The 144,179-nt window shown below is 33.4% G+C and overlaps 1 protein-coding gene across 6 annotated transcripts; it reads left to right on the plus strand.

The window, feature by feature from the left end:
* Positions 1 to 8,434: 8,434 nt before the first annotated feature.
* On the plus strand, positions 8,435 to 85,209 carry LOC143467033 (uncharacterized). Of its 6 annotated transcripts, XM_076965008.1 has the most exons (16): positions 8,435 to 8,677; positions 10,353 to 10,424; positions 15,423 to 15,474; positions 31,062 to 31,180; positions 32,396 to 32,531; positions 41,236 to 41,327; positions 44,981 to 45,149; positions 45,272 to 45,432; positions 52,463 to 52,521; positions 52,611 to 52,716; positions 57,776 to 57,934; positions 60,973 to 61,103; positions 66,937 to 67,025; positions 69,762 to 69,942; positions 76,113 to 76,210; positions 84,071 to 85,209. In XM_076965008.1, the coding sequence occupies exons 1-16, from the start codon at positions 8,531 to 8,533 to the stop codon at positions 84,157 to 84,159; spliced, it is 1,860 nt and encodes a 619-aa protein (XP_076821123.1). In that variant the 5' UTR covers positions 8,435 to 8,530; the 3' UTR covers positions 84,160 to 85,209. The 6 variants fall into 6 exon arrangements, with proteins under 6 accessions (XP_076821123.1, XP_076821124.1, XP_076821126.1 ...); XM_076965011.1 differs by lacking the exons at positions 8,435 to 8,677; positions 10,353 to 10,424; positions 15,423 to 15,474 and adding exons at positions 16,594 to 17,827; positions 17,971 to 18,093; XM_076965009.1 differs by lacking the exons at positions 8,435 to 8,677; positions 10,353 to 10,424; positions 15,423 to 15,474 and adding an exon at positions 16,590 to 18,093.
* The last annotated feature ends 58,970 nt before the right edge of the window (positions 85,210 to 144,179 follow it).

Consider the following 144,179-nt stretch of genomic DNA (forward strand, 5'->3'; position numbering starts at 1 on the left):
AATCACTGCTTCGTGGGCTTTGGCTATCCTCAGCACATCAGCCAAAGTTAACGTTTGCTGTTCAAGGAATTTTCTTTGCAACTCCCTAGAGTAGCATTTATCAACCACCTGGTCTCTTATGCGTTCATCCGTATTTTGAAATTCACAAGTAGCAGCACGTTGCCTTAATCTACAAACATACTGATCAACTGTTTCGTTACTGTTCTGTACCAGTTGATGAAACACATGTCTTTCGAATGGAACATTAGCTCTGGGAATAAATTGTTCATTAAGCACATTCACCGTTCCCTCATACGTCTGGTTTATGGCATTCTGCTCGCTCACAAGCGAATAATATAGCTCCTGTACCTCTTCTCCTGCCGTGTGCAGCAATAATGACCTTTTCTGCACATCATCAGTGACTCCAATTCCATTGACGTAAAGATTAAACGATCTGGTCCACTTTCTCCATCTTTGAGACAGACTGTGTGTGTCTCCCTCAACATCAAATACCTTTAACGACCTCATATCGCACGAAATCGTCCTCATGTTTCTGGTAACAACTTCCGCATCACCGTTCCTGTGAGGATTAGCAAGGATTCCATTTTGCTGTCCAGGCTGCTGTTGATCGTTTTCTTCAGCAATTCCAAGGCTAGGCTATTTTCACTACGTGCAGTTATGGCGAAGATAGGTCGGGTGCATTGTTGCGTTGCTGTTACGATGCTGCGTTGTTGACTCCTTGTCTCAGAAGGTTGCTATTTCTGTTCTCTGTCTCCTTCGCTCATATATTAAAATAAATGAACACGAGGTTCTGAGTTTAACCTTTACTCAAACTCATGCGTCCTGTGCACAAGCGGTGCAAAACGGAATGGGTCGTAAAACAAACTAGCAGTGCTTAAATCAACATGTGCTGGGAGCATTGTGAGGGCAAAAACCAGCGACAAAACAAACAGACAACCAACGGCCGCTACACAGTAACTTAGGTAACACACGACTTATTCATCTAGTAAACTCGACCTTCTCAAGCAGATCTCGATCATTTATTTTATCCTCGTCGCCAAATGTCGTGTTTTGTATTACTTTTGTATTCCATTCGTATTCTATAACATAATCCGCACGCTAGTCACAAACACGATTCTATATAACTATGAATTAACCCGGATGTAAACATAGACATCATAAGACAATACAATAAAGATATCACTTCAATACACTACATTACTACAATATAGTTTCAAAAAAACACCTTAGGTCATTTTTTGGCTGCGGATAAGGTCTTGCAATTGCCATTTAATAGACGAGTGCACAGTCGGTTTCTGTCAGACTTAATAAAGTTTATATATGATACCATAAAACATGAGAAACAAGATTATTATTAAAAATTGTGAATTTTTCTCTCACCCACTATATAACGAATATGCTGGAAGTATTGATGGATATATTGTTCATGCTTTTACACGAGGTCAAAAATTGGGTGTTTTAAATGGAGATGGATATTTCAAAATGACTGTTGCTGATGACTGGAAATCTATTTTTTATTCATAATGTCATTTGGGAATATTTTCATGGATTATTCAACGATAATGAAAAAGTTAAACATCTTAATAAAAACTTTGATGATAATAGGTTAAAAAACCTACGCATATTATTACCAAGAGCAAATGATGAACAAAGCTTCCAAAGGAATGAATCAAATCAAATTACAATAAAAATTTCTGAAAAATATCCTCAAAATTATCCTTAAAAGTCACGTGAACTCATTTGATCTTGGTTACGTAACATTATGAAGAAGTTTAAAAAAAATTACTTTATGAACTTTTTCAAAATGAGCCAGCCCAATTATAATTTTTTTAAATGAGTCACAATCAGCAAAGCAGTACTACTTGCGTCGGGACTAATATTATATAATACTAAAGTACGTTGAAAATCAATACGATGAAACATGCACGAAATGATGATAAAAATAACATTACAAAAAGCGATCGAATTGATATAATTAGTATCTTAAAGGATGTGAGTTGTAGCAAAATCATCACGGGAAAATGAGTTGAGAAGCAGTTCATCTGAAGGTCCAGAAGAAGATGGCTGACTACGACAACTTCGAGGCAAAGGCAAAGGCTGTTGTTGTTGTAGACTTTCATCTGTGTTTAGATTTTGATTTTACCAAGCTAGAATGCGGGAGACAATAAGCATGGCATATTGCAAATGTTGAGGGGATGATCGGATGAACCCACTTCATGGAAAATAGTTCCAGAATTATTACAAGGGCTGACAGAAATGGATTCATAATCTGTGACAATGCAAGGAGTAAGGTTTTTTGCGGCGTGCATAAATGTGTCTGCTACGTAGGAGCCGTTCACCATAGTTTCATCGGTTAAAGTTCAGTGAAAAAGCCAGAGTCAGGGAGCTCGTTACGAATTTTCTCGTAGTCAGGTGCATTGTAGTTGATGTGTATAGACGACTATATTAAGTTAAGACGTTGAGTTTATGTACATGCTCGTGCTAAAATGCATAGTTTTCATAAATGACAGTTTGTCCCAAACCTCGGAAGACCAAACTTCTTGTTGGTCGATCGGATTCCAGCAGATGTAGCCTACTCCCGGTAAGACAATGTTATCGGAAATGAGTTGGGCGTGTTAACTGTAGCTGTTTTGATCGCGAAACTTGGTGATTACATGTTGGCTAAATGCGTTTTTGTACGGTACTGTTGGTTGAATTGCATGCTGTTATGGTCATAAAATCTACGAGGCTAGAGGTAATCCAACCCATAGATTGATGTCCAAGAGTGGTGATAAATATCTCAGTATGGAAAATCTTCAGAACTGTTTTGTAGAGTGTGCCGATCAGTTTCGTGAGCTGACAATGAAAGAACTTGTTTTCTTCATTAAAAGTAGTGAGAACTTCGGAAATAAAATCGTAGTCTTTCCTTGTCAAAGTTTGCAAGAAGTCATGAGAAATGAGAGTGTGGTGTTTGAGAAGATACACGCTTGGGAAGTTTAGGACGAAAAACAGCAAGTTTGTCGAGCTTTGAACATTGATAAAGTTGTTGTCGCTGTAAATGTGATTTGCCATAGCAATTTTATGCACGTGTGGGGCATTTCCTCCAATGATGCACCAAGATCTTGAGGTTAGATAAAGAAACTCTATATAAAAACGTAAAGTTGTAATGGAGTGGCATTTGGTGCAACCCAAGAACCTTGGGCGGAGGGCAGTTCATATTCGAAGGTACTCGCCATGTAAATGTATGATTGCCTGTTAAGCAATAGCTACACTTGATTGAGAACGATGCAAGAGATCCAAGAGGATAAGTCACTGTGTCCGTGACGTAATTATAGCAAATAGTAGTGTGAAATAAAAAGTCGTTTGAAACTTTCCCAGAAGCAGAAGTTGGCAAAACTCACTTGTAGTGAACAGCATTTCGAGTGGAGTATACAGCAAGGTTGAAATTGGGACGGTATTTATACGAAAAAAAGGCTAAAAACTGCGACGGGTGAAAGACCCGCCCAGATATAATACAGAAGCCCCATTTCCCTTACTACTTATGTATCATGTGTCCCAGTGTGTATCAGCTGTTTCTTCTTCAAAATCAGTTACGTTGTCTTGCATAACATATTCTTTCCATTCAAACAAGTGTAAAACCTCGTTTTTTTTCACAAACTGCCTTGTGAGCATTAATTAGCTGCAGCCATCGCATTTAATATTGCATGTTTTTGTATTCATTTACGATTTACGTGTTCAAAAATTGTTTATGTGTTCACTTAGTTTAATACATGACAATGGAGTAAAGATTTTTCGGAAAGGGAAATAAGGTGTACCGCTACAAAAAAAACATTACCAAGCTCCAAGCACTCTTTAAGACATTAGCCAGTTGCTTGTCACTTCTTGGACTGTACTTCACTTGTTTTTCTGTTGGTTAAAAGGTTTTTGGGCAATAAAAAGATCATGTAGGCTTGCTCATTAAGGAATTCGGAAACAGTGGAGGATAGCCTACCTTTTGCCAGGGCATGACTAGTTTATCAGCTCGCCTCCAGTTGCAGAAATTGAAGCACAGCAAAACCAACACGGACTGCAGCCTTCCACCTTAACAACAAGGAAGGAAAACGTGTAGGTTTCCTGCTAATTCTTGCGTCAACATGTCTAGATAAGGGCACTGGAGTTATATTGATAAGAATGGTTATTAATTGTTAACTAATTGTATCGTATCAGTTACCGATCTCTTTCAGAGTTTGCGCAACACGAAAACCATACTTACGTATTGATGAAATTGCTTTAGCTATCTTTATGTCTTATCATATTCAAACAATGTTTTTATCCATTGTATAATTAAATTCAAAACAAACTTGTAGATATGTTTTAAGTGACTGTTTTCAATCCGTGTAAAGATTCTGTTAGCTTTCTATTGTTGGATTTAGTTAGAAGAATTGCATTCACAATTCGCTGATGTTAATCAATGAGTTTTGAGAAGTTCCTCCGTAGCCCATTACACAGTTTGATTTACTAAAATCATATATGACAAAAGACTTGGTGGCCTTGCTCAGAAAATTGTTTCATGATTTTCGGTTTCGGAGTTGACTTGCCGTCCCCTCTTAGTTTATTGTCTAAGCATTAGACTCTAAGGCATTATTTAATACAATTTTTTTTTTCATAATCTGTTTTTATTTTACCGGAAATCTGTACGCTAGAAAAAACTTCAAGTTCAGTAATAGTTGTATGCTAACATGCAGGTTATCACGTACTTACCCAAGCATAGGGCTGATGGTTAGCAATGTTACTTGTCTAAATTCTACACAGTACGCATGTGCACACGCACACAAGCTTTCGCAGATGCGCACACAGATTTTTATCTGAGTGCGCAAACAGGCCGTTAAAACTCAGCCAAACTTTGCAGAACCAAGAGAGTTTGAAATATAGCATGACATTGTGACGGTTTAGTTTAGTGCCATTTCAGTCATGAATGCATATGGGGAAGTGGAACTTTCTGACACTGCCATAACATAAGTCATGGGAATAGACTCTTTATTTATATTTTTGGAGCATTGTTTAGCACCAATTCCTATTACCATTCTTGCCCATTATATGAGCGCATAATCTTTGCAGTGGTGACGTCACTATGTCAAGTATTGACGAGCGAAAACAGTTTAAAAGCAAGCAGATATCGATAAAAAACTTCATTTACAGACACCAATTTACGGGCAAAAACGAAAAATGTTATCTCACAATATTAAATGAAAAGCAAGAAACCTACGCCATGACGATAAAAAGAGTAAAAAAGCTACAGCGGGTAGAATCGTTAAAACAGTATCGTTGCATTTACGTATACAGATCGAAATCAAGAATGTTAGCATAGGCTACGTGCTCTACCTAGGCGGTTCGAAATGTCGCCGTAAGTGCTAGTCCGAGTCGGCAAAGATGTGCGCCTATTAAAAATTTCTGCAGCCTTCAGTCTTGACTGAAGTTATGTCGGCAGAAGACGACGTGGGAAATGGTATACTTCACATCATTCATGTCGAAGGGGAGAAGACGTTTCTTAAGTTGAAGTCGATTTTCTTTGTACTGGACTCTGTTGGTGTCACCAATGCGGCGCATAACGTCAATTTAAAACATAACTAGACTAATAATTGACTTGCCAACTTCAGTACGGAACGAAATATTAAAGCAGATATTGTAGAGGTGATAAATCTTCTCAACCAGGTCGCGCTTAAATATGCAGTAGGACGTAGCAATTGCAAATAGTTGCCAGCCAAGCCATATGATAAATAGAGTTTGGTGTTAGACACAACGCTTCATTAGTTCCATCTAGTTTTATTGTTTTGCATTGTTGCTTGAATCTTGTACAGTTATTACGTATCACGTATTTAGTTCTAAAATGTGTAATTGCAAACAGTTTAAAATTAATGTTATTTTTGTGAAATCTATACAAAAGATTGTATTTATTTTTGTTTGGCCTTCACGTCATCAGTAGTTATAGAATTCATTGTACTATCAACCGAGCAAGGCAAAGGAAAGAAATGAAAATTTAATTAGAAGTTGCGTGAATTTGTTTTCAGGACAAGCTGATTGTGTCTGCAACACTTTAATTCTGAGAATTGTTATTCTAATCTCCTTTTAGCGGCCATTGAGGAATTTTTTTGTCGGGGCTGGGTGGCGCAGTTAAGCAATTCACTTTTTGCGTAAAAAACCTTTCATTTTAAATTTGTCTTAACGCGTTTTCGAGTCTAATGCTTTAATGCTTTAATGCTTTAATGCTTCGAGCATAATGCTTTAATCATCACAACAAAACGACTCTTGCAAATGCAATAAAACAGATTTTCTTATCTGACTTTTCGAAAACGTGTTAAGACAAAGTGCGTATTGCCAAATGTTGTCGGCAATTTAAGGCTAAAGGAATCACTGGATTTATGTGAGAATGCGTTATTTTAGATAACTTTGTTGTTCTGGTGGAATACTGAAGGGTACTTTTGCCACCACTCCACCGAAATTTATGGACAATATCTTAAAGCATAATGGAGTTATTAAACGCCGAAAACTGCTTATTTTTCGAAATTTTTGGCGATTTGCGGCCAAATTGGTCACGTGGTTAATCTGAATAAGATCGTTTAAATTGCGTAAGCTCAATACAACTAAGCTATGCGTTAATATTGAACGTGATTTGGTCAAGAATGGTGAAAAACTCTTTTCACCATTCACCATTCAAAAACACAAAAAAAGTTCACTCGCAATTGGTCATTGCGGGTTAAAATGAAGTTGTCGTTATAGCTCTTACCTCGGCAACTCGCGGCTCTTTCATCTATGTGCTCTGTCTCCCGTGACGAGGGCCAACGAGCTCATTTAGGAAAACTTAATGTGAAAAAATAATGGTGTTTATTAGTGTCAAAATGTAATAACTTAATGCGCTTGTCTGATTATTATTCAGAATGTTTTATTCAAACGTGGAAAATCTTATGTAAACACTGCACAGTGATTTTCGCGGGCATAATACGCATGACTGCTTGCCACTGACGTGATCCTAACTTTGTTTTTATTCGAGGTCGCATGTTTTGGATATTGGTTTTTGTTTGGTGACTATGCGGATTGTCATCGTTGTAGTGAGAATTTTGTGAGGGTAACTACTGAAGGTTTTACGTGTAACTGTAAAGCATTAGTCCAAATTATATATATGTAATATTAGGTTTTTTGTCTTAAGTAGTCAATTAAGTGTTGTGGCTCAGAGTAGGTTTTAGTTTGGCGGAAACAAGACCAAATGGCTCTTTTAATGCTAAATGTTGCCGACCCGTGGTATAGCTAAATACTGTTTATGGGCTGTGCGTCTGCTAGAAGTAACTTGGATTACAATTATGAAATAACTACAAAAGCTACGTTCAATATCTGACAATTAACGTTTAAGCCCGATTTTGGCCTGTTATTCTCAGATCACGTCATCTAATGTAAATAGTTGGCCTTGTTTGGATTGGGAATAAAATAATGAACAACAATACAAAACTTTCATTGTTTTATCATAAACACTTTTAGAGTAACATTTAAGTAAAAATTGAAATTGTAGAGGCGTTTACTCATAGTTATGGTCACGTGATGAAATAAATTTTTTCTGAACACATTCCATGATCACGGTAATTACTTCCATGAAGTTTGAAGAAATAATCTTAACGCAACATTATTTAAGGAAAAGTTGTAATTTTCGAAAAATTCCAAGTATCCCTCATAAAATGTTCTATATTTCCTTATCACGTGACCAGATGTAATCATCATTAAAACGGTGATTTTGAGTTCAAGTACCTTTAACTCAGCAAAGTTTCAAAGCAAGGCAATAAAAGATAAAAGAAATATTGTCCGTCGAAACTGTCATCGTTGAAACCGTCGTTAACCGTCGAAAAGTGTCTAAATTTGTTAAGTTTGTCATGTAGTCACGTGATCATGCTCATACATGAACTTATGCGAGATCGTTATGAACCCCACCCACAGACCAAATTTTAAATATAGGTCCGATGACAAATACGCGAGCTGGCACACAAAAAGTCAAAAAGAGAAAAGACGAAGAATACGCAGAACAATACATATCGAAATTTGGAATTTCGCTCCCCAAGTAATAGTTGGCCAGAGAACTTCAATACGGATCGAAATATTTACGCGGATATTATAAAGGTGATAAATCTTCACAGGCAGGTCCCGCTTTTATACGCAGATCGACGTAGCAGTAGATTTGGACAAAGTTTCGTGTTAGACACAACGCTTCATAAGTTCCATAAAGTTTTAATGTTTTTCTTGCATCAACATACAAAAATAAGGTTAAAATTAGTGCGGTAAAAGACAGTATCATAAAGCATAAAGCATAAAGGAGTTATTAAACATCAAAAAGTGCTTATTTTTCAAAGTTTTCGACGGTTTCCAGGCATACAATGTTTTATTCATTTCCCAATGAAAATTAAACGTTCCATTTTCTTGATTAGAGAAACATGCCAACTTTAATGTGTACAGGTACATTGGTTTTCTGTGTCATATAACTCTGGCGTATTCATAGATTTGTTGAACTGCAGTATACAAAAAAAGATTAATCATGAGTGTGGTAAGAGACTGGATAATTATATCGATATTCCTGTTATCCACATTTACTGTAAATACCACACAAGCACTCACAGATTTGGGAATGTGCTCATGCCAAGCAAGTGGATTTCATACAAGTACTATATTTTCAAACTATAAGGTAAGATGTTATTCAAAATTTTAATAACTTTTTATCATGATTAGTTCTGGTCATTCAGTGCACGCAAATGGAATTAAAAACTTAAGTTTTGCAAATAAAAATGCTATTAATTAAGTTCCATGATTGCAAGTTGGTCATGCTCATGCTCAAAGTGCGTTATCACCATGTTTTCAATGTCATTTTTCTCTTATTTTATATGTGGAAAAATTTACCATGTCAACTGGAAGAATACATGCATCTTTCTATTTATCTTCATTTATGTTAAACCTTGTCACAGGTGGAAAAAACAACCAAAGCTATAAAATGGCTACATGCAGAAACACCGAAAACGGTATCATCTGTTTTCTTTTTTACAGTAAAACAAAAAACAGATGATTTTATTTCTAGCGACAAATACGTGAGTTTTTTTAAATAAAACTAACAAAATCAAAAACTGTCCAAAACACCCAAAACCAAAACACCCAAAATGGGTGTCCATAAATACAACTGAGCGAACAAGCGACCGGACAAGATTCATAGATGCAACACTTGCTTTAGGGTAAGGCGAGCAAGCTCACTTAATTCTATAAATTGAACCTTTGTGTGAATTGTTTCCTCCCTGTTTGAGATTACTTTCATGTAGCTTGATGCACAAACGTTCATGCGATTTAACACGAAAGATTTGCCAAGACGAAAATATGTTGTGTTCATGGTGGCATTAGGCGTTTGATAGCATCAGAGAAAGGAAGGGTGTGATATCTTGGGGGCCATAAAGATAAATTTAAGGAAAGCAAAGAAAAATGAAAAGATTTTTTAAAAGAAAAGCAAAATGTTAAGCATTTTACACCATGTAAGTTTAAAATTTTCACGCATGTACACCGAGCAAATGTAGACGCTGTCAGACAAGGGCTACACCGAAAGAGTGCTGGATTAGGAGAATCAGACTCTTCGTCGCACATAGTACATTCCACGCTTCAAATTAAACAAACTGGACTGGTGTTGGTTATTCAATTTTGTGATGTTGGTTGCTCGGTTTTCCTGCCATTGGTTTTCATTTTACTAGGTCGCAGATGTTTCTTCCTCGGTTTTCCAACGCGGCAGATATTGATTTCACAGTTTCCTGTGCGGCAAATGCTGATCCCTCGGTTTTCCTGCTCGGCTAGAATTAATTTTTTATTTAACTGGTTAGTGTAATCAATTTTGCGGAGGAGTATAAAATTCTAGCCACGAAATGACCTGCCTACTAAATTTACGTTTGTGGACAAATAAAGGGCGGCTTAAATGTGGCGTTGTAATTATAACATGTGTAATTGCCCTATCGCTCAATTATGTTATTGCGCTAAAGTTAGTTGGGTAAAATCACGGCTTTAAGTAGCCACGATTTAAAACCATTCTTTTTTGGGAACCTTTACTTTGGTATTTGGTACAAGTTTATCCATTTCCTGGTTATTAAATCCAGTTTTATATTGAAGTTTTTTATATGTCGACAGGTTAGAAAGGCTACGTATAGGGACACGTAAGACAGTTGTGGTTTTTTATTTGGCCAGTAAAATCCACTCAGCACCACAGCTGTCGTTATTGACGGAAGGAGTTTTGAAATCATGTTTGAATTTTGACATTTCAGTTGTATAGCTTTGCAATGTTTTAATAAAATACATTTATTTGTACCTGACAGCTTTAACGTTTTGTTTGACAGGGTGGTAAATTCTATGAAAGTATTCGAGGAGAGAAAGGTGATGTGGGTCGATCTGGTGAACCTGGACCAGAGGTATCATGAATTTTGGCGATTTTATTGTTGAGAGCTTAATTCAATAAACTTAGAAATAGTTTTTTTTTAAATTTTGTTCTGAAGAAACTAGTATATAATTCTTGTTTAGAATTCTTTCTCTTTGCAACTTTTCTCTTTTCTGCAACTTTTTTCCACAACGTTAATCAGGTGACAAGTTGGTAACGACAAACAGTTCTTAACATCTGCAATCAGGTCTTGGATCTTCAATCATTAATACTACACTTTCAAAATCCGATCCAGCAGGACGGATTTTTCTGATAGAAAAAAGTTTGAAACGTGAATAATTAATCAAAACTCCCTTGCAGTTGACGCACTAATTAATTTCCTACCAAATGACGTTCTTTCACCCAATCCGCATATTTTAAGGTTAGATCAACCATACGAGACACTAAGAGCTTGTTTGATCAATAGATTTCAACCCAACGTAGCAGACAGAGTTGCAGAACTATTCAACCCATTGCCACTTGAGGATAAAAAATTATCTCGTGGTTAAAATCTCAAACGTGGTTAAAATTTAAATTAAACTGCATGTGATAACAAGTAGCTACAGTACACATTACTCCGGCCTAATTACGAAATTGCAGTCTCAATAGCATTCGTCTTCATTGTGTGAATCCTGCTTGATCATCATATTAAATTGTTTACTTTCAAAGGTAATGCATTCACCATGACAAAAAAAAATCTGCCATAACACTTGGGGTGTATTACAGTACTGTAGAACGAGAAAGTACAACTGCATTTATTCAGTATTCTTCTTCTTCTTCGTTTGAGCGTTTTTCCTTCCTTCCAGACTAAATTTCCGGGCATGAGTTCATCAGCCATGTGACCGTATCCTCGTCCAATATTTTCAGACCACGCACACCATGTGGGGGCCAATGGACTGGGCAGTCATTGATGACGTGGTCTGCTGTCTGCTCTGTGGCACCACACTCGCATCCTGATGAGGGAGCCAGTCCCCATTTGTGCATGTCTGAACGGAAACGTCCGACGCTGGTGCGCAGGCGGGTGAGCCTGACCCAAGTAGGTCTTGCGAGGGACATTCCCGATGGATTTGGGTCGGCGTCGGCTATGAAGTCACAGAGTCTGGAGGTGTTGTTTTGCCACTCCGTGCTCCACATGTGGTTCGTCCAGTACGCCGCACTTAGTCCAAACTCTTCTGCGCTACTGAGTAGCTGTTGTGCGGCCGGCACAAAGGGGTGTCTTGATTTCAGTCGCTGCTTTCCAGATGATGGTCGCTGGAGTGGGGTATGGAGAAGGTGTTTAGGGTCCAAAGCGCGGCGGGCGAGAGAAATCATGGCTCCTTTGCGGCGCAGCTCAGCAGGTTGGATGCCTGCAAGGATTGGTAAGTAGTCCGTTGGAGTGGGACGCAGGCAACCAGTCACAATACGCAGCGCGTCGTTGATGGCGGTGTTGATGTGGCGGGTATGGGAGCTACGACACCACACTGGTACGCAGTACTCGGCGGTGGAGTGGACAAGTACCAGGGTGGCTGTGCGGCGCCAGCCGCCTTAGGAGTGCGACGCGCGCAGATAGTTTATTGCGCAGTAACTCCAAGTGTCGACGATACGTGAGTGTCCTGTCCAAGGTTACGCCGAGGTAGGTGGGCTCGGGTGTAGTAGGGCAGGGTAGGTGTAGTAGGGCAGGGTACCCTGTAGGGCAGGATTTCCCCCTCAATAGTGATACTTATCCCACGCTATGCTTCCTTCTTGTTGAGGTGGAAGGCCGCCGACACTGTCTTTGCCTTGCTGAGCTGCAGCTTCCATTTCTGGAGATATGGTGTTAGTGATTGCATGTCTAGGCTAAGATTCCTCTCCATAGCCTGCCAGTCTCCGGCAGAATGCAGGAGTGCCAGGTCATCTGCATAGGCATACTTCCTGGAGGTGGTGCTGGGCAGATCGTAGGTGTATGTGTTGAACAGGAGGGGAGCCAAGACGGAGCCCTGTGGGATGCCGTTTCTGAGTCGACGTAGTCTACTTCGTGGGCCGCTGCCGGTGGTGAGGGTGAAACTACGGTTTTGTTTGAGTTCCATAATCATGCGGACCATGTGCCTGTAAGGGAGTAGGCGGAGTAGCTTGCAGGTGAGACCGTTGTGCCACACGGTGTCATAGGCAGCCGTGAGATCAACAAACACGGCGCCGGCCTTCTTCTTAGCTGAGAAGCTCGATGTCTTGGGTCATAAGTGTGACCTGGTCTACGGTTGATCTTCCGTGTCGGAAGCCAGCTTGTTCCCGAGGGAGCTGTGGGTCTATTATCGGTTCGACACGGGCGTAGATGAGTCTTTCGAGGATCTTGAAGGGGATGCAGAGCAGGGAGATGGGCCGGTAGCTCTTTGGATCCCCTGGGGGCTTCTTCGGCTTAGGGACTGCAACCACAAGGGCTCTTCTCCAGATTTTAGGGATACGCAGGTGGCGCATGCAGCAGGAAAGGAAGTATTTTAACCAGGACTTCAGGGCGGGAGCAGCATGGAGTATTAGTTCCGGGCATAGATGGTCAAGGCCCGGAGCGTTACCTGGCTTTATGTGCTGGAGGGCGGCGGTGAATTCTTCCGTAGTGAAATCGCCGAAGATGTCGTCTTCGTGTGATGTTGGCATCTTCTAGATGTTCGTCATTTTATGAAGGACGGACCTGTCTGTTTCGCGGTCTCTCGTTTTAAACGTCCCGTTCTTCACAAGTTGTGTCGCGATGGCATTAGGCGAAACAGGGCATTTTTGGCGGGATCCACGTGTCCTGCCAGTGAGGTTGTTCAATGTGCTCCATGCTGTGCGGCTAGAGTGCGTGAAGTCGATTGAGTTGACCGCCTCTGTCCAGCGTTGCTTCCTCTTTTGGTCAAGCCTTTCCAGTAAGACTGTGGCTGATGTGTTGGTGTCGTCGCCTTGAGGGGTACCAAGAAAGTCACAGTAGAGGCTTTGGCACTCCACATCCCAGCACGGTATGTAGATCTTCCGTCGGCCGCGGGGTATGGATTTTTTTGCTGCAGATGCTATGGCGTCGCAGAGGTCCTGGTAGGCTTCGTCCACATGGATGGTTTGTGGGGGAGATAGACGCTTTGAGCCTTTTTTGTATGGAAGCCGTAGCGTTTCCAATCGGCCTTTCGGAAGTACCAACGCTTAGCCCGCTTGCTCGGAACAGGCAGTGCGAGTTTGGGGGCCGTGACAAGCGACGGTCGATGTTGGGATCTTGGGAACTTCTCTAGTACACGTCTGTGCGGGGGTCGACTATCGGAGCCCATGCTCGCGAATGCCAGGTCTGGGTTTGTACCAGTGTTCCAACGCCCGGAGAAGAAGCTAGCGGCACCCTTAGGATCGTATAGTAGGGTGAGATTGTTATTGGCTGTCCAGGCAGCTAGGCTTTCTCCATCGTTGTTGGTTGTGTTGTAGCCCCAGTCCGTGTGGTGGCTATTGAAGTCACCAATGTAGAGGCTGGGGTGGGGGAACACTGGTATGGCTGATGGTGTAAGTCGCAAGGGTGGGGGCTTGTAAATATTGATGATCTTGTAGCCTGTTATGTCTACACAAAGCCACTCGAGCTCCGATTGGGCTGGGGATTGGTCTTCTAGGGTCCAGCTCAGTTGATCGTGGACAAACGTGGCGAGGCCGTGTTTCCTGCTGAGGATTGCGCCTGCGAGTGTGAAGTTGGTTATTACCAACTTACCCATAGATGTGCAGTGGGTGTCTTGGAGGACGATGATGAGGGCTTGATGTTTGTTGGCCAGGTGTTCTATGACACTGATTTTGCTGGCGGTGATGCCCTCGGTGTTCAGCTGCAGGACGGTGGGTCTACGGTACTTTTCGACAAAGGAGCTGCCGCGCCCTGAGAAGGGCGTTTCCCTCGCCTCTGGTCTGGGTAATTGCTCGGTTTTGACAAGCTTCGCTTCGCATATCTCCTTGTTAAACACGTTACTGACAGGGGGGACCACGGGAAGGTGCTTGTCCTCCCCCCCTATTCAATATAATCAGTGTTTTGTCACAATTGAAACACTCAGTACATGGCAGCCATATACCGTAATGATTTACACTAGCTTTAATAATACCATCTGTTCCAGTGCTCAGTGTATGGGCGCCTGCACTCACGCAAACCAAAATTTTATTCAGTTTTATGTCAGTACCGGTATCACATCAAATTAATTATCAACCTTACGCTATTACACAAATATAGTGAGAATTCTATGGATCCTAAAATATATTACATGGATCACCAGTTGGGAACCACGGGTCAAAGACATATTATAGATGACCGGTATTCATGAATAAAAAGAACTTCATCGGGTCACCCAGGGATGAATACGAGTAAAATTCACTTGACTCACTTGATTTCAGCTAAGATTTAAAAATCCTTGGGGCAAATTTTAGTTCTGGCGTTTAAGCTCCTACCTGGTTTTGGGCTAATACTTTTGAATTATTGAGTATGCTTTAGATAGGAAGTACAGCCTGCACAGGAAACCTTCTAGAATAATTTCATTATATAATGGGAAGCTGCTGTGCAAAAATACTTAATCCTGGCAAAATACCATACATGTTTTCATTGTGCTAATTGCATTGAAAAATAAAATTATCCTTTTCTTATATTGCAGAAAGTTGCCACATAAAAATGCTGAAATTTGGCAAAAGTATGATTTCGATTATGTTGATCGCTTTGAAAGATAGATGTAACATATCACATCTTTTAAACTTCATATTTTGCAAGTAGAACGACATATTTCATGCAACTTTTATATACAACTTCTATTTGAGTTAAGACTAATGAGTTGTAAATGGTCTCGGTTGCATTATTTATTCTGTAGGTCTACTAGTATTTTAAGGTATTTATTTTTTTTCTGATGATCAACAGCATTCACTCTAACAACTCTAACGTTGTAAAATATTTAAACTGTTTTAAATGCTGTTGGATATTGCGCAATTATAATTGTTTTACCTTCAATAATGTCGTTGCTCAAGATATGTTAGCCATCTTACATTGAAGTGTTTTAAACTTATTTAGGGACACTCTGGGGAGATTGGTGAAATAGGAGCTAGAGGGCCTCCTGCTTTTGGTAAGAGAGTTGCTATGTTATGGTCATAAACACACATTTATTCATATATTTTCTAATTATTAGTAACGCTCTTTTTATTAAAATTGAAACGCGCATTGTTTTAAATTTACTTTTTCTATGTATGAGTTATGTTTTGCATTATGTAAATTATCAGTTTAGCAATTTCACCCCTTCTGAAGAACGCAATCCAAATCTAGATTTTTACATTTTTTTAATGTTTTCAGAAGTGGGCACATGCGAAAATTAACAAAAATAAACATGAATTCCTATCTAACGTAAAATTATGCCGAACGTTTAGCCACCAAGAACTAAAAATTTAGTAGAGGGTTGCCTGGGGAATCCTTCTAATATCCTTAGACAACCCCGATCGTGTTACCCATCCCTACACGCCCTATTCTACTTCTCTACGATATTGTCAATTAAGAAATACCGAACAGTAAGTTGTTAGCTATACTGAAAGCTATGAGGCCACCTCAAGCGTTAGCAATCCAGTTATATACATTTTCCCAGAACAACATCCAAAATTAACATTGAATAAACATGTGTAATACAGTGTCAAAATTATTTTTCCAGCAAGCTCCAAGTCTAATGCTCCAAACGCGAACGATGTTAAGTTTAATTTGAAATGAACGTAATTTTGTTTCGATGGTTGATTTGTAGTGGTCACAGTATAATTCTTTCCATGTTTTCTCGGGTATGTGAATTCCTAATTCTTTCTACCCTTTTAGCTTCTCGCTGAAGAATAAACTCGTAGCTACGTTTTGATTTTTTTGCAACGGATTACAACGCATTGTTTTAAAGATTCTAATTGGTTTTTGATGTGGTTGTTTTATCGGGAAGTTTCGTCCCAGTCACCTGGAATAGCATATTTAAGTTTGATATATTCCACGATTAGTTAGTAGTATTCTGTATGAGCCGCAGTAGGAACGTAACATAAATTCTTTTTATATCTAACTGCAGTTTATTGAAGAAAAGCGGTTTGATTTGTTGGTTGAGTAATGTTTTTGACGCAAATGGCTTACCGAAGAATGTAGTGCGAAAACACTTTTAGGCAACTTTGTTTCTATGTTAACCGTGGATCGTAGGAGGCATGGAAGCAACGAGTTGCTAAAAAATTTTTTTTCAAGTTCTTTCCATGCAGAGTGGTAACTAGGGTCAATTAATAGCTAAATTAATTTAATGTTAAATGCGTTTAAATATGCCTCAATGTCAATCATGTTTGCAACGCCTCCAGCATAACTAGTGCACAAGGTTTGGCGTTGATCTAACATTGAAGGTGGATACATAAACGTAAATTAGTTAGGCAGGAGAGGCATCTCGCGGCTAGGAAACCAAGGAACCAACATCTGCCGTTGTTGTAAAACCTTGAGTTCATGATTGCTTCGTAACCGGCGAGGAAGGGCAAATCCAAACTCAATGCACATGTCGAAATGGTAGTGGACTACAAGGTGAACCACGAGAGTTGAAAAACTGTTGACAAGACGGAAATTTGTTGGCAGTGAGCAAGGTGCACAACCAAATTAACTGCCAACAAACAACTCAACAACTCCAGGACCTAACTTGTAGTCACTCGATTGCCAACAAAGCGAGTAAAAAATGAGTCGACTGCCAAAAATCTCCTTTGAAACCTAGTTTCAATTCCAGAATTCTCTGCCAACCATGCTGACTTTGAGCTCCCAGCTGAACGCCGACCAGACGAACCCAACTCAAACGAAATAAACTCCCTCCACGGCAAGGTTCAGGACCAGATAAGAACAGGAATGCAAGCTATATGAACCAGCTATCGCCGATTAGGCGACCCAAAAGTAAACTTTAATTAATTGCCAACATGGCCCATTTTGGAAGCCTGATTTTGCCAACCAAGCGTGCGATAAAGAAAGCGGAATTGATTGAATTTGGGGACCTAACTATTGCCGATTAAAAACAAACTGGCAGGGTTTGGCACTATCTTGGGACGGTTAAATTAATTGTTTTAAATTGTTCTAAAGCCAAAGGTTTTAGTCTTTCTTTTAGAACTCCTTGACTATTTTATCTTTGATTCCATTGTTTATGCTATCTATGATAGTTTCTTTAAGTTAGCACAAACTTTATAAAGTCCTACTTCTTATATTCAAAAAAGAATCAATTTCATATACCATTTGAGACTAGAGTATGATAAATCAAAAGAGAGCGATTTGAACCAAGACTCAGTTTTTATATCACCTACATTCAGCCAATCAGAGAAATACCCCGTAATTTACGTCATTATACCTGTCCGAAAGTTAATAATTGCAGATAAATCAGATAAGAAAAACAGATAAATAATTGTTTAACGGCTACCCAATAAGAATTGAAGTGCCTGGACAATCACCACGTAAGACATAGATTAATAAAATACAATGCGTTCATGTAAATTAAGTGATTTACTTGCGGTGGTTGATGGAGACTCGAAATTTTTCCGTTTTGCTTTTGCGCTGGAGTACTGCTGGATAACTGTTCTAAAATCTGAATTTTTAGCTCGTTCATTTTCTAAGGATAGCAGAGACAAACCACTCAATCTCCTTTGGGATATGGAGCTTCGAAGAAAGTTTTTCATCAGCTTGAGTTTTGAAAAATATTTCTCCGTAGCAAGTGTAACAGGTACTGTCAGATATATCATGTACGCCGTACAAACGTCAGGATAAGATGTTGCAAGAGCTTTATTTTCTACAACCAAAAAAGAAGTCATATCTTTGGTGAATTTTTATTTCCAAATCTTTTTGTTAAACGATGTTTTGATTGAAAGCATTTGGCTTGGAAACAAAGGAGAGACGTTATCTGCAAATTTTTTTTTATCCCTATATCCCTTCGGATATTTCATCAAAGTAGGTTTTTATTTTCTTTACTCTCTTGTTTAACTGTCTTGGCAAACCCCATTGAGAAGCAATACTGGAAAATGTTTTTATTACTTTGTAAAAACTCCTGAGTTAAGCAATTTCTTGAACAATTAACAGTTTGCAAAAGTGTATGGTCAGAATTTAAGTCAATGGTTTTACACTGTAACCTTCGAAGGAATATTGATGATCCGCAAAATCTTGCACTGGACAACTAGCATAAACACAAAATCAAAGTTTTCTATCTGTTTGTTTATTGTTATAGCTTCATCTCTTTCTTTTGGCTCCGCGCTGTTAACATTTATGCGAATCAAGCATTTCATAACGTCATAAAATCTTTCCTTCAAAGCATGGGCAGCATTATATCGACTGGTACACCGAATTGGATTTAACGTTTTGAATAACTTATAGGATTTGAGAAAGAACTATCATGGACATTCTGAATTTTTTTCGACCGCACAATGCTATGTCTATTTTGGATCAAGAGCCGGAGTACTTACCGCTGATCACTGCAGCGCCATCATATCCTGGTCCGTAGCAGTTTTTTTATGTCAAGTCCTTTCCGCTGAATTGAATCCGTTATTAGTTTGTGCAATCCGACCGCAGATGATTCCTTAACTTCGGTAAATGAGGTAAACGCTTCAACAATTTTCAGATGGGGTTCCAACATCATGATAAGCGATTGTGACGTAAAGAAATACTTTACTTAACTGGTCTTTTTGGCTGACATCTTGAGTGGTATAAAAAATAATGGCAAAAAAGGAGCGCTTTGTAGTTCGCTTTATACAACGAAGAACTTCTTCAGCCAGTAATAATGTTTGTTCATTTTGTATCGAAACTTATTCACTGGATCCGCGAAAAGGTAAGTTGCACATTGCTAACATCAACGTAACATTTAGTAGTCTTTCCAAAATATTTTGCTAAAAGTTTGTTTTCTCCAGTAAAGACTCGTGAAACGCTTCTTCTATTGTCTTACTGTTTTTCCATTGCTCATATATGACACACGCCTCCTTATGATGTGCGGAGCGTTCATGACCTCGATCGAATTCGCTGCGATAAAAGCCTCCAGTCCTGGGTTTTGAAGTGCTGAGAGGCATTTTCATGAGAAAAGGCAGTAAACACGGTCCATGCTTGGTGAATAACATAACCAATATCTTCGTAGTTTTACACCTGGTTGTATTACATTATAGGTCCTTTAGGTTGTTTTGGACCTGCTGCAATAAGTGCTTTTTTGATCTCTGTGAGCTTACGATAATGGTAGGAAAATCATCATTCTTGCTTGCATCTGATTGGAACTTTCTTCACTGGTATTATTGTTGAAACTGTTATCGTCAACAAATAGAGGAGTAGATTCTTGCTCGGATGTTGCTAAACCGTCTACATGCTCGGAGGTCTCTGGATGAATTAGTTTTTGAGTGTCTGAGCTGCATTCCTTCTTTTTAGCTAGTCCTTTTTGTGCTACACTTTGATAAGTTCTTTTCATACTAATTTGTAGTTAAACCCTAAAAGGTTTAATAAAATTTAGTCAACAGTTAGTAAAGTTCACTCCTAACCAAATAAATATGTTCTCTTTCATAGAGTGCTTCCAGCTACGCTGCGGCCAAATTCCAAATGAGGGCGTACGTGTTGCATCAATTGAAATCTTGTGATTGTAACTATTTCGTCACGAAGTAATAATTGCAAAGAATGAAAATGATTCTTGAATCAGTAGGCCTATTAACATATATAAGTAAGGACAAAAGAAGCCGAACCAAACACAAACAATAGGCTAAGTGTCTGGAATAGGGCTCTAATAAAGCTAAGACAAAAATCTAACGCAGTAAACGAAAATGCTGTAAAAAATTATACGTGTAGATTCTAAATGAAATAGTAACAAGTTAACTTTAGTTTTTAACGTAAATATTTTAGAATAAAATCTAGTAATGCCGGGCCCTTTGACGACCATGGTCGTGTTACTCGTCCTTACACTTCCTATATTGTTATACTGTTATATTGTGCGGACTACCGCGCCAAAAAAATTCGGAAAATGTATTTGGAGTCGGCGATCAACAAAAAGGCACACAAATCAGATCAAAAACTAAGCAAGGGTATAAATAGAGAAACAAATTAGGGAACGGATAGCACGGTTTAAAACCATGGCTGTACTTCAACCGTGATAAATCCAAACTGAACACAATAAAAAAACACAAAGCATGTTGGGTGCTAATTAACGCGCCACGCACACCTTTAATCTCAAGTTTGCATAAAAATGAATTAGTTAGGCAAGGGGAGCCATCTCGCGGCTACAATAGGTATACTCCGGCACATCTCTGTGTATGAAAAGGTATTAATAAGGATTACATCACTGTTGCAACAATGCTGAAAGAGGTACTTTCTTTTCTCATCCAGGTCTGTATCGCCATGCCTCCTAATGACACACTTTTATACAGGATGTGAAATGGAGCTGTGCGGCGGGGCACGGGGCTGTCGATTCAGGTGTATAAATACATTATGGTAATTTATACACAAACACCAGAGTTGTTCAGAATTTAGAAAAGTTTAAAAATTCATGCACTTGGTGGCTTTTCTCATTATTTTAACAAAAAAAACTGTCCTATAAAAAAAATTAGCTAAAAAAATAAATCTTTCTAGTTATCTATAAGACTATAGTAGTTCATCGCCCTCAAAGTTTCTATATAGACCAGTGGTTCTTAAACTGGGGGGCGTGTAACATTCATAAGAGGGGCGTGAGAGATCACAAACTGTCTATTATAATTTATATGAGCTATGTCTAAACATGCTTTCTTGATTTTCGCTATAGGTACATTTTTACTAAAATTTTAAAGTGTGTTCACGATGGAAATTGTATTTTTGAAATTTGGATTCTGAAATACGTCGATGGTTACGTCATAATATTTGGTGTCTCTCCGCATTGAAGCGTATTGTTTTCGTTTACCCATTCACGCACTCCTAGCTCGACTTGCTGTTCTCTTGTGTTCTCTTTTTGCGGTGACCTGTTTTTTTCTCACAGCGGGGAGCGGCGTAACAAGAAAAACTTTTACAAATGTATCACTTGTAGAAATACTTAATTTACACTAAATGCACTTTCTTTAGTTTTACAATTATGATGTATACAGGAAGCCAGATGTTTTTGCTACTAACCTGTAAATATCCGATCAGTTTACGACGTATAATTTTCGAGTCATTAACGATTGAAAATTTATCGATTGAAAATTTGCGCGCAATGTCGGCCACACGTAATAAAAATAGTAATGTCGCGCACATGGTTTAAATAGGGTAAAACCAACGTCAGCCAATATTAAAACCGTAAAATGAAGTAAAACTTAATTTTAGTATTGATTTAATAACCTGGTATTTTAGTAATTAAACTAATTGTATTGACACAAAATGAGTGGAAAAAAGAGAAAGTATGACCAAAAGTATCTGAAGAATGGCTTTATAGCTACCACAGTGAACCGAAAAGTCGTACCGCAATGCTTGATATGCTTAGAAAAGCTAAGCAACGACGCTTTGAGACCAAGTCGTTTGCAGCGTCATCTTCATGAATATAAAGACAAAACCTAGGAACAAACTTGACTGTGAAGCCGACCTAAGATGTGCATTATCTTCTACAAAGCCTCGAATTAAACGTTTGGTTTCCCAAAAAACAACTACATCCTTCACATTAATGAAAGTTAATTGAAAATAAATTGTTGTTTTGTTTAATGCTTTTTTATTTTGCAATGAGGGGGGCGCGAAATTTTTAGGTACCGTCAAGGGGGGCGTGTGCCAAAAAGTTTAAGAACCCCTGATATAGACTCTTACAGAGTTTGATCAAATGGGGTTTCCCCTAACATAGATCATATAAAGTAAATATAGTTTAACTATGGTTTAACACCAGTTTACCACAAAAAGAAGTCAAACTGGGCATTTTTGTGATGATACTGTAAACAAGACTTGTTGAACACAATATTTTTAATACATTAAATTGCTTATTTAGCTTTTTAGATGGTTAAAAAACTTAAAATTTGCTACAATTTAGATGTTTCATATCGTTTTCTTGTTGCTACTTTTTATAATTCATGATTAAACTTTTCAGAAGCTATCCTAAAGTCGGTAGTAGTCTAGTATGCTAGCATACCAACACCATAATTTTACTTGTGATGTTCTACTGCTTACAAAAAGCCTGCACGTTGCACTGGGCTTCTTCTTTCGTATGACGTCGGCTCAAGTATATTCAGCTACCAATTGGAGCCATTTCTTCCCTTCTTCGTCAGGGGTCTCAAGGTCCTCTTGGCCTATGGGTGGGTGTAGGACACGACAGTTGAAGATGATGTGTTCTGCTGTTTGTGGTTCTGCACTGCAAATGCATGATGGTGATGTTTTGAGGCCCCAGCGGGGCACTTCTTTCCAGTCGTTGCACCATGCAGTGTTGATGTTAAAGCCGGTGTTTACAAGTGCCATAGCGTGTCTGCTGAAAGGGCGGCGAGAAACCAGTTGTTGACGGCCACTGTGAAGTTGGCTGCTTAGGGTTCCGTACAAGGGATGATTGGTGTTGTCCATGGCTTGGCATGCAATCTTGTCGGTTGCTTGTACTCTCCGATAATTGGAGGGAGCGATGCCTGCCAGTACTGGCGTAAACACAACAGGAGTGAGGCGGAGGCAGCCAGTAATGGTCCTGACGGTCTCATTTAGGATGGTGTCCAGTTTCTTTGCATGCACACTTCTACACCAGACTGGAGCAGCGTACTCCGAAGCACAATCGCAAGCGCTGCAGTATGAAGGGTGGAGGTGCATGCTCCCATGAGGACCCAACCACACATCTTAGAAGGTTATTTCTTGCCGATATCTTGCTTCATAGGGCTACAATATGTGGTCTATACGTTAGCTGGAGGTCCAGTGTCACTCCAAGGTACCGTGGTTGCCGGATATTAGGCGATACAGTCCCGTTCAGTTGGATAGCTAACTGACGGTTCGCCTCACTGTTGTTGAAGTGGAACGCGGTAGTTGTTGTTTTTGTAATGCTCAACTTTAGTCTCCATTTTTCAAGAAAGTGCGCGACGTACTGCATGTGCTTTGTCAGGGTCTCCTCCACGTTCTTCCAGTTTGTGTTGGCGTAGAGAAGGGTCAGGTCGTCGACGTAGCCATACTGGTGTGATGTTGTTTGTGGTAAGTCGCTGATGTACATGTTAAAAAGCATTGGCGACAAGGTAGAGCCCTGGGGTACGCCATCTTTCAGACGCCGCAGGCGGCTGCTTTGTCCATCACTGGTCTTGAGAGTGAAACTGCGGTTGGACAAGATGTTAGTAATGAAACGTACTAGGTGTCGGTCAGGAATCATCCGAAGGAGCTTGAGGGTTAGGCCTTGCTGCCACATGGTGTCATAGGCAGCCTTGAGGTCCATCAGGCCCAAACCCGCTTTCTGTTTTCGCTCGAAGCAGTCCTCGATGTTGTCGGTGAGCTTCAGCACCTGCTGTACAGTTGATCGTCCTCGTCGGAATCCAGCCTGTTGTTGTGGGAGCTGTGGGTCAACAACAGGGTCAAGCAGGAGCCTCTCCATGACTTTGTAGGGGACACAAAGTAGAGAGATAGGACGGTAACTGGGCTATATGTAAGGGCATCAGCAAAATGAGTGTTTAATTTATTCTGAAATTAAGCAGCAACAGTGACAACTTTTAAATCTGACATAAATTATTTTGCTAGCTGATAGCAGTAAATGACTCCCTCACTCCCATTTATCAGGTGTTTCGTTGAACATGTTTCATTGGAAATTGATAGCAATGCAATCGAAAATAAACCTTGATTCCACACCAAGTATGATAGGCTACATCAGGGGTTGGCAACCTTTTGCACTTAAAGAGCCATTTTAACCAATATTCCACAAAATAAAAATCACTGGGAGCCGCAAAACTATTTTCACAATAAAACGAAAACGACACTCTGTAACAAAACTGTCATGTGTTGCAATTATAAAAGTAGTTAATTCAGTAAGAAAGCAATGAACGCAAATGAATTTGTCCACAAATCGTTGAACGTTCTGTTTTCTTCAGACACTTTTCTTTTCTTAGATTTACTCATAGTTGGTTGGCTGTTACAGCCTGCACACTCTCTAACTAGTCTAACTGCTGCTAGTAGACTGCTAAAAACAACCTTTATGTTAGCCGACTAATTATGACGTCACAACCAGAATGATTATGCTTTCATTTACTATAATGTGCTCAGTGAGATAAAGACGCGAGTGTTCTTCTGTTTGTTTCTACTGTAGCAATAAATTAATAAGAGCCGCATCAGACGGATGAAAGAGCCGCAGGTTGCCAACCCCTGGGCTACATCAACAAGTTGTGTGCTTTGAGTAATTTTAAAATAATCCTGAAATTACAAGTGCATTAGAAAAACTTAAAATAAGTTACAATGCTGCAACAAAGATTTTATTATCTTTTATAAAAGCTTGTGGTGATAATCTAAATGACTTCCATCTGTATCGTTCCACAAGTTCTAGAGCTCGCATTGCAAATTACCTAGAGGTTTCTGCAGAAATTATTGACAAATTTATGCAGAAATAAACCAAAATACATAAACATTTATTGGGATGGAAAATTAACCAAGGATCATCGTTTTAAGCTGCATGAAGCTTTGTGTTATTGCGTTGAAACCTCCAAACCACAATAATGAAAAGCTTTCAGGAGTACAGAAATTACCAAATGCAACTGGAAAGTTAGAGGCAGAAGTAACATTTGAGCTGTTGGAAATCTGGGACTTAAAGGGCATGGCTGAAATGTAGTATAGTACCAGATGCTCCTGCCACTGATTTGGAATTTCTCAATGATATGATTAAATACCGAAGCCGCCCTCGCATAGAAGCCGCGGAAGACAATGATGAAATCGCTTCTTTACTGATAAAAGAAAACAAAGCAAACATATCTAACAACATGCAATAAAAACAATTCAAACATTGTACATATGTTTTATTTCAACTATGGTATTGTACCAATAGTCATTTTCATCATCATCAATAATACTAATATTCTTCAAGTCATTATTATCACTGAAACTTCCATTTCCTAGGCAGGAAATTTTTGTGACGTTATCAATTGTAATCCCGCAAACCTCAAAAGAGTTTATTACAATCTCATTTTGAACTTTTTCCCATGCTTTAACAACCCATTCGATTTGCAGTGAATGTGTTGGTCATTTTTTTTCATGTCCTTTGGTTTTAATGGGAACAGTATGGATGCCTTTACTATCAACTGTGGTGGCACTGGGCATGTTTGTTGAAGACTTGAGGTTGAAAACTCTTGAGATTTATTTACTTCTTGTTAAAAGCGACAAAGTTATTAATCTTATCCTCAAGGTCACGTGGTAATGATTGTCCTGTAGTCGTTCGCCGTCTGATTGATAAATTAAATCTGTTCATAAAGTTGAACAGCCAACCACGAGAAGCCATAAATTCAGTCAAGCCAATTTCTTCGGCCATTTTCGTGTCCCAGACCGTGATTAGTTTTGTGAAGACATGATGGTGTTCAGCTCGATCTTTGGCAATTTTCTCCATTAACTCGTCTTCCATTGTGGAGAGGCATGGTTTTCGACCAGCTCCTTCAAGCCTGAATCTCTTCTTCGATGGTCCTGGTTTCTCGTAGGCTTCATTTATTTCTTCCTTCTTCTGCAACCATTTCCGTATCATTGACTCGTCGATTTTTAACTTTCTTCCGGTCTCTCGATTTGAATATTTTTTTGCAAACTTAATTACTTCGGTTTTGAATTCTATAGAATAAGCAAGTCTATTACTCATGTTTACAAGTGACATTTTACAAAATTTCTCCAAAACACTGCAGGTTGCTAATAGTTACGACTAATTCAAAATAAAATGATAGTGGTGGTTACTGTTTAATACAGTATATACCAGGGGTAGGCAAATGTATTTAACGGAAGAGCCATAAGTACCAGAGAGCCTAAAAATTTAGTTTAAGTTAGTAATAGTTTTCTTCGCACTCTAGATTAAAACCTCTGTTTTCATCTTCACATTTTCGTTTTTTGCTAGCATTAGATGTCATTGTTTTCGTTTTGCAATGTATTTAAGTAGACTAAACTGAGCTAAAGCTTACTGTCTTAGCAAAGAAGTTGCGTTAACTTGCTGTTAACTAACTTTTCGGATTCTATGACTAGTGTTACGTCATAAACAAAATTCTGGCTTAAATAAAGAAAAGAAAAAGAGAGAAACGTTCATAAACTGTACACTTGGTAGCCTTTACAATTTTTTTGGAATTTTATGATTCGACTAGAAGACCCACAAAAAACATGCCGGCGAGCCGCAGTTTGCCCACCACTGGTATATACCATACCATGGATATTTGATATATTGCAATTTGACTCTTAAGAACGATTAGAACAGGGCTGTCCATTTTTCCAACCCGTGGCCCATGGGCCACATTTGGCCCGCGGGAAGGTTCCAAATAGCCTGCTTACGTTCCGAGAAATTAGCATTTATTGTTTGTTAACTAATTTCTGACAGCCATATGGAAAACTCACTTCGCAATGCTACATTGTCCATCTCACCGAATATTATCAAACTTGTTAGAGAAAAATAGTGCTAAAATTCACATTGAAATGTCGACATGTAGTACAAATTTGTTGACTTTACTATATCTTGGAATGTTTATTGTTCTTATAATTGTAAAAGAGTATAATGCGGGTTTCTGAGATTAGAATTTTGTTTTGAGGGTTCTAATTAGAAATTAGCAGTAGACACTCAAGTGGCCGCCCAATCATTCGTAAATCGCATGTGGCCCTTTGGCCAAAAAGGTTGGACACCCCTGGATTAGAAGGTTGCAAATTTTTTCTAGAAATTCCTTAACTACAGTTGAACAGTTTTTATAATTTTTAAAATTGAGAATCTGATTAATATCAGTTTTAATACTCTTCATTCTTACTTCAAACAAACACTAAAAATTACAAAAATACTATTATTTATATATATAAATAGGATTTTAAGAACCTGTTAGCAAACAAAGCGCATCACTCTACATTCCACAATGACTTAGAGGAATTCGTTCACATAGTGATTACGATCTATTTCTTCTCATTCATTGAACTTTCAAAACTGGATACTGAAGAACTCAATATTAAAGACTAGTACTAACACAGTACCAATATTAAAACTAATATACTAAAACTAATAAAATCACAACTTGGAAGACAATGGAAACAGCATCTTCCAATAGAGTGTTGAGTCCGGTTTAATATCAAAGTTGTCATTGAGAACTTGCACACGCGAATTTTATTGTCACCTAATCAACACTGCCAGTACATACTTTTGGTCTGTTTGCTTTACACAGTTGCAACAATAATAGCAGCTATCAGGTTAGCAGTTTTTTACAAAAATAAGCAATAACATTGCAGCTGACTTACTGTTTCTATTTTCTTGTTACCGGTACTTATCGTAGATAAACTCGAATGCCCACTGACCACCAATTAGAAGACAAAAACGTTCACTTGATAAAAATAGAAGCCGCACAAAACGTTCAAAAATAAAAAAATAGTAGCCGCGGTTTCTATTCAAGAAAATACGGTATGCTATGACTCATTAGACTCCTATCAACTTTAGGATAACTTCTGAAAAGTTTAATCAATGATTATGACAAGTAGCAAACAGTAAACGGTGTGAAACCATTTACTTGTAGCAAGTTTTAGTTTGTCAACCGTAAAAAAAGTCTAGAAAGTGAAATAATCAATTTAATTTATTACAAATACTGTGTTTAACAATTCTTGTTTTGAGTAACGTCAATAAATGCACAATTTGACTTTATTTAGTGGTAAATTTGTCTTTAACCAAAGTTAAACTCTATTTACTTCATTCAATCTATGTTAGCGGAAACCCAATTTAATAAAATTTTGTATGAAAACTTTAAAAGGCGATGAGCAACCGGAAAGAAATATTTTTAACTGATTTTTTATGGAACCTGTTTTTTTTTTGATAAGAAGCTTATGAAAAACCACCATGTGCATAAATTTTATAACTTTTTCCAAAATGTAAACAATCCAACAAACATGTATTGATCAGATAATTTCAATTTACCCAAACTTTTTTTATTTTCTTATTGCACATCACGCAAAAAAGGATACATAGATATACAGTATCATACGGGAAATATCCATCTATAACCATTCCGAAGCTTTTGCAAGGCACCACCTGCCAGGAAAGTTCGACCTACATTAACAAATTGGCCTATGTTGCACCAATTTTCTGCCATTCTATAGTGTCGCACCACTAAACACGGCAGCATGCTTGACACGTTCCCCTCTCTTCTTTTTATACTTTTTGTTTCGTTCCTATCCAGCTTCTTTTTCTAATAGATGCATTGCAGCAATACCTGTCGTTAATTAAATCTCTGTAAATGCAGACAAACTTGTTTGCAGATTGTGAATCTGAGCAGTTAAACCTAACAATTGTTTTGTGTTACTTACAGTATGTGTGGTTGGTAACAAGGCTAAGCGAAAGCCTTAACTACAAATTGAGAAGATGATTTAATGTAGGAAATATCATTCTTGACTTCTGCATGGCTTTCATATTTGCTGTTGTAAAAGCTGTATATATTACCTAGAAATGAGCATTGGGTGTGAAACTTCTTCAGCAGAAAAATTAGTTTACAAAGCAAACATGTCTTCGTTTTATTTATTGACACTTTGTAAAGGAAACAATTAATCACGCATAAAGTGCACAATCACAGTGACAGGTAAAACTTATACATGTTATGCTCAACTGCTCATGTAAAGTAAACAAAGAACAATAAATTGATTCATACTGTATGTGCAGAGCACTAGTTCAATAGTAACTGTGTCAAAAGCAGTAATGTAAAAGAAATGCAAGTGGCTCTTTATTTCGGTTTCGATTCGTTGTTGATTGCGATCATTTCAGCTCCAACTATTCGAAAAAAATTTATATTTTGCAAAGAATTTTTTCAGATTCAAAATGCTTGAATGCTCATCCCTTCGTACAGTAGTAGGAAACATCATAAACTTACTCAACTTCAGCTACTTTCTCATACAGTAGAAGAATTTTCTTTTCAGAAATCTTTTTTTTTTTTGTAAAAATGATTTTCATGCTTACACATGTTAGAGAAATAAATACAATGCTAGCCATAATATTATTAAGGTAACATTCATTATAGCGTTAAACACATACTGCAACTTGATTTTTACTATTACCTTTGGCTGCCAGCTTTATCATATGACAGACAAGATGACAATTTGCTTCCCAAAATTTTCATTTTTTTCTAAAAACCTAACCAAGTTTCCAGGAAATTAAAAATTCCAGGTGCTGCTATAGGCAACGGCTGCAATTAATTTGAAAAGCTGGTGCAAAGGAAAGAAACCGTTGTTATTAAAGATGCCATACATACTTAAAGTTTGTTTTAGTGCAATGCTAAAAAATGCCAGATTGCAGAATGAAGACATATGGCCAAATAATGTCACGAACTAATTATGACACAATTCTTAAAAGAATCTACATTTAACACTAGAACGGCCGATACGATCATTTTGACCGTTTTGCAATTTGAAGATGCTATATTTTTTTACAGAAACCACAAATTTTCCTAAATAATAAGCAGGAATGCTCATGCTGAATATCAAGCTGAAGTGTCAAGACTGACTTCAGAAATATTTTAGAGGGTTGTTTACCTCCAGCGACTGTTAACAGTCATTATGACCGCTATACAAAAACTATATCGTCTCTAAGCCTTTGTTGTACTCAAACATTGTCTTTTTTATTTTCCAACGAATTGATTTTACTTCTGATGTCATAAATTCATTTATCGAAAAGAAATGCACAACTCAGAAAGCAGTTATAACAACCTTTCCCAGTTATCACTTAGCACTGGAAAGAGACTGACTTAAGATTTTGGAAGAGACAAAGCAAACCCCCTGTTGCTGTTTTCTACAACTTTTTAGGATTGGCAAGCATCAATGCTCTTGTGCTCTATGAAAAGCAAACAGTTGACAAGGTTTCAAGATGAGATTTTATTTTCAAGCTTGATGCAGAACTACCCAAAGACTACATCCTTAAAAGATCAAGCAGAACGCTGCGATCACTAGTACTCACTCACAATCAAACTCTTGTGAAAACAACAAAGCCAAGAAGCATAAACAGTGTGAATTAACTGCACGCTACACAAAACCAAGAAACTTCATTTCAAATTTAACATAACCGTATGTGGCAAGTGTACCGCCACAAGCTTTCCGCATGTGTTAGATGTGCGACAACGCTAATTTGAAACTTTTTCTAATTTTGTGTCCAAGTCTTACCCATCCCTTCAAAAATTACTGTTTTTTTGTGGATAGATTGGTCAAGTGACATGACTTAAGTATTTGTTCAAAAATTAAGCTGTAAACACTCCATGCATTTACTGGCAAATACATGTTTTCGGAGAAGTGGTAAAAATGACCGCTGCTTGCCGTTGAGTACTGATTGCTACTCTTAACTTGTGTTAATGTTCAGCAACACTTAAAAAGATTGCCAAACCCTGTTGTAAACCTTTGCACAACAACGCATTATAGCAAACCTTTTGTGACTTTGCCACTAAAATAATATTTCTACTTAAACTTAGCAAATTTGCAAAATTTGTGATTGGGTTAGATATGTGGAAAGGTTAGGAGCCACTGAACTAGCTGTAGTAAGCTGTACTAATAGCTGGAATAACTGCACTCATTACACGTGTCTGATACAAATATTTTTGCTTATTTCTTCACTTTTTTATATAGATGACCCGAAGAATTATAATACTAAAGTACCTTCTTCATGTAAAGAGCTCATGTCAACTGGTTCGTCACAGTCAGGAGTATATAACATCAAACCCAATGGATTAACAAATGACATACAAGTAAGTATTGTTCTATTTCCCACCAGATAGGTTTGGAGTATGAATTCAAAACTTACGAAAAATCTAGCTTGATCTATCTTTTTATTGTTTATTCTGTTAATTTTCCTGCATGCCAATTTATATTTTGGAATGTTGCAGAATAAAAGTTCAGTAGTATTGAAACTGATTTATCAAAGCAAACTGGTGCAATAAGTATATATGTCTCAAGTTTGCATTTTTATTGCAATTTATAAGTATTTCAATGAAAATGCCATGGGTCCAGGGCATGCTAGCATGAAGAAATATTGCAACTAGTAATGGTGTAAGATATATGAAGTTTTGCATTTGCATGATGCGCATTTTATTTGCACTTGGTAATCGATTTACAACTATTCATACACAAGACAAAGCTGTATTGTTCTTGTTAAAAACTTTCCTCTGTGACTGCAAACACTGTGGTCACATCAAAAACCGGTTGCTCATGCTGAAATTTAGGTGTAGGCACCTGCTGTAAGCTTTAGGTTCAACCGATGACACTTTTGGGATCCAAATTTTTAACTCTTTTTTCCATTTGTTATAGTAGCGCTTCTCATATTTGGCCCATTTACTTAAACCACCAAGCTATAAAATGCCGCTTTAAAATGGGACAACCTACAACAATGGAGACAATAAATTGACAATGTGGGTAAAATTTGAAATTGAAGCCAGGCCAGTACATTTGATAGTATGTTATGATATTGCATGCTAGCCTACAAATCTTATTTTCCTTTGCCTACCTTCGGTTTGTTAATATGGCAGTCAATATTAATGGAAGTTGCATTGATATAAAAAATAAATTGGCAGTGTGACGTACAGATGTTGATGACAACCATCGAAAAATTGATGAATTGGGCAATTTACCGTTACACTGGAATCAGCTCTTTTCCGCCGATGCATAAGTCAATGTTTTATAATCTTTTACCTTTTTATAAACCTAATCTTTTGCCCTTAATCATAATAAAAATGATTTACTTGTATCAAAACAAAATTCCTTAAACTCCAAATGAAAAAGGTCTTTATATCAATTGCTTTTATTGATGGAACATGTTTTACTCAGAATAAAAAAATAATGAGGGTACTACTGCAAATTTGCAAGTTAGCAGTCAATGGCTGGAAAAAGCTAAAAATCGTATATTACATTACATGGTGTAGCATGAAATGAGACAAATACCAAATCTCTTCATGTTTATTATATAGGTTTATTGTGAACTGACCTCTGCTGGTGGTGGATGGACACTTATAGCTAGCGTTCATGAAAATAACATCAATGGAAAATGTACAGCTGGTGATCTATGGTCTAATGATCAAGGAATAACGCCAAATCAATTTTCAAGTGAGTTTTTGCATAAAATCGTACATGCAGTTTATTGGGAATTGAAATTTATAGAACTGGGATAACCTTTCTAATAGACCTACAATACAATAATAATTCGTATGCTATGGGACTCATGCCATTGCGATAAATATTGGCTAATGGTTGCTGACATCTAGAGCTGGGCAACCGCTCTTTTATAAAGAGGGTTGCTCTCGCTCATCAATGATAAAAAGGGCCACCCATGCTTTTGTTATTCTATACAAAAAGAGTTTCGCTTGTGTTCTCGTTATTTTGTACGAAAAGAGGGCACTCATTTTGTATCGCATACTCCCGCTCTTTTTAGAGCCAAGAGCCAAAATATTTTATTAAGCAGAAGTAGATACCACAACCATACAACATTTTTATTGATGTTGTTTAAAAGCTATTAACAAATTTTAAAATATCGTCAGAACTATTTTTGTGATACTTTTACTATCACCTGTTATTGTGACGTTTCAGTTCTCGAAGGCCAAAGGGTGAACAATTTATGCACTGTTAATCATCAAACATTTGAATTGGTTAAACTAAACATTACGAAGTTTATTTAGAAAAGTAGAAGTTACTTATGACGCGTGACAGTTGTGTCCATTCTTTGGACTTACTTAAAAAGTTTTGCAGGTTGATACTGGTAACTAGCTGGTCATATCACCATTGACCACATTAAACGGGAGAAGTGTGTTATTATGTCATACTTGGGGCATTTTCAGAAATATGCCTTATGTTAATCTTTCTGGTTTCTTTTATGATCTCATTTCACACTTTGGCTTTCTTGTCTCACTTTTGCTTGTCTGTCTCATGTTGCGTTTTTTGCTCTTGCGGCTGTTATCTCTTTAATATCTTGCGTTATCCCTCCCCTTGCCTAACATCTTGTCTTAAACAACTTCATTTTTATAATTGTGAAAACTTTTTTTTTAAAAAGTATATACAGTCGAAATCGGTTAATCACATACATCGGTTAATCGCATAGCATTGCATAATCCCAAACCATTCACTTGTGAAGAAAATTCAACGGTTAATCGCATAATGGTTAATCGCATAAATCGGTTAATTGAATAGAAATTCTTGATTGATTTGTAGACTTGTATCACTTAACCGCATATTTCCTTTGATGAAGTGTTAAGTGGCACGTAAATGATTTGAACAATAAAGTAAAACTTCACGAAAAAAGGCCTTCTCTACAGTGATTATGAACTACAAAACTACGTTTCATTTAAGGATTGTTACGGATTGTTACATCACAATAGAACAACAAGACTAATTTAAATTTAAAGGATTGTTACGTCGCAAAGTGCAAACCACTGCAGAAACATAGAATACCTGTATTGTAGCCTACGTATACGTTTTTTTTGTTTTTTTTTTCGTTTTTTCACGTGTCGAAATTGAAAAGAAGGAAGCTCACTTGTTGCGTCATAATGCAAGAATGGGTGCGCCGGTGTTTAAAAAAGAGAATAGCGGAGAAAATGTAGGAAATGCATACATCGGTTAATCGCATAAAAAAGCTTGGCAAATTGACTATGCGATTAACCGATTTCGACTGTAATTATAACTTCATTGGTCATTCAAATATGCTAAATGCATCTTAGCTTAATCTTGAATACTTTCTTTGAAAAGGATACAAACATGAAACACCATGGCTGCCAAGTGTTATATGATTTTTGTTTTTATTCTCATGACATAAGAAAAGCTAATAAAACTAACAACCATTATGATACTTTCATGACTATGAATATCAAACCATAAACAACCAGTTAACATCCATAAACCTTCATAAACCATATCCATAAACAACCCAGTAAATTCTATGTAACTGGAATCTTTGCAAACGAAACCAGATATAATTGGTATAATTGAAACTTTGCTCAACAGTGATTGCATTAGTCAAGCCATACAGATTGGTGGCTATAATGCTGTAATTAATAGCAGGATGGCACACAAAAGTGGCGGTATTGTTCTGTACATAAAGGGAAATATTTCTGAAATTTTAATGACTTATCGATATTGAAAGAAAAAATATTTGAATCTCTTTTCATAGACGTAATGGTCAATTAAAAACATTCACTTATGGAACTGTCTACAGGTCCCCAGTACAGGACAACTTTTCAAACATGAAATTTCTAGATATACTTATATTACAAAATGGAAACATTCATACTTCATATTGAGTCGCTTAAACCACAATTTACTGGAACATACTAACCCTAACACATTGCAGTTTCCTGAAGTCATGTTTGAACACTTCCTTTTTGCTTTAATGAATAAACCTGCGTGATTTACTGTATTTACATCTGCAGCAGTAATTGACCACATTTGGACTAACATAGTTACCGTTGAAATCAATAGTGAAATTGTTGTAGACTGCATTTCTGACCACTTACCAATTTTACAATGCGCTAAGTTGCTAACCTAGGCTCACCAAAATCAGTTTCCTACCAACAGCCTTCATTGAAAAGCAGTGAAGCCAAGATATAACAATTCATGAATAACCTATTAGATATGAACAGTCTTGATATATTTCTACACATGGATGTTAATAGTCCCTTTAGCTAATTTATTGATAACTTTTCTGAAAATTTTCAACAATGCTTCCCTGCAAAACCTGCCAAAAATCATATTAGAAGTACCAAGAAAGCAAAAGTATGGTTTACACCTGACTTGAAAGAAGTCAAAAGAAAAAAAGTGTTACCCCAAAGGAAGTTCTTAAGAAAGCCCAACCCACAAAATGAACTAAATTATCTTTCCAACAAAAAAAAAATTATGGACTATTACAAGGATATGTTTAACCACAATAAAAAACACATTAAAGAAACTTGGAAAATAACAAACAGTTTACTTGGAAAAGCAAAGAAGGAAAAGTTTTCTGTCTTTAAATTTAATGGTGAACTGGTAACACATCAATTGAAAAGTAAGTTATCTCAATTCTTATTTCTCATTTGTGGCAGATGGCTTGTTGAACAAGATCCCTCCTTCTCCCTCTACATTTCAGAGCCTTTTAGGTAAACCACTATATTAGTCTATTTGTTTAACCTTCTGACCCTAAGGAGGTGCAACAAATAATAAATAGCATTAAACCAAAGTCTAGTACAGGTATAGACAACATACTATGCAAAGTTCTACACCGAATGCCTGAAAAACCAATAACTTCTCTAGCACACATTTTTAATTTATCGTATGTAATTTATTTATTCCACCAGTAACCGGAGATCTTGCCCAGGATGGCGTTTCTTTAACGGTGGGTTTTCTTCCTCATCCACTGATGTACAGCATTGAAGTGATTTTCATTGAGCTGTTGCTTAAACACACCACCTGTTCGCCTGTTTCATTTTGCTTTTTTAACTTATTGGTAATAATTGCTAGTTGTTACCAAATAGTCATCAACAGTCATCAAATAGAGACGTAATCACATCAGAAACAATTTCATATCTATTTTTTAATCCGAATTGAGCCATCACTTGAATTGAATGATGAATTAGCAAGAAGGGAAAAAGAGAGCGGTTTAACCGAGCTTCAGTTTTTATATCGCTATACGAGCCAATCAGAGAAAGATATGTTACTTGCATCATGCTAAGTACAGATAGTATTTTACAATAATAATTAAAGTGTAACATATTCTATGTCACGGAGGTTCTTTACCACAAGTACTGTCTAACTTCATACACTCTAAAATGTGACGCTACTACACTCATATACTGTGTCAAATATGTTGGTTTAGGAATTCAATGTTTGAATGACATGATTAATTAAGGATAATACAACTAAATATTACATTACATCTGACTGGAGAACATGCAATCGGTTATTAAAATGCCAATTATATAACTTATTACAATTCACTATTACAATCGCTATATTATCTTGTGAACCAATCTGCTGACGAAGACTCTTATCGAAGCTGATTGGGATTTCCTTTGTCAAGTCCACTCCTGGGTTTCCCATTTGACGTCTTCAGATACTGCACCTCCTTATGTCCCTCTCTTACTTGTACCAAAGATGAGTGCTAACTTTTTGTGACACTAAGTGAAGTTGTTCTGGAAGTACAGCATACCGTAGAATGCCTCTACGAGACCAAAATAAATGCTCGGCTATGTGTAGTGACAACTGAAGAAAATGCAGAAATGAACGCTCATGTGAAGGCAAGACTGCAACAACTAATCAGAAAGTTGAGGAATGAATGGTTTGAAAAAAGTTCCAGTTTCAGCCTGCAATTTCCCAGAAGAAGGTTAAAGCTGATGATGCTGTTGCCACTTGCCAAAGTGTACAGCAGCACTGCACTTAAGCCAAAGTGGACGCATCTGTACATGCTACTGTTGCCAAAGAGGGGTTATAGTGACTTAAAGAAGAAAAGGCTGTAAGCGCCCCTTTGAGAGCCTCAAACAAATTCTGATGGTGGTCGTTCTATGCCCAACCAGTGTTTCATTTTCTCAGTATATGGATAGATTCCTGTTGATTAAACTATATGCCCTAAAAAGTTTATGCAGCTTTTTGAAAATTCACACTTGTCATTTAAGGTTATACAAGACTTAATGAAGATTGAAACAACTTTGAGTAGGATCGCGTCGTGTTGTGCTTGTGTTTCGCCGAAAACAAGGACGTCAGCCATTTGGAAGGTTGTGGAGAATATTAAACCATTGTCACTGAAAATACTTAGGAGTGGAGAAAATACCGAATGGCAGTCTATTAAAGCAGTATCTACTGACTGGAGTTATGAATATAGTGAATAATTTCGAATCCTTTTAAAAGAAATTTGCCAAAGCCCAAAGTTAGCATCTAGTTTCGTAAAAAACTTGACTCCTGAAACCTTTAATGACGTTTCATCTATGGTTAGCATCATGTGTCGTTCCCGACAAACGCATTTGTTCAGAGCAGTGTTATTGACGAAAATTCTTATATTGCCTTTGTTTTGGGAACTACTTACCGTTTGCAGAATTTTGCAAATTGTCTGTGTTTACCACAACAATTACATGTAACATTACGAGTAGAGCAGTATCTATGTTCATGTGAATTTATATTTTCACACAATAGGCATGATGCTGTTTCTTTTGCCACCAGGAGCACGCTGTGCTTGTTTGGTGACTGCCAATGCTTGGAACTAACTGCTTCCACCTCGTAAGGAGAGCTTACTTCCTGCAGGGTTAATTGTTGGCGCTTGACCGAGTCTGTAGTTGTAACCAGACTGACTGTTTTTTCAACTTAAGTTCTAGATCCATTTGTAGCTGTTTGGACAGCAACTTATTATCACTGATGCTCACCGCTATTTGGTCACGTATCAATTTGTCATGCATTCACCAAAATAGCAGTTATCCGCTAAATTGTATAAAGATGGTGGAAACTCGTCAACCGTTCATATAACTGTTGTTTGAATTCAACTAGGTGTCATGACCTCAAAACTCAAACCTGAAATTCAAGTAACTTAGGCTTTATTAAAACAGAACAAAACAAACATAAAACAAAATATAATCAGTTAAGAACTACTCATACTACTGATACTAGCTTTAACAATTTCTTCTTTTAACTTGGCAAAAGCATTTGACGCCTTAGCGTTCAAAGGGAAATTGGTAGCCTTAAAAAGGGGGCCAGCTTTTGCGGAAAAATTCTTGATCCATTTGAAATAGTATGCAAACATGCCACAAATTCTTTTAAATACCTGAGGGGATTTCGGTGGAGGTATGTCAAGTAGCGGGCGGAGTCTTTCGGGGTCTGGCTTCACCTGATTGTGGGATATCTGGTACCCAAGCAGGTTTATGGTTTGCTGATGCATTTTCGACTTCTCTTCAGTGATAGTTAATCCGTTAAGCTTCGCGGCATTTAGTAAAGCTTCTAAATTTTGATTGTGTTCTTCAATCGTCGCGCCAGTAACTGTTATGTCATCCAAATATGCAAATACCTTTTTTAGCTTATGGCGTCGGATGAAATCGTCAATCACTCTTTGAAAACCGCCACACCAAAGTGAAGTCTTTTGTATTGATACAGGTGGCCCAAAGCTTCAAATTCAGTGAATGAGCGTTCCTCCGCTCGAATCGGTATCTGGTGGTAAGCCGACCGTAGATCGAGTGAGCTATAGTATTTGTCCTTTCCAACTTTGTTGACAATGTCCTCGATGCGTGGAAGCGGGTAAACACCGAGCAAAGTGATGCGATTGACAGTTTACGAGTAGTCGACCACTAAACGACATTTTTCTCGGTTTTGCACCACTAGTAATTGAGCTGTCCAAGGTGATTTCGATGACTCAATGATGTCTTCGGAAAGTAATCTCTTAATTTCGATTTTTATGAAGGTGGAGTCTTCCCTCGAGTATGAACGAGGGCGAGAAGCGACAGGGTAGTAGTCCTTTTGCATAAATTCGAACAAGTTGGGTGGGTCAACATCGGCTGCCGCTACCGCGTAAACCTCTTCCGAAGCAACAGACACTACAAGGGGATTTTCAGCTCCACCAAATTCGAAAGTAACCGCCTCATGTCTTTGTAGAAACTTCTGCCCCAAGATAATATCGGCTCAAGAGTTATGCATTACGTCCATTTATAGCGGGCGATTGCGTAGGGCGTAGCTCTTCCAGTGTAGCAATGCAGTCTTCAACCGTCTGTAACCAATACTTGAAAACTTTAGGAGCATCGACGTATCCGGGCTAACCATGAGATCTTTCGGTCGAAGTAAGAGCTTGTCCAAGACCAGTTCGTCTTATCTTGTTTTTAATAAATTATCATAACTTCGAAACTCAAACACGAAATTCAAGGAACTTAGACTTTATTAAAAACAGAACAGCCCTAAAACAAAATATAATCAGTTAGGAACTATATAGTACTTATATGTACAAACTAGCAGCATTGAGCAGTCGACCCGCCGACACTGCGCTTTTAACCCAGTGACATTCTACAGATGAGACCAACACAATTAAGGTGGCGAAAAAATTAAGATGGTGTGATTATGCGCGAGGCAAACCGGCGTAAACAAAGGAATGTCATCACACTAGGCTCTTTCGTAGATGATGTTTTGCCGAGTGTCAAAACACGATTCAAAAGTGGTTTTAACGTTGTTGTATACTTTTTTCTGATCTGACGTCAATTCAAGTGAGGTAAAAATGGCTTTGCCTCTGTGTAAATATATGACCATGTTTACCTGGTTCACATCTTGGCTAAGACCGGAGGCTACAAAGTACCTTTCAAAACTTCAGATCCATTTTTTTTCATAAGGTTTGTTGCAGTTGAAGTTTAAGAATTTGTGGTTTTGACACGACAAAGACTGATATGACAGACTGAAGCACTCGTTGACAAATTGCAGTTCTGTCACTGTGTAGTGTTTTGACGGTACTATGCCGAATTCACTAATTTGCATACATAAAATGAATGAAGCATTGTGAAAATAGAAATCAAAGAAACACGATATGAGGTCTTTTCAAAAAGTATCTAACCTTTTGGCAAAAAGCACACAACATAATGAATTTCACAAATTTGATTTTAAAATATCCTTTAAATATTCCCCTTGGAGTTCCACACACTTTTCCCAGTGCTTCTTCCACTTCTGGAATCATCTCTTGAATTGCTCCTCCGGAATGCTCCATGCTTCCTCCGTGAATTTTTCTATAATGTTTTCTCCTGACTGAAATCATGTCCCTTTTAGAGTCGTCTTAAACTGGAAGAAAAGCCAGAAATCACACGGTGCCAAGTCTGGAGAGTAAGGAACGTGGTGAACGATTGGCATGCCTTCTTTTTTTCCAGAAAATATTGGATCACATGGACTGAATGGGCGAGTGCATTTTCACAGTGAAGCCGAAAATTCTTTGCTGCCCTCATCTCTGGCCGCTTTCTTCGCACAGCTTCACGAAGGCAACATAGAACTTCCAAATAGTACTCTTCATTGGCCTTTTGGTGCATACTCATGATGCAAAATGCCCCAGGAATAAAAAAAAACAGGTCATCACTTTCCCATTGCTGCGAACTTGTGCTTTTTTGGGCCTTGGAGATTTCACAGGCTTCCATTGTGAAACTTGAATTCTAGGTCGTAACCATAAATCGATGTTTCATCGTTAGTGATGATAGTCTTCATAAATTCTGGGTCATGGTTTGCACAATACAGCATGGGGCACTTGGGCAATTTCCTTCCTGACTTCTTACTGTTGCTCTGTCATCAGCTTGAGAACGAAGTTCTTCGACACCTTCAGCAGGTGTAAATCCTCGATTAAGATGGAATGAACTGAATCTGTTCTTATTCCTTAATTTGCAACGATTTCTCGTACTGTTAAACGACGATCTTCCTGTAATAATTAGTGAACCTTCTCAATCACTTCCTCGTTTCAGCGTGTGGATGGCATCCCTGACCGTGGCTTGTTCTCCACTGGCATTCAACCATCTTTGAAGCGATTAAACCATTCCTTTATCTCAGTTGGGCTTAAGGCCTCATTTCTAAAATCCTGCTGAATATTTCAAATTGTTTCAGTTTGACTATCACCAAGCTTTAGGAAAAAGTTGATCCAATGCCTCTGTTCGATGAGTTCTGTCATTGAAATGAGATTTTGCATAAAAAAATTGCCGAGCACAGACTATATCTGTATTTAATGCTTAACACGGAGAGCGACATGGCTTAATGGCTTGTAGCGATTCAAGCAGGTGACTTTTGGCGTGAAGAGAAAATGTCACATACATTTTAACTAAATAAAATAAAAAATAAATAACTAAATAAAAACTGTCTACAGGGAAAACAAATTGGGAAAACTTTGAAACATTTGGACATGTCGAAGGATCTACAAGTAGTGATTACAAAAGTGCTGCTTATTTTTCATTGAGGGTAGGTAAATTTTTTTATTATAAGTATTTTTATTATTAATGTTATACTTTAACACTTTAAATCAGAAATGGCCAGTCAGTCGTTTGCTGTCTACATGTAGACGGACCCCAACTCGACCTTGAAGGCTTTCAGAAATATAAATTTTAGTTTTAGACTAGTTGAGCATCACAGTACAATAACCAAACTGTCACTGTGTTCAAGTATAGTTATATTTTTGATGTATTGCTCGGATATGTTGTCGTTGATAGCGAGTGTAACCAAGTAAGGTTAAAGTGAGGATTGCTTAGCAAGCTACATCTTGAATAGAGTTGTAGGTGGCATCATTATCGGCCGACGCTCGTCTTCAAAAGCTTTGTTGTCCACCTGCTCGCATGGTGTGCTCTATGGAGTGAAGTAAAGTCAGTCGTAAATGGGTTTTATTGATTCTGCAATCAAAGTTTGTCAACAGAAGAGTGATAAATTTCTTCGTTATTTGCATAGCAGAGTTGGTGGAGAGGTTGAATTACTGCAGTTGATTATGAGTGGAATTACACTGTAACAGTTCGTCAATGCAACCTGACAAAAAAAAACAAGAAATCCGTCTACGTGTAAGGTGTGAGGGCGAGTTAAAGAGGCTCTACTAGGCGGTAGATCTGTCCTGCGTTATTTTAAAACTGGAGCATAAATTCCTTGCCTGATGGCTCGATGTTTATGCTGATATGTTCTTCAATGGATGGGAAAATGTCTCATACACTGCCAATGTGTCAACCTGATTTCCAACAAGCTGTGTACTACTCCTATCAAGATGGATTGTGTTTAATTCTCCTTAAAACACTCATTTTCCCATCCAATGATGTTGGCTCAGTAGCCGACTGGTTCGAGCGCTGTTATCGCACACCGTTATCGATTGAATAATTTTTAAACTTAAGTATTTTTTTGACATAGCAAATAATAAAAAGTTGTGTTAGGGGTGCAATGCCGCAACATAAGAAACTGCGATATTTTTCAGTCCATTTCCTTTTTTGTATGAGCAAAGGAAAGTATTCTGTAATCCATCTACTCCAGTGATTGGCAAACTGTGAGCCTTCAAGAAAAATATGTTGGGGCGCACATTGTATCATGTAATCAAATAAATGTGGACTGTGTGATAGTTTCAGTGTTTTATTTTCTATTAGCCCGGCTAACTTGGAGCACTAGCAAGCCAATTCTTGATATTTTCTTCCATCTTAAATTAAGATGGAAAAACTATATCTTAATTATATCTATAATGGAAACCAATTTAGAAAACACAACTAGTAACCTCCCACTCACATAGCGTTAATTCTAATAACTAATCTTGCAAGTAGAATTGATTTCTTGGCTATAAAAATAGTAGAAGAGCGTTAACTTGATCTAGTAGATCTGGAACTGAAACAGAAGCTGGTATTTTCTTGAATAATTTTACCTAGACTTTAATGCCGTTTGATCCTGCCTGATTTTTGTAGGCCTAAATTTTCTCCTTGCTGTACTTGGCTTGACATTTTTGTATTACGTGGCACTGGATCTTTTAAGCATTCCTTCATATTCTCAAATGGCTTGACCATCAGTTGAAGTTGGTACTACTATGGGTGCTGGTTTTTCAGAACGGAATGAAAAATAAAGTGCTAACCATTATAACGTGACTAAACAACAATTCCACCAGCAAACAATGAGTGGGAAAAAGCAGCAAAGCCCAAAACCTTAAAATTTGAAAGAATAGTATAACTAAATGAAAAGGATAAATAATGGTTAGGATGGTCACTAAACCTAACTTACAATATTTACAAAGTTAAAAGCAAAAAAACTTTCAAAAAAAAACAAAAATAAACTTGCTTGTAAATGGCAAAGAAATCGAAGGAGTTTCCAATATTAAATATTTACAGAAAATATTTAAGATCAACATTTTAAGTGGCAAGATTAAGTTGAAGAGCTTTGCAAAAACCTGTGGTAATCCATATACAAATAACAAAATAATGATGATGTTATACCATGGTCTAGTTCAGGGGTGGCCTACAAGATCGACCGGTCAATCATTATTCCTTTAGGCCAGTGTTTTTTACTTACTGCTTACTGTTTTGTTAAAGGGTTAATTAAGTTAAGGTTAATAGTTATGATGCAATGCTAAATAATTTATTGTCGATAAAAATATTGATTTAACAGACAGAACAGCTAGGTAAATAGGTCAGTATGATAAAAGTACAGCACATAGTTTCAGAGTCAGTGTACCACAGTATCTGTGTCCATCTGTAGCACAGATACTTGGGAAAAGAGTAGATTGCTGACATTGAAAGCGAACTTAGCAACTTACTGCCAAAAATCATCCATACCTTTATTTTTTTGTGTACTTGCAAATATGCAGTTTAAGGCTTGGGTCGCAAAATGTTCATGGGTTGCAAATCTTGATAATTATCTGACCTAGTTGGGACAATATTTGTGTTTAAATGCAGTAATACCTTTGAAGTTGTAGTCTAGAATAGACGCTTGAGGTTTTGCAAATAATTATCAAGCGACTCTCGTAAGTTGTTGCTTACACAGTTTGAGCAAGTATCGGATAAATTCTGGTTTTGGGACTTGTGTATAGACATCTTTCAGAAGGTTTCTCAACTCAGCTTGTCTACTTCAGATATGTTACCTAATTTCCCGAGTTTGAAATTGAAAGACCCGTGCCACAACACCACCTTTCCTTTCATATTCAGATTGACGGTCAGATGCAAAATCTTGGTCACAAGTACTTGGCATCCATTACACAAGAAGTTGATTAAAATGCAGTGATAACAGCAAAATCTTGCATAAGTTTTAATTAGTATTTAATCAACTTTAATGTCACCTAAGACGAAGGCACAATTGCTTTCAAAAGCACCAACCAAAGTAATCAATACTTTGAATCAGCTCAATTGGTCAAAGACAAGTGAAAAAAGGGAATTACCATTGTATAACCGTTTGAAATGCATTGAACGTCCAACTGCGCCAATTGACACATAACACATATAAACACAATCCGTTCATATATTTATAGAGAAAATATCCTTGAAGTACAGCCTTGTGAGTGCCTTCAACAGTGAAGCAGGACGTTGGACATTATCCCAATCGTAGTGTGATTCACAATACTCAATTACACCTCAGACAATGCTGATTATCAAGTTGTTCCGTTTTCTAACGTTGTTATGATTCTGTAGACTGCAATCACACCTTCCATCACCTTCACAATGTGAAATTTTAAGTTGTGTTCGTCAATTGATGGGCTTGGTTGTTCTAGATAGATATATGCTGAATTCGCCGTTTTAATCGTAAAACCCCCAAGAGGCAGACAGATTGTAGGAAACAAATAATTGTCGAGAAGTTTCAGCAGAAAAAGGTGATGCCCTGCGGAAATACAAGAATTTTAATACATGAAATCTGTCAATTGATGGACTTGGTCGTCCTATTGTTGAATTGCTGTATATGAGAGGTTGTAGCAAACAATAAAAATACATCCAAAGATGCATCTACCAGACATTACACACAGGCAAGCACAGTAACTAAATTATGCGTTGTAAGATATCATAACCAATTTTAAATTCTGTAGACTTCTCTCAGTAGGAGGATAAACAGTATGATACTTAACCAACTAGTGTCTTCTATTTCAATTTGCTTAATATTGTTACTCTTGTACTCAGGGTCATAATTTAATGATTTGGCATGTTCCTAATGATGTAGAGATGCCTCAGTGGCAATCATCATCTTTTCTTCAGTACTACACCACAAATGGATTTTTGTCGTCTTATGGAGGCACTCTTCAAACACTGTTTTTGAAATATTTTCCTATGACAATGGTATTAGAGCAAGGTATTGACTGATTATCAATAATAGCGTATTTTAAAGCAGAGAATTTTGCAAAATCTTAATGACGCTTATATGAAGTTATGCTATTATTATTATTTTAAGCGCTTTATTTGAAATAATTTCAGATAATGAGAGGAATGGTCTACAAAGGATTGCTGAAAGTATTACCAGTGTAGCACCCAATCTTGTCAATCTTATACAAGATTTTTTTATGTACAGTTACGATGGAAGTGACAATTCTTATATTAATGATGGAGGTTCTGACATGTATGATAATGGAAACAAAGTATGTAACCAGTTAAAGCTAAAAGTCATACTGGAAATCTGGCCTCTGTATTTGTCTTTTAATATTTAGCTATATTAGTTTCACGCAATATTCATTTTGAAGCGAATAATTATAGCAATGTTGGAAATTTCCAAATCGAAATTGATTGAGACTTGTAAGTATGCGAATAACAGATTATGATATTACTGTGAATCCGAGGGACAGAAAAAGAGAAGCATAGAATATACGTGTGAAGTCAGGTGTGTGAAGCAGGCCTGAAAAGATGCAAAATGCTTGCAATCAATCATCCAACAAAGCTCTGATGGCCAGCGTGAGGGAGTAAACCCTATGGTCTTAAACTTGTCGCTCTCCACTTCTAATTGCTCAGAATGGAACTTCTCACCGTGCTACACATGATCGCGGTGTTACTGAAAGCTGGCACTATCATGTCTAAATCATTGGTCACCTCCCACGCTTAGCGCCAACTGCAGCTCCGCACCCGGAAGCAATACCATAGAGGTTTAGGGCTACTTTACATGAGGTCGACTGTCTTTATGCAAGAGGTCAACTTGGTTGTTATTGTTGTGCAAGATGTTAACTCTGCCTTTGCCGTTGTTCGAGATGATGTTTGCTTAGATGGCACGAGATTGGTGTGACAAGATGATGTAGGCATTGTTGCCTATATAGCAGGCAGTGTACGCTCTGTCTGGATACTGACTGGTATGGCATCAAAATCTTTATTCTCAGACTATCTTTACTTAAATTGCTCGAATTTGGACCTGTTTACGAGGTCTACTGGACAGAAGAAAGCTTTATTCATACCCTACTCATGAGCATTGCTATGAAAGTACAATGGTATCGATCACAGGTCACATTACTACAAGCCAGGTACTCTAACCGCACTGTCTCAGAGTCAACACTAGCTTTGCTTAACACAGCCGTTTGTATTGCTCCATATTAAACACCTCCAAAGTTTCAACATGTAACTACGCCTAACATAGACTAGATCAGGGCTTCCCAAACTGGGGGTCGCGACCCCCCAAGGGGTCGCGTAACGATCTTCAGGGGTCGCACAGCGTATACCAATTTTACACGAAGTACAAAATACAATCAAAACAAAATATCGTTCCAGCCTAATCAACATTGAAACCGCCTTGAGACCAGCATTAACAGATATTGAGCCACGGCTGGACTTGCTTTGTAGCAGAAAGCAGTCGCACCAATCACACTGAAGAAATGTGTGTGCTTTTTTGTTTCCAATAGCCTACATATGTGTAAAGTAGTAAGTAGGCTTTGAGTTCTAGTTGCTTGAATTCAGTCTTTGCATCTCAATAAATGTCACTAATGACTAATGTATATTTCGCACTGCTAATAAATTTAAACGTGAAGGATCCCGGAGAAATTTGAAAGGGGTCGCGAGCAAAAAAGTTTGGGAAGCCCTGGACTAGATTACAAAGTGCGGCACATTTATGCAAGACGTCGGTCACCATTATGCCTTTTACCAACTAGTGGAGTAGCATTAAATTCTTGACACAAAATGACCAGGTCTATTTAAGAACTCATGGTCGTTCAGTGTTTCATAAAAGTTTTCTTTTAACTAGAGATGTATCAATATCAGTTTTACCAAATCCAGTGTATCAGCTATTTTCAACACCGGCCTATGTTTGTGACATTTCATAAAAGCAAAATTTAATTTGAAGTGGTTTTCTTTTGCGCTGCCCCATATAATTTACGGTTTTTAGGTTTTCCCAAACTCGACATGTTACTTGCCACTATTGTTGTTGTAAAGCCGTGTATATATGTATCCACACCATGACGCAACACCTGATCGAAAGACACTTTATCGAACGACACTTAATCGAACGACACTTAATCGAACGACAGCTGATCGAACGACACTTTATCGAACGGACAGTTGATCAAACGACACTTTATTGAACCGGCAGCTGATCAAAGCGACAGTTGATCGAATCAAATGTTGCTTCTCCCGCACACAGTCATAGCAAAACGTGGCGTACAGTTGCATTGTTTGCTGTAGAAAATTAAAATTTGGTGACTTTTCATAAAAAATGTTCAGCTATCTGTCCATGTTTGTTTGATAATGTTGGATTTTATAATTTTTGAGATATTGTGATATTTATATAATTTTTCTCTCTCCGCATTGAAGCGTAACGTTTTCGTTTACTCATTTACGCACCAATAACGTGACTAACTATTTTCTTTCGTTCTCTTCTCACAGTGGGGGCGCGGCGTAACAAGAAGAATTTCTAGAAATGTGTCACTTTTAGAAATACCTAATTTACACTAAATTCACTTTCATTAGTTTTACAACTATGATGTATACAGGAAGCCAGTTGATGTTTCTACTAACCTGTAAAAATCTCATCAGTCTACGACGCATAGTTTTCTAGTAATTAACGATTGCAAATGTGTGTGCGGGGTTGCCCACACCTAGTCTTTTTAGTAAACGAGCCTGGTTAGGATAGGGTTAAAAGATCCACAATTTATCGAAACAACTGACGATATGCACTGTTAAAAGCACGACAACTGACGAAGTGCACATTTCAATCGCATTCATTTAATTACAAGTTGTGTGCAATTGCTCGAAGATAACTTTTTATGTCAATATTCGTTGAGTCATAATTTTCGACTATGCTCTTCAGCCGTTGGTTGACAGCGTCGTAGCGCTTCTTCCGAGGTGGGCCATCAATTCCAGCACTCAATTGCTCAATTAACATTTCGTTGGAACCTTGTTCCCGCTTAATTTTTTTGACGAGTCTGCGAAGCGTCGGATGGGATATTGAGACACGCTTGCTGAACGCATTGTGCCATCCTTCAATACTATTATTCGTTCGTGGAAGGTCATCTTGAACCCGGTGGAAGACATTCCAACACCGGATAGGAAATAGAGGTTGACGACGATTCCTGCGACACAATCGTCCAATCCAAGTAGTTTCGAAATAGTCAATGTATTCAGACAAGTGCTGCTCAACGTGGCCAGGAAGTCCTCGAACCGTTGTACAATGTCTTCAGGCGAAACGAATGCCAGTGCCTGGAAGCATTTTATGCGAAGTTCTCGGTAACGGTGTATACAAGTGGCACCGTGCGATTTTCATCGACCAGCGCATGTATCGTGTACAGCTGGTATCCAAGTGGGGCAAGATCAAATGTCGACCGTCACAAAACCAATTAGCGCAGTTGTTCAGTATATCCAGATTCTTTTGAGACGCAAACATATAGAATTCGTTCTCATCGTCTTCCTCGACAACGAAGGCTTCTCCCCTCGGTGTCACGCGGAGTTCATCCATCAAGCCGTTTCCTTCTGGACATACGCGCTTTCGCTGTATCATCCGCTTTAATGATGTTACTTTAGGGAGAGCACCAGCGGTGTATACATCACAATTCATTAATGTACACCATTACAAAGACCGCACATCACAATGGCTTATTGTCTCAATGTTTGAGAAACACTTAAAAATCTTGCTTGAACTGTCGGTTCGATAAAGTGTCGTTCGATCAACTGTCGGTTTGATCAGCTGTCGGTTCGATAAAGTGTCGTTCGATTAGCTGTCGGTTCGATAAAGTGTTGTTCGATCAACTGTCGGTTCGATTAACTGTCGTTCGATAAAGAGTCGTTCGATCATCTGTCGTTTCGATCAGCTGTCGTTCGATAAAGTGTCGTTCGATAAAGTGTCATAGTACCTATCCACACAGTGTTTTGTTAAGGTGTTCTTAGAGACAGGAACGGTCTCTTAAAATTTGCATTGATGTGACTACAGCAGAAAATTAGCAGTTACCAATTGATTTTTTGTAGGTTGCACAGTTTAAAAAATTTTCAGCGGTCGGCTAAGCAAACTGAAGAATAATCTGTACGTTCCGTTACTTTAGAGTGACGTTTAAGTAGCTTGAATCATAGCGTACTAGTCAATGCAAACAGTTAGTTGATGCTTTCTCCATCATTGTATTTCCACTTTTGTATTTTTCTTATTCCTTGGTAGAATTTTTTTTTCAATAAAGCTTGTAACATATAGTCCTTTTTCATTTAAAGTTTAAGATATTTTTGATAAAACGTTCTCTGTAACAAGACCTGATAAAAGGAAGAAAAGCAGTTCCACAAAAAAGTTAAAGGTTACACAAAATATCAGCCAATGATGATAAATAAATAAAACTGATTATCCAAACAAGTAACACAGGAGACTCAACTTACTTACAGTCATATGCCCTGATCTTGTATAATATGAGGGTGTTATTAAAATGCCCATGTACTGACTGTAAGAGTAAGGTAATCAATATGGCTTAGTTTTCGCTGACTGACATCTGTCGAATCTTCCATAATCATTGGGTTTTTGGGTTCGGGGTATCTTTTATCACCATCGACGAAGGTTGTAGGTTTTAATCCGTTACCTTCCGAAATTTTGCTGCACGCACAGCATGCGCTTGGCATATAAGAGAGATACACATCGCTAAAATAGCTCTATCTGTGCACATCGTCACATAGCACTGACATGTCAATTCAGCAACTGTGTTGCTTGGACTACACACAGGCATAAAACCGCATTTGAAATACACTTGCCGAAATGATTTACAGTACCACTCTTCGCCTGTATACGATTATGACCTCCAGAGTAAAAACTTAGAAGCTTATGTTGCCGGTCTTATAAGGCTTACATAGAAACATTATCCTGGTCTCTGTCATTACCTTGGAACTCAAGTATTAAATGAAAAAGCAACAAAGGCTTTATTGTGCCTTAGTTTCCACTATTGCCTTTAGACAAGTTTAGTCCTGGTTGACATAATGGGGAAGTGACATCCGAAGTCATTGCTTGTTCAATTTCATCGTTGAGCAGGTAGGAAGTGGATATCGTACTCCCCCTTCCATTTGGAATTTTGATTCGAGAGAAAGCGTTGTATACCATCACTAATTGAACAGAATCACAGACTTGATCGCCTTTGTTTTGCGCAAATAGACGTAGACGTAGCTGTACTGTTCTTGGATTTAGTAACCACCTAGGCATTGAGCTTCAAAGAGTTGTCTGTCTTGGTATTGAAAATATTCTTTTAGTGGCTGTACATAGCAATGACCTAATTCCGTGAAGGGCTTGAGAGAGAACACGTTCCCAATGTTCTTTCGAAACTTTGTAAGAGGATAAAAGTAGTTTTATAGTTCTCCTTATTGTTTGATTGGCTCTTTTTCATTACGAGTTCCCTTGAGGATGATATGGAGTAGAATAACTTGTCACAATTCCTCAAGTCATGAAGAAATCTTGAAGTTCTTGACTCATGAGGTTGGATCCTCGATCACTATGTATGTATGCTGGGAAACCAAACAAGAAAAAAAGTTTCCAGAGGCAATGGATAACTGTCTCTGAAAACATATTGTTGCAAGGATAAACAAAAATATAATGACCAAATTCATCAAGGATTTTCAATAGATAAGATTTCGTTCCCTTAACGGACCCTTTGACGTCCATAGTAAAACGTTCCCACAGATGAGTAGCTTTCACGAGTGTTTCAGACAACCTTTTAAAAAAGTGAGGTTTTATCTCGACACAAACACGACAGGACTTGTTGTGGAATCGGCTCCTAGGCCAGTTTTGTTCTGCAACGTTGTTCGTTCTGGCCTGCAACCAACTACGATGGACTCTTCCTAGTCTTTGACTGAGCTACTAAGTTCTTCAATATTCATAAGTGGGACATAGCCTTAGTTGTTTCTATTGCCTGTATGAAGCAGGTTCACAACTTTCCAAAGTTCTTTAAATATTTTCCTAGGGCCACTCCTTGACAAGTTACCACACAATTATTTGCAAAGCAGCTGTCGGACCTTCAGACTCATAGGTGAAGGGAAAATCTTTTCCGCATCCTTTTTCCATTTCGAGGACTACATCCTGTACAGAGTTACCACCTTAGTGCAGTAATTTTCAACTCGATTATTTATTGTTAACTAAAACTGTCGGAATTTTCTGCATGGTTGTGTTTCTTTCAAAAATGCTTGTGTTTGTTAAAGATGGTGTTCCAAATGGCCATAGCTTATACATGTGACCCTTTGTTATGCACAATCCAAACCTTGGAGGAAGGGGAAGTGATCTAGTGACGCATTACATTAACTAATGTCTTTAAGCGACACCATGTATTCTGTTACGTATTTGGTTACTTGTGAGTTTACCTCTTTAATGCTAATCTTTTCTCTGCTCTAGTCAAACACGCTTGCTTCATCCTACCATGATACCTGGTCTAACACGGCTGTTTAAGGCAGTATTGCGGCATTCTGTGTATTGTTAAATGTGATTTTTATTCAGCTGAGCCTAGTTGTAAAGAGTCCCTACATGTATATATGTTAATTTTTTTGATTGTTTTGTTTTATTAGCTGTGGAAATGATAGAGTTTTAAAAGAATTAGTATAAATAAAATTTATTGAGAAAATATTTGGACTAATTAATTTACTTCTAAATTAAGTTAGGAATATCCAAAACTGTCGATAGTTGCAAATACAAATGTCATTATATGTTTTTGCATGTAAAAATTCACACTGGAAAATGGTCGAGACATTCCCCCAAATATAGCAATTTTGTACAATAAGTAAAAACTTTGCGTCTCATGAATAAACTTGTTTTGCCAGTTTATTTTTGGTTGATACAGAATGGGATTAGTCTATTTAACATGAACTTTTTAACCATGACCTTAATATGAAGAATCCTAATATCCAGTTTGTATGGTCGATCATAACGACAATGGAATGGTTTCGAGAATTTTTTTAATTTCGTATAAGCAAACAAAAAGATTGATTTATTTTTTTCACTAAAAATGTTATTAGTTGAAGCATGATTCTCATGATCGTCTGGTTCTGATTAGACAAATTGAGTCAACGGATTCAGTATTGCTCCAATAGCAAAATCTTTATTATTTGTATTCCCACAAACCTGAATTTTTTATCAGTTTTACACATTATCAATAATACACTTATCAAAGAGGTTATTATATCCCTATGAAAATTTTTATGCAGGTTGTTTAACAAATGCAAAGCTAATTTTATAAAACCGATAAATATTTTTAGGTGTTCTATAAAATTGGGGAAATGGATTATGTGCAGGTTATTTATGAAAAGCAATACACGTAAGCATTTATTTTAAATCGTTTTTTTGTGCACTATCATTTTACTTACCATAAAAGCCACTTTTTCTTTACTATATGTTTTTTTCCAGTGACATCAACAATGGAGTGCAACTGTACAGTATGAAATTACATCCGTTTGTAACAATTATGTGGGTATCTAATCCAAGTGGAAGAACAAATAGTTTTGGACTAAAGGTAAACTTGTTTTACATTGAGTTAACAAAGATCATATACCAAATAATCTTTAGAAATACATCCGGTTAAATACACTTAAAATAGCAGAAATATACTTCCACTAGCTTAGAGTAATGGTCCTTACATGTTTAAAATATGACAAACATAAACTGTAATTATTTGGAAACCAATTATTTTTCATGACGTTAGTGATTTCTAATACTGCAGAAGTTGAAAAAACGTTGTTGATATTAATTGTATCTTTTATTTTTCATCATTATCATTGGGAGAATGAAAAAGAAAATGCTAAACGTTAACGCGTTGTCAAATACCAAAAAATGCCATAAATTCTTACTTGTTTCAATACACAGCAAATTTACTAAAAGACTGATTACTTCAAAAAATCTTCCTTGAGCTTTCTAAAATTTGGCATTTCTGTTTAGTATGCTTTGGACTCCCATTCCACAAAATGCCATCAAAGAACTATAATGCAAATTTTGTTAAAAAAGATGGAAAATAAACACTAGAATGTTTGGCCTAAAATAACCACTTTGGGCTACTTTGATGCCAATTTCTAGCCTAATTCTGCACACGACTTAGGACATTGAAACACTGCAACTACTAAGATAATTCCCAGGCTATAAAACAATACCAACCTTCTGATTGGTCTAAACAGGTTTTTAAAGCCCTACTTAGAGTCCAACAAAATCACAAAGACCTTAGTTTGACGGCTTTTTCAAGCGTTGTTAACTGGTTAACATTGCTTAACTTTTGTGTGGGCTGGAGCATGCTAGTCTCCAGGTAATGGAAATTAGAACAGCATGTCCTTTACTTGCCTGTTAAACTGCTGTAGAAACTCAATGTATCATATTAATTCACCCAAGCCTGATATAAACAAAGGCTTTAAGTTAACTTCCCACAGTAAGACGACTGTTTAAAGACTTGTCTGAATCCAGCCAAAAAGGACCATTGGAATTCTCCATAATGTTGGTTTTCTGCGATGTAGCACAGATTCCCAACTTCCCAAATTCCCGGACTGGTAGCGGCAACATAATATTTATCCTTCTTCTGAGACATATCCAGCTGAAACTGGTTATTTGTTTCAAACCACTCTTTGAATTTCTGACGAGCTACTGCAGTGTTGCCTTCAGCCTTCACACGACCGGCCATTTCTGTGTTTTCTTCAGCTGCCACTACAAGTAGTTGAGCAGTTATAATTATCTAGTGGAGAAGTACAGTACTACGGTATGCATTACTTCGAAAAAGGCTGTGCTTCATAACATAAAGCGACGGCGCTTATTTTTGGTACAAGTTGATCGGAAGTAAAGGAGGTGCAGAAACCTAAAGACGTCAAATGCGGAACCAAGTAGTGGACTTGTCAAATGAAGTTGCAATGATCTTCTGTAATAGCTTAGCTTAAATAGCTTTTCAAAACAGATGGTATCATTCGTAATGATCTCAGAATATCGGTTCATAAGAAACCATGACAGATCCATATAAGAAACTTTGACGTTAGGTAAGGTCTGCAAAACGTAGCTGTTCAAAAAATTATAGTGTTTTTAATCCAAAAATTTGTGTCCAAACCTGAAAGTGTATTTAACTTTCTTGCCACAACTTTCAATTGTAGAAAAATCATAAATATCTTGTATAAAAGCAATCGTTTGCTCCACATTTCATTTCTAAATATTTAATGAGTTTATTGAAATTTAATTTTCAAAGGTATATACCAGGGATGGCCAGATCTGCTTCATGCTCTAGCCGCATATAACAAATTTCAGTTTTAAAAGAGCCACAACACAAACACAATAAAAAACACGAATTTATTTACTCACAATGAAGTGTAGCTATTGATAAACATTAGTGTTTCGTGGTGATAATATGAGTCTCCACCTGGGCTTCACCAACTCTTTTTGCTATTGTATATATGGAGATTAACGATTTAGTTTTGTTAAAGTGACAATTAAGCTTATTTTGCTACGCATGTGTTCACTCGATCTGATCTTTGCTATTGTTGTGTCAGGTGTTTGCATGAAAATGTTTCAATTAGGACTTTTGCTATTTCACTGGAAAAAATTTTATGTTTAAAGCTATTTTTCATGATTTCTTGTCACCAAACTTAATGTTAAAACATAGAAACCTAAACTTAACCTAAATCTTCTTTGTAACTCTAAAATCTAATTCCAGTTAAACTTAAATCGACTGTTTTCATAGCCATTCCCCAAACCTAACTGCCTAACCACAGCATGTTTAACAACATGCTGCGTGACCTACATATAGTCACTCTCTTTGATAACGTCAAGCAGTTACAGTCGTCAATGATGGGTGTCCTAATAATGGGCGTTAGTGCATAAATACTTGGCTTTGACTGGATGGTCGTATTCATATTCAAAAAATATTGTTTTAATAATATTCCAAACAAAAAAGAGTACGAATCATATATACTCAAAATTCTATAAGTTTTGTTTGAAGAAGTATTTACACATTTTGTTCCTCAAATCAATCTAAGCAATCTATGAAACGCTTACAACTACATCGTTTGAACGTAGCATTTAGAATAATTTTGGCAATTACTTAACTGCAAAACTTGACATGCTTTTTTATAAGCATGGGGTAAGTTACTTATGTGATGTCACGCTGCACCTAAATACTTTCCTAAGCTGGTGCCAATGCTCTGAGCACCACGACTGTTTCAGCTAATGCTGATAAAATTTAGTAACAAATTATATTTTTGCTAAAACACTGCAACATCTAATAACCATCAAAGCTTGAAGACAGCATGATTCAAAATGAATTTCTGGTGTAAAAAGAGACACGTGCATGCAAATACCCATATGAGACAAAGTCACACATTAACAAACCTGGGCAATGTGGCCCAAAAAATTCGTCATGTATGTACACAAATAAAATCAATAGTACCTCTTAGTTTGTTGCCAACCCCTTTGATTATTTCTGGTTGCGCCACTGATGTTAACTGAAAATCCTGGACAGAAGAATAATCTTTTAGAAGCAATAGAGGAATAGAGTAGCAAAAACTTTGTAACCATTTACTTACTTTATCAGTAGGGCAACCAAAAGTCAATATGGTCAATTTTTTTTTACCTGCTCAGAATGCTATGAAACAAGCATAAAACAAATTTCAGCTTTGTACGACGTGTGGTATAGAAGTTATTAGGTCAGATAAAGTCAAAATGTTACGTTAGGTCAAAATACGGTCAAATTGTTTCGTTAGGTCTTTTTTTAGGTCAAAATCTATTAAACTTGTAATTTTGTAACCATTTTGTAATATTATTCTTCCGTTTTTCTCTTTTCTTGTACCGCAAGCAATTCCAGTCCCGCAAATTTTACTTAGAACCAAAGCCACAAAGAGAGGGAAGGCTTTTCAGCGCGTTTGGTGACGTCACTGCATTTGAAACTGCAAGTTGTCAATCTTAATACGCAGAAACGAAAAAAAAGTCAACACTAGAAAAGCTTTTTGTCATTTTTAAATGCAGCTTTAGATTAGAAAGTTGCTGTAGACAGTGTAGAGACTATCAGTATAGCGTTTTTCAAAATGAGGTCAAAATTTAAACGTTTTAGGTCAAAATAAGGTCAAAATGTAAACGTTTTAGGTCAAAATAAGGTCATAATGTAAACTTTTTAGGTCAAAATGAGGTCAAAATTTGAAAATTTTAAGGTCAAAATTTAAAATTTTTAGGTCAAAAAACTGGTTGCCCTACTTATCAGTTATCACCCTTATGTTCTTGCATGTGTGGTGTGCTGTGTACTGTATATATTTTTCATTTTTATGAAAGCAGCGAATTGGGTTTCAGACCGTACATTCATGGGTTTCATCCGTACATTCATGATGGACAAAATCTAAAATATGGTATACTGGCTGCAAAGTGTGAAATTTTTTTTGCGGTACAATCCTGCTTTCACTGCATAACTAAATACGACAGAAAAATGCTTTGAAGAATGTTTACTGATGTGACATTTACAAGAATATTAAACAAAAAATATTTCCTAAATTTAGCGATTTTAAAATGAAAATTTACAAAAAAATATTTGACGGCCAACCCTTGTATGCGAAGTCTTTGTTGTCGCATGATGTGCTCTATAGAGAAAAGTATAATGTCTGGTAAATGTGGTTTGTAGATTCTGCAAGTGAAGTCCGTCAACAGGGGAAAGGCCTTCCTCCGTGATTATGCTTAGCAGAGTTGTTGGAGAGATTGTTGCATTGATGGACTTTGATTACGAGTGAAATCACACAGTGACAGTTTGTCAACTCAATCCTGATGAAAAGCTTGAGCAATTCGTCCACGTGTAAAGTGTGATGAAGGATGAAAAAAGTTCTACTAGGCAGTAGATCTGTCCTGAATCATTTAAAAACCAGAGCATAATGTTCTTGCCTGATCGCACAACATACGGGCAGATATGTTTTTCAATGAATTGGGTAACGATTGTTTTAATGAGAATTCAGCAAAGTCCATCTTGGCAGGAATAGTACACAGCTTGTCGGAAATCAAGTACACAAGTTTGCAGCGTATGCAACACACACTTATTTTCTTTCCGTTCCCACGTTAAACTCCAGGTTGATTCGTGAGCCTATGATTAACTTAAAATATGGTTCCAGCCAGTCTACTCTATAGAGACAAATTTCAGCGATCCATTAGTTAATCTAATAAAAAATCTTGGGTCGTCATCAGCATCTTCACCGTCTTCTTCAGAATCTGAACTACTCTGAGCTGTAGCCATTACTGTCACTGAATTAAATACAGTAGTATGTTAACAGAGCGTCTACGGGTTTACAGAACTCATAACAGAGACACTTTCGTATCAATGCTAAACTGTCAATTTTTCGAATGATAATTTTATTCGACCTAAAACTTAATTTTGTTTTTTGTTAACAAACTACGTGGTTTTATTGACATTCTTGTACATATTTAGTATTCATTGTTTTTTTATTCTGCACCACTTTTAATCTGATCTAATATTGTGCCATGTTTCTATGAAAGAATGATAAATGAAAACGCTGTTGTTATGTTTATTTCAAATAGGTGGATTCACTTAGACTAAGTGTTTGTACTTTTATCAACTGCAGGTAGTTTCTGGAACCGGAGCTGACAGCAATGGAAACTTCCTGTCATATACCGGAAGTGTTTCGTCTGGGAACTTAACTTGCAAATACCAGTCTTACAACGTTTACGGTACTGCAGATCCTTCCATTTCAGAAGTATACTTTTCATGCTATAGCGTTGAGGTGAGAATGTATAAAAGTTGCAATACATTTAAATTGCTTGTTGCCAAAAACAATTATTTACTGTTTTCTCTTTTTTTTTTTATAAAACATCACCTCAATAATTCTGCGTAATGTTTTGTGATTTTCAATGTTTTTGCATGCTAAGCTGTAAGTGTAGCTCTAAGTATGTGTTATAAACTCCGAGTTTCAATATCATCGAATTTTGTGGTACTCATTACTCAAAAACCGAGTGCAATTTCGTGACTATAACAAAGCACCAATAAAACGTAGATTGATAAGAAGAAATCATAATTAGCACAGACATACTAAGTCGTAAGCTACAATTCCGTGTTACCAATATGTTGCCTCAACAGCTAAAGGAAGAAAAGTACCAGAAATTCTTTTTATAATTTTATACCTAACAGTGAAGTAATAAAAATTGTTATGTTTGTTATGAATCGATGCCATTGATAGTGCATCGACACTAACCCATCCACTTTTCTTGCTTTTCTTGACCTAAAAATCATTGTCAGAGGGAATGATGTATTTCAAATGTATTTAATTTAAATCGATTGGTAGTTGAAAGATCATGTTAAATGCTAAGCACAAGATGGCTCCCCTGTTTAACTAATTTATGTTTATAGTCAGTTAACTTTAAAGGCACAACATGTGCACCACATTAATTAGCACTCATATCACTTCTGTCTCAATCACAGCACATCACTTCTGTCTCCCATTTTGCACCTTTTGCGCGGGGGGGATTTTACATGTATATTGATGATGAAATGATTATTTATTGTGTGATGACGGGAAATGACCATGTTACGATTATGAACTTTAATTACCTAGGCCAATAAAACAAAACGGTGCAAGTGTGACTGATGCTACTAAATTGTTTTACATGTTGATTCAAAAATATATAAACTATGAATGCAAATTGTGCCACAAGTGAGTTGATTTTTCATGGCATGCCAAATCGTTTGACGCGCACGTTAGATCACCTGAAGAAAGTGAAAATGTTGCATCACTACCATTATTATTGCATCACTAACATTATTATTAAATCACTAACACAAGAGCTAACTAAATGGTTAGGCTATCACAACAACTTCACACCAGAATACTGGTTTTGGCTGGCAGCAAAACCCAACCAGTTAAATTTTACATTGGACTTGATCATCTGAAGTCACCAGACCATGAAAACGCTGCATTTGCACAGACATAAACGATAGTCCTCGTTTAGCAATAGTTTCTAGGTACTACAGCAAAGTCGAGATGCATGAAGAGCTTTGTTGCTTGAAACCTATACATGGCACTACTAAAGGAAAAGATTTACTTGACACCTTCACTAACCATTTTGAGGAAAGAGGGAATAATATAAAGAAGATATTCTCAGTTACAACAGACGGCGAACCTGCTATGATAGGACGACACTATGGATTTGTGACTCTTGTTGAGAAAAAGATTGAACACCCTGTTGAGAAATTGCACTGCATTATTCATCTAGAAAACTTTGTGTGAAAATTTCGAATTCAGCTCTTAATGGCGTAATGTCAACCGTAACGAAAATATTGAATTACCTTGTCGCTCGCTCTGCTAAAACACACAGACAGTTTCGATTTTTGCTTAAAGAGATGAACAGTGCATAAGATGATGCCATTCACATAAACCAGTGCTCTTCAACATGGGTTCTGCGGAACCCTAGGGTTCCGCGCAACATGTAGTGGGGTTCCGTGAGTTTTAAGGGTTCTGCGAGGGCTCCTCGTTTATTTAGGGAAATTGATTTCTTGCTTCAGCATTTTGATGCGTCATTCCGATTTTTTTTTAGATCACTGCACCGCATTCATACTCCAAGTAGGCCAGTTTGTTAAACAAGAAGTTGAGTGCAGTCAACAACCGAATAAAACATTAATATAATTGGAATGGAATAGCCATGGAATGAGTGACATTATTTCAGCAAAATACGATACAGTCTAACTCTAACCTTTTCAATTGATACCTAGAATGAGTACTAAGAGTTAAAACAGTAGAAAAAAATTTATTAATCATATGTTTAGTCTTAGTTTAGTTTTATTAATCTGATGTTAATACTACAACCATGCAAAACTTTTATTGATGTTATTAAAAATCTGTTAAAAAATGTTCAAATATCGCCAAAACTATTTTCGTAATGCTTTAAAAATCACCGTTATTTTGACGCTTCAGTTCTCAAAGTATGAACAAGTTGATAACATTCACGCATTATTATTCCTCGAAAAATTTGAATTGGTTAAACCAAAAATTTCAAAGTTTATATACAGAAGTAAAAGTGCTTATAGCGTGCAAGAGTTGAATCATTTTTTTTGGATTTATTTAAAAATTTTTGTAGTTTAATACCGCTAACTGGCTGGACACATCACCAGTGACCACAGTAAATTGAAAAATGGATTATTTTGTCATATTTCTAGTTCTTCTAGTTTGTTTTCTTATCTCGCTTGACACTTTGAGCTTGCTTGTCTCATTTCCACTTGTCTGTTTTTTTGTATTGCAGTCTTTGCTCTTGCAGCTGTTGTGACCATTATATTGTGTTATCCCTGCTTCTCTCTTGAGTGTTCTCAAGATAAGGTAGTGTTACTGTCTCTGTTTTTCTCCGTTTTTTCGTTTTACTTTTTATCTTTCTCTTGTCATCATGTTGCCTTTGAATTTCACTACTCTAACTACCTTCATTCAAATTTTTGACCATCCCCCTCATGGACAGTGCAGGTGAATTTAAACACCATTTCCTATTGCAATTAGGGCGAAGCATTGTTGTTGATAGGAAAAATAAGATATTTTTAATTTATAAGAAGTTACATGGGTTAACTAAAGATCAAAACCAGTGGGACAAACCTATATTCTGCCCCCAACCCCATAATTCACAACTGAGTGGGTGTAACCCCTGTCTCCCGGGATTTGATGCCTATATACACATAGGTTGTGGTTCGAACCTGTGGAGATGTTAATAACTAGTTATTAAAATGCAACATTGCCAAATGAGTTTTACTGTTATACTAATCGTTTTTCTTTTGCACAATTTTAAGCTTTGGAATTCTGTTCCACCCTCTGGCTTCATAAGGGCTTCATGGAGTTCTCAAACTGACAATTTGGTCAATGCAGTATCAGCTCAAGGACACCCACAGTCTTTTCTTATGGGTTATCTGCTATTGTCACGGTATTTTTATCATTTTATGTTTAATGAGCGATATACAGTACAAGCGGTTAGTGCCTCTGCTTTGTAAACATTTTTCAAAATATTTAACTTAGCCAGTAGCACAAAGAAGTAATCTACTTAATAAGTATTGCTGAAGATATTAACCAATGATAAATCAAGCTTGCAGTCATGGAATATAGTTTCAGTATGCCCCTGTGAAATGACATTGTTAGAGACTTGTGTCATTCCTTAAAAACATTGCGAAAATAAGATGCAGCTCAAACAGCGGCATTTCTAGGAAGTTTGTGCTCTTGTAAACTGAGATCATTATTGCTTCGTTGACTTAATCAGTGGTTCCCAAACTTTATCTACTCGCGTACCATTTTTTTGGTTCATGCAGCGTTCTCGTACCACCTACCACCTGTAGGTGGTCTGACAAAACTTCAGAATTCACAAATAAAAAATGAGAGGCAAAATGTTTACTAAAGGCTCGTGAATATTAAACAAAACTTAGTCAAACTTTTACCGCCCTCGCTACAGTGCTACAGCATAACTAACGTATTACAAAAACTGACTTCAAGCATTTGTTAGGTAGTAATAAATGACGTTCTATTTCGTCACAAAGAAAGACTGTTTTACAATCCAATGCGTAAATACCCTAAGGAATTAGTATTCAGTAAGGAATATAACATGAAATTTCACGCTCTACCTAATTTATTTGAATTAAAATAATGTCGACCACAATAAAAGATCTTTTGTGATCGTTTGGTGTGAACTTGATAAGTTGCTCACGTACCACCTGAAATACATTCGTGTACCTTTAGTGGTACGCGTACCATAGTTTGGGATCCACTGGCTTAAATCCACAAAAAGAATTTAGCATGTCTTTCAATAAATAACACATTATTTTCACTAAAGTTATTTTATAGCAAATGTTATAGAGCTACTGATTAAATTGAGAAACCCAACCCAACTTAAAACGAGCATTGTAACACAATGCACAGATAAACAATAAAACACAAAAAGTATGTGAACTACCAGACAAGGTAGACGAGTATGCCTCATGCATTAGGGAATTATACGTAGCTTGTAGCATGAGACATTTTTGCAACATTTTCCCCTTTTATAATGAATAACAGTATTAAATTGAATTAGAAGGAAAGAGACTGTCAATATCTATCTGGAGGTATGTCCTTAATTGTTGTTGTGAATTATTTTGGCATTTCTGTTACAACCGGATGGCTAAACTAGTGGGATCCTTCAGCAATCGTATCAGTTTAATGAATACGTTCATCCAACCCAGTTGGTTTGCTGCATTTATCATCGATATCAGTGCCGAGATTTTATTGGATAGAAGGTGATGGATTTGGACATGACATGATGCTAAATCATGCAGAGAAAAACTTGATTCTCGACCGTCAGAGTATCAAACTTTGGCATACATGAGATTTGTTTCCATCAGCTGGCCCTCTGATACCAAATCGTCATATTTACTTGAACGAGTAGAGTTTCTCAATAAAACCTGTCCCTTGTTACTGATCTACGTTAAAAGAGACAGACCACATATTCATTTTCTGCTGAATTTAAAGAAAAATTCTTGTAGCATTAGTAGCTGTGCATAAAAGCGATCGCACTGCATGCAAGGCTTCTGGTATGATCAGTTTCCACTGACTCAGCTGCAGGTTTTGAAATTTAATTGCCAGTCTGATTTTACATCAGATTACTCCATTTTAACTTTCGACGTGCAAGTTGTTTGTAGAATGGTAAATGGTAGAGTGACTAGTTGCCATCCCTCTGTTGGTAAAATAGGATTTAATGTTTTTACTCTTAAAGCACTTTGTATTATTAAAATCCATTGAACTCGGTGGTATTATAAAACGGCGGTCTAAACATTTCGTTATCATGATTACTTGCATGTTTGGACATGCAAAGCAGAATGGAAACGTAAAGAATTCATCAATAATGTTGAGTAGATTCGAATTTCACTAAGAAGTAGGCAAAGGACCTTTAAAGCCAACAGACAAACCATCAAATTAGCTCATTGGTTTAATGAGAATCCTCTTGTGGGGTGATATAGCTGTGGTATTATTTCCATAAACAACTACAAGCAGAATATACCTTCTTTATATATTGTGCAGAAAACGGAAGATTTTTTGAGCGCATAAAAACTTGACTTAGTCGACTCACGCCGGCATTGCACAGATGTTCATGTTTTTCTTGTAAGTTGCACACCACTGAATTAATTGTCGACACACAGTAAGGTCTTGTAAGGGCGTCTGGTTCAATACTAAGTTGCATAAGAACATAGTGCCAGTTAATCTCAAACATTTGATCTTGTTGTTCGTTATTTATTTTGATTCATCTCCTGTCGTCCGTCATGAATTCCATCAATTTCTCATCCGTTACCAGAGTAAAGTGTTGATGAGCAAGAAAATGCGCCCATTTCTGAAAGGCTTCAATGATTGTTGTAGTCTAATCTTTCACTTCCTTGTCAGGTACGGAACATAAAAGCTCCAGGCCAATGATCTCTTTAAACCTTGCTGGTTTAAAGGGGCTTTTAATCTTTCTTCTTCAATAATATCCTCCACTTGTTGAAATAAGGGAATGCCATTAGTCACTGGATTTAAATTTAAAATTAAATTCCTGGATTTAAATTTGATGGTAAGCCCTTTTCAGATCAAAAGTTGAGAACATGCGATAAGCGGCTAGTTTTTTTGCAAGATCCTTAATTCGCGGCAACGGATCTGCGTCAAGAGCAGTAAAAAAATTCATATCTTTTCAGTAATCGATGCATAACCTTCGTTTGTTAGATTTTTGATTGGCGACAAAGAAGACTGGAGCACGTCAAGGTGAGTGGGTAGTAGTGCACACTGCACATTAATCCGTTTACCTGCAGTTTTTCCATTACCTGCTTGATGAGCGCCTGTTCCACTGAGTTGAACCAATACGATTATGTTGCAATTGGTTTGCATTATGGCAAAAACATAGGTAATATTGTGCTAACTACAGCAACTGAACATACATTTGAGTCTTCCCCGATCAAAAGATTTGATTTGTTTCCCTTGATATGAAAACAACTTTAGTATGCAGACTCAGGAAATATCGAAGCAGGATATTACAGCATAAATCTTTAAGAACACTGAGTGTAAATTCTGGATAGTTGGAGCCATTTATGAACAAGTCTGTGATGCAATGGCCGGCGCCTTTACTTTTAAAATTCGACAAAGCCATTGATGCATATTGTTCGGATGGCAGATTTTTAGGTTCATTAGCCTAAGTTTTGTATCGTTTATATAAATTCATAATCTTGTGTGTGCTCTTGAGCAAGGTTTACAGAGTTAGGGTTCCACGACAATTAACCGCGAACAAACTCACCGGGGACAACTCACCGTGATGTAAATTGACCGCGACCGTCACCAGAACAAGATGACGTCACCAGACGCGCTGAAAGGCCTTCCCTCTCTTTGTGGCTTTGGTTCTAAGTACTGTATAATTTGGGGCACTGGAATTTTGACCTAGATAACCGGCCAATTTGTCGCCGGTTAATTTGATCTCCGGCCAATTGTCACCGATTTCTTAGGTTCATTTGCCTAACTTTTGTATCGTTTATATAAATTCATATTCTTGTGTGTGCTCTTGAGCAAGGTTTAGAGAATTAGATTGCCTGATTGCCACATCAAAGCTGAACTGTTGGTTCTCCAAAAGCCAGTGATGCGAGCAACATAGAATACCATTAATAAAAGCATCATGTATCATCTTATGACAATAAACTTTTCAGAAACTGCGCAGTATTACAGTCTTCACTCAATTGTTTCAACATTTGCGAAAAACTGGTAAATTGATCTTCCCGATTGTTCTTTTGTCGTGGCGAGAATGTGTCATGCAAACACTTCGCTTGGAGATATAGTTTGAATTCTATCCAGTACAGGAATAGTATCGTTGTATGTTCCACATTCTTCCATTTAGTCATAAACTGCATGGCACAGAAAATTAATAAAAACCGTAACTTGTACGGAGTATTTTGACCAGTTTTCGAAAAAACAGTAACCATCTAATTCCCAAATGTTTTCTGGCTTACTTTTAAGCATTCTTCTTCTTTGTCTCTTTATTTTTGGTGTTTTGTGTGATAACTTGCGTAAATAACAACTTGAACTTTGTGTGTGATTGTGGTTACATAAAATTTCGGTCAAGTTCTTATATGAGCGAGGTTACTTCAATATGTTTTGCGGAAATCCACTAAAAATGGGACTGGGACTTTTTTGACAGTTAATCTGCTTTATGTTTTATTACCTTGCTTTCAAACGTTGCTGCTTTAAAGCTACACCTTAATATTTTCGGGGTTTTTGAATCCATTTTCATGGAATTTTTGGGTTTGTGGCATGATAAGCAGTAAGTCAGAAGAATTTTTTTATTCAAAATTGTTATCCGGAAATTGATTTTTTTGACAAAATTTACCACGATAATTTTAAGACCATGTTTAACAATTTTGTTAAATAAGTTTATTAGGCAGAGCATGAATAACATATTCAGTTATTTTTAGATCAATGACATGTATATTTCAACCGGAAATAGCCAATTTCTTTGAAAATAACCACCTTTCTACATATTATAACATCATTGTGTTTTGAGTTTTTGTTACTTTCAACAATTGGCGGCAACGATTGATGCCAGTATTCATGTAATAACTCTAAATGTGAATTTTAGTTTTTAGAATTGACGTTTTAGCACTTCAGCCCAAAGTGGGTAAAATATATTTCAGTATACTCACTATATTTCAGTGAATTATTCAACCTTTAGGCAATATTTTCAAATTTTAAATAAAAAGAACATTATACTAAACAAAATAATTTAATTGCCCATTGAAATTAATCATGTGACTACTTAGACTAGAAGTTGTCGAAAACTTTGAACAATATACATTTTCGATGTTTTGCAACTCTTTAAAATATTTAACATACTTTCGATGCTTTAAGATATCGTCTTCAATTTCATTTATTCGAATGGTAAAAATATTTTATTTTTATATCAATTTTCAAAATGTGTCATCTTGTTTGTAAATAAAAAATTGCAAAAAAATTTTGCGACCATTCTACATTCTTTTCAGCCAATGCTATGCCCCCTAGACTAGGGTTGCAATACGTCGGAATTTTCCCAGACATGTCCAGGATTTTAATGTTCAAACCTGCATCAGGGAGAAATTTAAAAAAGTTCTTAAGAGTGCAGGATTTTTGATAAAAGTTTTTTATGAAATCTAACTGGCAATAATTTCATAATAAGAATTTGTTTGTTGCTAAAGATTAAACATTGTTATTGTTTTACTGTTGAAAATGCTAAATGAAAATGTACATTTACTGTCGAGATGCAGGAAAGCTCCAAGTTTCACAGTTATTGTTTCTCTATTTTAATGTGATACCTTCAACTTACAGTAGATATGTAAGAGTGCTTAATTTTTTTGTACGATTGTATATTTGTATCTAAATTGTATATTCCTCAACTAAACATGCATACTTGCGTGCACCTTTGGTCAACATGCAGCTTTTACTTACGTATTAAATCCTTTTTATTAATACTTTTCTGATGTAAGTTAACTCTTAATCACATGACTCACAGTGTCTCAACGTGCAATCACGATTATGAACATTTTTGGTATTCAATAAACTACTGGCATGAATAACCAAGGGCTGGTTGTACACTAATAGGGAAAGTATTTTTTTGACATATGGGCGTAAGTGTTACTTCAAACAACTTGCTTGTATGAAGGTTAAACAATGTTATGCTTTGAAGTTTGTAGTTCTATTTTGCAGCACTAGATACAAGAATTGTGTATAGTATTGTAATTAGAATCTTTTAATAGATCTGGTGGATTACAAATTTCTGAAGACCAGGTTAGAGCAGTCTTGGAAAGAATGATGCAAGTTTTTCTTCCAATACCACGAATTCCTGGTAGAATGCATAAAACAGTTACTAGATAGCGTGGAAAAGTACCTAACAATATTGTCATAGATGTAAAAATAGTAAATAGCTGTTGTTATCATCGGTTACTTAACAGAAGGGGCCATATTTAAAAGATATTAGATGCACTGTTGTTTTCTAAAACAGGTCACATTTTTTGAAAACAACTGACCTGTTTATAGATTAATGCTTTATATGTGGGTTGCTAGTAGGCTTGTGCAGACAGCGAAAACTGTACTTGAGGAGCTGAAAATTAGCATCTCCATTCACAAATACACAAAAAGCAGGCCTGCACAACTCAAAATGGTGCAAGAGCCTCAACAAGAAAAACTATTTCTTGCGGGCCGCATACTAACGTTGATGTAACCATTGTATTGTGTATACAATGTTATATAGTCGAATAAGAGATATCGTCGATTTAGGAAAAAATAAAATGCTTTTACATCATGGGCTGCATTAAAAGGTTGCCCGTGGTTGATTGTATTAAAAGGTTGCCCATGGCCAACATGTTCAGCAGGCCTGCACTAAAGGAAAGGAAAGGGCTTATTCGACCCAAAATATTCCTGTTATAAACTGAAGTATGCTTTGCTCACGCAATTACTTGTCGGCGGCAAGAAACATTCTATTCATACTTGATCCAAATACTTGAGTCACACATATTTTTTTTATTTTAAGAACTGCAGAGGTTATTCGGACTTAATTTACCTGCAGAATTAATGATTTGACTCCGTGGTTGCGTGCGGTTAGAGTTCTCTAACCTTTTACTAGCCGAAAGCTCTTACGTTATTACAGATACAGTTTATCAGAAACGATCCTTTATTGTAGGAACTGTACAGGTTCCGAATATGACACAATCACAAACTTAGCATTCACCATTTAAAACAAGTCTAACGAATTACAGTTAACGCAAATAACGTAATACGTTCGTACGATTCTGTATCTCTGTCTGAGCGGTTACTTGCACAGAAGTTTGAGCTTATAACAGCGTGGAGCGGTGTGAATGGAAATATTCAACACAAAATATACGAACATTTCAAAACGTGCGAACGATAAACACAAAGCGTTGGCAATGGGAATTACATTCAGTTAAAACTAGGATGTTATGAAATCACCTGGTAACGTACTAAACGGCGTTTTCACATAAAGTTATTTACAGCAAGTTTCCAAATATTAAACGACAATTGTGGTTTTATCAATAAACAATATTTCAATAATTAACTGGCGAATATGTTTCCACGAATGGTATAATGGTATTAAAAATGCCTCCCAGGCCGCTACAGAACTATCATAACTTACAATGAATTTGCGTTTTTGCAACTTATTTATGGCAATGTCAATAACTTCTTAACCACTAAATTTTAGTATTTGGTAAAAATTCTTTAACGACTATACTGACTGACTACTACTCTTTGATTTAACCCGAGGACTACCACAGGGGTCAATTGACCCTTTTTCAATTTTATTTTAACAAGAAGTGTTTTCTGCTAGGAACCTCAAACTTTTTTACTTTTATTCTTTCTGGGTATTTGACACATCATCAACACGACAATCGAAATTTTTTTTCAAAACAGGTGTTTTGTAATGAAAAACGGTGAATTACCACAGGGGTCAATTGACCCCTAAGCCGAAAATATTCATTTGTTCAGTTACATTTCGAAACAACTTTTACACACAGGTGTACTACACGTTCCACAAACAAACTTTGAACAGTTAGAACATTGTACCCTTGTTTTGTTTGACTGGCATATTTTACATTTGGTTCTTTTATTGAGTGGTAATTCTTCTTAAGCATGTTCTCGTTTGCGTTTCAGATGAAAAACTTGGGGAACTGTACGTCTTCTATTTTTCTCTGCTAGGCACAGCTTTTCACCCTGTTCGATAATAAAATCCCTTCTCTTTTTAATTGTTATTTGCACATCTTTGCATATTACGTATGCATCCAGTGTCACAATGTCCAACAAGTTGAAAAGTGCATCAAGTTGCCATCTTCGTGATGCTGCCTTAGTAGAGGAAGCGCGGAGCATTTCATCAGCGGTATCCACCCCACCCTTACTAGCGTTGTAGTCTAGAAAAGCCCTTGGTTTCTTCTTGGCTTTATCATCTACCTCCATAAAATTGTGAAGTGAAGAAAGTAGATACACTTATTCTTCTTCGCTTTATAACTGAGAAGCATAATATTTTCTTGGGAATGTGTGAAAACAAATTTTGAAGTGTACAGTGGCGTATTTTTTCCAAGCTGAAAATCAGAGGGAATTTCTCGGTGATGGGATCTGATAGTGCCAATAATTGTAGTGTTCCTCTCACGTAACTTCCTACCAAGAGCCAATGATGTAAAGAAGTTGTCAGTAGTTACATTGAGCCCACAGTTCTTAGGTTGAGATAACCATGAGAAAGTGTCTGCTCTTCCACTCCAACCTCTATTATATACCATAACATGCAAAATAAATGATTCTGTCTAAACCTGCTAGCACAATTCACATTTTTAATAATAATAATAAAAGTGTGAATTGTTGAATTTGTGTTTGAATTAGCACATCTTGCCTATAAAGTAAACACACAAAGTATTATCATGTTTAGTACATTCCTCGACAATAAAAGCCACCTAAAATGATTTTTGTGGGCTAAGTTTTGATTTTGGTGACTATAATATAATGCTATTTACTTTTATCATGACTGCATGATATTTACTGTTGATAAGTTTATGCTATTGTGTTTTGATTATTTTAGATCCTACATGTGCAAGATTAAATGAAAGTCTTGCAGTTGAAGTTGAGTATGTTAAAGGTGACGATGATCAAATTTTATCTCGGATCCCACCTTTAGAAAGAAAATTTGTGGAACCACGTTTTATTCATTTCCGACCGTTAGATCAAGATGGAAATCCCAATGCTTTATGTCCAGGTGTTAAGTGAGTATTGTAAGTGTTTGTGAGCAATATGCCTATATTGAGTATGTAGTTGCACAAAAGACAAGCAAACCAAACAAAATTCCCAAATTTTGGAACATAAATTGAAAATCGACAACCTAAAAATCTGCATGCTGGCTTTGGTTTTAATTTTATATGTTACTGCAAACACTTACCAATGCAACTTAGTCAGTCCAATGATCTCATGCTGTTTAATAGCCCCGACACTGAAAAGTTTGGTAGATCAAAGTTTTAGACAAACTTTTCTCAGAATGTTTTATGTCCAATTCATTTATCGGATCCAAAATCATGTTGCTGTGTTATTATAATTAATCTTTATTCTCAATCTGTGGAAAACCTTTGTACGACTTAAAACTGGTGGTGATATCCCTTATCGCTCAAGCCCTGGTGACTGAGCTTATTTCTGTGCAAGTTCAGATTGTCACATATTTTTATTTAATTGTTTGATATCTTATATCGTGTTGTCTGAATCTCTAACTGTACACTAAGTCCACTGAACAGAAAAAATCATCTCTAATGTTCTGCCCAAAGTCATAACAATGGTGGCGCTGATGGAACTGGTGGCGCATTTTTGCGAGTTTAGCACAAACTATTCATTTAATTTAGTCAGCTACATAGCAGACTAAATGAAAAATGGCCGATGCCATAAACTGCCTATTATGTTTGTAAATTTGCAGTTTATGTGAAAAAGAATTTAAGAAATGAAAGCAACCTGGAACAAAGTAAGTTACGAGTCATACATACATTATGAACGAATACCAAACCAAAAATGACAGTATTCATTAATAATACATTTTACACAAGTTGAAAGAGAGAAGCATTGTTTTTATAAAATAACCCAATAATTTGTGTTTTACATTGCTATATTTCCTTAAGTTATTCAAGTTCTGGTGTCATAAGCGTGTGTGTGTGCATATACAGATAAATAGGATGTTTATTATGAAAAGCTTTGGTTTATTTGTTCCCCAGCTTGTTTATTTACTATGAGAGGAATCAAAATGGATTGCTTGGATTTGTAGAAATAAAGATATATGGGAAACAATTATTTTCTCTTAAAGTTTGATACCTTACAAACTTTTAACTTGATATTGTTACAAATTTCAGGTCCTCTTGGCCTATGGGTGGGTGTAGGACACAACAGTCGAAGATGATGTGTTCTGCTGTTTGTGATTCTGTACCGCAAATGCATGATGGTGATGTTTTGAGGCCCCAGCGGTGCATGCGTTCGCCAAAACGGTCTAATCCAGTTCTGAGACGGCTCAGGGTTATCCATACCTTTTGAGGAAGGTCTGCGCCAGCAGGGTGGTGGTGGAGGGCTCCACATTGAACTGGGAGGGCGGGACACTTCTTTCCAGTCGTTGCACCATGCAGTGTTGATGTTAAAGCCGGCGATTACAAGTGCAGTAGCGTGTCTGCTAAAAGGGAGTCGAGAAGCCAGTCGTTGACGGCCACTGTGAAGTTGGCTGCTTATGGTTTCGTACAAGGGATGATTGGTTCTGTCCATGGCTTGGCATGCAATCTTGTGGGTTGCTTGTACTCTCCGATAATTGGAGGAAGCGATGCCTGCCAGTACTGGCGTAAACGCCACAGGAGTGGGGTGGAGGCAGCCAGTAATGATCCTGACGGTCTCATTTAGGATGGTGTCCAGTTTCTTTGCATGCACACTTCTACACCAGACTGGAGCTGCAGTACGAATGGTGGAGGTGCATGCTCCCCATGAGGATCCAACCACACATCTTAGAAGGTTATTTCTTGCCAATATCTTGCTTTCGAGGGCTACAATATGTGGTTTATACGTTAGCTGGAGGTCCAGTGTCACTCCAAAGTACCGTGGTTGCTGGATAATAGGCAATACAGTCCCGTTCAGCTGGATAGTTAACTGACGGTTCGCCTCACTGTTGTTGAGGTGGAATGCGGTAGTTGTTGTTTTTGCCATGCTCAACTTTAGTCTTCATTTTTCAAGAAAGTCCACGATGTACTGCATGTCCTTTGTCAGGGTTTCCTCGATGTTCTTCCAGTTTGTGTTGGAGGGCCATGTCGTCGGCGTAGCCATACTGGTGTGATGTTGTTTGTGGTAAGTCGCTGATGTAGATGTTGAAAAGCATTGGCGACAAGGTAGAGCCCTGGGGTACGCCGTTTTACAGCCACCGCAGGCGGCTTAGTCCTTGCTGCCACACGGTGTCATAGGCAGCCTTGAGGTCCACCAGGACCACACCCGGTTTCAGTCTTCGCTCCAAGCAGACCTCGATGTTGTCGGTGAGCTTCAGCACCTGCTGTACAGTTGATCGTCCCTGTCAGAATCCAGCCTGTTGTTGTGGGAGCTGTGGGTCAATGACAGGGTCAAGCCGGGCCAGCAGGAGCCTCTCCATGACTTTGTAGGGGACACAAAGTAGGACGGTAACTCTTGGGGTTTACTTCGGGTTTGTTAGCCTTTAGCAAGACAATAACATTGGCCCTGTACCAGATCTTCGGGGTCGCAATGCGGCGCAGGCAGGATGAAAATAGGTTGTTGAGTCATGTTTGACATTTGAGGGATACACTGTTTGAGTAACTCTGGGAGGATGTTATACGGTCATAATAGACATAATATAAAACGATGGGCTTGCTGCATAATAGCACTGGAGAGTTCCTGGACGGTGATTGACGTGGAAAGATGTCTGTCTGGTCCAGGTGCCTTCCATAGTGCACTGCATTCCTGCTTTACCTTGCGTGCATGATTCTTCTATGCATTACTAAAACCACCATTAGTAATCGGGCATAGTTTTGACTGGGAGTTTCGTCCAGTGAGGTGGTTAATGATCTTCCACGCTTTTCTGCTGGAATGCGTGAAATCAATGTCCTTTATAGTATCCTCCCAGCGTTTCCAAGGTTTTTTTTCGACGCAGTTTAGCAGGTCTGTGGCCTTGGAGGCAGCATCATTAGGTTGCTCGGCACTCACAAATGCGTCATAGCGGTTATTACATTCATCATTCCACATAGGGATGTTGAGTTGCCGACAGCCACGTGGTATGGACTTCTTTGCTGCGTCAGTGAGTAATTGGCAGAATGCAGAGTGGGCTACATTCAAGTTGGTCAGGTTAGGGTCTGGTAGCTTTATAGATCCAGACTCGACCAATCGAGTGTATTATTGCCAGCTGGTTTTCCGGAGGTTCCGTCTTTTGACTGGTTTTGTTTTCAAAGGTTCTATTGGGTTCATTGATTAGTGATGGTCTGTGTTGAGATTTTGGGAATTTATCCAAAATAAAACGTCTCGGGCTAGGACCAGTGTTGAGGTTTGCGAAAGCCAGGTCATGGTTGGAGGTGGTGTTCCATCTGCCTGAGCAGAAACTGCCTGGCTGTTTGGGGTGGGCAGGTATGGCTGTTCGGTATGGGCAGCCAAGGTGTATCCGGCAATCTTGAGGCGGGAGTATCAATTACATGGGTTTCTTGTAGAAGGATGGCGGTGACTTTGTGGGTACTCGCAAGGTGTTCCAAGATGTTGATTTTGGCTTTTGTGAGACCTTCAGAATTCAGCTGTAACAGCGTGACACCTTCCCGTTCGGCAATTCGAGCTGCCTGCCATCAAAGAGGGCACATGCTTCGGGTCGGTATTAGGCTGCTGAGGCTGAATTCGCATTTTGCTAGATAGCTTCTTGTTTGCTTTTCTCAGGTTGTTGATATTACCCTGACGGACGCCAGTTTCCAGGATTCACCACGAGGAGGTCATCAACTTGAATCCCATTTTTAGGTGTATTCCACTCATATTGTTTCAGCCATTCTAGTGCACAATGTTTGACTTTGTGTTTTTAATAATATTTTTCCGATATAGTAATAACAACAAAACTTATATAGTGTTACAGTGTTACACCTGCTTTAGTTTAGTACAGTTTAGTCTAATACAATAGCTTTCGACAGATCTAAAATTACTCCGAAGATAGTCTGATTTTATTCAAAACACTTTTTTTACAGACAAAAACCAAGTTATCACCTTCTATAGAACATAAACTGGTGAATAGTTGACAAAAATGCGAATTTCATTTGTCATAATAAAATGTTATGCTATGTTTAATGACATTACTAATGCAAGTTGCTAAAGTTAGTTAGATAGTCCCATGATCTTTTGGTGGCCGTGCCACATCATTGGACAATTAATTTAAATTTTCGTTTTCTTGTTTAATTTAAATTCTTTTGTTGATTACCTACCTTTATAAGTGTTTGCGTTTTTTTAACAACATGTCATGAAATTTTCATTAAGTTTACTTTCTTTATCTCTGTTAATAAAGTTTATATCAGTTTTTAATGTAGTCTTTGAGGTTGCCTTCTGCATCAGTCAGATCCCTGTGAGGGTATCATGCAAAGTCTAAAGATGAAACAATGCTCTGTCGATCATTTTGGTATGTTACATTAGCAGTGAGCTTTGGATCACTTTTATTGCACACAAACTGCTGCAAAACAGTGAGACCTCAATAATCTGAACCCCGAACAACCGGAATCCCCAATATTTTACACAAAACTGCTGGGAAAGGATTTATTCCTATACAATATACGCTTTATACTCCAGAAACCCTTCTGTCCGACTCCAACAAAAAAGTTTTGGAACAATTGTGCTCAATAAGTAGCAATAAAATCTGATATACCAGATTTTTAAGGGTGAAGCGAAAATGATTCACGATTGTTCTAGATACTGTAGTTAGTTGACGAAAACAATAGCCGATTTAATTATCTATGCATAATAATGTTGCAGTTTCCCTCTTTTAACTAATACTTTGAATTGGAGTAAGGTGCATAGTGCTTTTAGAAAACGGTGCTACATTTGAAAGATTGATTCATTTTTGACTTTCCGATAATCGGGATACCCCGTTAAGCCGACATTTTACGTTGAAACAAAGTGGTACCGATAAACGTCTCGATAAACGAGGTCTGAATGTAAATGAAAAGTTTGGTTTAGAAGCTATAAAGACATAAAATTTGCGAATGCAGCTCATCTGCGGAAAGAAAACAAGCTCTTGTGTGAAGTCTAATTAGTGGAATTAATAAAATCTAATGGGAAACGGTACGATCAAACGTGTCTCGTTTAGAAATGATCTGGTTTCTCCTGAACCTGGTCTACACCATCTATTCGATGTCTTTGCAGTTGTTTGCAATGATCTTAAGGTGAAAATTGGCAATTAGAGCTATCTTCAAATAGCAAGCAAACTAGAGAAATTCACAAAATACGAGTAATGTTATGTTTAGCGAATAATGTTGAAAGTCAAGAAAATTAACAAATACGAGTAATGTTTGTTATGTTATTAGTAATGTTTAGTTTTTCTTTAGCAGTGAATTTTGATGATTAAAAACTAACAATAATTTGTATTTTGAAACTCAGTGTGGGTCACACCAATATTAAAGAATATCACGTCATTGAGTACATTTTGCATATCCTCCCTGATATTTATGTATTTCACCTGTTTCGCAGCTGCTCAATCTACACATAAATTTATTAATCTTTATCCATCGTGGAAGTTAAGCAAAATGGTGAGCGCTGTGTTTTCAGTGGTGAGTTAACATGCTGACCTTGATTATAGAAGACGCTGACGTTCTCTCTGTTGCTTTCTGAACATTAGGTAAAAGGCTCTACCAAAAATATGTTCACACTTTATTATGACGCAATAATAACCTTGATTTTGAATTGCAGCTGGCCAAAAATAGCGCTCTTCTTTTTATGAAGTGTCAATCTGCAACTGAGGACAAATGGGTGGTTAGAATTAAGCTCACAGTAGAACAGTCAGCTATACCAGCATTTGTGATTTCAACCTGGAATTAATGTTAATTAGGTTTGATATTGCAAGTACAGAGTATGGTGGGTCACGCAATATATAAATTTTTTAAAGTGAATCGTGGCAGCACAAAGTTTGAGAACCGTTGTTCGAAAGACTGAAATAAATGAGAAAAGTTCTGATATTGGATATAAATTTAGCGACTTCTGTTGCTGAATAAGTTTTGGTAGGTTAAGTTTAAAAGAAAGCAGTAATATAACTTAGTGTTTAGATAATCCTCATAAACATTGTTTTGTTGGTTATGGAACAAATTGGTGCTGTAAACTGAATATTTTATTTTTTGTTATGTAGATGATCATGTTTTTCAGTTCTATGATAATTTTGGTCATTTTCCTATGTTTTGTATATTTGCAGATCATTATCATGTCACCCTCAGTCCTTTTGCATTGGAGGAATAGGCGTGAATTACAATTCAACAGAACTACATAAAAACAGTTGTGGTGACTTTGCTGGTAAGTTACACTGGCATATTTCATAGGCTACATCGCTTATTATAGATGCATGCCAGAATTGTTGGCTCAGCAGCAATCTCTGTGTCACAAATTAACTACGACACATTCTTTACTAATCGCAAATAGTTTGCCTAAAATTAAAAAAAGTAAGTTATTTTGGAGCATTCCAAAAGGATTTACCAATTAATGGAGATGAAAAAAGAAACTATTCCTACATAATCATAAAAGTCTCATTTGAAATCTACGTTAGTATCAAATCTAATTTTATTAACCCGAAAAAAAAAATTTACAATGCTACTTTTGATGCCACATTTGAAAAATTAATGAAATAAACTTATAGTAGAACGTAATACCATATTTATTTGATTGTAAGCCGTGGCTGATGAAGTCTTTTTCGTACTATAATTTAATTTATGTGGTTTATATTCAGAAGCAACTAACATTTTTTCATCTAATTGAACCGAAATTTGAGCTTGCAGGTTTTTGGCCACACTGTATCGATTAAATTCCCTATCTTTATTTCTTTGTTTCTTTAGTATTGTTAATAGAACAGAGTAGTAGGCTACATTGTTATGACATACTCTACCAATACATGCAAATTGCAATCGAGGACTGCTTACATTAAATTTTAGCACCACCTCTTGCAGCTAGCACCAAGCAATTTCAGTATGTGCAATAAGCAGTGCACACATCATTATCCTCAAAACAAAGTCTAAGGAAATTTACATATTAATTTATTGTTAGAGACTGTTTGACATCTTTAAAATCATTGACCGTTGACATAATTGAAATAGTTTCAACACTTTCAACTTAACACTCACTTATATTGTAGAATTCCTATGTTATATGGCCTATATATGTTTATTTTTGGTATGTTGTAAATAATGATGAAAGTCATTACTACTAACCCATTTGAAATCGATTTCCTGTACGAAAAAATGAAGGTAGTATGTTATCTTAATTATTGACATTTTAAAGGGTCTCGCTTCATTGATTTGTCAACGTTGTTTTAAACTTTTGCTTTAATAGGAACAGTGACCCAGCAGAAATACAGTTAAATTTCCCCCCACACTAGTGTTTCAGCTGCTCTTGTTGTCCAGTAGGTGCTGTGTTGTCATTTTACTTTACACGAAAAAAAAACAACTTTACATGAAAAAAAGAAGAATACATTGCATTGCAAAGCAGTTAAGTAACACAGTAAAAAAAACAAAATGACATGTAGATGTCTATCAGACTAGGGCTACAACAATATGAAGCATAAAAATTTGCAACTGTGCTAATTTACTACGGCCATTAAAAGCAATGTAAAACAGACGAAATGAGACCTGATAAGATAAGGTGTGTTTTTCCACACAGTTATCTTTATCACAACCAATATGCTTAACACATAAGGTGGTAACCTCCTGAGTGTTTCATAAATAATTGCAGCTGGTTTTTTCTTGCTTGGAGCTTAGTAGATGCGTGTGATTCAGTGCTTTGCACAACAATTAATTCGAACATTTTAGTTTTTTTTCGCCTTAGAATCATTCTAGTTTTGCATTTATAATGAAAGCTCATGTATCTTTGACCCCAAACTGTAAATGACTACTTGGTAATTATCATCTTAATTATGTTACTGCTTGTGCTAGCGCATACCATTTGGCCTTTGACTTTGGACTGCTGTGCACAATTGCTTAACAAGTGGTTGGTAACATGCAAAATTTCATTGTTTCTCTGTATCACAAACTGCGCCTGGTTTCAGTACTACAGTCAAACACAAACTCCTCCATTTAAAACCGTTTTGCGTTTGTTTTCATTTACTAATTAGGAAAGAAAAATAAATCAGCAAAGCTTTACACATCTGAGCGATTTTTTTCCAAAGGCTGTTGCATGCAACCTTTTAACAACAGGAAAATCGTGAGCACCAGTGCATCGCAGTTCATACACCTTTCAATTAGTGGTAACAGTTGTCTTCTTTATGGTGCAGAATTTTAGTCACAGGAGTAAAATTTGAGGATATTTATACCATAAGTATATGTTGGAAACATATTTTTGGTGCGAACAACAGGAAGAGGTTTATAAGCTGGTAGAGTAGATAATATTATAAAAATTGATACCGGTTAGCATATGAGAAAAATAGTATTGCATTTATTAATTTATACAGCAAAAGCTTTTAAAGTTGATCATTGCCAGTTCATTAATTATATTGATTACAAAGTTTCTTACCGTATTTATCCTCAAAAGGCATTCCAGAGTAAGAAGTTTGAATTGCTGCTAATTGTGTAGAACACCTGCTTCGCACAAGGTTTGCGCCAGGTTTTTCTTTTGTGTTATGGTAAGTGTGTACACTTTGCTTCGTAAGTGCAGGTTACAATTTACATTATACTTAGAGTGTAAATTGTACGCAACGAAAGTATAATCGTTGGCCTTATGCGCTGACACTTTCCTGCTACTTGGAAAAATATGTTGTTATTCAGGCTACATATGAAAGGTGATAGTGTTTAGGTGAAACGTAGTATTATTATCCTACATGTACGATATTAAGGACGTTTGGCCATACTACCATTTTAAACTTACACATTTAATGCAGTAAATCATGTGTTGGAATTACAAAATTGAATATACACTGATGGGAACATGGTATTGTTGAAATTGATACATTGAATTTGGTGGTTAGTCTTTGTAAGGTATTATCCGGTTGTTGTATATTAGCATAATTGAACCTTTTCTGTTAATGGTATATATCAGGCAGTTTTGATCATTTTCTGTGTAGGATATTACTGGTATTCTTTTGATGACTTCATGTCTCAGGATGACTTAAAGCAGAAATACCCTAACATTCATCCATTCATTTAATTTTTCGCCTTTGATGTAGTGCGAAAATTGTGATTGCGCATGTGGTTGCAATCATGTTATTAGCAGTTATGATAATAATTTCCACAAATTCTCGACCAAATGTGGAAAGGTCTTGAAGGCAAAAACGTGTATTACTTGATAATTTGAGGATGCAAAAAAAGTTACTCTTGGCTGTTCGGCCACCAAACCCAAATCACAGAAAACGTAATTTGATCACATTAATAGAAAAAAAAGTTAAGCTGATAGTTTAGCAAGACTCAAGTGTTGTGTCACCTTCCAGATTCAGCCCCGGAAGATTCAACCAACAGACAGTTCAACCCCTGATGATTGTACCCGCGGACGATTCAAACCACAGACGGTTCAGTGGATTGACAGATATTTCTAAAGTATTGTCAGCATCTCCAATAGCTTACACCGTCTGGTGTCACCCGTTTTTTTGTAAATATTCATGCCTTTTTTAGAGCAGAAGAGTGCCTCTTATCTTAGATGTGGAGAATTCCATGATCCCTTTCACCTTCAAAATGCATTTACTCCTAAGAAATTTTATTTCGTTGATGATAGGTCAAGATGACACTCAAATACGCGGCCTGCGGGCCGCATGCGGCCTTTTGTATTTTGTGAGGCCCACATACTGGATTTTCAAGTATTTGACAATTCAGATTTGAAGAGTTAAAATTCACTCTAAAATTTCTCCAAAGATTTGAAACTATACTCATTAAACTTTACTATCAGATCACTTTTAAACTCTACCATTTACGCGGTAAAAGATCTGCTTTTACGTCACATTGCCTATTCACTTTTGTACAGTTGTCACAATAACGTTGGAAATTGCGTAAGTCAAGTGTTAGTGGAATTGGTCATAATCTTCAAATGGATTTTCGAAGTGTAGGCTAGCCTAGTAGTGAATAAATTGCTATGGTTTAAAAAGCTAAGTTAAACATGTCTTGTGCTTCGAAAAAAAGAAAAATTACAGACGGAAGGAGAGTTTTTCAAGAAAGTGGGAGGAGTTATATTTTATCACCGCGGTCAGAGATACTAGTCATTGCCTTTTGCTAGCAAAAGATAGCTGTTATGAAGAAGTATAACATGCGTCGGCACTTCGAAACAATGCACCGCGATAAATATGATGGTTACCAGGGCAAAGTAAGAAAAGAAAAAGTTAAACAACTGAAATCAGCATTTTGCAAACAAAGAAGTTTCTTTGCCAATATTAATCAGTCCAACGAAGATTCTGTAAAAACGAGTTAGCCCTTTACCGAGGGTTTGTTCATAAAATAATGCCTTGTAAAGCAAGTGACATTTTATGTCCGGATAAAAAAAACTGTTGAACTTGAAGCTTGAAGGTAAAGAACAAATTATTACACAGATGTATGACCATGTAAAATCGTTTAAAGTCAAACTACGTTTATGGATGAAGCAGTTGGGTGAGGGGAATTTGGCTCATTTCTCAACTCTGAAGTCTTTAGGAAAAGTTGAAGCTGAATGCATAAAAGAATATACAGATTTGTTGTCTATTTTACTTCAACAATTTGACGTGCGCTTTGCAGAATTTGAAGTATTAGAGCCGCAATTTCGACTTTTTTCAACGCCATTTCCTGTATAAATTGACAATGTACCTGAGGAATTGCAGATGGAGTTAGTGGAACTTCATTGAACTATCCTAAAGCAAAGGTATGCAGAGGTAGGGATTCCAGAATTCTACACATTTCTTTCACGAGAAAGGTTTCCAAAATTACTCTCTGCTGGTGCAAGAATTATTGCAATGTTTGGAAGCACATATGTATGTAAGCAATTATTTTCATCAATGAAGATTAACAAGACTGTGCTAAGGTCACGTATCACTGATGAACATCTGCAAGCAACTCGGAGATTGGTTTCTGCTGACAAGTTGCAACCCAATATTGAGGTCGTTGCTAGTTGAGTAGCCAGAACAAAAAATAACTAACTGAAATCATCAGCCTACTTGTTTTTATCTTTTATTGTGTTTTTTTTGGTTGACATTTCATTGTGAATTGCTGCCCTTGGGCATTCTACACGTCCTCATTTGGCCCCCAGAGCAATTTGAGTTTGAGACCCTTGTTAAACGCTTTAGGCAGGGGTATGTGCAGACAGGAGTGTAGGAAGGTACTCATGGGCCGAGGTCTTCAGGAAATTTTTCTGTGAAGGGCTCCCTTCCCTTACAATTTTCCCTTCCTTTTTATTTAAGATTATTTAGTGGACTTCCTGATATTTTCTGTTATGCTCGTATTGATTTAGTTTTTAATGTTTATTTTTGTAGTAATTGTTGTTTTGAATATGGATGTTTCATATGAATCTTCGCTCAACTTATGTTTGCGATATGCAAAGAAACAACACACAGTAGTTGAGCGATAAGTGACTTTTCTAAATTTGAAAAGACAAAGCTGTGTAATACCACTAGAATTTCGCATGGATAGTACTGTGTTGAGCTTCGTTAATCTGGATATTATATTCTCTTGGCATTTTTCACAAACCTTAAAAAACATATGAAAATTCATCAATTATATCGTCCACTTTGTTGAACTCATTAGAGTGTTGATGTGTTTGTGGGGTGTTTTAGACCGCTGTTGAAAAGTAAGTGCATTCATTTCCCCTCTTGGCGAAATAAGAGTTCCATCATACAATCAGAGTTTATTTCTTTGACAGTAAATCGAAAAAAAATCGGCAAAGGAATCGAGAATCTAGTTAAAATTTTACGTATGCCTACTTTGTTGGTTTGTTTTCACACGTTAATTGTAATGAAACAAACAGTGCTTCCCCTTGGACTAAAGTCTTCCAACAACTTATTTGATATACATATTCGATTTACAAAGTTGTGTGAAGAATCATTCAGAGGTGATGTGTAGTGGTGTTCTGTAATAGCTTTGAATGTCTTGCATTGCAAACGTATGCAAAATGGTTTCTTTTGTTGCATAAAAAAAGTGTTACCAAAGGCTGGGCAACTGTTACGATTGTAATCATCATGGCGGCCACAAAGCCTGCAAGGCGGTTTTTGTCTTTCAAAAGAATTACTTGGCTTTTAGTGGTATTTTAAAATTACACTGGAGTTTTGTAGACGTTGTGTTTCATTTTGCATTTGCTCGTTACAGCTATTGTTCGCTTTGCATAGCGTTAAATTTCGTTCTTGTGCATGGGTTACCTGAAAAGAATTATCCTTTGTGTCCAACACGATGCAGTCCATAATTAGATCGTCTCGCAAGTTTCCAAATTCACAGGATGCACTTAAGTGCAGCAGTTTGGATAGATATTAGTCGGCTGTTTCATTAACTCCTGGATCGTAGTGCTCGTACACATAATAGAAAGTGCTACTTTTTTGCTCTCGTCATCCAAAAGAAAGATAACTGTTGATAAGGGAACTGGCAAACCACTGATATCCAGTGGTGCTACCGTTTCAATGCCTTTGAGCTAAGTTTGAACAATGCTTGCTGTTGGTCAGTGTTCTCAATGAACAGTTCCCAATTCAAGCAATATGAAAAAAAATAAAAACATTAATAGAAAAATTAAAATGAATGCGCTTAACGATGAATCAGTGTATTAGTTATCAAAAGATGTTCTTTATTCGGATGGCAAAGATACTAATAACATATCACCTTGGGCTCGGGTTCCAAATAGCGACTGTCAGAACAGCGACCACACGAGACCGATTCATTTAAAACAGCGACTGTCAATAGAGAGACTACACGACAGCGATTCATCAAAAACAGCGACTGCCACAACAACGACCTCACTTCTTTTATTAAATCCAAGGCTTACGCGCACACGCACTCTTTCACCCCCTCCACACATACCTTCCATCCCCCACACCTCTCTAAACACGTATGCACGCACAAACAGGCAAACACTGCGTAGTGAAAGATTGAAACCAAAAGGGACTTTAAAACAACCAAAAGTCTTGCAATAAAAATCAAGCCACGTTTATTTTTAAATTGTGAGCAAGGGCTCGAAGGAACTGCCGCAGATCATACTGGCCTCGATTTTGCTGTACAACAGTGATTCGTGTGTTCATTGTCACGTATCTTTTCATTCGCTGAGTCAGGTCTCTGCCTTGTAGTAGCTGGGTGAACATTGTTTTGTTTCCTAGTAAAATCCATTATTTTAGTTTTTCTTGGTGTCTTACTACTTCAGTTGTCCCTGACGATAGGAATCCAAAATAGTCTCATACTTCTAGTAAAATGTAAACCACATTTATCTGATTGGGCTTGTTGTTCTGAAGCGTCCCGCTTTTCAATCAAAAAAATATGGTAAGCCTAGTTAAGTCGCTATCATAACAGTCGCTGTTTGGAATGTCGCTCACTTGATTACGTCGCTATTATGAAGTCGCCATTATGACAGTCGCTGTTTTGACAGTCGCTATCCGGCCTGGATGCCATCATCTTGCAATGGATCATCATCGATATAAGTTAATATTGTAGATGATTTGAGCTTCTGCAGAGTATTGAACAGTATTGGGAATATGAGTCAACAAGTATAACATCTCAATAAACAATTCTAAACCAGCCGCATATCACAGTACTTTCTAGACATTTTTTCATGCTTTTTTCATATAGGCCATCACTCATTTTTTAAAAGAAGCTCCTTGTAAGAGAAAGTTTCCTCATTTGTAACTTGTACTATTTTCTGCTATGTTAGTTTTGAATGCAACATTCTTATAATTGCAGGGTTATCTTCAAGACTTAGCCATTAGCTTTATTGCTATGTTCTCTTTAATTGGAAATGATACAGTTTGACCCTTCAAATTCATGGATTCATTTGCTTTTGCTGTAATAATTGTCCTACTAGAAGTTTAATTCAAAATTTCAAATAAAAAATGAGTGTAGTGCTCTTTTTTGAAAGGTTTAATTTTTCTTTGAAAAAATAACATACCATAATTAATTATATCAATCACCAGCTATTTACTGTACACTTTATGACGATGTTTTATCTTATAAAGATTGTATTAGATGTACTCAATATTGGTTAAATTTTATTGTAGTTTCTGTGCATTAAAACTAAAGTTTTTATATCTAGGATGGAATGGCCTTCCCTCCGACAATGCAACTGTTAATGCCAAATCTCTCAGTGATATAAAATCAAGCATATTGATTTTTATTCGATAAACTGTTTTTAATTGGAATAATGTAATTATTATGATGATTTTTGCTCATCTAGTTGAAATAGTTAAAGACTTCTATAAATTACGTTTGTCATACCTTAGCAACTGGTGATTCAAATGTAAGTTAAAAAGTTTGTGATACTGAGGAAAGTTATGATCAAAGGTATTTTGAAATTCATTGTGTGCTTTGTAGGGAAGGGTGAGGTAAAGATGATCAGGTTTTAAACAAAACGTGATTTGACCAAATAACAATGATATCGGTTTTGTTACCGAGTCATTTTTTCTGACTTGAGTGAATTTAATTTAAATTGTGACTTATGTCAAGGTATTTCAGTGCCTTTAACTTGAAAAAAAGTCATAGGTCGCACTATGCGTTAAAGTGTAGAGCCCCCACGCCACCATTTTTATAACACCTATATTCAAAAACTAGTCATTTGGTCGAATGCTGCAGCAAATAACAAACAGTCGTCATCTTTACTTAGCGCTGTCACCTAATATCATTAAAACTGGATTTACTGCTGACATTATAGTATTATAATCTATAATACACTTAATCGAGGTATGAACGAAAATTGATCCTGTTCAGTGGTTCTTGTGAACAGTTACAAATTCTGACAATACCAAAAAACAAATAAAAAATGTGTATCCATCATATTTTGCATAAAAGACAAACTCGGTAACTGGGGCTCATCCGATAAGTAATTGCAGTAAAACAAAACATAAACGTAGCATACTTCAACCAACGTTTTCAGAAGTCTTCTTCAAATGTATGACTAATTTTAATGGCATTGTTGGTGAATTAAAAATTATGCATGATCTTTATCTTTGGAGAAAGGAGCATATGGACTGTTGATCAATGTACCTCACCTTGCCTTACCGGTATCGTTTATAAAGGAACTATTTTTATCCAATGTTAAGTTATTTTCATATGTCACTGAGAAATTCTCATTTATGCCATTAAAGGCCTTTAACTTATTTTGCTTGATGAGCATTTCTAATTGTTGTGCTGTGCATTAAACGTTTTCAATACAATTATCGTAAACGTTACTGCAAATTGTATCCAATTTACCAGTAGTGGCTTGTAGTTATATAAATGGGAGGAATGCAACTTAGTTAGACCATTTTGTTTCAAACCTATTACAGTGGGATACAGTATTTTTGGGGGTTTTCGGGGGCGTTGATTCCAAAAATCACTTCAGCTTTTGGACATCGGGTCAGGATTAACCGCTACCGGTACATAAGATTTGCTTAGCATTGTTTACCAAAGTTTTCAAATAACGTTTATGGAAATTTTCAAAAGTTACCTCCCGTTACTTTTAACCTGTAAGCACATTTTATGATCACTTGCAATGCTTTTGAAAGCTCAACTGCTTTATCAACAGTTTTTGAATTACATAGACAGTTAGTTATAGTATTGGGAAGCTGAAACTACAGTAAGATCTTCTGTTAACTTAACCTGTATATAATATGATAATCGATCTCAATGAACAGTGCTGGTTATCAATTTATACCACTTTATAATGCAGTAAATAGCTTAGAGTTTAGCATGAAACCTACAGAATTGACATTGCATATGCGAATAAAAAGCAAGAACTTTAAACCTGTATAACTTTTTATTTTATCAAAACTTAGTATTTAGTTGGTCAATATGCCTAACGACAAAGTTAGTGCAAAACGCACCAAAAACTTTAAACTTTGATATTTTAGATATAACCTATTCAGCTAAATCCTTACTCAACTTTATCCTTACTTAGAATCCAAATTTCAAAAATACAATTGCCATCGTGACACACTTTAAATTTTAGTAAATATGAACCTATAGCGAAAGTCAAGAAAGTATGTTTAGACATAGCTCATGTGATAGACCAGGGATGTCCAACCTGCGGCCCGCCTGAGATTTTTGTGCGGCCCGTTAGTCATTTTCACTCCAAAAGTATGTACTTTATGTACCCATTTTTCTTGAAATTTAATAGGTTCTGCGGCCCAGTGAATTATTTCAAGTTACAATGCGGCCCACTTTAATAAAAGGTTGGACATCCCTGTGATAGACGGTTTGCTATCTCTCGCACCCCCTTATGAATGTCTCACGCACCCCAGTTTAAGAACCACTGACATATGCACTATAAAATAGTTATATAGGTCCTAAAAAGACCCTTGTGAACTATATGTTGCTAAATTTTTAAAAAGTATTCCCAAAAGTTCTAACGTGCCTCGAACTGTTTATTATAGTCTAATAAGCATATAGTCTATAGTCTGAATAGAGTACAACAGTTAACCAATAAAAGATTTGTCTGTTATCGTTAAAAGAACTTAACTACAACATATGCACATTAGCTATATAGGTCCTAAAGAGACCCTTGTGAACTATACGGTGCAAAATGTTTAAAACACATTCCTAAAATTTCTAACGCGTCTCAAAATATTTAATAGAGTCTAGAGTACAATAGTTAACCAATAAAAGGTTTGTCTGTTATCACTTAAAAGGACTTAACTAGAACATTAGCACTATAAATTAGCTATATAGGTTCTAAAAAGACCATTGTGAACTATATGGGGCAAAATGTTTAATTCACAATCCCAAAACTTCTAACGCATCTCAAAATGTTTATTAGAGTCTAATAAGTAAATAATAACAGCACAACAGTTAAACAATAAAAGGTTTGTCTGTTTTTTCATTACAAAAACTTAACTACAACATATCCACTATAGGTACATTAGCTATATAGGTCCTAAAAAGAACCTTGCAAACTATATGGAGCAAAATTTTTAATTCACATTCCCAAAAGTTCTAACGTGTCTCAAAATGTTTAATAGAGTCAAAGAAACAAATAATAAGAGCACAAAAGTTAACCAATAAAAGGTTTGTCTGCTATAGTTAAAAGAACTTAACTACAACATATGCACTATACATTAGCTATATAGGTCCTAAAAATACCGTTATGAATTACAAGGTAGAAAATATTCAATTCATGTTCCCAAAAGTTCTAACACGTATCAAAATGATTATTAGAGTATAATAAGCAACTGATCAGAATACAACAGTTAACCAATAAAAGGCTTGTCTGTTATCCTTAAAACAACTTAACTACAACATATGCAATAGACATTAGCTATATAGGTCCAAAAATACCCTTGTGAACGATATGGTACAAAATGTTTAATACACATTCCCAAAAGTTCTAACGTGTCTCAAAATGTTTAATAGAGTCTAATAATTAAATAATAAGAGTAGAACAGTTAACCAATAAAAGGTTTATCTGTTATCGTTAAAGGAACTTAAATACAAAAAATGCACTATAAAATAGTTATATAGGTCCAAAAAAGACCCTTGTGAACTATATGGCGCAAAATGTTTAATACACTCTCCCAAAACTTTTAACGTGTCTCGAAATGTTTATTACAGTCCAATAAAAAAATAATAAGTGTGCAGTTAAACAATAAAAGGTTTGTCTGTTATCGCTTGAAATGACTTAACTTCAACATATGCACTATACATTAGCTATATAGGTCCTAAAAAGACCCTTGTGAACTATATGGTGCAAAATATTTAAATAACATTCCCAAAAGTAATAATGCGTCTCAAAAAGTTTAATAGAGTCTAATAAGTAAATAATAAGAGTACAACAGTTAACCCCAAAAATATTTGTCTGTTATCGTTAAAAAAACTTAACTACAGCATATGCACTATAAAATAGTTATATAGGTCCTAAAGAGACCTTGCGAACTACAGTATATGGTGCAAAATGCTTAATTCACATTCCCAAAAGTTCTAACGTGTCTCGAAATGTTTATTATAGTCTAAAAAGCAACTCATCAGGGTACAACAGTTAACCAATAAAATTTTTGTCTGTTATCGGTAAAGGAAATTAACAAAAACATATGCACTATACATTAGCTAAATAGGTCCTAAAATACCGTTGTGAACTACATGGTACAAAATATTAAATTCACGTTCCCAAGAGTTTCAGCGAATCTCAAAATGTTTATTATAGTCTAATAAGCAACTGATCAGAGTGCAACAGTTAACCAATAAAAGGTTTATCTGTTATCTTTAAACGAACTTACCAACAACATAAGGAAGGTACATGAGCTATGCAGGTCCTAAAAGGACCCTTTTGATATGTATGGTACAAAATGTTTAATTCACATTCCCAAAAGGTCTAACGCGTCTCAAAATGTTTAGTAGTGTCTAATAAGTAAATAATAAGAGTACAACAGTCAACCAATAAAAGGTTTGTTTGCTAACGTTAAAAGAACTTAACTACAACATATGCACTATACATTAGCTATATAGGTCCTAAAAAGACCCTTGTAAACTATATGGTGCAAAATGTTTAATTCACATTCCCAAAAGTTCTAACACGTCTCAAAATGTTTATTAGATTCTACTAAGTAAATAATAAGAGTAAAACAGTTAACAAACAAAAGGTTTGTTTGTTATCGTTAAAAGAACTTAACTACAACATATGCAGTATACATTAGTTATATAGGTCCTAAAAAGTGACTTGTGAACTATATGGTGCAAAATGTTTAATTCACATTGCAAAAAGTTCTAACGGGTCTCAAAATGTTTATTAGAGTCTAATAAGTAACTCATCAGGGTACAACAGTTAACCAATAAAATGTTTGTCTGTTTTCGTTAAAAGAAATTAACAAAAACATATGCACTATACATTATGTAGTTAAGTTCTTTTAACGATAACAGACAAACCTTTTATTAATTAAGTTTTGTACTCTGATCAGTTGCTTATTATACTCTAATAAACATTTTTAGACGCGCTGGAACTCTTCGGAAAGTGAATTAAACATTTTGTACCATATAGTTCAAAACGGTATTTTTAGAATTTATATAGCTAATGTATACTCACTATAGTGCATATGTTTTTGTTAAGTTCTTTTAAAGATAACAGACAAAAATTTTATTGGTTAGCTGTTGTACTCTGATGAGTTGCTTATTAGACTATAATAAACATTTCGAGATGCGTTAAAACTTTTGGGAGAATTTATTAAACATTTTGCAACATATAGTTCACAAGGGTCGTTTTAGCACCTATATAACTATTTTATAGTGCATATGTTGTAGTTAAATTACTTTAACGATAACAAACAAACCTTTTATTTGTTAACTGTTGTACTCTTATTATTTACTTATTAGACTCTAATAAACATTTTGAGACGTGTTTGAATTTTTGGGAATGTGTATTAAACTTTTTGCACCATATAGTTCACTAGGGTCTTTTTAGGACCTATATAATTAATGTATAGTGCATATGTTGAAGTTAAGTCCTTTTAAGCGATAACAGACAAACCTTTTTTTTTGGTTAACTGTTGTACACTTATTTTTTATTTATTAAACTCTATTAAACAATATGAAACACCTTAGAACTTTTGGAGATGTGAATTAAACATTTGACAACATAGAGTACAAGGGTGTTTTAGAAAATTTATAACTACTTTATAGTGCATAAGTTGTAGTTAAGTTCTTTTAACGATAACAAAAGTTTTATTGGTTAACTGTTGTACTGTTATTATTTAATTATTAGACTCTAATACACATTTTAAGATGCGTTATAACTTTTTGGAATGTGAATTAAACAATTTGCACGTTATATTTCAAATAGTGTTTTTAGGACCTGCATAGCTAATGTATAGTATTAATGCTGTACTTATGTTCTTTTAAGGATAACAGACAAACCTTTTATTGATTAACTTTTGTACTCTGATCCGTTGCTTATTATACTCTAATAAAAATTTTCAGACACGCTGGAACTCTTCGGAAAGTGAATTAAACATTTTGTACCATATAGTTCACAACGGTATTTTCAGGACTTATATAGCTAATGTATAGTTACTATAGTGCATATGTTTTTGTTAAGTTCTCTTATCGATAACAGACAAACGTTTTATTGGCTAACTTTTGTACTCTAATCAGTTGCTTATTAGACTCTAATAAACATTTTGAGACGTGTTAGAACTTTTGGGAATGTTAATCAAACATTTTGTACCATATAGTTCACAAGGGTCTTTTTTAGGACCTATATAACTCTTTTATAATACATATGTTGTAGTTAAGTTCCTTTAACGATAACAGACAAACCTTTTATTGGTTAACTGTTATACTTTTATTATTTACTTATTAGACTCTAATAAACATTTTGAGACCCGTTGGAACTTTTTGTAATATGCATTAAACATTTTGCACCATATAGTTCACAAGGCACTTTTTAGGATCTATATAACTAATGGATAGTGCAAACTTTTTAGTCAAGTTCTTTTAATGATAACAGACAAACCTTTTATTGGTTAACTGTTATACTTTTAATATTTACTTATTAGACTCTAATAAACATTTTGAGACCCGTTAGAAATTTTTTCAATGTGAATTAAATATTTGGCACCATATAGTTCACAAGGGACTATTTAGGACCTATATAACTAATGTATAGTGCATATTTTTTAGTTAAGTTCTTTTAAAGATAACAGACAAACATTTTATTGGTTAACTGTTATACTTTTAATATTTACTTATTAGACTCTAATAAACATTTCGAGACGCGTTGGAACTTTTGGGAGAATTTATTAAACATTTTGCACCATATAGTTCACAAGGGGCGTTTTAAGACCTATATAACTATTTTATAGTGCAAATGTTGTAGTTAAGTTCTTTTAACGATAAGAAACAAACCTTTTATTGGTTAACTGTTGTACTCTTATTATTTAATTATTGGACTCTATTAAACATTTTGAGACGCGTTAGAACTTTTAGGAATGTGAATTAAACATTTTGCAACAAATAGTTCACAAGGGTCTTTTTAGGAATTTTATAACTATTTTATAGTGCACATGTTGTAGTTAAGTTCTTTTAACGATAACAGACCTTTTATTGGTTAACTGTTGTACTCTTATTATTTACTTATTACACTCTACTAAACATTTGGAGATGTGTTAGAACTTTTGGGAATGTGAATTAAACATTTTGCAACATATAGTTCACAAATGTCTTTTTAGGACCTATATAGCTAATGTTGTAGTAAAGTTCTTTTAACGATAACAGACAAACCTTTTATTGGTTAACTGTTGTACTCTTATTATTTACTTATTAGATTCTAATAACATTTTGAGATGGGTTAGGACTTTTGGAAATGTAAATTAAACATTTTGCACCATATATTTCACGAGAGTCATTTTAGGACCTATATAGCTATTTTATAGTGCATATGTTGAAGTTAAGTCCTTTTAAGCGATAACAGACAAACCTTTAATTGTTTAATTGTTTCAAACTTATTATTTACTTATTAGAATCTATTAAACATTTTGAGACGCGTTAGAACTTTTGCGAATGTGAATTACACATTTTGCAACATACAGCTCACAAGGATCCTTTTAGGAATTTTATAACTACTTTATAGTGCATATGTTGTAGTTAAGTTCTTTTAACGATAACAAACCTCGTTTTGGTTAACTGTTGTACTCTTATTATTTGCTTATTAGACTCTACTAAAAATTTTGAGATGCGTTAGAACGTTTGGGAATGTGAATTAAACATTTTGCATCGTATATTACAAAATGGTCTTTTTAGGACTTACATAGCTAATGTATAGTATATATGCTGTAGTTAAGTTCTTTTATGGATAAGAGGCAAATCTTTTATTGATTAACTTTTGTATTCTGATCAGTTGCTTATTATACTCTAATAAACGTTTTTAGACGCGCTGGAACTCTTCGGAAAGTGAATTAAACATTTTGTACCATATAGTTCACAACGGTTTTTTTTGGACCTATAAAGCTAATCTATACTCACTATACTGCATATGTTTTTGTTAAGTTCTTTTAATGATAACCGACAAACATTTTATTGGTTAAATGTTGTACTGTAATGAGTTGCTTATTAGACTCTAATAAACATTTTTAGACGCGTTAGACTTTTTGGGAGAATTTATTAAACATTTTGCAACATATAGTTCACAAGGGTCGTTTTAGGACCTGTATAACTATTTTATAGTGCAAATGTTGTAGATAAGTTCCTTTAACGATAACAAACAAAAATTTTATTTGTTAACTGTTGTACTCTTATTATTTACTTATTAGACTCTAATAAAAGTTTCGTGACGTGTTCGAACTTTTGGGAATGTGTAATAAACATTTTGCACCATATAGTTCACGAGGGTCATTTTAGGACCTATATAGCTAATGTATAGTGCATATGTTGAAGTTAAATCCTTTTAAGCGATAACAGACAAGCCTTTTTTGGTTAACTGTTATACAGTTATTAACTTATTATTTATTTATTCGACTCTAATAAACATTTCGAGACGCAATAGAACTTTTGGGAGAGTTTATTAAACATTTTGCGCCATATAGCTCACAAGGGTCTTTTTTAGGACCTATATAACTATTTTATAGTGCATATATTGTAGTTAAGTTCCTTTAACGATAACAGATAAACTCTTATTGGATAACTATTGTACTCTTATTATTTACTTATTATACTCTAATAAACCTTTTGATACGTGTTAAAACGTTTGGGAATGTGAATTAAAAGTTTTGCATCCTATAGTTCACAAGGGTCTTTTTAAGAAGTTTATAACTATTTTATAGTGCATATGTTGTAGTTAAGTTCTTTTATCTATAACAAACCTTTCATTGGTTAACTGTTGTACTGTTATTATTTACTTATTAGACTCTACTAAACATTTTGAGATGCGTTAGAACTTTTGGGAAAGTGAATTAAACATTTTGCAAGTTATATTTCAAAAGGATCTTTTTAGGACTTACATAGCTAATGTACAGTATACAAGCTGTAGTTAAGTTCTTTTAACGATAACAGACAAACCTTTTATTGGTTAAATGTTGGTTTCTGATCAGTTGCTTATTATACTCTAATAAACATTTTCATACACGCTGAAACTCTTGGGAATGTGAATTAAATATTTTGTACCATAAAGTTCAAAACGGTAGTTTTAGAACCTATATAACTAATGTATACTGCATTTGTTTGTGTTAAGTTCTTTTAACGATAACAGACACACCTTTTATTGGTTAACTGTTTTACTCTAATGTGTTGCTTATTAGACTATAATAAACACTTTGAGACACATTAGAACTTTTGGGAATGTGAATTAAATATTTTGCAACATATAGTTCACAAGGGTCTCTTTAGGACCTATATAGCTAATGTTGTAGTTAAGTTCTTTTAACGATAACAGACAAACCTTTTATTGGTTAACTGTTATACTTTTATTATTTACTTATTAGATTCTAATTAAAATTTTGAGACCCGTTAGAACTTTTTGCAATGTGAATTAAACTTTGGCACCATATAGTTCACAAGGCACTTTTTATGACCTATATAACTAATGTATAGTGCAATTTTTTAGTTAAGTTCTTTTAACGATAACAGACAAAACTTTTATTTGTTAACTGTTATACTTTTATTATTTACTTATTGGACTCTAATAAAAATTTTGAGACCCGTTAAAACTTTTTGCAATGTAAATTAAAGGTATTGCACCATATAGTTCACAAGGCACTTTTTAGGACCTATATAACTAATGTATAATGCAAATGTTTTAGTAAAGTTCTTTTAACGATAACAGACAAACCTTTTATTGGTTAACTGTTATACTTTTATTATTTACCTATTAAACTCTAATAAACATTTTGAGACCCGTTAGAACTTTTTGCAATGTGAATTGCACATTTGGCACCATATAGTTCACAAGGCACTTTTTAGGACCTATATAACTAATGTATAGTGCACATTTTTTAGTTAAGTTCTTTTAACGATAACAGACAAACCTTCTATTGGTTAACTGTTATCCTTTTATTATTTGCTTATTAGACTCTGATAAACATTTTGAGACCCGTTAGAACTTTTTGCAATGTGAATTGCACATTTGGCACCATATAGTTCACAAGGCACTTTTTAGGACCTATATAACTAATGTATAGGGCATATTTTTTAGTTAATTTCATTTAAAGATAACAGACAAACATGTTATTGGTTAACTGTTATACTTTTATTATTTACTTATTAGACTGTAATAAACATTTCGAGACGCGTTGGAACTTTTGGGAGAATTTATTAAACATTTTGCAACATATAGTTCACAAGGGTCGTTTTAGGACCTGTATAACTATTTTATAGTGCAAATGTTGTAGATAAGTTCCTTTAAGCGATAACAATCAAAAATTTTATTTGTTAACTGTTGTACTCTTATTATTTACTTATTAGAATCTAATAAAATTTTTGTGACGCGTTAGAACTTTTGGGAATGTGTAATAAACATTCTGCACCATATAGTTCACGAGGGTCAATTTAGGACCTATATAGCTAATGTATAGTGCATATGTTGAAGTTAAGTCCTTTTAAGCGATAACAGACAAACCTTTTTTTTGTTAACTGTTGTACTCTTATTATTAACTTATTACTTATTTATTCGACTCTAATAAACATTTCGAGACGCAATAGAACTTTTGGGAGAGTTTATTAAACATTTTGCGCCATATAGTTCACAAGGGTCTTTTTTAGGACCTATATAACTATTTTATAGTGCATATATTGAAGTTAAGTTCCTTTAACGATAACAGATAAACTCTTATTGGTTAACTATTGTACTTTTATTATTTACTTATTATACTCTAATAAACCTTTTGATACGTGTTAGAACGTTTGGGAATGTGAATTAAAACTTTTGCACCATATAGTTCACAAGGATCTTTTTAAGAAGTTTATAACTATTTTATAGTGCATATGTTGTAGTTAAGTTCTTTTACCGATAACAAACCTTTCATTGGTTAACTGTTGTACTGTTATTATTTACTTATTAGACTCTACTAAACATTTTGAGATGCGTTAGAACTTTTGGGAGAGTGAATTAAACAATTTGCACGTTATATTTCAAAAGGATCTTTTTAGGACTTACATAGCTAATGTACAGTATACAAGCTATAGTTAAGTTCTTTTAACGATAACAGACAAACCTTTTATTGGTTAAATGTTGATATCTGATCAGTTGCTTATTATACTCTAATAAACATTTTGAGACCCGTTAGAACTTTTTGCAATGTGAATTGCACATTTGGCACCATATAGTTCACAAGACACTTTTTAGGACCTATATAACTAATGTATAGTGCAAATGTTTTAGTTAAGTTCTTTTAACGATAACAGACAAACCTTTTATTTGTTAACTTTTATACTGTTATTATTTACTTATTGGACTCTAATAAACATTTTGAGACCCGTTAGAACTTTTTGCAATGTGAATTGCACAGTTGGCACCATATAGTTCACAAGGCACTTTTTAGGACCTATATAACTAATGTATAGTGCATATTTTTTAGTTAAGTTCTTTTAAAGATAACAGACAAACATTTTATTGTTTAACTGTTATACTTTTAGTATTTACTTATTAGACTCTAAGAAACATTTCGAGACGCGTTGGAACTTTTGGGAGAATTTATTAAACATTTTGCACCATATAGTTCACAAGGGGCGCTTTTGGACCTGCATAACTATTTTATAGTGCAAATGTTGTAGTTAAGTTCTTTTAACGATAAGAAACAAACCTTTTATTGGTTAACTGTTGTACTCTTATTATTTACTTATTAGACTCTACTAAACATTTGGAGATGCGTTAGAACTTTTGGGAATGTGAATTAAACATTTTGCACCATATAGTTCACAAATGTCTTTTTAGGACCTATATAGCTAATTTTGTAGTTAAGTTCTTTTAACGATAACAGACAAACATTTTATTGGTTAACTGTTGTATTCTTTTTATTTACTTATTAGATTCTAATAAAAATTTTGAGATGGGTTAGGACTTTTGGGAATGTAAATTAAACATTTTGCACCATATAGTTCACGAGAGTTATTTTAGGACCTATATAGGTATTTTATAGTTCATATGTTGAAGTTAAGTCCTTTTAAGCGATAACAGACAAACCTTTAATTGTTTAACTGTTTCAAACTTATTATTTACTTATTAGAATCTATTAAACATTTTGAGACGCGTTAGAACTTTTGGGAATGTGAATTAAACATTTTGCAACATACAGCTCACAAGGATCCTTTTAGGAATTTTATAACTACTTTATAGTGCATATGTTGTAGTTAAGTTTTTTTAACGATAACAAACCTTTTTTTGGTTAACTGTTGTACTCTTATTATTTGCTAATTAGACTCTACTAAAAATTTTGAGATGCGTTAGAACGTTTGGGAATGTGAATTAAACATTTTGCATCTTATATTACAAAAGGGTCTTTTTAGGACTTACATAGCTAATGTATAGTATATATGCTGCAGTTAAGTTCTTTTAAGGATAAGAGGCAAACATTTTATTGATTAACTTTTGTACTCTGATCAGTTGCTTATTATACTCTAATAAAAATTTTTGGACGCGCTGGAACTCTTCGGAAAGTGAATTAAACATTTTGAACCATATAGTTCACAACGGTTTTTTTTGGACCTTTATAGCTAATGTATACTCACTATAGTGCATATGTTTTTGTGAAGTTCTTTTAATGATAACAGACAAACCTTTTATTGGTTAATTGTTATACTTTTATTATTTACTTATTAGATTCTAATTAAAATTTTGAGACCCGTTAGAATTTTTTGCAATGTGAATTAAACTTTGGCACCATATAGTTCACAAGGCACTTTTTAGGACCTATATAACGAATGTATAGTGCAAATTTTTTAGTTAAGTTCTTTTAACGATAACAGACAAACCTTTTATTGGTTAACTGTTATACTTTTATTATTTACTTATTAGATTCTAATTAAAATTTTGAGACCCGTTAGAACTTTTTGCAATGTAAATTGCACGTTTTGCACCATATAGTTCACAAGGCACTTTTTAGGACCTATATAACTAATGTATAGTGCAAATATTTTAGTTAAGTTATTTTAACGATAACAGACAAAAATTTTATTGGTTAACTGTTATACTTTTATTATTTACTTATTAGACTCCTATTATAATTTTGACACCCGTTAGAACTTTTTGCAATGTGAATTAAACATTTTGCACCATATAGTTCACAAATGTCTTTTTAGGACCTATATAGCTAATGTTGTAGTTAAGTTCTTTTAACGATAACAGACAAACCTTTTATTGGTTAACTGTTATACTTTTATTATTTACTTATTAGACTCTAATAAACATTTTGACACCCGTTAGAACTTTTTGCAATGTGAATTGCACGTTTTGCACCATATAATTCACAAGGCACTTTTTAGGACCTATATAACTAATGTATAGTGCAAATTTTTTAGTTAAATTCTTTTAACGATAACAGACAAACCTTTTATTTGTTAACTTTTATACTTTTATTATTTACTTATTAGACTCTAATAAACATTTTGACACCCGTTAGAACTTTTTGCAATGTGAATTGCACGTTTTGCACCATATAATTCACAAGGCACTTTTTAGGACCTATATAACTAATGTATAGTGCAAATTTTTTAGTTAAGTTCTTTTAACGATAACAGACAAACCTTTTAGTGGTTAACTGTTATACTTTTATTATTTACTTATTAGACTCTAATAAACATTTTAAGACCCGTTAGAACTTTTTGCAATGTGAATAGCACATTTGGCACCATATAGTTCACAAGGCACTCTTTAGGACTTATATAACTAATGTATAGTGCAAATGTTTTAGTTAAGTTTTTTTAACGATAACAGACAAACCTTTTATTGGTTAACTGTTTTACTTTTAATATTTACTTATTTGACTTTGATAAACATTTTGAGACCCGTTAGAACTTTTTGCAATGTGAATTGCACATTTGGCACCATATAGTTCACAAGGCACTTTTTAGGACCTATATAACTAATGTATAGTGCAAATTTTTTAGTTAAGTTCTTTTAACGATAACAGACAAACCTTTTATTGGTTAACTGTTATACTTTTATTATTTACTTATTAGACTCTAATAAACATTTTGACACCCGTTAGAACTTTTTGCAATGTGAATTGCACGTTTTGCACCATATAATTCACAAGGCACTTTTTAGAACCTATATAACTAATGTATAGTGCAAATTTTTTAGTTAAGTTCTTTTAACGATAACAGACAAACCTTTCAGTGGTTAACTGTTATACTTTTATTATTTACTTATTAGACTCTAATAAAAATTGTGAGACCCGTTAGAACTTTTTGCAATGTGAATTGCACATTTGGCACCATATAGTTCACAAGGCACTCTTTATGACCTATATAACTAATGTATAGTGCAAATGTTTTAGTTAAGTTTTTTTAACGATAACAGACAAACCTTTTATTGGTTAACTGTTTTACTTTTAGTATTTACTAATTTGACTTTGATAAACATTTTGAGACCCGTTAGAACTTTTTGCAATGTGAATTGCACATTTGGCACCATATAAATCACCAGGCACTTTTTAGGACCTATATAACTAATGTGTAGTGCAAATTTTTTAGTTAAGTTCTTTTAACGATAACAGACAAACCTTTGATTTGTTAACTTTTATACTTTTATTATTTACTTATTAGACTCTAATAAAAATTTTGACACCCGTTAGAACTTTTTGCAATGTAAATTAAACATATTGCACCATATAGTTCACAAGGCACTTTTTAGGACCTATATAACTAATGTATAATGCAAATGTTTTAGTTAAGTTCTTTTAACGATAACAGACAAACCTTTTATTGGTTAACTGTTATACTTTTTTTATTTGCTTATTAGACTCTAATAAACATTTACAGACCTGTTAGAACTTTTTGCAATGTGAATTGCACATTTGGCACCATATAGTTCACCAGGCACTTTTTAGGACCTATATAACTAATGTATAGTGCAAATTTTTTAGTTAAGTTCTTTTAACGATAACAGACAAACCTTTCATTGGTTAACTGTTATACTTTCTTTATTTACTTATAAGACTCTAATAAGCATTTTGAGACCCGTTAGAACTTTTTGCAATGTAAATTGCACGTTTTGCACCATATAGTTCACAAGGCAATTTTTAGGACCTATATAACTAATGTATAGTGCAAATTTTTTAGTTAAGTTCTTTTAACGATAACAGACAAACCTTTTATTTGTTAACTGTTGTACTCTTATTATTTACTTATTAGACTCTAATAAAATTTTCGTGACGTGTTCGAACTTTTGGGAATGTGTAATAAACATTTTGCACCATATAGTTCATGAGGGTCATTTTAGGACCTATATAGCTAATGTATAGTGCATATGTTGAAGTTAAATCCTTTTAAGCGATAACAGACAAGCCTTTTTTGGTTAACTGTTATACAGTTTTTAACTTATTATTTATTTATTCGACTCTAATAAACATTTCGAGACGCAATAGAACTTTTGGGAGAGTTTATTAAACATTTTGCGCCATATAGTTCACAAGGGTCTTTTTAGGACCTATATAACTATTTTATAGTGCATATATTGTAGTTAAGTTCCTTTAACGATAACAGATAAACTCTTATTGGTTAACTATTGTACTCTTATTATTTACTTATTATACTCTAATAAACCTTTTGATACGTGTTAGAACGTTTGGGAATGTGAATTAAAACTTTTGCATCATATAGTTCACAAGGGTCTTTTTAGGAAGTTTATAACTATTTTATAGTGCATATGTTGTAGTTAAGTTCTTTTACCTATAACAAACCTTTCATTGGTTAACTGTTGTACTGTTATTATTTACTTATTAGACTCTTTTAAACATTTTGAGATGCGTTAAAACTTTTGGGAATGTGAATTAAACATTTTGCACGTTATATTTCAAAAGGATCTTTTTAGGACTTACATAGCCAATGTACAGTATACAAGCTGTAGTTAAGTTCTTTTAACGATAACAGACAAACCTTTTATTGGTTAAATGTTGGTTTCTGATCAGTTGCTTATTATACTCTAATAAACATTTTGATACACGCTGAAACTTTTGGGAATGTGAATTAAATATTTTGTACCATAAAGTTCAAAACGGTATTTTTAGAACCTATATAACTAATGTATACTGCATATGTTTGTGTTAAGTTCTTTTAATGATAACAGACAAACCTTTTATTGGTTAACTGTTTTACTCTAATGTGTTGCTTATTAGACTATAATAAACACTTTGAGACACATTACAACTTTTTGGAATGTGAATTAAATATTTTGCAACATATAGTTCACAAGGGTCTCTTTAGGACCTATATAGCTAATGTTGTAGTTAAGTTCTTTTAACGATAACAGACGAACCTTTTATTGGTTAACTGTTATACTTTTATTATTTACTTATTGGACTCTAATAAACATTTTGAGACCCATTAGAACTTTTTGCAATGTAAATTATATATATTGCACCATATAGTTCACAAGGCACTTTTTAGGACCTATATAACTAATGTATAATGCAAAAGTTTTAGTAAAGTTCTTTTAACGATAACAGAAAAACATTTTATTGGTTAACTGTTATACTTTTATTATTTCCTTATTAGACTCTAATAAACATTTTGAGAGCCGTTAGAACTTTTTGCAATGTGAATTGCACATTAGGCACCATATAGTTCACAAGACACTTTTTAGGACCTATATAACTAATGTAAAGTGCAAATTTTTTAGTTAAGTTCTTTTAACGATAACAGATAAACCTTTTATTGGTTAACTGTTATACGTTTATTTTTTTAATTATTAGATTCTAATTAAAATTTTGAGACCCGTTAGAACTTTTTGCAATGTTAGTTAAACTTTGGCACCATATAGTTCACAAGGCACTTTTTAGGACCTATATAACTAATGTATAGTGCAAATTTTTTAGTTAAGTTCTTTTAACGATAACAGACAAACCTTTTATTAGTTAACTTTTATACTGTTATTATTTACTTATTGGACTCTAATAAACATTTTGAGACCCGTTAGAACTATTTGCAATGTGAATTGCACATTTGGCACCATATAGTTCACAAGGCACTTTTTAGGACCTATATAACTAATGTATAGTGCATATTTTTTAGTTAAGTTCTTTTAAAGATAACAGACAAACATTTTATTGGTTAACTGTTATACTTTTAGTATTTACTTATTAGACTCTAATAAACATTTCGAGACGCGTTGGAACTTTTGGGAGAATTTATTAAACATTTTGCACCATATAGTTCACAAGGGGCGCTTTTGGACCTGCATAACTATTTTATAGTGCAAATGTTGTAGTTAAGTTCTTTTAACGATAAGAAACAAACCTTTTATTGGTTAACTTTTGTACTCTTATTATTTACTTATTAGATTCTAATAAAAATTTTGAGATGGGTTAGAACTTTTGGGAATGTGAATTAAACATTTTGCATCATATAGTTCACAAATGTCTTTTTAGGACCTATATAGCTAATTTTGTAGTTAAGTTCTTTTAACGATAACAGACAAACATTTTATTGGTTAACTGTCGTATTCTTATTATTTACTTATTAGATTCTAATAAAAATTTTGAGATGGGTTAGGACTTTTGGGAATGTAAATTAAACATTTTGCACCATATAGTTCACGAGAGTTATTTTAGGACCTATATAGGTATTTTATAGTGCATATGTTGAAGTTAAGTCCTTTAAAGCGATAACAGAGAAACGTTTAATTGTTTAACTGTTTCAAACTTATTATTTCCTTATTAGAATCTATTAAACATTTTGAGACGTGTTAGAACTTTTGGGAATGTGAATTAAACATTTTGCAACATACAGCTCACAAGGATCCTTTTAGGAATTTTATAACTACTTTATAGTGCATATGTTGTAGTTAAGTTCTTTTAACGATAACAAAACTTTTTTTGGTTAACTGTTGTACGCTTATTATTTGCTAATTAGACTCTACTAAAAATTTTGAGATGCGTTAGAACGTTTGGGAATGTGAATTAAACATTTTGCATCTTATATTACAAAAGGGTCTTTTTAGGACTTACATAGCTAATGTATAGTATATATGCTGTAGTTAAGTTCTTTTAAGGATAAGAGGCAAACATTTTATTGATTAACTTTTGTATTTTGATCAGTTGCTTATTATACTCTAATAAAAATTTTTGGACGCGCTGGAACTCTTCGGAAAGTGAATTAAACATTTTGTACCATATAGTTCACAACGGTTTTTTTGGACCTTTAAAGCTAATGTATACTCACTATAGTGCATATGTTTTTGTTAAGTTCTTTTAATGATAACAGACAAACCTTTTATTGGTTAACTGTTATACTTTTATTATTTACTTATTAGATTCTAATTAAAATTTTGAGACCCGTTAGAATTTTTTGCAATGTGAATTGCACGTTTTGCACCATATAGTTCACAAGGCACTTTTTAGGACCTATATAACTAATGTATAGTGCAAATTTTTTAGTTAAGTTTTTTTAACGATAACAGACAAACCTTTTATTGGTTAACTATTATACTTTTATTATTTACTTATTAGATTCTAATTAAAATTTTGAGACTCGTTAGAACTTTTTGCAATGTAAATTGCACGTTTTGCACCATATAGTTCACAAGGATCTTTTTAGGACCTATATAACTAATGTATAGTGCAAATTCTTTAGTTAAGTTATTTTAATGATAACAGACAAACATTTTATTGGTTAACTGTTATACTTTTATTATTTACTTATTAGACTCATATAAAAATTTTGACATCCGTTAGAACTTTTTGCAATGTGAATTAAACATTTTGCACCATATACAGTAGTTCACAAGTCGCGTTTTAGGACCTATAAAACTAATGAATAGTGCAATTGTTTTAGTTAAGTTCTTTTAAGGATAACAGAGAAACCTTTCATTGGTTGACTGTTATACTTTTAGTATTTACTTATTAGACTATAATAAACATTTTGAGACCCGTTAGAACTTTTTTCAATGTGAATTAAACGTTTTGAACCATATAGTTCACAAGGCACTTTTTAGGACCTATATAACTAATGTATAGTGCAAATGTTTTAGTTAAGTTCTTTTAACGATAACAGAAAAACCTTTCCTAGGTTAACTGTTTTATTTTTATTATTTAATTATTAGACTCTAATAAACATTTTGAGACCTGTAAGAACTTTTGCAATGTGAATTAAAGATTTTGCACCATATATAATAGTTCACAAGTCACTTTTTAAGACCTATATAACTAATCTATAGTGCAAATGTTTTAGTTAAGTTCTTTTAACGATAACAGAGAAACCTTTCATTGGTTGACTGTTATACTTTTATTATTTACTTATTAGACTCTAATAAACATTTTCAGACATGTTAGAACTGTTTGCAATGTGAATTAAACATTTTGCACCATATACAGTAGTTCACAAGTCCCTTTTTAACACCGATATAACTAATGTATAGTGCAAATGTTTTAGTTAAGTTCTTTTAACGATAACAGAGAAACCTTTCATTGGTTGACTGTTATACTTTTATTATTTACTTATTAGACTTTAATAAACATTTTGAGACCCGTGAGAACTTTTTGCAATGTGAATTAAAGTTTGGCACCATATAGTTCACAAGGCACTTTTTAGGACCTATATAACTAATGTATAATGCAAATGTTTTAGTAAAGTTCTTTTAACGATAACAGACAAACCTTTTATTTGTTAACTTTTATACTTTTATTATTTACATATTGGACTCTAATAAAAATTTTGAGACCCGTTAGAACTTTTTGCAATGTAAATTAAAGATATTGCACCATATAGTTCACAAGGCACTTTTTAGGACCTATATAACTAATGTATAATGCAAATGTTTTAGTAAAGTTCTTTTAACGATAACAGACAAACATTTTATTGGTTAACTGTTATACTTTTATGATTTACCTATTTGACTCTAATAAACATTTTGAGAGCCGTTAGAACTTTTTGCAATGTGAATTGCACATTTGGCACCATATAGTTCACAAGGCACTTTTTAGGACCTATATAACTAATGTATAGTGCATATTTTTTAGTTAAGTTCTTTTAAAGATAACAGACAAACATTTTATTGGTTAACTGTTATACTTTTATTATTTACTTATTAGACTCTAATAAACATTTGGAGACCCGTTAGAACTTTTTGCAATGTGAATTGCACATTTGGCACCATATAGTTCACATGGCACTTTTTAGGACCTATATAACTAATGTATAGTGCATATTTTTTAGTTAAGTTCTTTTAAAGATAACAGACAAACATTTTATTGGTTAACTGTTATACTTTTAGTATTTACTTATTAGATTCTAATAAACATTTCGAGACGCGTTGGAACTTTTGGGAGAATTTATTAAACATTTTGCACCATATAGTTCACAAGGGGCGCTTTTGGACCTGCATAACTATTTTATAGTGCAAATGTTGTAGTTAAGTTCTTTTAACGATAAGAAACAAACCTTTTATTGGTTAAATTTTGTACTTTTATTATTTACTTATTAGATTCTAATAAAAATTTTGAGATGGGTTAGAACTTTTGGGAATGTAAATTAAACATTTTGCACCATATAGTTCACGAGAGTTATTTTAGGACCTATATAGGTATTTTATAGTGCATATGTTGAAGTTAAGTCCTTTAAAGCGATAACAGAGAAATGTTTAATTGTTTAACTGTTTCAAACTTAGTATTTCCTTATTAGAATCTATTAAACATTTTGAGACGCGTTAGAACTTTTGGGAATGTGAATTAAACATTTTGCAACATACAGCTCACAAGGATCCTTTTAGGAGTTTTATAACTACTTTATAGTGCATATGTTGTAGTTAAGTTCTTTTAACGATAACAAAACTTTTTTTGGTTAACTGTTGTACGCTTATTATTTGCTAATTAGACTCTACTAAAAATTTTGAGATGCGTTAGAACGTTTGGGAATGTGAATTAAACATTTTGCATCTTATATTACAAAAGGGTCTTTTTAGGACTTACATAGCTAATGTATAGTATATATGCTGTAGTTAAGTTCTTTTAAGGATAAGAGGCAAACATTTTATTGATTAACTTTTGTACTCTGATCCGTTGCTTATTATACTCTAATAAAAATTTTTGGACGCTCTGGAACTCTTCGGAAAGTGAATTAAACATTTTGTACCATATAGTTCACAACGGTTTTTTTGGACCTTTAAAGCTAATGTATACTCACTATAGTGCATATGTTTTTGTTAAGTTCTTTTAATGATAACAGACAAACCTTTTATTGGTTAATTGTTATACTTTTATTATTTACTTATTAGATTCTAATTAAAATTTTGAGACCCGTTAAAATTTTTTGCAATGTGAATTAAACTTTGGCACCATATAGTTCACAAGGATCTTTTTAGGACCTATATAACTAATGTATAGTGCAAATTCTTTAGTTAAGTTATTTTAACGATAACAGACAAACCTTTTATTGGTTCACTTTTATACTTTTATTATTTACTTATTAGACTCCTATAAAAATTTTGACACCGGTTAGAACTTTTTGCAATGTGAATTAAACATTTTGCACCATATACAGTAGTTCACAAGTCGCGTTTTAGGACCTATAAAACTAATGTATAGTGCAAATGTTTTAGTTAAGTTCTTTTAAAGATAACAGACAAACCTTTCATTGGTTGACTGTTATACTTTTATTATTTACTTATTAGACTATAATAAACATTTTGAGACCCGTTAGAACTTTTTTCAATGTGAATTAAACGTTTTGAACCATATAGTTCACAAGGCACTTTTTAGGACCTATATAACTAATGTATAGTGCAAATGTTTTAGTTAAGTTCTTTTAACGATAACAGAAAAACCTTTCCTAGGTTAACTGTTTTATTTTTATTATTTAATTATTAGACTCTAATAAACATTTTGAGACCCGTAAGAACTTTTGCAATGTGAATTAAACATTTTGCACCATATACAATAGTTCACAAGTCACTTTTTAAGACCTATATAACTAATGTATAGTGCAAATGTTTTAGTTAAGTTCTTTTAACGATAACAGAGAAAACTTTCATTGGTTGACTGTTATACTTTTATTATTTACTTATTAGATTCTAATAAACATTTTCAGACATGTTAGAACTGTTTGCAATGTGAATTAAACATTTTGCACCATATACAGTAGTTCAGAAGTCCCTTTTTAACACCGATATAACTAATGTATAGTGCAAATGTTTTAGTTAAGTTCTTTTAACGATAACAGAGAAACCTTTCATTGGTTGACTGTTATACTTTTATTATTTACTTATTAGACTTTAATAAACATTTTGAGACCCGTGAGAACTTTTTGCAATGTGAATTAAAGTTTGGCAACATATAGTTCACAAGGCACTTTTTAGGACCTATATAACTAATGTATAATGCAAATGTTTTAGTAAAGTTCTTTTAACGATAACAGACAAACCTTTTAGTGGTTAACTGTTATACTTTTATTATTTACTTATTAGACTCTAATAAACATTTTGAGACCCGTTAGAACTTTTTGCAACGTGAATTGCACATTTGGCACCATATAGTTCACAAGACACTTTTTAGGACCTATATAACTAATGTAAAGTGCAAATTTTTTAGTTAAGTTCATTTAACGATAACAGACAAACCTTTTATTGGTTAACTGTTATACTTTTATTATTTACTTATTAGACTCTAATTAAAATTTTGAGACCCGTTAGAATTTTTTACAATGTGAATTAAACTTTGGCACCATATAGTTCACAAGGCACTTTTTAGGACCTATATAACTAATGTATAGTGCAAATGTTTTAGTTAAGTTCTTTTAACGATAACAGACAAACCTTTTATTGGTTAACTGTTATACTTTTATTATTTACTTATTAGATTCTAATTAAAATTTTGAGACTCGTTAGAACTTTTTGCAATGTCAATTGCACGTTTTGCACCATATAGTTCACAAGGCACTTTTTAGGACCTATATAACTAATGTATAGTGCAAATTCTTTAGTTAAGTTATTTTAACGATAACAGACAAACCTTTTATTGGTTAACTGTTATACTTTTAGTATTTACTTATTAGACTCTAATAAACATTTGGAGACCCGTTAGAACTTTTTGCAATGTGAATTGCACATTTGGCACCATATAGTTCACAAGGCACTTTTTAGGACCTATATAACTAATGTATAGTGCATATTTTTTAGTTAAGTTCTTTTAAAGATAACAGACAAACATTTTATTGGTTAACTGTTATACTTTTAGTATTTACTTATTAGACTCTAATAAACATTTCGAGACGCGTTGGAACTTTTGGGAGAATTTATTAAACATTTTGCACCATATAGTTCACAAGGGGCGCTTTTGGACCTGCATAACTATTTTATAGTGCAAATGTTGTAGTTAAGTTCTTTTAACGATAAGAAACAAACCTTTTATTGGTTAAATTTTGTACTTTTATTATTTACTTATTAGATTCTAATAAAAATTTTGAGATGGGTTAGAACTTTTGGGAATGTAAATTAAACATTTTGCACCATATAGTTCACGAGAGTTATTTTAGGACCTATATAGGTATTTTATAGTGCATATGTTGAAGTTAAGTCCTTTAAAGCGATAACAGAGAAACGTTTAATTGTTTAACTGTTTCAAACTTATTATTTCCTTATTAGAATCTATTAAACATTTTGAGACGCGTTAGAACTTTTGGGAATGTGAATTAAACATTTTGCAACATACAGCTCACAAGGATCCTTTTAGGAGTTTTATAACTACTTTATAGTGCATATGTTGTAGTTAAGTTCTTTTAACGATAACAAAACTTTTTTTGGTTAACTGTTGTACGCTTATTATTTGCTAATTAGACTCTACTAAAAATTTTGAGATGCGTTAGAACGTTTGGGAATGTGAATTAAACATTTTGCATCTTATATTACAAAAGGGTCTTTTTAGGACTTACATAGCTAATGTATAGTATATATGCTGTAGTTAAGTTCTTTTAAGGATAAGAGGCAAACATTTTATTGATTAACTTTTGTACTCTGATCAGTTGCTTATTATACTCTAATAAAAATTTTTGGACGCTCTGGAACTCTTCGGAAAGTGAATTAAACATTTTGTACCATATAGTTCACAACGGTTTTTTTGGACCTTTAAAGCTAATGTATACTCACTATAGTGCATATGTTTTTGTTAAGTTCTTTTAATGATAACAGACAAACCTTTTATTGGTTAATTGTTATACTTTTATTATTTACTTATTAGATTCTAATTAAAATTTTGAGACCCGTTAAAATTTTTTGCAATGTGAATTAAACTTTGGCACCATATAGTTCACAAGGATCTTTTTAGGACCTATATAACTAATGTATAGTGCAAATTCTTTAGTTAAGTTATTTTAACGATAACAGACAAACCTTTTATTGGTTAACTTTTATACTTTTATTATTTACTTATTAGACTCCTATAAAAATTTTGACACCGGTTAGAACTTTTTGCAATGTGAATTAAACATTTTGCACCATATACAGTAGTTCACAAGTCGCGTTTTAGGACCTATAAAACTAATGTATAGTGCAAATGTTTTAGTTAAGTTCTTTTAAGGATAACAGACAAACCTTTCATTGGTTGACTGTTATACTTTTATTATTTACTTATTAGACTATAATAAACATTTTGAGACCCGTTAGAACTTTTTTCAATGTGAATTAAACGTTTTGAACCATATAGTTCACAAGGCACTTTTTAGGACCTATATAACTAATGTATAGTGCAAATGTTTTAGTTAAGTTCTTTTAACGATAACAGAAAAACCTTTCCTAGGTTAACTGTTTTATTTTTATTATTTAATTATTAGACTCTAATAAACATTTTGAGACCCGTAAGAACTTTTGCAATGTGAATTAAACATTTTGCACCATATACAATAGTTCACAAGTCACTTTTTAAGACCTATATAACTAATGTATAGTGCAAATGTTTTAGTTAAGTTCTTTTAACGATAACAGAGAAAACTTTCATTGGTTGACTGTTATACTTTTATTATTTACTTATTAGACTCTAATAAACATTTTCAGACATGTTAGAACTGTTTGCAATGTGAATTAAACATTTTGCACCATATACAGTAGTTCACAAGTCCCTTTTTAACACCGATATAACTAATGTATAGTGCAAATGTTTTAGTTAAGTTCTTTTAACGATAACAGAGAAACCTTTCATTGGTTGACTGTTATACTTTTATTATTTACTTATTAGACTTTAATAAACATTTTGAGACCCGTGAGAACTTTTTGCAATGTGAATTAAAGTTTGGCAACATATAGTTCACAAGGCACTTTTTAGGACCTATATAACTAATGTATAATGCAAATGTTTTAGTAAAGTTCTTTTAACGATAACAGACAAACCTTTTATTGGTTAACTGTTATACTTTTATTATTTACTTATTAGACTCTAATAAACATTTTGAGACCCGTTAGAATTTTTTACAATGTGAATTGCACATTTGGCACCATATAGTTCACAAGACACTTTTTAGGACCTATATAACTAATGTATAGTGCAAATTTTTTAGTTAAGTTCTTTTAACGATAACAGACAAACCTTTTATTGGTTAACTGTTATACTTTTATTATTTACTTATTAGATTCTAATTAAAATTTTGAGACTCGTTAGAACTTTTTGCAATGTCAATTGCACGTTTTGCACCATATAGTTCACAAGGCACTTTTTAGGACCTATATAACTAATGTATAGTCAAAATTCTTTAGTTAAGTTATTTTAACGATAACAGACAAACCTTTTATTGGTTAACTGTTATACTTTTAGTATTTACTTATTAGACTCTAATAAACATTTGGAGACCCGTTACAACTTTTTGCAACGTGAATTGCACATTTGGCACCATATAGTTCACAAGGCACTTTTTAGGACCTATATAACTAATGTATAGTGCAAATGTTTTAGTTAAGTTCTTTTAACGATAACAGACGAACCTTTTATTGGTTAACTTTTATACTTTTATTATTTACTTATTAGATTCTAATTAAAATTTTGAGACCCGTTAGAACTTTTTGCAATGTGAATTAAACTTTGGCACCATATAGTTCACAAGGCACTTTTTAGGACCTATATAACTGATGTATAGTGCAAATTTTTTAGTTAAGGACTTTTAACGATAACAGACAAACCTTTTATTTTTTAACTTTTATGCTTTTATTATTTACTTATTGGACTCTAATAAAAATTTTGAGACCCATTAGAACTTTTTGCAATGTAAATTAAATATATTGCACCATAAAGTTCACAAGGATCTTTTTCGGACCTATATAACTAATGTATAATGCAAATGTTTTAGTTAAGTTCTTTTAACGATAACAGACAAACCTTTTATTGGTTAACTGTTATACTTTTATTATTTCCTTATTAGACTCTAATAAACATTTTGAGAGCCGTTAGAACTTTTTGCAATGTGAATTGCACATTAGGCACCATATAGTTCACAAGACACTTTTTAGGACCTATATAACTAATGTAAAGTGCAAATTTTTTAGTTAAGTTCTTTTAACGATAACAGATAAACCTTTTATTGGTTAACTGTTATACTTTTATTTTTTTAAATATTAGATTCTAATTAAAATTTTGAGACCCGTTAGAACTTTTTGCAATGTTAGTTAAACTTTGGCACCATATAGTTCACAAGGCACTTTTTAGGACCTATATAACTAATGTATAGTGCAAATTTTTTAGTTAAGTTCTTTTAACGATAACAGACAAACCTTTTATTGGTTAACTTTTATACTGTTATTATTTACTTATTGGACTCTAATAAACATTTTGAGACCCGTTAGAACTTTTTGCAATGTGAATTGCACATTTGGCACCATATAGTTCACAAGGCACTTTTTAGGACCTATATAACTAATGTATAGTGCAAATTTTTTAGTTAAGTTCTTTTAAAGATAACAGACAAACATTTTATTGGTTAACTGTTATACTTTTAGTATTTATTATTAGACTCTAATAAACATTTCGAGACGCGTTGGAACTTTTGGGAGAATTTATTAAACATTTTGCACCATATAGTTCACAAGGGGCGCTTTTGGACCTGCATAACTATTTTATAGTGCAAATGTTGTAGTTAAGTTCTTTTAACGATAAGAAACAAACCTTTTATTGGTTAACTTTTGTACTCTTATTATTTACTTATTAGATTCTAATAAAAATTTTGAGATGGGTTAGAACTTTTGGGAATGTAAATTAAACATTTTGCACCATATAGTTCACGAGAGTTATTTTAGGACCTATATAGGTATTTTATAGTGCATATGTTGAAGTTAAGTCCTTTAAAGCGATAACAGAGAAACGTTTAATTGTTTAACTGTTTCAAACTTATTATTTCCTTATTAGAATCTATTAAACATTTTGAGACGCGTTAGAACTTTTGGGAATGTGAATTAAACATTTTGCAACATACAGCTCACAAGGATCCTTTTAGGAGTTTTATAACTACTTTATAGTGCATATGTTGTAGTTAAGTTCTTTTAACGATAACAAAACTTTTTTTGGTTAACTGTTGTACGCTTATTATTTGCTAATTAGACTCTACTAAAAATTTTGAGATGCGTTAGAACGTTTGGGAATGTGAATTAAACATTTTGCATCTTATATTACAAAAGGGTCTTTTTAGGACTTACATAGCTAATGTATAGTATATATGCTGTAGTTAAGTTCTTTTAAGGATAAGAGGCAAACATTTTATTGATTAACTTTTGTACTCTGATCAGTTGCTTATTATACTCTAATAAAAATTTTTGGACGCTCTGGAACTCTTCGGAAAGTGAATTAAACATTTTGTACCATATAGTTCACAACGGTTTTTTTGGACCTTTAAAGCTAATGTATACTCACTATAGTGCATATGTTTTTGTTAAGTTCTTTTAATGATAACAGACAAACCTTTTATTGGTTAATTGTTATACTTTTATTATTTACTTATTAGATTCTAATTAAAATTTTGAGACCCGTTAAAACTTTTTGCAATGTGAATTAAACTTTGGCACCATATAGTTCACAAGGCACTTTTTAGGACCTATATAACTAATGCATAGTGCAAATTTTTTAGTTAAGTACTTTTAACGATAACAGACAAACCTTTTATTGGTTAACTGTTATACTTTTATTATTTACTTATTAGATTCTAATTAAAATTTTGAGACTCGTTAGAACTTTTTGCAATGTAAATTGCACGTTTTGCACCATATAGTTCACAAGGATCTTTTTAGGACCTATATAACTAATGTATAGTGCAAATTCTTTAGTTAAGTTCTTTTAACGATAACAGACAAACCTTTTATTGGTTAACTGTTATACTTTTATTATTTACTTATTAGACTCTTATAAAAATTTTGACACCCGTTAGAACTTTTTGCAATGTGAATTAAACATTTTGCACCATATACAGTAGTTCACAAGTCGCGTTTTAGGACCTATAAAACTAATGTATAGTGCAAATGTTTTAGTTAAGTTCTTTTAACGATAACAGAAAAACCTTTCCTAGGTTAACTGTTTTATTTTTATTATTTAATTATTAGACTCTAATAAACATTTTGAGACCCGTAAGAACTTTTGCAATGTGAATTAAACATTTTGCACCATATACAATAGTTCACAAGTCACTTTTTAAGACCTATATAACTAATGTATAGTGCAAATGTTTTAGTTAAGTTCTTTTAACGATAACAGAGAAAACTTTCATTGGTTGACTGTTATACTTTTATTATTTCCTTATTAGACTCTAATAAACATTTTGAGAGCCGTTAGAACTTTTTGCAATGTGAATTGCACATTAGGCACCATATAGTTCACAAGACACTTTTTAGGACCTATATAACTAATGTAAAGTGCAAATTTTTTAGTTAAGTTCTTTTAACGATAACAGATAAACCTTTTATTGGTTAACTGTTATACTTTTATTTTTTTAAATATTAGATTCTAATTAAAATTTTGAGACCCGTTAGAACTTTTTGCAATGTTAGTTAAACTTTGGCACCATATAGTTCACAAGGCACTTTTTAGGACCTATATAACTAATGTATAGTGCAAATTTTTTAGTTAAGTTCTTTTAACGATAACAGACAAACCTTTTATTGGTTAACTTTTATACTGTTATTATTTACTTATTGGACTCTAATAAACATTTTGAGACCCGTTAGAACTTTTTGCAATGTGAATTGCACATTTGGCACCATATAGTTCACAAGGCACTTTTTAGGACCTATATAACTAATGTATAGTGCATATTTTTTAGTTAAGTTCTTTTAAAGATAACAGACAAACATTTTATTGGTTAACTGTTATACTTTTAGTATTTACTTATTAGACTCTAATAAACATTTCGAGACGCGTTGGAACTTTTGGGAGAATTTATTAAACATTTTGCACCATATAGTTCACAAGGGGCGCTTTTGGACCTGCATAACTATTTTATAGTGCAAATGTTGTAGTTAAGTTCTTTTAACGATAAGAAACAAACCTTTTATTGGTTAACTTTTGTACTCTTATTATTTACTTATTAGATTCTAATAAAAATTTTGAGATGGGTTAGAACTTTTGGGAATGTAAATTAAACATTTTGCACCATATAGTTCACGAGAGTTATTTTAGGACCTATATAGGTATTTTATAGTGCATATGTTGAAGTTAAGTCCTTTAAAGCGATAACAGAGAAACGTTTAATTGTTTAACTGTTTCAAACTTATTATTTCCTTATTAGAATCTATTAAACATTTTGAGACGTGTTAGAACTTTTGGGAATGTGAATTAAACATTTTGCACCATATACAATAGTTCACAAGTCACTTTTTAAGACCTATATAACTAATGTATAGTGCAAATGTTTTAGTTAAGTTCTTTTAACGATAACAGAGAAAACTTTCATTGGTTGACTGTTATACTTTTATTATTTACTTATTAGACTCTAATAAACATTTTCAGACATGTTAGAACTGTTTTCAATGTGAATTAAACATTTTGCACCATATACAGTAGTTCACAAGTCCCTTTTTAACACCGATATAACTAATGTATAGTGCAAATGTTTTAGTTAAGTTCTTTTAATGATAACAGAGAAACCTTTCATTGGTTGACTGTTATACTTTTATTATTTACTTATTAGACTTTAATAAACATTTTGAGACCCGTGAGTACTTTTTGCAATGTGAATTAAAGTTTGGCACCATATAGTTCACAAGGCACTTTTTAGGACCTATATAACTAATGTATAATGCAAATGTTTTAGTAAAGTTTTTTTAACGATAACAGACAAACCTTTTATTGGTTAACTGTTATACTTTTATTATTTACTTATTAGACTCTAATAAACATTTTGAGACCCGTTAGAACTTTTTGCAATGTGAATTGCACATTTGGCACCATATAGTTCACAAGACACTTTTTAGGACCTATATAACTAATGTAAAGTGCAAATTTTTTAGTTAAGTTCTTTTAACGATAACAGACAAACCTTTTATTGGTTAACTGTTATACTTTTATTATTTACTTATTAGACTCTAATAAACATTTTCAGACATGTTAGAACTGTTTGCAATGTGAATTAAACATTTTGCACCATATACAGTAGTTCACAAGTCCCTTTTTAACACCGATATAACTAATGTATAGTGCAAATGTTTTAGTTAAGTTCTTTTAACGATAACAGAGAAACCTTTCATTGGTTGACTGTTATACTTTTATTATTTACTTATTAGACTTTAATAAACATTTTGAGACCCGTGAGAACTTTTTGCAATGTGAATTAAAGTTTGGCAACATATAGTTCACAAGGCACTTTTTAGGACCTATATAACTAATGTATAATGCAAATGTTTTAGTAAAGTTCTTTTAACGATAACAGACAAACCTTTTATTGGTTAACTGTTATACTTTTATTATTTACTTATTAGATTCTAATTAAAATTTTGAGACCCGTTAGAATTTTTTACAATGTGAATTAAACTTTGGCACCATATAGTTCACAAGGCACTTTTTAGGACCTATATAACTAATGTATAGTGCAAATTTTTTAGTTAAGTTCTTTTAACGATAACAGACAAACCTTTTATTGGTTAACTGTTATACTTTTATTATTTACTTATTAGATTCTAATTAAAATTTTGAGACTCGTTAGAACTTTTTGCAATGTCAATTGCACGTTTTGCACCATATAGTTCACAAGGCACTTTTTAGGACCTATATAACTAATGTATAGTGCAAATTCTTTAGTTAAGTTATTTTAACGATAACAGACAAACCTTTTATTGGTTAACTGTTATACTTTTAGTATTTACTTATTAGACTCTAATAAACATTTGGAGACGTGTTAGAACTTTTTGCAATGTGAATTGCACATTTGGCACCATATACTTCACAAGGCACTTTTTAGGACCTATATAACTAATGTATAGTGCAAATGTTTTAGTTAAGTTCTTTTAACGATAACAGACGAACCTTTTATTGGTTAACTGTTATACTTTTATTATTTAGTTATTAGATTCTAATTAAAATTTTGAGACCCGTTAGAACTTTTTGCAATGTGAATTAAACTTTGGCACCATATAGTTCACAAGGCACTTTTTAGGACCTATATAACTGATGTATAGTGCAAATTTTTTAGTTAAGGACTTTTAACGATAACAGACAAACCTTTTATTTTTTAACTTTTATACTTTTATTATTTACTTATTGGACTCTAATAAAAATTTTGAGACCCATTAGAACTTTTTGCAATGTAAATTAAATATATTGCACCATAAAGTTCACAAGGCACTTTTTCGGACCTATATAACTAATGTATAATGCAAATGTTTTAGTTAAGTTCTTTTAACGATAACAGACAAACCTTTTATTGGTTAACTTTTATACTTTTATTATTTACTTATTAGATTCTAATTAAAATTTTGAGACCCGTTAGAACTTTTTGCAATGTGAATTAAACTTTGGCACCATATAGTTCACAAGGCACTTTTTAGGACCTATATAACTGATGTATAGTGCAAATTTTTTAGTTAAGGACTTTTAACGATAACAGACAAACCTTTTATTTTTTAACTTTTATACTTTTATTATTTACTTATTGGACTCTAATAAAAATTTTGAGACCCATTAGAACTTTTTGCAATGTAAATTAAATATATTGCACCATAAAGTTCACAAGGCACTTTTTCGGACCTATACAACTAATGTATAATGCAAATGTTTTAGTAAAGTTCTTTTAACGATAACAGACAAACCTTTTATTGGTTAACTGTTATACTTTTATTATTTCCTTATTAGACTCTAATAAACATTTTGAGAGCCGTTAGAACTTTTTGCAATGTGAATTGCACATTAGGCACCATATAGTTCACAAGACACTTTTTAGGACCTATATAACTAATGTAAAGTGCAAATTTTTTAGTTAAGTTCTTTTAACGATAACAGATAAACCTTTTATTGGTTAACTGTTATACTTTTATTTTTTTAATTATTAGATTCTAATTAAAATTTTGAGACCCGTTAGAACTTTTTGCAACGTTAGTTAAACTTTGGCACCATATAGTTCACAAGGCACTTTTTAGGACCTATATAACTAATGTATAGTGCAAATTTTTTAGTTAAGTTCTTTTAACGATAACAGACAAACCTTTTATTGGTTAACTTTTATACTGTTATTATTTACTTATTGGACTCTAATAAACATTTTGAGACCCGTTAGAACTTTTTGCAATGTGAATTGCACATTTGGCACCATATAGTTCACAAGGCACTTTTTAGGACCTATATAACTAATGTATAGTGCATATTTTTTAGTTAAGTTCTTTTAAAGATAACAGACAAACATTTTATTGGTTAACTGTTATACTTTTAGTATTTACTTATTAGACTCTAATAAACATTTCGAGACGCGTTGGAACTTTTGGGAGAATTTATTAAACATTTTGCACCATATAGTTCACAAGGGGCGCTTTTGGACCTGCATAACTATTTTATAGTGCAAATGTTGTAGTTAAGTTCTTTTAACGATAAGAAACAAACCTTTTATTGGTTAAATTTTGTACTTTTATTATTTACTTATTAGATTCTAATAAAAATTTTGAGATGGGTTAGAACTTTTGGGAATGTAAATTAAACATTTTGCACCATATAGTTCACGAGAGTTATTTTAGGACCTATATAGGTATTTTATAGTGCATATGTTGAAGTTAAGTCCTTTAAAGCGATAACAGAGAAACGTTTAATTGTTTAACTGTTTCAAACTTAGTATTTCCTTATTAGAATCTATTAAACATTTTGAGACGCGTTAGAACTTTTGGGAATGTGAATTAAACATTTTGCAACATACAGCTCACAAGGATCCTTTTAGGAGTTTTATAACTACTTTATAGTGCATATGTTGTAGTTAAGTTCTTTTAACGATAACAAAACTTTTTTTGGTTAACTGTTGTACGCTTATTATTTGCTAATTAGACTCTACTAAAAATTTTGAGATGCGTTAGAACGTTTGGGAATGTGAATTAAACATTTTGCATCTTATATTACAAAAGGGTCTTTTTAGGACTTACATAGCTAATGTATAGTATATATGCTGTAGTTAAGTTCTTTTAAGGATAAGAGGCAAACATTTTATTGATTAACTTTTGTACTCTGATCAGTTGCTTATTATACTCTAATAAAAATTTTTGGACGCTCTGGAACTCTTCGGAAAGTGAATTAAACATTTTGTACCATATAGTTCACAACGGTTTTTTTGGACCTTTAAAGCTAATGTATACTCACTATAGTGCATATGTTTTTGTTAAGTTCTTTTAATGATAACAGACAAACCTTTTATTGGTTAATTGTTATACTTTTATTATTTACTTATTAGATTCTAATTAAAATTTTGAGACCCGTTAAAATTTTTTGCAATGTGAATTAAACTTTGGCACCATATAGTTCACAAGGATCTTTTTAGGACCTATATAACTAATGTATAGTGCAAATTCTTTAGTTAAGTTATTTTAACGATAACAGACAAACCTTTTATTGGTTAACTTTTATACTTTTATTATTTACTTATTAGACTCCTATAAAAATTTTGACACCGGTTAGAACTTTTTGCAATGTGAATTAAACATTTTGCACCATATACAGTAGTTCACAAGTCGCGTTTTAGGACCTATAAAACTAATGTATAGTGCAAATGTTTTAGTTAAGTTCTTTTAAGGATAACAGACAAACCTTTCATTGGTTGACTGTTATACTTTTATTATTTACTTATTAGACTTTAATAAACATTTTGAGACCCGTTAGAACTTTTTTCAATGTGAATTAAACGTTTTGAACCATATAGTTCACAAGGCACTTTTTAGGACCTATATAACTAATGTATAGTGCAAATGTTTTAGTTAAGTTCTTTTAACGATAACAGAAAAACCTTTCCTAGGTTAACTGTTTTATTTTTATTATTTAATTATTAGACTCTAATAAACATTTTGAGACCCGTAAGAACTTTTGCAATGTGAATTAAACATTTTGCACCATATACAATAGTTCACAAGTCACTTTTTAAGACCTATATAACTAATGTATAGTGCAAATGTTTTAGTTAAGTTCTTTTAACGATAACAGAGAAAACTTTCATTGGTTGACTGTTATACTTTTATTATTTACTTATTAGATTCTAATAAACATTTTCAGACATGTTAGAACTGTTTGCAATGTGAATTAAACATTTTGCACCATATACAGTAGTTCACAAGTCCCTTTTTAACACCGATATAACTAATGTATAGTGCAAATGTTTTAGTTAAGTTCTTTTAACGATAACAGAGAAACCTTTCATTGGTTGACTGTTATACTTTTATTATTTACTTATTAGACTTTAATAAACATTTTGAGACCCGTGAGAACTTTTTGCAATGTGAATTAAAGTTTGGCAACATATAGTTCACAAGGCACTTTTTAGGACCTATATAACTAATGTATAATGCAAATGTTTTAGTAAAGTTCTTTTAACGATAACAGACAAACCTTTTATTGGTTAACTGTTATACTTTTATTATTTACTTATTAGACTCTAATAAACATTTTGAGACCCGTTAGAACTTTTTGCAATGTGAATTGCACATTTGGCACCATATAGTTCACAAGACACTTTTTAGGACCTATATAACTAATGTAAAGTGCAAATTTTTTAGTTAAGTTCATTTAACGATAACAGACAAACCTTTTATTGGTTAACTGTTATACTTTTATTATTTGCTTATTAGACTCTAATTAAAATTTTGAGACCCGTTAGAATTTTTTACAATGTGAATTAAACTTTGGCACCATATAGTTCACAAGGCACTTTTTAGGACCTATATAACTAATGTATAGTGCAAATTTTTTAGTTAAGTTCTTTTAACGATAACAGACAAACCTTTTATTGGTTAACTGTTATACTTTTATTATTTACTTATTAGATTCTAATTAAAATTTTGAGACTCGTTAGAACTTTTTGCAATGTCAATTGCACGTTTTGCACCATATAGTTCACAAGGCACTTTTTAGGACCTATATAACTAATGTATAGTGCAAATTCTTTAGTTAAGTTATTTTAACGATAACAGACAAACCTTTTATTGGTTAACTGTTATACTTTTAGTATTTACTTATTAGACTCTAATAAACATTTGGAGACCCGTTAGAACTTTTTGCAATGTGAATTGCACGTTTTGCACCATATAGTTCACAAGGCACTTTTTAGGACCTATATAACTAATGTATAGTGCATATTTTTTAGTTAAGTTCTTTTAAAGATAACAGACAAACATTTTATTGGTTAACTGTTATACTTTTAGTATTTACTTATTAGACTCTAATAAACATTTCGAGACGCGTTGGAACTTTTGGGAGAATTTATTAAACATTTTGCACCATATAGTTCACAAGGGGCGCTTTTGGACCTGCATAACTATTTTATAGTGCAAATGTTGTAGTTAAGTTCTTTTAACGATAAGAAACAAACCTTTTATTGGTTAACTTTTGTACTCTTATTATTTACTTATTAGATTCTAATAAAAATTTTGAGATGGGTTAGAACTTTTGGGAATGTAAATTAAACATTTTGCACCATATAGTTCACGAGAGTTATTTTAGGACCTATATAGGTATTTTATAGTGCATATGTTGAAGTTAAGTCCTTTAAAGCGATAACAGAGAAACGTTTAATTGTTTAACTGTTTCAAACTTAATATTTCCTTATTAGAATCTATTAAACATTTTGAGACGTGTTAGAACTTTTGGGAATGTGAATTAAACATTTTGCACCATATACAATAGTTCACAAGTCACTTTTTAAGACCTATATAACTAATGTATAGTGCAAATGTTTTAGTTAAGTTCTTTTAACGATAACAGAGAAAACTTTCATTGGTTGACTGTTATACTTTTATTATTTACTTATTAGACTCTAATAAACATTTTCAGACATGTTAGAACTGTTTTCAATGTGAATTAAACATTTTGCACCATATACAGTAGTTCACAAGTCCCTTTTTAACACCGATATAACTAATGTATAGTGCAAATGTTTTAGTTAAGTTCTTTTAATAATAACAGAGAAAACTTTCATTGGTTGACTGTTATACTTTTATTATTTACTTATTAGACTTTAATAAACATTTTGAGACCCGTGAGTACTTTTTGCAATGTGAATTAAAGTTTGGCACCATATAGTTCACAAGGCACTTTTTAGGACCTATATAACTAATGTATAATGCAAATGTTTTAGTAAAGTTCTTTTAACGATAACAGACAAACCTTTTATTGGTTAACTGTTATACTTTTATTATTTACTTATTAGACTCTAATAAACATTTTGAGACCCGTTAGAACTTTTTGCAATGTGAATTGCACATTTGGCACCATATAGTTCACAAGACACTTTTTAGGACCTATATAACTAATGTAAAGTGCAAATTTTTTAGTTAAGTTCTTTTAACGATAACAGACAAACCTTTTATTGGTTAACTGTTATACTTTTATTATTTACTTATTAGATTCTAATTAAAATTTTGAGACCGTTATAATTTTTTGCAATGTGAATTAAACTTTGGCACCATATAGTTCACAAGGCACTTTTTAGGACCTATATAACTAATGTATAGTGCAAATTTTTTAGTTAAGTTCTTTTAACGATAACAGACGAACCTTTTATTGGTTAACTGTTATACTTTTATTATTTACTTATTAGATTCTAATTAAAATTTTGAGACCCGTTAGAACTTTTTGCAATGTGAATTAAACTTTGGCACCATATAGTTCACAAGGCACTTTTTAGGACCTATATAACTGATGTATAGTGCAAATTTTTTAGTTAAGGACTTTTAACGATAACAGACAAACCTTTTATTTTTTAACTTTTATACTTTTATTATTTACTTATTGGACTCTAATAAAAATTTTGAGACCCATTAGAACTTTTTGCAATGTAAATTAAATATATTGCACCATAAAGTTCACAAGGCACTTTTTCGGACCTATACAACTAATGTATAATGCAAATGTTTTAGTAAAGTTCTTTTAACGATAACAGACAAACCTTTTATTGGTTAACTGTTATACTTTTATTATTTCCTTATTAGACTCTAATAAACATTTTGAGAGCCGTTAGAACTTTTTGCAATGTGAATTGCACATTAGGCACCATATAGTTCACAAGACACTTTTTAGGACCTATATAACTAATGTAAAGTGCAAATTTTTTAGTTAAGTTCTTTTAACGATAACAGATAAACCTTTTATTGGTTAACTGTTATACTTTTATTTTTTTAATTATTAGATTCTAATTAAAATTTTGAGACCCGTTAGAACTTTTTGCAACGTTAGTTAAACTTTGGCACCATATAGTTCACAAGGCACTTTTTAGGACCTATATAACTAATGTATAGTGCAAATTTTTTAGTTAAGTTCTTTTAACGATAACAGACAAACCTTTTATTGGTTAACTTTTATACTGTTATTATTTACTTATTGGACTCTAATAAACATTTTGAGACCCGTTAGAACTTTTTGCAATGTGAATTGCACATTTGGCACCATATAGTTCACAAGGCACTTTTTAGGACCTATATAACTAATGTATAGTGCATATTTTTTAGTTAAGTTCTTTTAAAGATAACAGACAAACATTTTATTGGTTAACTGTTATACTTTTAGTATTTACTTATTAGACTCTAATAAACATTTCGAGACGCGTTGGAACTTTTGGGAGAATTTATTAAACATTTTGCACCATATAGTTCACAAGGGGCGCTTTTGGACCTGCATAACTATTTTATAGTGCAAATGTTGTAGTTAAGTTCTTTTAACGATAAGAAACAAACCTTTTATTGGTTAAATTTTGTACTTTTATTATTTACTTATTAGATTCTAATAAAAATTTTGAGATGGGTTAGAACTTTTGGGAATGTAAATTAAACATTTTGCACCATATAGTTCACGAGAGTTATTTTAGGACCTATATAGGTATTTTATAGTGCATATGTTGAAGTTAAGTCCTTTAAAGCGATAACAGAGAAACGTTTAATTGTTTAACTGTTTCAAACTTAGTATTTCCTTATTAGAATCTATTAAACATTTTGAGACGCGTTAGAACTTTTGGGAATGTGAATTAAACATTTTGCAACATACAGCTCACAAGGATCCTTTTAGGAGTTTTATAACTACTTTATAGTGCATATGTTGTAGTTAAGTTCTTTTAACGATAACAAAACTTTTTTTGGTTAACTGTTGTACGCTTATTATTTGCTAATTAGACTCTACTAAAAATTTTGAGATGCGTTAGAACGTTTGGGAATGTGAATTAAACATTTTGCATCTTATATTACAAAAGGGTCTTTTTAGGACTTACATAGCTAATGTATAGTATATATGCTGTAGTTAAGTTCTTTTAAGGATAAGAGGCAAACATTTTATTGATTAACTTTTGTACTCTGATCAGTTGCTTATTATACTCTAATAAAAATTTTTGGACGCTCTGGAACTCTTCGGAAAGTGAATTAAACATTTTGTACCATATAGTTCACAACGGTTTTTTTGGACCTTTAAAGCTAATGTATACTCACTATAGTGCATATGTTTTTGTTAAGTTCTTTTAATGATAACAGACAAACCTTTTATTGGTTAATTGTTATACTTTTATTATTTACTTATTAGATTCTAATTAAAATTTTGAGACCCGTTAAAATTTTTTGCAATGTGAATTAAACTTTGGCACCATATAGTTCACAAGGATCTTTTTAGGACCTATATAACTAATGTATAGTGCAAATTCTTTAGTTAAGTTATTTTAACGATAACAGACAAACCTTTTATTGGTTAACTTTTATACTTTTATTATTTACTTATTAGACTCCTATAAAAATTTTGACACCGGTTAGAACTTTTTGCAATGTGAATTAAACATTTTGCACCATATACAGTAGTTCACAAGTCGCGTTTTAGGACCTATAAAACTAATGTATAGTGCAAATATTTTAGTTAAGTTCTTTTAAGGATAACAGACAAACCTTTCATTGGTTGACTGTTATACTTTTATTATTTACTTATTAGACTATAATAAACATTTTGAGACCCGTTAGAACTTTTTTCAATGTGAATTAAACGTTTTGAACCATATAGTTCACAAGGCACTTTTTAGGACCTATATAACTAATGTATAGTGCAAATGTTTTAGTTAAGTTCTTTTAACGATAACAGAAAAACCTTTCCTAGGTTAACTGTTTTATTTTTATTATTTAATTATTAGACTCTAATAAACATTTTGAGACCCGTAAGAACTTTTGCAATGTGAATTAAAGATTTTGCACCATATACAATAGTTCACAAGTCACTTTTTAAGACCTATATAACTAATGTATAGTGCAAATGTTTTAGTTAAGTTCTTTTAACGATAACAGAGAAAACTTTCATTGGTTGACTGTTATACTTTTATTATTTACTTATTAGATTCTAATAAACATTTTCAGACATGTTAGAACTGTTTGCAATGTGAATTAAACATTTTGCACCATATACAGTAGTTCACAAGTCCCTTTTTAACACCGATATAACTAATGTATAGTGCAAATGTTTTAGTTAAGTTCTTTTAACGATAACAGAGAAACCTTTCATTGGTTGACTGTTATACTTTTATTATTTACTTATTAGACTTTAATAAACATTTTGAGACCCGTGAGAACTTTTTGCAATGTGAATTAAAGTTTGGCAACATATAGTTCACAAGGCACTTTTTAGGACCTATATAACTAATGTATAATGCAAATGTTTTAGTAAAGTTCTTTTAACGATAACAGACAAACCTTTTATTGGTTAACTGTTATACTTTTATTATTTACTTATTAGACTCTAATAAACATTTTGAGACCCGTTAGAACTTTTTGCAATGTGAATTGCACATTTGGCACCATATAGTTCACAAGACACTTTTTAGGACCTATATAACTAATGTAAAGTGCAAATTTTTTAGTTAAGTTCATTTAACGATAACAGACAAACCTTTTATTGGTTAACTGTTATACTTTTATTATTTACTTATTAGACTCTAATTAAAATTTTGAGACCCGTTAGAATTTTTTACAATGTGAATTAAACTTTGGCACCATATAGTTCACAAGGCACTTTTTAGGACCTATATAGCTAATGTATAGTGCAAATTTTTTAGTTAAGTTCTTTTAACAATAACAGACAAACCTTTTATTGGTTAACTGTTATACTTTTATTATTTACTTATTAGATTCTAATTAAAATTTTGAGACTCGTTAGAACTTTTTGCAATGTCAATTGCACGTTTTGCACCATATAGTTCACAAGGCACTTTTTAGGACCTATATAACTAATGTATAGTGCAAATTCTTTAGTTAAGTTATTTTAACGATAACAGACAAACCTTTTATTGGTTAACTGTTATACTTTTAGTATTTACTTATTAGACTCTAATAAACATTTGGAGACCCGTTAGAACTTTTTGCAATGTGAATTGCACATTTGGCACCATATAGTTCACAAGGCACTTTTTAGGACCTATATAACTAATGTATAGTGCATATTTTTTAGTTAAGTTCTTTTAAAGATAACAGACAAACATTTTATTGGTTAACTGTTATACTTTTAGTATTTACTTATTAGACTCTAATAAACATTTCGAGACGCGTTGGAACTTTTGGGAGAATTTATTAAACATTTTGCACCATATAGTTCACAAGGGGCGCTTTTGGACCTGCATAACTATTTTATAGTGCAAATGTTGTAGTTAAGTTCTTTTAACGATAAGAAACAAACCTTTTATTGGTTAAATTTTGTACTTTTATTATTTACTTATTAGATTCTAATAAAAATTTTGAGATGGGTTAGAACTTTTGGGAATGTAAATTAAACATTTTGCACCATATAGTTCACGAGAGTTATTTTAGGACCTATATAGGTATTTTATAGTGCATATGTTGAAGTTAAGTCCTTTAAAGCGATAACAGAGAAACGTTTAATTGTTTAACTGTTTCAAACTTATTATTTCCTTATTAGAATCTATTAAACATTTTGAGACGCGTTAGAACTTTTGGGAATGTGAATTAAACATTTTGCAACATACAGCTCACAAGGATCCTTTTAGGAGTTTTATAACTACTTTATAGTGCATATGTTGTAGTTAAGTTCTTTTAACGATAACAAAACTTTTTTTGGTTAACTGTTGTACGCTTATTATTTGCTAATTAGACTCTACTAAAAATTTTGAGATGCGTTAGAACGTTTGGGAATGTGAATTAAACATTTTGCATCTTATATTACAAAAGGGTTTTTTTAGGACTTACATAGCTAATGTATAGTATATATGCTGTAGTTAAGTTCTTTTAAGGATAAGAGGCAAACATTTTATTGATTAACTTTTGTACTCTGATCAGTTGCTTATTATACTCTAATAAAAATTTTTGGACGCTCTGGAACTCTTCGGAAAGTGAATTAAACATTTTGTACCATATAGTTCACAACGGTTTTTTTGGACCTTTAAAGCTAATGTATACTCACTATAGTGCATATGTTTTTGTTAAGTTCTTTTAATGATAACAGACAAACCTTTTATTGGTTAATTGTTATACTTTTATTATTTACTTATTAGATTCTAATTAAAATTTTGAGACCCGTTAAAAATTTTTGCAATGTGAATTAAACTTTGGCACCATATAGTTCACAAGGATCTTTTTAGGACCTATATAACTAATGTATAGTGCAAATTCTTTAGTTAAGTTATTTTAACGATAACAGACAAACCTTTTATTGGTTAACTTTTATACTTTTATTATTTACTTATTAGACTCCTATAAAAATTTTGACACCGGTTAGAACTTTTTGCAATGTGAATTAAACATTTTGCACCATATACAGTAGTTCACAAGTCGCGTTTTAGGACCTATAAAACTAATGTATAGTGCAAATGTTTTAGTTAAGTTCTTTTAAGGATAACAGACAAACCTTTCATTGGTTGACTGTTATACTTTTATTATTTACTTATTAGACTATAATAAACATTTTGAGACCCGTTAGAACTTTTTTCAATGTGAATTAAACGTTTTGAACCATATAGTTCACAAGGCACTTTTTAGGACCTATATAACTAATGTATAGTGCAAATGTTTTAGTTAAGTTCTTTTAACGATAACAGAAAAACCTTTCCTAGGTTAACTGTTTTATTTTTATTATTTACTTATTAGACTATAATAAACATTTTGAGACCCGTAAGAACTTTTGCAATGTGAATTAAACATTTTGCACCATATACAATAGTTCACAAGTCACTTTTTAAGACCTATATAACTAATGTATAGTGCAAATGTTTTAGTTAAGTTCTTTTAACGATAACAGAGAAAACTTTCATTGGTTGACTGTTATACTTTTATTATTTACTTATTAGATTCTAATAAACATTTTCAGACATGTTAGAACTGTTTGCAATGTGAATTGCACATTTTGCACCATATACAGTAGTTCACAAGTCCCTTTTTAACACCGATATAACTAATGTATAGTGCAAATGTTTTAGTTAAGTTCTTTTAACGATAACAGACAAACCTTTCATTGGTTGACTGTTATACTTTTATTATTTACTTATTAGACTTTAATAAACATTTTGAGACCCGTGAGAACTTTTTGCAATGTGAATTAAAGTTTGGCAACATATAGTTCACAAGGCACTTTTTAGGACCTATATAACTAATGTATAATGCAAATGTTTTAGTAAAGTTCTTTTAACGATAACAGACAAACCTTTTATTGGTTAACTGTTATACTTTTATTATTTACTTATTAGACTCTAATAAACATTTTGAGACCCGTTAGAACTTTTTGCAATGTGAATTGCACATTTGGCACCATATAGTTCACAAGACACTTTTTAGGACCTATATAACTAATGTAAAGTGCAAATTTTTTAGTTAAGTTCATTTAACGATAACAGACAAACCTTTTATTGGTTAACTGTTATACTTTTATTATTTACTTATTAGACTCTAATTAAAATTTTGAGACCCGTTAGAATTTTTTACAATGTGAATTAAACTTTGGCACCATATAGTTCACAAGGCACTTTTTAGGACCTATATAACTAATGTATAGTGCAAATTTTTTAGTTAAGTTCTTTTAACGATAACAGACAAACCTTTTATTGGTTAACTGTTATACTTTTATTATTTACTTATTAGATTCTAATTAAAATTTTGAGACTCGTTAGAACTTTTTGCAATGTCAATTGCACGTTTTGCACCATATAGTTCACAAGGCACTTTTTAGGACCTATATAACTAATGTATAGTGCAAATTCTTTAGTTAAGTTATTTTAACGATAACAGACAAACCTTTTATTGGTTAACTGTTATACTTTTAGTATTTACTTATTAGACTCTAATAAACATTTGGAGACCCGTTAGAACTTTTTGCAATGTGAATTGCACATTTGGCACCATATAGTTCACAAGGCACTTTTTAGGACCTATATAACTAATGTATAGTGCAAATGTTTTAGTTAAGTTCTTTTAACGATAACAGACGAACCTTTTATTGGTTAACTTTTATACTTTTATTATTTACTTATTAGATTCTAATTAAAATTTTGAGACCCGTTAGAACTTTTTGCAATGTGAATTAAACTTTGGCACCATATAGTTCACAAGGCACTTTTTAGGACCTATATAACTGATGTATAGTGCAAATTTTTTAGTTAAGGACTTTTAACGATAACAGACAAACCTTTTATTTTTTAACTTTTATACTTTTATTATTTACTTATTGGACTCTAATAAAAATTTTGAGACCCATTAGAACTTTTTGCAATGTAAATTAAATATATTGCACCATAAAGTTCACAAGGATCTTTTTCGGACCTATATAACTAATGTATAATGCAAATGTTTTAGTTAAGTTCTTTTAACGATAACAGACAAACCTTTTATTGGTTAACTGTTATACTTTTATTATTTCCTTATTAGACTCTAATAAACATTTTGAGAGCCGTTAGAACTTTTTGCAATGTGAATTGCACATTAGGCACCATATAGTTCACAAGACACTTTTTAGGACCTATATAACTAATGTATAGTGCAAATTTTTTAGTTAAGTTCTTTTAACGATAACAGACAAACCTTTTATTGGTTAACTTTTATACTGTTATTATTTACTTATTGGACTCTAATAAACATTTTGAGACCCGTTAGAACTTTTTGCAATGTGAATTGCACTTTTGGCACCATATAGTTCACAAGGCACTTTTTAGGACCTATATAACTAATGTATAGTGCAAATTTTTTAGTTAAGTTCTTTTGAAGATAACAGACAAACATTTTATTGGTTAACTGTTATACTTTTAGTATTTACTTATTAGACTCTAATAAACATTTCGAGACGCGTTGGAACTTTTGGGAGAATTTATTAAACATTTTGCACCATATAGTTCACAAGGGGCGCTTTTGGACCTGCATAACTATTTTATAGTGCAAATGTTGTAGTTAAGTTCTTTTAACGATAAGAAACAAACCTTTTATTGGTTAACTTTTGTACTCTTATTATTTACTTATTAGATTCTAATAAAAATTTTGAGATGGGTTAGAACTTTTGGGAATGTAAATTAAACATTTTGCACCATATAGTTCACGAGAGTTATTTTAGGACCTATATAGGTATTTTATAGTGCATATGTTGAAGTTAAGTCCTTTAAAGCGATAACAGAGAAACGTTTAATTGTTTAACTGTTTCAAACTTAGTATTTCCTTATTAGAATCTATTAAACATTTTGAGACGCGTTAGAACTTTTGGGAATGTGAATTAAACATTTTGCAACATACAGCTCACAAGGATCCTTTTAGGAGTTTTATAACTACTTTATAGTGCATATGTTGTAGTTAAGTTCTTTTAACGATAACAAAACTTTTTTTGGTTAACTGTTGTACGCTTATTATTTGCTAATTAGACTCTACTAAAAATTTTGAGATGCGTTAGAACGTTTGGGAATGTGAATTAAACATTTTGCATCTTATATTACAAAAGGGTCTTTTTAGGACTTACATAGCTAATGTATAGTATATATGCTGTAGTTAAGTTCTTTTAAGGATAAGAGGCAAACATTTTATTGATTAACTTTTGTACTCTGATCAGTTGCTTATTATACTCTAATAAAAATTTTTGGACGCTCTGGAACTCTTCGGAAAGTGAATTAAACATTTTGTACCATATAGTTCACAACGGTTTTTTTGGACCTTTAAAGCTAATGTATACTCACTATAGTGCATATGTTTTTGTTAAGTTCTTTTAATGATAACAGACAAACCTTTTATTGGTTAATTGTTATACTTTTATTGTTTACTTATTAGATTCTAATTAAAATTTTGAGACCCGTTAAAACTTTTTGCAATGTGAATTAAACTTTGGCACCATATAGTTCACAAGGCACTTTTTAGGACCTATATAACTAATGTATAGTGCAAATTTTTTAGTTAAGTACTTTTAACGATAACAGACAAACCTTTTATTGGTTAACTGTTATACTTTTATTATTTACTTATTAGATTCTAATTAAAATTTTGAGACTCTTTAGAACTTTTTGCAATGTAAATTGCACGTTTTGCACCATATAGTTCACAAGGATCTTTTTAGGACCTATATAACTAATGTATAGTGCAAATTCTTTAGTTAAGTTATTTTAACGATAACAGACAAACCTTTTATTGGTTAACTGTTATACTTTTATTATTTACTTATTAGACTCCTATAAAAATTTTGACACCCGTTAGAACTTTTTGCAATGTGAATTAAACATTTTGCACCATATACAGTAGTTCACAAGTCGCGTTTTAGGACCTATAAAACTAATGTATAGTGCAAATGTTTTAGTTAAGTTCTTTTAAGGATAACAGACAAACCTTTCATTGGTTGACTGTTATACTTTTATTATTTACTTATTAGACTATAATAAACATTTTGAGACCCGTTAGAACTTTTTTCAATGTGAATTAAACGTTTTGAACCATATAGTTCACAAGGCACTTTTTAGGACCTATATAACTAATGTATAGTGCAAATGTTTTAGTTAAGTTCTTTTAACGATAACAGAAAAACCTTTCCTAGGTTAACTGTTTTATTTTTATTATTTAATTATTAGACTCTAATAAACATTTTGAGACCCGTAAGAACTTTTGCAATGTGAATTAAACATTTTGCACCATATACAATAGTTCACAAGTCACTTTTTAAGACCTATATAACTAATGTATAGTGCAAATGTTTTAGTTAAGTTCTTTTAACGATAACAGAGAAAACTTTCATTGGTTGACTGTTATACTTTTATTATTTCCTTATCAGACTCTAATAAACATTTTGAGAGCCGTTAGAACTTTTTGCAATGTGAATTGCACATTAGGCAACATATAGTTCACAAGACACTTTTTAGGACCTATATAACTAATGTAAAGTGCAAATTTTTTAGTTAAGTTCTTTTAACGATAACAGACAAACATTTTATTGGTTAACTTTTATACTGTTATTATTTACTTATTGGACTCTAATAAACATTTTGAGACCCGTTAGAACTTTTTGCAATGTGAATTGCACATTTGGCACCATATAGTTCACAAGGCACTTTTTAGGACCTATATAACTAATGTATAGTGCATATTTTTTAGTTAAGTTCTTTTAAAGATAACAGACAAACATTTTATTGGTTAACTGTTATACTTTTAGTATTTACTTATTAGACTCTAATAAACATTTCGAGACGCGTTGGAACTTTTGGGAGAATTTATTAAAAATTTTGCACCATATAGTTCACAAGGGGCGCTTTTGGACCTGCATAACTATTTTATAGTGCAAATGTTGTAGTTAAGTTCTTTTAACGATAAGAAACAAACCTTTTATTGGTTAACTTTTGTACTCTTATTATTTACTTATTAGATTCTAATAAAAATTTTGAGATGGGTTAGAACTTTTGGGAATGTAAATTAAACATTTTGCACCATATAGTTCACGAGAGTTATTTTAGGACCTATATAGGTATTTTATAGTGCATATGTTGAAGTTAAGTCCTTTAAAGCGATAACAGAGAAACGTTTAATTGTTTAACTGTTTCAAACTTAATATTTCCTTATTAGAATCTATTAAACATTTTGAGACGTGTTAGAACTTTTGGGAATGTGAATTAAACATTTTGCACCATATACAATAGTTCACAAGTCACTTTTTAAGACCTATATAACTAATGTATAGTGCAAATGTTTTAGTTAAGTTCTTTTAACGATAACAGAGAAAACTTTCATTGGTTGACTGTTATACTTTTATTATTTACTTATTAGACTCTAATAAACATTTTCAGACATGTTAGAACTGTTTTCAATGTGAATTAAACATTTTGCACCATATACAGTAGTTCACAAGTCCCTTTTTAACACCGATATAACTAATGTATAGTGCAAATGTTTTAGTTAAGTTCTTTTAATGATAACAGAGAAACCTTTCATTGGTTGACTGTTATACTTTTATTATTTACTTATTAGACTTTAATAAACATTTTGAGACCCGTGAGTACTTTTTGCAATGTGAATTAAAGTTTGGCACCATATAGTTCACAAGGCACTTTTTAGGACCTATATAACTAATGTATAATGCAAATGTTTTAGTAAAGTTCTTTTAACGATAACAGACAAACCTTTTATTGGTTAACTGTTATACTTTTATTATTTACTTATTAGACTCTAATAAACATTTTGAGACCCGTTAGAACTTTTTGCAATGTGAATTGCACATTTGGCACCATATAGTTCACAAGACACTTTTTAGGACCTATATAACTAATGTAAAGTGCAAATTTTTTAGTTAAGTTCTTTTAACGATAACAGACAAACCTTTTATTGGTTAACTGTTATACTTTTATTATTTACTTATTAGACTCTAATAAACATTTTCAGACATGTTAGAACTGTTTGCAATGTGAATTAAACATTTTGCACCATATAAAGTAGTTCACAAGTCCCTTTTTAACACCGATATAACTAATGTATAGTGCAAATGTTTTAGTTAAGTTCTTTTAACGATAACAGAGAAACCTTTCATTGGTTGACTGTTATACTTTTATTATTTACTTATTAGACTTTAATAAACATTTTGAGACCCGTGAGAACTTTTTGCAATGTGAATTAAAGTTTGGCAACATATAGTTCACAAGGCACTTTTTAGTACCTATATAACTAATGTATAATGCAAATGTTTTAGTAAAGTTCTTTTAACGATAACAGACAAACCTTTTATTGGTTAACTGTTATACTTTTATTATTTACTTATTAGATTCTAATTAAAATTTTGAGACCCGTTAGAATTTTTTACAATGTGAATTAAACTTTGTCACCATATAGTTCACAAGGCACTTTTTAGGACCTATATAACTAATGTATAGTGCAAATTTTTTAGTTAAGTTCTTTTAACGATAACAGACAAACCTTTTATTGGTTAACTGTTATACTTTTATTATTTACTTATTAGATTCTAATTAAAATTTTGAGACTCGTTAGAACTTTTTGCAATGTCAATTGCACGTTTTGCACCATATAGTTCACAAGGCACTTTTTAGGACCTATATAACTAATGTATAGTGCAAATTCTTTAGTTAAGTTATTTTAACGATAACAGACAAACCTTTTATTGGTTAACTGTTATACTTTTAGTATTTACTTATTAGACTCTAATAAACATTTGGAGACGTGTTAGAACTTTTTGCAATGTGAATTGCACATTTGGCACCATATACTTCACAAGGCACTTTTTAGGACCTATATAACTAATGTATAGTGCAAATGTTTTAGTTAAGTTCTTTTAACGATAACAGACGAACCTTTTATTGGTTAACTGTTATACTTTTATTATTTACTTATTGGACTCTAATAAAAATTTTGAGACCCATTAGAACTTTTTGCAATGTAAATTAAATATATTGCACCATAAAGTTCACAAGGCACTTTTTCGGACCTATATAACTAATGTATAATGCAAATGTTTTAGTTAAGTTCTTTTAACGATAACAGACAAACCTTTTATTGGTTAACTGTTATACTTTTATTATTTCCTTATTAGACTCTAATAAACATTTTGAGAGCCGTTAGAACTTTTTGCAATGTGAATTGCACATTAGGCACCATATAGTTCACAAGACACTTTTTAGGACCTATATAACTAATGTAAAGTGCAAATTTTTTAGTTAAGTTCTTTTAACAATAACAGATAAACCTTTTATTGGTTAACTGTTATACTTTTATTTTTTTAATTTTTAGATTCTAATTAAAATTTTGAGACCCGTTAGAACTTTTTGCAATGTTAGTTAAACTTTGGCACCATATAGTTCACAAGGCACTTTTTAGGACCTGTATAACTAATGTATAGTGCAAATTTTTTAGTTAAGTTCTTTTAACGATAACAGACAAACCTTTTATTGGTTAACTTTTATACTGTTATTATTTACTTATTGGACTCTAATAAACATTTAGAGACCCGTTAGAACTTTTTGCAATGTGAATTGCACATTTGGCACCATATAGTTCACAAGGCACTTTTTAGGACCTATATAACTAATGTATAGTGCAAATTTTTTAGTTAAGTTCTTTTAAAGATAACAGACAAACATTTTATTGGTTAACTGTTATACTTTTATTATTTACTTATTAGACTCTAATAAACATTTCGAGACGCGTTGGAACTTTTGGGAGAATTTATTAAACATTTTGCACCATATAGTTCACAAGGGGCGCTTTTGGACCTGCATAACTATTTTATAGTGCAAATGTTGTAGTTAAGTTCTTTTAACGATAAGAAACAAACCTTTTATTGGTTAACTTTTGTACTCTTATTATTTACTTATTAGATTCTAATAAAAATTTTGAGATGGGTTAGAACTTTTGGGAATGTAAATTAAACATTTTGCACCATATAGTTCACGAGAGTTATTTTAGGACCTATATAGGTATTTTATAGTGCATATGTTGAAGTTAAGTCCTTTAAAGCGATAACAGAGAAACGTTTAATTGTTTAACTGTTTCAAACTTAATATTTCCTTATTAGAATCTATTAAACATTTTGAGACGTGTTAGAACTTTTGGGAATGTGAATTAAACATTTTGCACCATATACAATAGTTCACAAGTCACTTTTTAAGACCTATATAACTAATGTATAGTGCAAATGTTTTAGTTAAGTTCTTTTAACGATAACAGAGAAAACTTTCATTGGTTGACTGTTATACTTTTATTATTTACTTATTAGACTCTAATAAACATTTTCAGACATGTTAGAACTGTTTTCAATGTGAATTAAACATTTTGCACCATATAGTTCACAAGTCCCTTTTTAACACCGATATAACTAATGTATAGTGCAAATGTTTTAGTTAAGTTCTTTTAACGATAACAGACAAACCTTTCATTGGTTGACTGTTATACTTTTATTATTTACTTATTAGACTTTAATAAACATTTTGAGACCCGTGAGTACTTTTTGCAATGTGAATTAAAGTTTGGCACCATATAGTTCACAAGGCACTTTTTAGGACCTATATGACTAATGTATAATGCAAATGTTTTAGTAAAGTTCTTTTAACGATAACAGACAAACCTTTTATTGGTTAACTGTTATACTTTTATTATTTACTTATTAGACTCTAATAAACATTTTGAGACCCGTTAGAACTTTTTGCAATGTGAATTAAACATTTGGCACCATATAGTTCACAAGACACTTTTTAGGACCTATATAACTAATGTAAAGTGCAAATGTTTTAGTTAAGTTCTTTTAACGATAACAGACAAACCTTTTATTGGTTAACTGTTATACTTTTATTATTTACTTATTAGATTCTAATTAAAATTTTTAGACCCGTTAGAATTTTTTGCAATGTGAATTAAACTTTGGCACCATATAGTTCACAAGGCACTTTTTAGGACCTATATAACTAATGTATAGTGCAAATTTTTTAGTTAAGTTCTTTTAACGATAACAGACAAACCTTTTATTGGTTAACTGTTATACTTTTATTATTTACTTATTAGACTCTAATAAACATTTTGAGACTCGTTAGAACTTTTTGCAATGTAAATTGCACGTTTTGCACCATATAGTTCACAAGGATCTTTTTAGGACCTATATAACTAATGTATAGTGCAAATTCTTTAGTTAAGTTATTTTAACGATAACAGACAAACCTTTCATTGGTTGACTGTTATACTTTTATTATTTACTTATTAGACTCTAATAAACATTTTCAGACATGTTAGAACTGTTTGCAATGTGAATTAAACATTTTGCACCATATACAGTAGTTCACAAGTCCCTTTTTAACACCGATATAACTAATGTATAGTGCAAATGTTTTAGTTAAGTTCTTTTAACGATAACAGTGAAACCTTTCATTGGTTGACTGTTATACTTTTATTATTTACTTATTAGACTTTAATAAACATTTTGAGACCCGTGAGAACTTTTTGCAATGTGAATTAAAGTTTGGCACCATATAGTTCACAAGGCACTTTTTAGGACCTATATAACTAATGTATAATGCAAATGTTTTAGTTAAGTTCTTTTAACGATAACAGACAAACCTTTCATTGGTTAACTGTTATACTTTTATTATTTACTTATTAGACTCTAATAAACATTTTGAGACCCGTAAGAACTTTTTGCAATGTGAATTAAACATTTTGCACCATATAGTTCACAAGGCACTTTTTAGAACCTATATAACTAATGTATAGTGCAAATGTTTTATTTAAGTTCTTTTAACGATAACAGACAAACCTTTTATTGGTTAACTGTTATACTTTTATTATTTACTTATTAGACTCTAATAAACATTTTGAGACACGTTAGAACTTTTTGCAATGTGAATTAAACATTTGGCACCATATAAAGTAGTTCACAAGGCACGTTTTGGGACCTATAAAACTAATGTATAGTGCAAATGTTTTAGTTAAGTTCTTCTAACGATAACAGACAAACCTTTCATTGGTTGACTGTTATACTTTTATTATTTACTTATTAGACTATAATAAACATTTTGAGACCCGTTAGAACTTGTTGCAATGTGAATTAAACATTTTGCACCATATAGCTCACAAGAAACTTTTTCGGACCTATATAACTGATTTATAGTGCAATTGTTTTAGTTAAGTTCTTTTAACGATAACAGACAAACCTTTCATTGGTTGACTGTTATACTTTTATTATTTACTTATTAGACTCTAATAAACATTTTGAGACCCGTTAGAACTTGTTGCAATGTGAATTAAACATTTTGCACCATATAGTTCACAAGGCACTTTTTAGGACCTATATACAGGGTTGCCATACCGTCCTTATTTATAAGATTTGTCCTTATTTTAAAGGTCCGTGTCTTAGAAAATATGTTTGTCCTTATTTCTAAGAAATGTCCTTATTTTCAACTTTCGTCCTTATTTTTAGGACGGAGGTGAGCACTTTCGTCCTTATTTTGGGCATTTTTACACCTTACGATACTATTTTGTAGCAAAGAGATACCAAAATTATGAACATGCAGATAGTGTTTTGTTTCTTTAGGAACATTGGTTGCTTTCTCTTGTTGTACACTGTTTAAGGTGGTATTCCTCGTTCGTTTTCTAGTCGTTCTTACTTTTTAGTTGAGACTGATGGCAACCCTGCCTATATAACTAATGTATAGTGCAAATGTTTTAGTTAAGATCTTTTAACGATAACAGACAAACCTTTTATTGGTTAACTGTTATACTTTTATTATTTACTTATTAGACTCTAATAAACATTTTGAGACCCGTAAGTACTTTTTGCAATGTGAAATGCACATTTGGCACCATATACAGTAGTTCACAAGTCACTTTGTTAGACCTATATAACTAATGTATAGTGCAAATGTTTTAGTTAAGTTCTTTTAACGATAACAGAGAAAACTTTCATTGGTTGACTGTTATACTTTTATTATTTACTTATTAGACTCTAATAAACATTTAGAGACCCGTTAGAATTTTTTGCAATGTGAATTAAACATTTGGCACCATATAGTTAACTAGGCACTTTTTAGAACCTATATAACTAATGTATAGTGCAAATGTTTTAGTTAAGTTCTTTTAACGATAACAGACAAACCTTTTATTGGTTAACTGTTATACTTTTATTATTTACTTATTAGACTCTAATAAACATTTAGAGACCCGTTAGAATTTTTTGCAATGTGAATTAAACATTTGGCACCATATAGTTAACTAGGCACTTTTTAGGACATATATAACTAATGTATAGTGCAAATGTTTTAGTTAAGTTCTTTTAACGATAACAGACAAACCTTTTATTGGTTAACTGTTATACTTTTATTATTTACTTATTAGACTATAATAAACATTTTGAGACCCGTAAGAACTTTTTGCAATGTGAATTAAACATTTTGCACCATATAGTTCACAAGGCACTTTTTAGAACCTATATAACTAATGTATAGTGCAAATGTTTTAGTTAAGTTCTTTTAACGATAACAGACAAACCTTTCATTGGTTGACTGTTATACTTTTATTATTTACTTATTAGACTATAATAAACATTTTGAGACCCGTTAGAACTTTTTGCAATGTGAATTAAACATTTGGCACCATATACAATAGTTCACAAGTCACTTTTTAAGACCTATATAACTAATGTATAGTGCAAATGTTTTAGTTAAGTTCTTTTAACGATAACAGAGAAAACTTTCATTGGTTGACTGTTATACTTTTATTATTTACTTATTAGACTCTAATAAACATTTTGAGACATGTTAGAACTTTTTGCAATGTGAATTAAACATTTTGCACCAAATACAGTAGTTCACAAGTCCCTTTTTAACACCTATATAACTAATGTATAGTGCAAATGTTTTAGTTAAGTTCTTTTAACGATAACAGAGAAACCTTTCATTGGTTGACTGTTTTACTTTTATTATTTACTTATTAGACTCTAATAAACATTTTGAGACCCGTAAGAACTTTTGCAATGTGAATTAAACATTTTGCACCATATACAATAGTTCACAAGTCACTTTTTAAGACCTATATAACTAATGTATAGTGCAAATGTTTTAGTTAAGTTCTTTTAACGATAACAGAGAAACCTTTCATTGGTTGACTGTTATACTTTTATTATTTACTTATTAGACTTTAATAAACATTTTGAGACCCGTAAGAACTTTTTGCAATGTGAATTAAACATTTGGCACCATATAGTTCACAAGGCACTTTTTAGGACCTATATAACTAATGTATAGTGCAGATGTTTTAGTTAAGTTCTTTTAACGATAACAGACAAACCTTTCATTGGTTAACTGTTATACTTTTAGTATTTACTTATTAGACTCTAATAAACATTTTGAGACACATTACAACTTTTTGCAATGTGAATTAAACATTTGGCACCATATAAAGTAGTTCACAAGGCACGTTTTGGACCTATAAAACTAATGTATAGTGCAAATGTTTTAGTTAAGTTCTTTTAACGATAACAGACAAACCTTTCATTGGTTGACTGTTATACTTTTATTATTTACTTATTAGACTCTAATAAACATTTTGAGACACGTTAGAACTTGTTGCAATGTGAATTAAACATTTTGCACCATATAGCTCACAAGAAACTTTTTCGGACCTATATAACTGATGTATAGTGCAAATGTTTTAGTTAAGTTATTTTAACGATAACAGACAAACCTTTTATTGGTTAACTGTTATACTTTTATTATTTACTTATTAGACTCTAATAAACATTTTGAGACCCGTTAAAACTTTTTGCAAAGTGAATTAAACATTTGGCACCATATAGTTCACAAGGCACTTTTTAGGACCTATATAACTAATGTATAGTGCAAATGTTTTAGTTAAGTTCTTCTAACGATAACAGACAAACCTTTCATTGGTTGACTGTTATACTTTTATTATTTACTTATTAGACTATAATAAAAATTTTGAGACCCGTAAGAACTTGTTGCAATGTGAATTGCACATTTGGCACCATATAGTTCACAAGGCACTTTTTAGGACCTATATAACTAATGTATAGTGCAAATGTTTTAGTTATGTTCTTTTAACGATAACAGAGAAACCTTTCATTGGTTAACTGTTGTACTGTTATTATTTACTTATTAGACTCTACTAAACATTTTGAGATGCGTTAGAACTTTTGGGAGAATGAATTAAACAATTTGCACGTTATATTTCAAAAGGATCTTTTTAGGACTTACATAGCTAATTTACAATATACAAGCTATAGTTAAGTTCTTTTAACGATAACAGACAAACCTTTTATTGGTTAAATGTTGATTTCTGATCAGTTGCTTATTATACTCTAATAAACATTTTGATACACGCTGAAACTCTTGGGAATGTGAATTAAATATTTTGTACCATATAGTTCAAAACGGTATTTTTTAGGACCTATATAGCTAATGTTGTAGTTAAGTTCTTTTAACGATAACAGACAAACCTTTCATTGGTTGACTGTTATACTTTTATTATTTACTTATTAGACTATAATAAACGTTTTGAGTCCCGTTAAAACGTTTTGCAATGTGAATTGCACATTTTGCACCATATAGTTCACAAGGCACGTTTTAGGACCTATATAACTAATGTATAGTGCAAATGTTTTAGTTAAGTTCTTTTAACGATAACAGACAAACCTTTCATTGGTTTACTGTTATACTTTTATTATTTACTTATTAGACTATAATAAACATTTTGAGACCCGTAAGAACTTTTTGCAATGTGAATTAAACTTTGGCACCATATAGTTCACAAGGCACTTTTTAGGACCTATATAACTGATGTATAGTGCAAATGTTTTAGTTAAGTTCTTTTAACGATAACAGACAAACCTTTTATTTTTTAACTTTTATACTTTTATTATTTACTTATTGGACTCTAATAAAAATTTTGAGACCCATTAGAACTTTTTGCAATGTAAATTAAAGATATTGCACCATAAAGTTCACAAGGCACTTTTTAGGACCTATATAACTAATGTATAATGCAAATGTTTTAGTAAAGTTCTTTTAACGATAACAGACAAACATTTTATTGGTTAACTGTTATACTTTTAGTATTTACTCATTAGACTCTAATAAACATTTCGAGACGCGTTGGAACTTTTGGGTGAATTTATTAAACATTTTGCACCATATAGTTCACAAGGGGCGCTTTTGGACCTGCATAACTATTTTATAGTGCAAATGTTGTAGTTAAGTTCTTTTAACGATAAGAAACAAACCTTTTATTGGTTAACTGTTGTAATCTTATTATTTACTTATTAGATTCTAATAAAAATTTTGAGACGGGTTAGGACTTTTGGGAATGTAAATTAAACATTTTGCACCATATAATTCACGAGAGTTATTTTAGGACCTATATAGGTATTTTATAGTGCATATGTTGAAGTTAAGTCCTTTTAAGCGATAACAGACAAACCTTTAATTGTTTAACTGTTTCATACTTATTATTTACTTATTAGAATCTATTAAACATTTCGAGACGCGTTGGAACTTTTGGGAGAATTTATTAAACATTTTGCACCATATAGTTCACAAGGGGCGTTTTAAGACCTATATAACTATTTTATAGTGCAAATGTTGTAGTAAAGTTCTGTTAATGAAAACAAACAAACCTTTTATTGGTTAACTGTTGTACTCTTATTATTTAATTATTGGACTCTATTAAACATTTTGAGACGCGTTAGAACGTTTAGGAATGTGAATTAAACATTTTGCAACAAATAGTTCACAAGGGTCTTTTTAGGAATTTTATATCTATTTTATAGTGCACATATTGTAGTTAAGTTCTTTTAACGATAACAGACCTTTTATTGGTTAACTGTTGTACTCTTATTATTTACTTATTAGACTCTACTAAACATTTGGAGATGCGTTAGAACTTTTGGGAATGTGAATTAAACATTTTGCACCATATAGTTCACAAATGTCTTTTTAGGGCTTATATAGCTAATGTTGTAGTTAAGTTCTTTTAACGATAACAGACAAACCTTTTATTGGTTAACTGTTGTACTCTTATTATTTACTTATTAGATTCTAATAACATTTTGAGATGGGTTAGGACTTTTGGGAATGTAAATTAAACATTTTGCACCATATAGTTCACGAGAGTCATTTTAGGACCTATATAGCTATTTTATAGTGCATATGTTGAAGTATGTTGAAGATAACAGACAAACCTTTAATTGTTTAACTGTTTCAAACTTATTATTTACTTATTAGAATCTATTAAACATTTTGAGACGCGTTAGAACTTTTGGGAATGTGAATTAAACATTTTGCAACATACAGCTCACAAGGATCCTTTCAGGAATTTTATAACTACTTTATAGTGCATATGTTGTAGTTAAGTTCTTTTAACGATAACAAACCTTGTTTTGGTTAACTGTTGTACTCTTATTATTTGCTTATTAGACTCTACTAAAAATTTTGAGATGCGTTAGAACGTTTGGGAATGTGAATTAAACATTTTGCATCGTATATTACAAAATGGTCTTTTTAGGACTTACATAGCTAATGTATAGTATATATGCTGTAGTTAAGTTCTTTTATGGATAAGAGGCAAATCTTTTATTGATTAACTTTTGTATTCTGATCAGTTGCTTATTATACTCTAATAAACATTTTTAGACGCGCTGGAACTCTTCGGAAAGTGAATTAAACATTTTGTACCATATAGTTCACAACGGAATTTTTTGGACCTATAAAGCTAATGTATACTCACTATACTGCATATGTTTTTGTTAAGTTCTTTTAATGATAACAGACAAACATTTTGTTGGTTAAATGTTGTACTGTAATGAGTTGCTTATTAGACTCTAATAAACATTTTTAGACGCGTTAGACTTTTTGGGAGAATTTATTAAACATTTTGCAACATATAGTTCACAAGGGTCGTTTTAGGACCTGTATAACTATTTTATAGTGCAAATGTTGTAGATAAGTTCCTTTAACGATAACAAACAAAAATTTTATTTGTTAACTGTTGTACTCTTATTATTTACTTATTAGACTCTAATAAAAGTTTCGTGACATGTTCGAACTTTTGGGAATGTGTAATAAACATTTTGCACCATATAGTTCACGAGGGTCATTTTAGGACCTATATAGCTAATGTATAGTGCATATGTTGAAGTTAAATCCTTTTAAGCGATAACAGACAAGCCTTTTTTGGTTAACTGTTATACAGTTATTAACTTATTATTTATTTATTCGACTCTAATAAACATTTCGAGACGCAATAGAACTTTTGGGAGAGTTTATTAAACATTTTGCGCCATATAGCTCACAAGGGTCTTTTTTAGGACCTATATAACTATTTTATAGTGCATATATTGTAGTTAAGTTCCTTTAACGATAACAGATAAACTCTTATTGGATAACTATTGTACTCTTATTATTTACTTATTATACTCTAATAAACCTTTTGATACGTGTTAGAACGTTTGGGAATGTGAATTAAAACTTTTGCATCCTATAGTTCACAAGGGTCTTTTTAGGAAGTTTATAACTATTTTATAGTGCATATGTTGTAGTTAAGTTCTTTTATCTATAACAAACCTTTCATTGGTTAACTGTTGTACTGTTATTATTTACTTATTAGACTCTACTAAACATTTTGAGATGCGTTAGAACTTTTAGGAAAGTGAATTAAACATTTTGCAAGTTATATTTCAAAAGGATCTTTTTAGGACTTACAGAGCTAATGTACAGTATACAAGCTGTAGTTAAGTTCTTTTAACGATAACAGACAAACCTTTTATTGGTTAAATGTTGGTTTCTGATCAGTTGCTTATTATACTCTAATAAACATTTTCATACACGCTGAAACTCTTGGGAATGTGAATTAAATATTTTGTACCATAAAGTTCAAAACGGTAGTTTTAGAACCTATATAACTAATGTATACTGCATATGTTTGTGTTAAGTTCTTTTAACGATAACAGACAAAACTTTTATTTGTTAACTGTTATACTTTTATTATTTACTTATTGGACTCTAATAAAAATTTTGAGACCCGTTAAAACTTTTTGCAATGTAAATTAAAGGTATTGCACCATATAGTTCACAAGGCACTTTTTAGGACCTATATAACTAATGTATAATGCAAATGTTTTAGTAAAGTTCTTTTAACGATAACAGACAAACCTTTTATTGGTTAACTGTTATACTTTTATTATTTACCTATTAGACTCTAATAAACATTTTGAGACCCGTTAGAACTTTTTGCAATGTGAATTGCACATTTGGCACCATATAGTTCACAAGGCACTTTTTAGGACCTATATAACTAATGTATAGTGCACATTTTTTAGTTAAGTTCTTTTAACGATAACAGACAAACCTTCTATTGGTTAACTGTTATCCTTTTATTATTTGCTTATTAGACTCTGATAAACATTTTGAGACCCGTTAGAACTTTTTGCAATGTGAATTGCACATTTGGCACCATATAGTTCACAAGGCACTTTTTAGGACCTATATAACTAATGTATAGGGCATATTTT

This window comes from Clavelina lepadiformis, chromosome 1, assembly GCF_947623445.1.
Source record: "Clavelina lepadiformis chromosome 1, kaClaLepa1.1, whole genome shotgun sequence".
Taxonomy (NCBI): Eukaryota; Metazoa; Chordata; class Ascidiacea; order Aplousobranchia; family Clavelinidae; genus Clavelina; species Clavelina lepadiformis.

Coding starts and splice junctions, on each gene's coding strand:
- LOC143467033 (XM_076965008.1), top strand. CDS start 8,531: ATGAGTGTGGTAAGAGACTGGATAATTATATCGATATTCCTGTTATCC. Junction 10,425..15,422: donor CTGGTGAACCTGGACCAGAG/GTATCATGAATT, acceptor AAACTTATTTAG/GGACACTCTGGGGAGATTGG. Junction 61,104..66,936: donor GGTTATCTGCTATTGTCACG/GTATTTTTATCA, acceptor ATCTTTTAATAG/ATCTGGTGGATTACAAATTT.